We start from the raw sequence: 144,179 nt of genomic DNA, 5'->3' as shown, positions 1-144,179 counted from the left end.
TTTTAGCATTATAATCTCCTAAAGCTTTGCCCTTTACTTGTTGAATAAGCATTTTGATATTTGCTTCAACCTTAATTATAACCAGTTCCTCTGAAAGAAGCAAGACAGTGAATCGGGTTTGATATGGTGGCTGTGGCTCATTGCAGTGCCAGAACACTTAACATTAAGGTTCCCCCAAAACAGCTGCTATCTTTTCTTTTTTTAACTTTATCTTTATTGTGGACACTCTTCATCCTCTGTATTTAGGTACCAGATAAGGTTCAGTAAGCCCTGCATCGACTAGAAATAAAACTCTGTTCTTGCTTCCTATGAGAATGTCCCCCTGTTGTGTGAAGGGCAATTTTGGTCAAACAGGAGGCATCATTAGGTCAGACAAAGTTTGTTCTTTATCTTTTTAGATTTTATCTTTTAAGATAAGGTGGGGGAATTGGTTTTTCAAATCCCTTGCTCTTCCTCTATTGATAGGTATGTGGGGTTTGTTGCTGTTGTAAACTTGTTTTATTTTTTGTTTTCTAAAAGTAGTCCCAGAGATGTCTTTATTCTTAGGTTTACCTAGTGCTAAATGTGCAGAGTTATGAGGTTGATATATATATTAGGTTGGTATATATATATATATATATATATATATATATATATATATATATATATATATATGTTATATATGAGTTATCAGGTTGAGATATATATACACACACATGCATACATATGTGTGTGTGTGTGTGTAATTTTTTTGAGAGACAAGGCATCTTCAAATGTCTCAGTGAGTCTTACGGATCAGAGACAGGGAAGTCTTAAAGACAGCACCCGATCTTTGTATTCCTCACCTAATCTGCCACCTCATTGAAGACAGTCAGTGACAGAGGTGAGTAGGGAAACTGTCACTCCTTCTCCCTGATTGGAACCACGCTCTCTGCAGGTGTTAGTGAGATGGTCTCTAACATCTGGGACGTACTCATTTCATTCACTGGTTCACTGACCGGACTGGGCTTCTGACCAAGTTTCATAGGCAGGGTCTCAGGAATCACCCTTAACAGGTCTCGTTCCATTTTTATACTGGTTTTATATCCACCCTTAATCAAATTTTGATTCATATATATTGATACTGCTTTGGTAATCAATTCACCCTAGTGTTTCCAGCCAAATTTTAAACAGTCTCTAGTTCCATGTTGGACTAAATGCCCTAAGGGCAATACGAGATTTTCCAGTGGATTTATCTTTACTTGTGAGGGTTCTGGAAGTCTGTAACCAGGTAACGCCACCCGAATCTTGATGACGGCTGAACACCTTGCAGCCAGCGAGGCTGGTCTTCCTCTGCAGCTGTGTTAGGAGACACTGGAAGGGTTCTGTGCTGGGGGGGAAAGCTGGCAATGGAAAAGGAACAGGGGAAGGGGCAGAGGGAGGAGAAGGGGTAAAACAAGGGGAGGTGAGAGGAGGGAGAGGGGGTGGGCTGGGTCACAGCAAAGGAGAAGGTGAGCAGAAAGGCAGGAAAAAGTTTAATCCAGAAGTGTACTTCGGAAGGGGCAGTGTAAGTTAAAATTTCCACTTTTCCATGAAGCAAAAATTGCTACCTTTTCTCAGAGTAGCCATTTTAGATTTTTTTCTGGGTTTTACAAGCCTCTTCCTGCCAGTTACATACTAACCTCTGAATACTCTAAGTCTTAGGATTTTTTGATTTCCGAGGTAAATTATTTCATTCATATCCCAAGTTTCCCAAATAAATCACTAAAAATCCATTTAACCCTTAGTAAAATCTTGAAAAACCATCAAACATTTAGTGCTGTTGTCACCTAACATCTCAAACGTAACCAGACGGTGACTCAGAGGTGCCTGAACGAACCGATGGTGACCTGCACTCCAGTGATGAGAACAAATGGAAGTTGGTTAGGTCCCGAGAACCTCCTGGTCTGTGAGAGCCCCGACCAGTAACATGAATCAGTCCAACTGTCTGGCGAGGACAATGAGTAGTGCTAATGAGGGTCAGCGATGCTCCACGTGAGGCAGTGAGTGGGACTGACTTCGGAGCCCGGTGCCCAGGACTCGGAGTCACAGAGACATGGCGGTCGCCTGCTCGCTCTGCTCTTGTCAGAGTGGCCTGTGTTGAGGGGACACGCGTGTCTAGGCCCATTCACATGACAGCAGTTATGTTTATCAAGGTTAATTTCTTAATAGATTCTACATTCTTTTAAACATGGAATGAAATGCATGCTATTAGTTTATCAACATATGCATTCGACGCGAGCCCGTTTAACTTTGCTGCCGTGGTTTTTTTGCAAGTGATGGATGCAGAGCTTAGTGAAAGTGGATGGAACCTACGGGCAGTGTCGCTAGAGGGCGGAGCCCACGATGAGTGGGGTTCTCCCACCAACACACCCGAGGGAGGGAGAGGACCCTGTGGGGCGAGAAGGTTGAACATCACCTAAAATACATATTTTAACACTGTTTTTCTTCTTCAGAACAGTTTACAGATCACTATGTTTCATAAACGTACACATGTAAACAAAAAAGGAAATTTTATATTAATGTTTTATGATAGTAATTTCACACGATGAGTTAAAAAGTAAAGCTATTAATACACTAATGGAATGAAAATTTAAAAACTTCATAAACAAACATGATTGTTATAAATTTCAAAGAGAGAAAAATTGACGTATTTTTTCCAAAAATATCTGTCTGAAGAAATCTGATATATGATACAAAGGTAACACAAGTATTGCCCCTTAAATCCACCAACATTGGTACACAAACTTCCCAAGATTTGAAAGAAATCAACTGAATAAGTTTCTTTCTTTGTTTTTTTTTTTAATTGGGGAATAACTCTTTTTAAGCAAAAAAGTAAAAGACTGTGATATTCGTTGAGGTCGATGCTTTAATATAAAACAGGTTGCTGTAATTTGGATAGAAGTCTCTGCACTCCAGATGAAACCATTAAAGAAGACATGATAGAAAATGCGAATGGCAATAAGGTACCATCCAATATTCATCTCACCAGTAACCAGTGACTGGGAAACTCGGCATCAGCAAACCACTTTCCACACAGGAAAGGGCCCCAAGGGGATGTGCGCTGTCTCACTGCTTTTGCCAGAGAGGTGACTCTTTTTTAAGGGGAGATTTAACAACATGCCTTAGAAGCCTGAAAAACAGCTCTTGTCCCTAAAATCAGATAAGTCCACTTTTAAGAATGTATAAAAAAATAATAATCAGATACACAAAAGTGATAGAAATTGTATTCTATAATAGACAAAGCAAAAATGGTTTTGAAATGTATTCAAATACATTCGACAATAAAAAAGGTTTAAGTTAAAAATCAGGAAATAAAGCTATGTATTATACTGTCTCAAATTTGCAAAATTTCTTCATGCAGTTTTAAAATAGACTCTAAGGCAAGATACAAAACAAGTAAAAATTGGTGATTTCTGCTTTGTTTTGGATTATTGATTATTTAAATTTTTATTCATACTTTTCTGATTTCTCTAAATTTTCTGACATGCCTTGTATTACTTTTCTAATCATAAAAATGAAAAACATATACGGAACTCTCCCTACATGTGTTAATTAGGTGTTATTTAAATGAAATATTGCACAATACTTGACTCAAATTATACATTGGCAATGGTCACCCTAATCTCCATTTTGAGATCTAGAAGACAGAGCTACATATATTACAGACATAGACAGTTAAATATGTGTGTGTATATATGGAGCTATGCATGTGTATACATTAAATAAGTGTATATATTTATGTTGGAGACAAACGCCAAGATATTGTGATATCAGCACTTTAATAATTAAAATGTTTATTCTATCATTTATATTTCAGACCTGCATTCCATGATACCTAAAATTTCTTAATTCACTGACATGTCAAGTACTTGTAAATTCCTTCAAGATACAATGTAAACACATACCAAAAAAACCCAGAACAAAGCAAAATAAACTAATATATAAAAAGTCATCAAATAAAGTAGAAGTGTTATTTCAGGAACATGGCTTGTTGTTCTTACTGGGTTGGCAAAAAAGCCTGTTTGGTTTTTTCCCTAAAATAGAAGACACATTTTTCATTTTCACCAATAACTTCATTGGTTTGGATATTTTGAGTATGTTGGCTGTCTCCCGCTATTGGCTTCTAGTGGGTGGAGGCCAGGGTGCTGCTGAACATGTCCAATGCATGAAACAGCCGCACAGCAAGTTGGTACATTTGGCCAAAAATGTTAATAGTAGCAAGAAACTTTGCGAACTACTTTTGGCATGTTCGATCCATCATAGCACCTTCTCCATACACTGCACAAGTCTTTTGTTGCATTTTTACTTTTCTCAAAATAAATAAGCATAATATGCCAAAAATGTTGCATATTTCCTTCCATCTTCAATATTAAAAAGGCTGCACAAAAATCCACCAATTTTGATTTTTTAAAAAGTGCACGCTGATATGACAGCTGTCACAATACAATCTAACAAAATGGTTTCCAATGAATGAAGTTAAAGACAACTAAGCACTATTCGAGCCATCTTACAGAAAAAAAGAAAAAAGAGCAAACTTTTTGGCCACCCAACAACTTTGCGATTGCAACAACGTATGACAGCCCTCAGTACTGGTGTCCAAAAACCGGAGCAATCTGTGATGTCATCAAACACCGCGCAGGAAAGTATAAAGTTCTCTACCAACTGTCTAGTAATCTATTCAGTTTTATCTCTAACAAGGGGGAAATTTTAAGCAAGGTCTATTAGCAGTAAGTAATTCTGCCACTATCATCACAGTGGGGACACTCCTCCAGCAATGCTTACAGTTAACTATCTGTTCTTAATTTTGCAATGTTTGAATGAACTTGGCTTCGACACTCACCTTATTATTTCCCTACTACTGGTAGAAGGGAACTACCGGCCCAGGTCCTGCTGTGCCAAAGAGGTGTTAATGTGCACAACACGCTACAAGCAGCACCCGCCTCTGACGCAAGGTGTTGCTTTTTTTCAGCCTCTGTGTTAACACATGAAGTTTTGTGAGAAAGGAATGTAAAAGGGAGAAAAACACAAACTGAAAACTTCTAACAATAATAAAAATTAACTTGTCCTTCCTGAAGTACAGTCCGCTAGTTGTGCATTAAAACCAATGTCTTTTTCTCGCATTCACTGCTTATGAGAGTAGAAATTCCTGTTTGTTTTTTTCAGACGCACTGAAACGCATTGGTAACTGAACCTATGTTCATTTCTTCTTAGTATGTTTCTTGAAAGGGAGAAGAAAGGTATATGGCACCTCTTTTGATATATATACACATGTGTACTTTTTATTATTTTTTAAAGATTTTTTAATGTGTAAGGTAATTTATACTTAGAAATCATCCAAAGAAAAATGCTTAATAAGGACTAAGCTTTATAATATTTTTCACTCAAATATTATTTACTCGATGAAAGCAAAACATTGTTCACTTATTTCAACTTCAAATGTTAGTATCTAGAAAAGGCTCATTTTCAATTCCAGTGAACATTTTTAGTGTTCTTTGCTAGCTTTGGAAGTAAAAATGTTTAGAAATGATCATCCTTTCCAAATAAACATAAAATAAAACCAATTCTAACTAGTTTACATAATTCCTTTACTGGTACTAAAAATTCAGCTCGGGAAAACCTGTTTTTCTAATAAAATGCTGCAATTTTGATGACGCATGGCGTAAAAAAAATAGAAGCTGGTAAACATTTGTGAAAATGAATCAACTGCATTTTCTAATGTAGGTAAACTGTTCTAAAATAAGAATTAATTCATTACATTGGTAAACTGAAGCTGGTTGAAGCTCACCGGATTTATTCAGATCATATAAAAGACAAACATTTTTTGTAGTGCAATGTGAAAACTGTGAAGACTTTAATCGTATTCTCCTGCTTCCGGGTGCCATCCACTCATCTTCCTGGACAGTAACGATGGCATAGCACACAAATCCCTGAAGTGAGGTTAGAGGACAGGGGCTGGATGAAACTCGGCTCTCGCACGGACAGGGCAAGCTGAGGCCTAAATAAACTTGGTGCATCTTAGCTGCAGCTATGTAGCTTAGAAATGTCAGAAACCAATTCTGAGTCATGGTGTGAATTAAATATTTTAAAGTGTTCTGCCGTGGCATATATGGCACAGAGTGGGGGAGCGAGTGAGATCATGTTTGCAGGGACCTGAGCTGCAGGTGGTGGCCGTGGGCACACCCTTTGGGGCTGGGGCTGCGTCTAGAGTAAGGGTGAAGGGCCAGCCAGCAACTGAGCCCATGGGACTCAGGCACGGTTCCAGCGTAAGTGCCACCATGGGCTCCCTGTCACCTTCATTGTTGAAAAGGAGTCACCAGCTGGATCGAGATCTGTAACCACATGAGCAGCGAGTTTTCTAGTTGTCAGCGCTTGGGGCGAAAGATTGTAAGGAGCGAGCAGCTGGCTCCTCGGAGAAAAGAGATCAGCTCAGGCGAAGTCTGTAACAGTTCGGTCATGGACGGAGAGATGGACAGAGGTCGCACACAGGGAGATCTTAAAACGGAGCTTCAAGACCAAAAGGGGCAAGGAAAGTAAATTTTGAATGTAGGTAATATTGTTAGATTAGAGGAAACTAACGTATAAATGATCCTTCCCGAGTGTGTTTTAGGGAAAGCAACAGCCCACAGTTCGATCCCCGCTGGGTTCCCATGCGCGAGGGAAGCTGTCCGGCGGGTGTGGGGCTTTGCTTCCCAGGTGTTTCTCAGCCCGACCTAAAACTCTGCACCTGCAGCTTCTCTATGCCATGCCAGCAATTTTCGTAGCTCTGCGTGATGTGAAGAACAATATTACAATAATATGAATTTGTGAAGTGTACATTATAAATAATATACTGTTTTAGTGGCCCTCCGTTCTGTGCATTCAGATGGAAAGGTCATTAATTTGCATTTGAGTCAATGGACATACACCTTATAGGTGGCTAATCTCACATTAGTCACGTAATGGTTTTTTTTTTCTGTATTGCCAAATTGTGACCTCAAAGAAGAATATGAGAAGAGAATAAGGTTTAAGAGTTCCTTTGGGGCAACTCAGAAACAATGTATGAAAGATGGAGAATGGGCAGGGGGAGAAAGAAATGGAGCTTGTGTGTTCACGCATGCAAGAGACAAACTGAATAAAGGAACTGAGAGATACTGAGGAAGACCATGGCATGAAAGATGCGGGCACCAAGTGTGTTTTCCTGGGGCACCCCTTGTGCCAGTGTCACCCCCTGAAGCGTGCATTAGCAGAGAGAGGTCTTCTTAAGCCGCCCATTTTCAGCCCAGAAGAAGCTTATACACCACATGCATTAAGCAGGGGTTATTTTTCATAACAAAATGCTTCCATCAGCACTGATGAGATGCTCTGAGTACCCATGCGCTTGGCATTTAATACATGCTTAATAGTAGTAATAGCCACCAATAACATGTAGTTTAAGGAATAAAATTGGCTTCCCCATATCTGTCTCTTCCCTAAAGAATAAAATATCTTCCCCAGGCCTTTTCTGTCTAATGTGTGTGACGTGAACATTTCCCCATTAGTGTGCGGGGACCGCTGCTGCACTCAGGAAGACGAAAAGTAGGCCAGACCGTAATCGCCTGAGTTGTGTCCATGGAGAAGGACGCCACAGGTGCTCAAAACGTTTTACTCATCATGTCTAATGCGGCGCGCCTGGTTTCATTGACGTCCTCTTTAGTCCTTGGTGCTGATGGACTGTGTCACACGGAATTGTGTGGCTAGTCTGGGATGGCGAGGGACAGAGCGAGCACACCAAATTGCAGAAAGTAGGATTATTATTTCAATGAATATATATTACATTTGATAATTTAATTTAATATGACAAGAACCTGCAACAATGTAGTCTAATGGTTGTCAGATAGGTATCGGAGAAGCTGAATAGTTATACATTAAGAAACAAAGCAATAGCAGAAGAATAGAAGGAATGTAAGAGTGAGTTCACACTTTGCCAAGTGCACTTGAAAATTACATTCAAAGAAATCGGTTATATAATACATGTATCATCATGACAGGATATTTAAGAGCTTACTAAATTTTACGCACAATTATTGAATCAAAGTCTCATGAGAGAATTTAATCTTAAATTACCATTACTAACCTCACTAAACCCTAATGAGTTATTGAAGATAATCGTCAGGCATGTCTGATATTTTTTTCAAGACTCTGATCATCAGATGTATTGGACTCTGTTTGATTTTTCTCTCCGGGTTCTCTGTCACTTCCGGTTACTTGTTCGAATCTCCCAGCTGGGAATGGCGGAGGACCCCTGGCACACTGGAGCCGCCTCCAGGAAGGGCAGTGGTTATGGAAGAGGCTCGGCCCCTGTCTGCGATTCCTTAAAGATCTCTCTGTGGCAGGGCCAGCCAACTCCAGCCTGCAGGGCCAAACACAGGCCTCTATTATTCCTGCAGATAAAGTTTTATGAACACACAACCATGCTCACTCAAGTACGTGTGGTCAATGGCAGTGTTGGAGACATCATGGTCTGCAAAGCCTAAAACACTTACTGTGGGGCCCTTCCTAGACAGAGTCTGCTCACCTCTGGTTTATTACAATGAAGCAGCTAGACTGTCTCAGATTTTGCTCCATTCCACCCACTCCGCCCATCTCATTTCTCTCCTTCTTCATGTGAAAATACCTAGATTTTACCCCCTTACTACGGTTCATTGACTGACTACATGAGCTTCTGGTTTTCACTTGAAAAACATCTTTTTAAAAGCCCAAAATAATGCCTCAGTTTGAATGGCTTTCAGAGATCACCAACATTTTCAAAGACCGTGCATTTATAATAATATTTAAAAGTAATACTGGCAAACATGGATATAGTGCTTTCTAAGTGATTACCATCATGGGTCCGAATATATTGCTTATATTCACATATTTAATGCTCACCACAGCCCCTTGGAGAGAAGCGTCATCACCACCCATTTGTGGGGTAGGGGGGTGAAGAAGTTTGGGCACAGAGAATTTAAGTGATTTACCCGACGTAGCGTAGTTACAATGGAGACACAAGTGGAATTGGAACCGGTCTGGCTGGATAATTAATCACTCACCTGTACGGTCTCAGTGCCTATCTGTTGGCCTATAAATGTGCTTTGTGTTTTAACCAACATTATAACTCCCCTGATAAAAAGCACCCTGTCTGGTTCTCACATATTGTCCTAAAGTTCTAGTGTCAGCCAGGTGACACGTGAACAGTTCAGGACTTCCATCTAATATATGGAGCTATTCTATGTTTCTAACTTTCTAGAACTTAGTGATTTTCCGAAAACATCAAGAGTACTCACTGCAGAAGGAGGAGGAGAAAATCTGGAGTCTTACGTAACACTGGAATAAAATGAACAATTAGATTAAATACTCCCCAGCTATATAGACTTGCTTTATGAGACAGAGATGGGGCCTTTCTAGTTCTTTCATTGAAAATCTACCTAGCAAATGCCAGAAATAAAGTAATTCCACTATTACATGCCATTGTCATATGAGGCATACACGGATAAAGCACATTAGCCTGTGTGAGCCTGTAACACTGAATAACAGACACATTCACTTGGATGATGGCCATCAGAATCCAATTAGAAAGGACAAATCTGCCCAACTATAGGAATAAACTATTACTCAAAATAACCCACGAGAGTTAAAGGAAATACATTATTCAGACATCATAATATTGTCAGTCAGAACAATAACTGGGAAAAAAAGAAAGCAAAATTTAGAAAAATGACTGTTTTCAATCTAAGCCACATTAATTACTCCAATTATAAGTAAATTAGCTGGAGGAAAAAAACTAAGATTTGAATGTCAGTAAGATGTTTTGAGAATTTTCTAGTTTATAATTTTCTCTCTCTTTTCTCAGGAACACACCTAAACTATTCATCACAAAAAAATCTCACTTTTAAACTCATATAATTGTTTTTTTTAATTTATGAGTCCCTCTTCATAATCCGTTGTCTGAGAGATCCCCCTGCCTCAGCCTTTGAGTCATAAAACTTAAATAATACCCCTATTCTTTCTAGGAGGTTATCTAATGTACTTAATGGAAAGCAAAAAGAAGAGTTCCTTTTCTAAAACTAAGCTCTGAGAGACACCGAACCATCATTATGTGATATCTGTTGTACTCAGTTCATTTCCTCCTGTTCACAGCACAGTTACCATGAAAATGAGAAATTCTACTAATTAAAAATATTGTGCTTTTTATATGTCATAAAAAATATTAGCTACTTAGATCAATGCTGAAACAAAAGTAAGTTTTACTGGATTAGAAATTTCTTGCAACGGCTGTTTTTATAGCACTCGGTCAGAACAAACACTGGCGTCCGATGGAGGGATAAAGCCGCGGGAAGGGGTTTAAAGTGCAGCCACTCACCGCTAAGCTGGCCTTTGTCAGCCCACACTTGACATCTGACTGAGTCCATTCTCTGTGTGGCGAGGGGTCAGCACAGTAAAACGGCCGTCATTGATGCATCAAGTGGTTGGGCGGAGACGGCGCTGCCCCAGATGCTGTCCAGGTGCTTGGACACTGCTCTGCGGTCACTTTCACCCGAGTGACCTGTGAAACCTCATGGTCAAGGGGACACAAAGAAGGGTTAACAAACCCAAAGACAGTAAACAGGCCAGCAGTGCCTCCTTGACCAAAGCTTTCTGCTTCACTGGAGTCTGCTGCAGGAGTATGATTGAGATCTGTATTAGAACTATGGGGAGAATGTGAACTTGACACCTTTGCATGAATGGGAATTATCTGTCCCAAACTCCAGGCTGATTCAGCAACAGGAACTTCCTCTGGTTTGTTATTTGTATTGTTGTATACAATGTAAGATTTCCATTGAAAAAAGGATCAGCCACTTCAATGTAGATTAGAAAGCCACTGCATTAAAGAAATAAATAAGTTTCTAAGACTACTTAAACATTTAACAAGGTTAGAGACTCAATATGTCTCTTAAATTATAAGGTGGTCTGACACAAGGTGACTTTATAAACAGACGTCTTCAGAGGTCTGTTTTAAAAATCAGGAAGCATATAAAACAACATTCATGGAATTTCAGACAGATACGATAGTTTGCTTTAAAACAATACAATTATTTAGATTTAGAATTTTTGTAAAATGGCAAAAATAATTATTATTCTGGATAAGAAAAAGTATACATTATACACCCAAAAGATACTAAAGACTGTATTTAGAAAATCCTATGGAATAGATTTAATAACAGAATCTGTTTTTACCCCAAAGGTAGTTAGATTGATTAGAGGGTTCATCAAGAGTGGCTTACAATTAAGCTCCAATAAAATTCTTGAATTACTAGAGTTTATAAATGAAATGAATAATCATCTAGAAGACAGCACTGTTTTTACAGAATGGTCACCCTTTTTTCTAGCATGCCTGGATGTCGTTCTCTAAGCATGAACAGCCCCCACATAGACAACAGGCATTTAAACCTGCTTCTGGCCCCATCCTTGGCTCCAGTCCTTCCCCTGGCTTCCTGGTCAGTGTGTCTCTGCATTCCTTCCTGGTTTGGTGTTGCAGTAATGATTAGAGAAAGTCTCTGTTCACCGTGTGGGTCCATCAAAACCTTTCTTGGCTGGGCAATAAGGGGAGGTATATTTGGGTGATATTTAAAGAAGTGAAATTTTCATTTTTAAGGGGTAGTCTAAACTTGGACATCACGAGTCCGTTTTAGACAACGTTTTAGACACAGTATATCTTGGGCTTACCAGAGAGCTTGGTTTTCGGTGGTCTTCTGATTGAAATATTTGCTGGGCCTGTTCAATTATAGTAAATTAAAAGTAGAGGAAGACTATAGATTGACAAGTGTACTCTTGGTAATAATTTTTGACAAAAGTAAGACTGACCTTTGTCACAATGTGTTTTAGTGGTTTCGATTCCTGCTTGCTAACAGCCACTCACCAATTCTTAGGCCACCACAGGCATGACATGTGCCAGGCACAGAGCTGATGTTGAGTGTCAAAGTAGTGAGTGGGCTAGACACGGCCACATCCTCATGGAGTTGTGGGCTCAAAAAGCCCTCATGGCACAGAAAATGAGTCATACTCATTTAATCGTATTACAAGTACATACAATAAATGCTTGTAAAATATTTATGAATTCTGATAGACAATGTATAAGGTCTATAGATCACATTTTTAAAAAAATTTTGAGTATTATCAGAGGCATAATCAATTTGGTGAATAAGTAACTACAAGTTCCAAATATTTTACCATCTGGATATTTAAATGTGAGGTCACAATGAATAACATTAAATTTGTAGAGACATGTTTAAAGGAAACTCCGGGTCTCTATGAAAGGATAAAATGAGGTGTCACCTTAACGAAAGAGTCATGAAAATACCTTAATGATTTTATTCATTTTCACTGTGTTGGTGGAGTTTGACTCATGAAATAGTAAATAAAATTTTAGGTAGAATACTAGTGTTCATTCGAAGAAAAGAGCCATTTCGCCTACCTGAGTATAATAAAAACTAAGTTCTTGTCTGTCTTAAGATTCACATCATAAGAGAAACTCAAGGAAATGCTGAAAGAGTTAGTTTTGGTTTTGCTGGTGAACACAGGCAGAAGTGAAGAGCTACCTTGAAATACACAAAGGATTGTCAAGGGGACGATGGATTAGACGGATTTTGTATGGTTCCAAATGGAATAAAGTGGTAAAGGAAGAAACCTGGCTCCTGGAATCAGGAAAAGATGAGTTTTTTGAACCTGCCAGGTCCCATGTTGCTGAGGGCGCCTGTGAGGGAAGGGAGGGGCTCTCCAGATGTCATTATACCAGGACAACTGAGAATCCCAGTACCTCTTGGCAACAGACAGGACAAAGTCATTATCAGGAGAGAAAGCCAGAGACCAGAGTCCCGAAAAGTAGGACACTGAGGGGCTAAATGGTAATAATTGGTGGCAAATATTTGGGAGCACTCATGGAACTGGAGGATCCTGGAAACCTGGAACAGTGGGACAGAAGGCCACCCCTGAAAAAAGAAAGGGCAGCTTCGGGAGACCTCAGAGTTGGGGCTCTCAATCACAGTTCTCCGTGCCTGTCACTCCTTCTGAGCATCAGGTGTGGGTTTCTAAAGGAACCTACTTCCTGAAAGAGACTAATGCACCACTCAGTTCAATTTAAATGTATATGTTCTAATAAGTACAGTTGCTTAAAAGTACAGTGAGAATCCCTGTTTCTTATCCCTGGAAGAATTCTGTGAACGGGGGGGGGGGGGGGGGACATATATCTGAATCCTTCCAGATAAGAGAATTTTTCTTAGTGATTTTCCTAGAGAGGTTATTATTTCACACACAACATTTTAAATTGGGGTTTGTTGAGAACCACAAAGTGTGGAATGAGTTTCGTTTGTGTGTTTGAAGTTAAGATGTCAATACCAATCCACCCATGTATGTTGCATGCAAATTTCCTTGACCCCTGAACTTCTGGTTGCTTGGATCAGGAGACCAATCACTTACTCTAATAGGATGGCTGAAGTGCCTTTTATGCATTACATAAGAATATAAAATAGCAATTAGAAAAAGTCTAGGAGTTGAGAATGTCTTACATCACATAGAATGAAGTAGAGAGGCACAGTTGATGGCTTTTTTTTAAAATTAATTTTTAGCTTTTTAATCCTCAACCAAGGATATGTCCTCTGATGAAAGAGAGAGACAAAGAGAGAGAGAAACATCCATGTGAAAGAGAAACATCCATTGGTTGCCTCCTGTACACCCCCAGACCAGGGGTCAAACCTGCAACATGTTCGTGCACAGAATGATGCTCCCACCTACACCTGCCAGGGCCAGTTGGTAGCTTTTAAAACTTTGAGATCATGCTTCAAACCCAAGTTCAAACCCATATTAAAGAACAACACTAAAGAAAAAAAAGAACCATACTAACAACCAACATCCTTAATGGACTTGAAGATGTAAATTTGTCCTTAACCACCATCTAAATGTCCCGTCAACATATGAGCCTTGACAACCCCTTTAAAAAGCCATTTACAACCTTAACAAACCCTAAGCCATTTACAACCACAGGATAAACACCAAGACTACAGTAGTTGTCCTCAGGACATTTTCTGTACGCTGGCCTGTGTTTTTTGCTTTCTTCTGCTGTTTTTTGCTTTGTTTAGATTTTCTTCTCTCCCCGCAAGAGGAGGTTGCGTGGTGGGAGAGGTGGAAATTCTCTGGGTTACAAGACAAATCCCACTCGGCTGCCCGTGACCGCCTCATTTAGCAGCTGGCCATTCTGCCAAGCAATGCTTAGCCCTCGCTCCTACAGTCTTTCATGTAATATAATATATATTTTTAAATTGATCGTAATTTTTTAGCACTTTGGGGGCTGCTGGTGGTCCCTTTTTCAGGCTAAATAGACCAACTGCTGCTGCTAAAAGAGTTTATTCGACCACCCACACTTGGAGGCACCACCCCTCTCCCTGTGTCCCCTGAAGTAGCAGTCAGCTGGGCCCATGTGGTAATGACTGTGAGCAGCCTTCAGGCTCAGAAAAATGTCACAGCTTGATCCCCAGAGCCTCCCGTGCCCCCGTGCAATCAGCGCTCAACTGCATGACGCACCCTGAGACTTCAAGTGGAGGCCCTGGATTCATGGCCAAAAATGCAAACTCCCTGCCGGCTCCTCTTCGGGGAGCTATTGAAGTCCTGCCTTGGCTTGCCGGCGGCACTGCCCCCTCCGTCCAGGGTAGTGAGGGATGAAGGCGCGATGGCAACGTTTCCTGCACAAAGGCCTTGACTGGGATGCAGAGGGACTTACAAACAGCAGGCATATTCTTTTTAAAACAACATTTTGACAGATAAAGTCAAGTGATAAAATACAGTGAACTTATAATTACCCTTGCTGTTGAAGGCAGACAAAGGCAGGGAGACCCCAGAACAGGGGTGTGCCGAGGAGTGAAATTGCATTTTGTTTTGCTCTGAAACTGCAGAATTTGACAGTGTGGGTGTGTCCAAATTATGGCAGAGGGTGATGATTTTCAGGACAGGATAAATTCAGAATATAGGGGAAAGCAGTACCTGATTACCATTTTGGTATAAGCACTTCTGCTGAACTCCAAGCCAAAGGCACATGTGGGCATTCTCAGGAGACCGCCCTCAGATACGAGGCTCCTACTCACAGCTGCAACAGGAAGGCCCAATACGAAGCACACTGGGGGTGTGGCCACGGGAAGATAGGGTTACAAACACGAGTAAACATTTATATCAATATATAAGTGATCATTAATATTAGTGGCCTTTTTGATAAAGACTAGATGCTACCCGGATCCCTAACACCCCAGGGGACTCCCGTATCCTCAGTTTATTTGTTTTTCCAGTAAAATCTCATTTTCTAAACTTTCTACCTATGCTGTCACTCTAGTAGAAGGGTTCAGAATGGAGTAAACCATTTCCTTTCCTTGCTGCTGTATTTTTAAATTTTCAATTTTTGCCCATCATATGAAGCGACAAATTAATATAAGTGACATATAAGCAGACACAGAGTGTATATTTTTTCATGTGCACCAAGTCTTTGTTCGGAATTATTTGGGTGGATAATTAAAATGATTTAATGGAATGTTCAAAACGATGCCTGCTCTCCACCCAATAAAGTACAAAATTCAATCAGTAAGCAAGTGGCCGACCTTACTAATTTTAGAATCAGACTCGCAGCCTGCTTTTGTACATGAGACCTTACCTGGTAATTCAGACCCATAACTCCTGAGTCATCTGCACCTTTTAACAATGTCTAGGCTGGTCCCTCTGGGAAAGTGTGCTATAGTCCTGCACAGGGGAGGTTAGATTCACAGGTGCTTAGGAGTGGGAAGACCCACCTGACCCGTGAGTTCACCGTGGGCTACGACACTGGCACATCGGAAATGGCCCCGGAGAGATTCTGCAAGCTGAAGAGCCTTTATTCCAATACTTGGGTACTAATGAGCATATAAAGGAATCTTGATTAAATAAATGAACCACTTTTCTCAAAATTCTACTTAAGCAAAATGTTAAATTCTTACAAGTAAGTATGATTGATCTTACTGATATACATAAAATATAGGTTTCTATTAGTAAAAGAATCATATTTAAGATGTTTATTTTAACTCTATTAACTTTATGCAGGTGGGGGGGAGTCCTATTTCATCTTTTTCATACAACACCTGTTGGTAACCGCTCTGCCTGGTTTCTGGAGTTGTAACTGCCCCCATGGCTAAGACTCAGTGAGCCACCTCCGGAATGGGAGCCACTTAGGAGACAAAGCTTGTCTGTGGTAGTAAACGCTGCCCCAATTTCCTCCCTGACCCCAAAGCTTGGTCGACGTCCATGACGGGTAAGACTCCTCACACAGAGAGGGGCAACCGAAGCCAGACACAATCACTTGGGAGGCCATCATGGAAGGACCCAGGGAGGCTGTGACAAAGAGGGAGCGATGGACTCTTACCGCCCCCCCCCCCAGCTATGGGACTCTAGCTGAGTCCCTCTGTCCTCTGGGAGAAGCGCTTCCTTGCTCTAATCCACTTAAGCCTAAAAACCTGTGATGGAAAGGCGGTGCAGCCCTGTGCTGGAAAGGGCGGGTTCTCCAGGTGATCAGGCCTAAGGAAGAATATGTAAAATCCTGTGAAAACTGCTTTGTTTAGAATGCTCTCATTTAAATGATTAGGGTCCAAGCAAGAAGTTGGTTCCTCAAAGTTTTATGGCTGGTTAACTATCTGACCCTGACTGAGAATAAGCCCTCATAGTTCTCTGAACGCTGTCTATTGTTTGATCCTTACCTGTATTCTTGTGCAAGTGAACCCAATAAAAGCCCCTTGAGGAAGGGGCTCTTGGCCCTTCTCCTTTGAGGGATCGGCCACCTTTCCTCCCCAAGCAGATCAGGTCTTGGTAGTTTCACTTTCAACTCTGGTGGATGGGGGGACTTTGCGGGCAAAGTTGCCCCCCAAACACCAAGAAAATGGTGTATGAAGAAATCAACAGGGGAGCCGAAAAGCCAACGCCAAAATGTTTCATGAGGCTTTGTAGGGTGCGATGGTACAGAGCTTCTATTTTCACTATTTCTTCCCTTTCTGTGGATGTCATAGACCACTGTGTATTCTGAAGCAAGGAGGAGTCACAGCATGAAAAAGAATCATGTAGTCCAGGTGGTCTTCTTTTAACAAACTTTTCTGGTATATTCCTAAATTTCTCCCCATGATTCTGAAAAGTGATATATTTTGAGTACATACATAGTGAGAGGGAGAGAGTGAGGTTTATATGTCAGAACAGAGGTTGGCGAAAGTTTCCGTGAAGGGCCCCCTAGTAGAGATGCTCGGAGTTTTAGGGCCAGGAGGTCTCTGTGGCAGTTACTTGGCCCCCATCACTGCGGTGGAAAAGCAAATCCAGAAGATGGGCGAACAGGTAAGAATGGCTGTGTTCCAACAAAACTGCCTTCAGGAAAGCAGCCTGGGAAAGCAACACCCGTGAGTGGCGGAGCACAGGACACTGAACACATCCTCCATAAAAACAGTGAAAACTGGGAAAATTGTCAGCATTGACTTTTTTTTCCTGGAAATTACCCAAAGGCTTTCAGCAACCCAGGAATTCCATATTAAAAATAAGTGGCTGAATTCCAGTAAGAACAGTGAGCTTCGTAGCAATTTCACTTGGCCTGTTCTCATCCCCACATTTGCTCAGGGGCAGGGGAGTAGCCTTAGAAACCCGTAGCCTGTAACCATAGTGAAGACCAGCATCACGCCAGCCCCTGTGGGTGCTGGATGGTCACAGCGCCTTCGAACCTCATTCCCAGGGAACTTAGTTGGACCTGTCAAGTGTCTGTAGGACAAAATTTGCCCTTGTCCACAGAGAGGTCAGCCCTTTGCCCTGGACTTCTGGGAGGTAGGTAATGCCATCCTTGCGGGGGGTGGGGGTGGTCCTTGTCGTGGGCAGAGGCTGGCCACACCAGGAACCCAACCAGACAGCTGAGGGAGAAAGGTGTCCATGCCCTGACATCATCAGTGGGCCCAGAGACTGTGAGGGACCACGTGGGCCATCATTCAGTCAGGCCCGTGTATATGATGAAGCCCGGATAAAACTCCCGAGTCATGAATCCCTGGTGGACTTCTGGGGCTGTCAGTGCCTCTGTGCATTGTCACACACCAATGCCAGGAGGACACTGTGTCTGGGCGGTGACAGAAGGTCATGTGTGGGACCTTCCCAGATTCTGCTCTATGCATCTTTTCTTTTGGTTGACTTTAACTGGCATTTCCTTCTAATAAAACATTATTACGAGTGTAATAGCTTTTAGTGAGTTCCTTGGGGACTTCTATCAAATCATTAAAGCTTAGGGTGATTTTGGTGAGCCCCAAACCTGCAGGTGGAGCCAGAAGTCCTGGGAGCTCCGTGGCTCCCAGGAGAACTACGCCTTCACCCTGTGCGGCTTGTCCAACTCTGGGCAGCTGGTAGTGGGACTTTCCCTAGAATGATCCTGATTCATTATGGTCCAGAAGAATTAAGTGATATAGGGCAGGAGGTGAGGACCTACAGGCGGTCACACGGTCACCCGTGCATGGCACTGTGTCTGTGCTTTCATTAGTTCATGGAAATAAAAGTTACCGGTGGTATTTAGAGCTCCTGAGGAGTGAGACCACTGGATCCACAAGGAAATGCGAAGTGAGAAGAAAGGAACGAACTCTACAATCCCTCGGCTGTTGACATCTTTAACACCTGCAATGACTTGAGGGAGAATGTTGGACTGAATGTGGATCCTGGTTGGGCCACGTTACAGCCTTTCCCCTCAGGTTCTGTACCAATAAAGTTAAAATAAAAGTTGAAAGTGTTAAGGCAAAGCCTGACTGGGCCGGCCCAGGATCCTGACTAGACTGAGTTACGGTCTCTGGCCGCAGGGCCTGCACCGAAGGGGCAGGTGAAAACAGAAGCAAATAAAACGTGCAGGTAGACCTTAGTCCTGAGCATCACAGACACTTCCACAGGGGAAAATTATGCTGAAACAACGTTTACTGAAAAGGTTATGATGATTCAGAAGGGAATGGACAAAGAGAGAGGAGAGGAAAGGGGAGAGTCAGGGAACCAAGCAAGGTGGAAATCTCTCAACGGCTTTTCAGATGTGGGATGAGTAGAGCCCACACTGATGGAGTCAAAAGAAAGGTCTTCCTCCAGCTCCCGTGGAAGCTGTGGGGGGCCGATGGGAGCCCCGCAGTTCTGCCTACGTTGAGGCCCCCAAGCAAGTCAGACAAAGCTACTTTACTCATCCTAGTTTGCAGGAACGGAAAGGCTGTAAGGCAAAGAGGACCATGAGAGGCATGACCTATAATCACCTCGGACAAAGGTCTCACAGTGTCTTTAAGACACAAACTGATTGGAGGCCTTGAGTCCCTCGGCCCCACTCCAAGCTAGAGGCCAACAGCCATAGACACGGGAGTGAGTAACCTGGTCAGAGGCCAGGAAAACAGCGGCATACTCCTGGGGCTCCTTGGTACGGGAGTCCTATGCACTGTTTCCAAAAGGAAATAAAATGAACGTGTTCTCAAGAGATGTGGGAGACACTATGAAGTGTTCTAGCAAACGTGTAATGGGAGGCCCAAAGGATACCAGAGGGAGAATTAAAAAATATTTGATGAAATGATTACTTAAAATTTCCTAATTTGATACAAAACCATTAGTCTAACCATTTAAGACTCTCCATGAATTTCAAGTATGATATACTCAGAAAGACCATAGCTGGATGCAGCATAATCAAATGGTTAAAAGCCAGGTACACAATGTTGAAAGCTTCACTGAGAAGAAACTCATAACTCATAAGGAATTCTCAATAGAATTAACAGCTAATTTCTCATCAGAAACTACTGAGGTCAGAACACAGCGGATGATATATTCAAAGCACTGTATGCTAAACACTGTCAACCAAGAATTTTATACCAGCAAAACTATACTCCAGAAATGAAGGAGAAATATGACATTGGAATATTTAAAAAACATTCTATAGGGAGTTTGGTGCTAGCAAACCTACCCTACTAGAAATACTACAGGGAGTTCTTTAGACTAAAATGAAAGAACATTATAACTTGGACCAACATGAAGAAATAAAAGATCACTGGCCAAGATAATGACATAGGTAAATAAAAATATCGTATAAATATATTTTGTTTCTGTAACTCTTTTTCCCCTTCTGATTTAATGGACAACTGTATAAAGCAGTAATTAAAAATCTATGTTTATGGGTACACAATATAGAAGCTTTCAACGGGTAGGAAAATATAGGAAGGGAGGGAATGATGAGACTACATAGGGTCAATGGTTTTACATACGGTTGAAGTTAATCAGGTAAGAGTTGGAACTAGATTGTTATCACTTGATAACTTTAAATCACCAGGGAAACCACTGAAAATAACTAAGAATATTATAAGAAAAGAAGTAGTAGGGAAATTAAGTGGTACTTTAGGAAGTATCTATATATCACACAAAAAGACAGCAGTGAGAAACAGGGGAGAAAAAAAGACATAAGACACACGGAAAACATCAGAATAACACACGTGAATCCAAAGTTATCAGTAATTGTATTAAACGAAGGTCTGTTTAGGTTTCTACACTCATCTTCAGTTGTGCTGGGAATAACTCCTTGCATTTGGAAATGGAACTACACACTTGCACAAGTTCAGTGGGCAGTGATATTTTTGCATTTAGTGCTCGTTCGTAGACTTTTGCAAAGAAAATACTTTGGAAAGGTTTTCTATTTCTTCTTGTTAGAAATACAGTACATTTGTCTTTCTCAGGCACTTTTTTTTTCTCTTCTTAACATCCTTGTGAGCTCTTATTTTTAGTTTTGTTCTTTCTTATAAGGTTTCATTTTAACAATGTACAATTAATTGATCATATTCTGCTTTTATTTTAGTGGATTCCAGAGAGCTCCGTATCTGATGTGTTACATTTCTCTTCCTTGCAATTCCCCAGTCAGGGCAGGTAGAATTCCAAACTATTGATGAGGAAATAGAGGGCACCTTACTTTCCAATGCTAAAAATAACTTACAAATAGGCGAAAGGAAGGATTTCCTAGGTCACTTCTACTAGGTCGTGTGACCCAGTGTAGGTACACTTAGCAGGTTCTGCTCTTGTCGGGATTTGCAGGGTATCGCCCACTTTCCAAACTTTGTTTGTAGCCATGACCTGGTGTGTGGTCTTCAGGCTAGCGTGGGCTTCTGGGATCTAATTTTAGTTCTGCCTTGAACCCTTCTATGGTGGTATTCTTTTTTTTTTTACACACATTATAACGTGAATGAGATTATATATAATTACAACCCCACAAAACTATTCTAAAGATGAATGAACAATTTTCCTTCAGTATTATAGGCTGTGAGACAAGGAAAAAGTCAAAACTTTCATTAAATTTACAGATACACTGCCCTGGCTGGTGCAGCTCAGTGGATTGAGAACCGCCTTGTGAAGCAAAGGGTCTCTGGTTCGATTCCCAGTTGGGGCACTTGCCTGGGTTGCGAACCAGGTCCCCAATGGGGGATGCATGAGAGGCAACCACACATTGATGTTTCTCTCCCACTTTCTCCTTCCCTTCCCCTCTCTCTAAAAATAAATAAATAAAATATTTTTAAAGAAAATTTATAGATACAAGGTAGGTGTTCTACATACTACAAAGTCATCTCCTTTCATCCTCCATTTCTCTCTCCCTTTTTCCACTTTGACACCTTTTTCCCACTTTGTTGATAACTTTCTCAGTTTCTGAGGAAAACTTCCCTAACCCTGACTAAGTAGATGATTCTGAGCACAGACAGGAATTCTGATCTTAAAGGAACATATCGTATCCCCCAGGGCTGCACAGTATTTCTAGATGCGCCACCCTCCCCGCTCGGTGATGCAGCTTTTACAGAAGGATAACGTAACAGGGCTCATGCAGCAACTTCAAATTAAACAGCACAAGTAATCAATCGCCCATATACAGTGGCCACCGTTCTCTTAGGCATCATCTTCCATACACCAGCATCCCTCTAGGGTCTGCGCTTCCTGAGGGCAGGAGTGTTTCCTATTTGCTCCTCTATTTAAACCTGTTTTGTCCCATGATTCTCAGTGGCTGATGGAGGGCTGGCATCCCACAGGTGTTCCTTACACAAGGACTGAATGAACAATACCTCTCAGGGAGTGACCACCCTGGGCGACGATCACAACTTTCAGTTCTAGATCATTTTCTGAGGTTTTATAACTGTAGTTTGCAACTCAAATGAGGACATAATATATCATAAATACACATTTTAATATTATGCAATTAAAATAAAAAGTAATGAACGAAATATAGCATTATTATTTGCCTTATCCTTTGGGTTGGTTAATCCTGACTCTGTAGCCGGGCAACCCTTGAATGCTATTAACTCCCATCGTTTGTGTTTACAATTTCCTCCATCAGCCAGGTTTTGAAAAGTTCCTCAGCCTTTCCCAAATATGACTCTAGGCAGAGTACCTTTTTTTTGCTAAAATTGAATAAGATTTCGATTTTTTTTACCCTGTTTTTCCAAGCAGACCACATCAGGCTCATCTACCACAGCAGCTCCAGACCTGTGGCTCAGCGACGGGAGAATGCGGGGGACCCCCACAAATGGAAATTGATGTCTTTTCCCCCCGAAACAGTAGTCTCATTTCTGAGGTGTCTGTTGTCTGTGAAAATTTTTTTCCCACACCGCTCTACGTCATTCCTGTAGAAACTTTAAGATTCTTTCAAAGTATCTACAAAATTGGGTGAAGGGTAAAATTATGAATTTCCCACTTGGAAGAAAGTGGCTTAAATTCTATCCAATTATTTGCCATGACAACCAGCTAAACACAAAGGGGCTCGAATGGATGTGGAGTACTGCCTCTATAATCATCCCCGTGTGTCCTTCCAATCACAGACACGCAGCCCCGCCAGCCCGGCTGCTCCGGGGCCATAAGCCCACACAGTAATTACATGCTTTGGAACACTTCACTTAAGTGCACCAATAATATAGTGAGCAAATGTGTTCTTTAATTCTGCACCTGTAAAGGGAGAGAAACATAAAGAAAATATCCCTCTCAAAAAAATTAAAAGAAAGAAAAATAAATTAGCAAATTATTTTTTTAAGCTGCTTTGTGAGTTCTCCCTCAAAAACTCAGATTCGAAGTTTTCCATAAATGTAGTCAAATGATACAATATCTCCGCTTAGTTGACTAAAAGGCTAGAGCATAGGAAAATAAATGATGGGAAATAGAAACTTCCAGTGCAGCTTAATATTGTATCTTTTTGGAGTCCCTACTTTGACTGCATCGCACAGTCCCAGGCTACTCTTCCTCCCCATCGCAGGGTCTGCGGTCACGCCTCCCGCTCCCTGACTTTGAACACAAAGGAAGAGTTAACACACACGCATTACAAAATTGTCTGGGACCCCATGCTATTTATAACACATTCGGTGCATTTTACAGCGAGGCATCTGTGTGAGGGAGTGTGTGTGGGTGTTTTACTTTATGGACTTGAAATATGTATTCTTCTCAGAGATGGAAAGTTATGTAGTCAGTTCAACAGAGAAGATGTAAGTCAGCAGAATCAAATCAAGCATAAGTAGTTGGTATAAAACTGTAAGACATTTTTCTTGCCTACATATTTCAATAAAGTGAAATTACTAATTTCTTAGAATCAAAAATTTCTTCTGTGTGTAGTATATTTTTGAGGGATTCATTTCCTAGAATCTTGTGGAGTTTCAGGAATGATTAAAATTGTGAAACTAAAATTTATACTAAAGTTAACATTCTTTGTATTGGAAACAAACTGAGTTCTTAGGTGGGTCCATGTTAAGTTTTCCCTTTAGAAAATAAAAAAGATACAAAAAACTTATATAAATAGATACCAATGTTTTTTATGCAAATTAGCCAACATTTTTTATGAAGACACTCAATGTGAAATGTCTCTGTATATTGATTTCAAAATATGAGAGCTACTTAAATAAGAAAACCTTGTAGTAATTTCAGAAAAGAATCATCAAATTGGGAGAAATTTGTTACATAATGCCTTAAAATTAATAAAGGAAACAGAAAAAAATGTACCGCGTAATCAAAATAGAGTGTCTTGTTTCAAAAAGAGGTTATTCCAGCGAGGTTGCATTTGCTTTTCCTTCTCGTGTAGGTTTGTAAATTGATGGATGCGCATTTGTTTTACTAAATTATTATTCAACACATAAATATGACCTGTCTTCTATTAATTTCTATACATTTCCTTCTTCAAAATTACCATGTCTCCAGGTTTGCTTTTCAGATTATTTTCGCCATTATGTAATCAATATTTTCTGATCAAAAATATTTTGTGTGAAAATAGGAAACTTAATTTGCCATGTGGCAATGGTAGCTCGAATAACAAAACCATCATTTCAAAACCATATTTTCAAAGCTACACATAGAAACTTTACTGAGAACTTTGTTTTAAGCAACACACTAGAATTATGTATTAATAATAATGATATCTTTATATTAGAGTTCCAGAGATTTGTTTATGATTCAGACAGATTTTGAAATTTGTCCGCAACTGTTTTTACATAGATGCCCTGCTACTACAAGATGATTATATTTCACATGAACTACTGTTTTAAAGTTTAAAAATTACATTGATTTGGCGGTGACTGTCAACGTACTACATCTCAGATGAAATAACAGTTGCTTTTTAAGGAATATGTACAGCTAATGGTCTGAGAGCTCAGGCTTGTCAGTATTTACTATTTCTTCTTCTTCCGTTGCCATGAACATATGAGCAGGCCAACTGTTTACTACCCTGTACAGATGCATCCTGCTCCAATTCGGTTATAAAAGGCAGACTAGAGAGGAGAATGAGGGTTAAATTCAAGGCCCTGCCAGGTTTTCTGAAGGAAGCAACGGCAGAACCTCCCCCCCAGTCCCAGCAGCGACCCCTCTGGACGACGTCAGGCACCGTACACGCACAGCAAGAGACAGCGGCGGAAGTGTCCAAGGTTGGGAGTCCACACGACCCCACGTCCAGAGGGCTTTTTCTGTGTGTTTGGTTGGTTTTGCTTTGTCTTTCTGATTAGGTGGTAATTGATAACAATGAAGCAAGCAATTCTTAAAATGTAGATCTCTTAATTGGCTTGCCTCTGTGATTTCCATGAAAATCGGAGCAAGGGTGTCACCTTTGCACAGACAAGGGGAGTGTGGGACACAGACATATAGAAACTATCTCTTGGTGTCATCTAGTGGTTGCACGTCATCACTGCATAAAAGAAAAGCCTTAACTGGTGTTCTGGGTAAAGCCCGCTGCACAGCATTGGTTTCTGACTGACTCGAGTCCCAGAAAACCACCCTGTGTAGCCCCCGGGGCGGATGAATAGCCCCGAGGACCTGCTGGGCCCGGCGCCCTGGCACTCAGCTGTGCCCTCTTCCCAGGTCAAGACACGTCCATGGGGAGCTCATCCCCTGACTGGTGTGAAGGTGCAGTCTGTACCCCCCGAGACTGCACGACTGAGTTCGAGGGGGTGTCGTCAAGGAACATGGGCAGCCCCCACACAAGGCCTTTCCTCTTAGCTGTCTGAGTGGCACTTCAGGCGTGAGAGACTGGAGCTGCCTGCTAAGACTCTGATTGCAGATGACCGGGGGGGGGGGGGGGGGGGCTCCCAGTGCAAGGGGAGAGTCCCTGCCCCCACCCTCGTCATCCACTTCCTCAGTCTCAGCCCTGGACAGAGCAGTACACCACCATCGCAGGCAAAGGTGACAGTGAAAATAACTTATCCACAAAGGTGCTGAAATGTCATCTCTAATGTTACCGTTCCTTTAAGACGAGCTATAATTTCTCATAGAACTTTTCAGTTTTGAAAGTAAAGGGCAGCAAGCCAGGAATGACGGAAATAAATGATCCAGGTAATTAGGACTAACTGCTCGCTTTCCTGCGCTCCCTGGCCCACGCGCACACGATAATAGGGCTCAATTATTTCTAATTCAGGAATATTTTTTCTCCCCAAAAAGGACTTTCTGCAAAAGAGCTGTTTGAGTGGCTCAAAATTATAATCATTAAAGAAGAAAATTATTAACAAATTATAATCATGAAATTTACAAATTTTAGAGGATGCGCTTCTGTGATCACGTCTGATGTGGCAGAGATGCAGAATGACAAAAAGAAGAGATGAAGGGGTGGGTGCTTCCCTCTCAATTTTCCGTAATTACCTGGTATTTTAAGGCAAATTCTGTTTTACAAAATATCTTAATGGACTTGTCAATAGTAAGTAAGATATTCTTTCCCATAGTTACAGATACTTTATAGGATGAGGTGAACATTTCTCTGTTGTTGAATTGCCATCATTTTTATGGATGTTTTTCTGTCCATGGGTCTTACATGTTTAGATATTTTACACACAAGCACAAATTAACAATGATAATTATCAATGAATATAAATTTCCTGAAATTTCTATCTGCCTTTGCTATAAATAAATTGGCTACTGATAGTATTTGTGAAATGCAAATATGTGTACTATATGCATAGGTACATAGAACACAATAAGGTATATGTGTGTCACATATAAATACATGTGTGCTGTATATATACACACACAAATATATATGCATGCACACACACACATATACATGAACACGAAGATCTGTCCGAAAAAAGCCCAGCCATTGTTAATAATAAGTATGGTTTGCACGACATTGCTGTAACCTGACAGCCAAGGAGAGGGGACTGGGATGAATGCACACGCGTGTGAACAATGACAACTTCACTGTACTAGTCAGTGGGGGTGGTAGGTGTCTTTGAGTGAGCACATGTACTAGGTGGCTGTTGCTTACGAAATGACTGAGTGAATAGAGCAGAAAATCTGCATTAATTTTCTGTTAAGCTTGAACATTCCTCTGTAGAAGCTATTCAGATGATTCAGAGACCAAAGCTATGGCACATGGTAATGGGCACCTTCATCACAGCAACACGCCTGCTCATGCATCCCATCTTGTGCAGAGGTTCTTGGGGAAACATCCAATTGCCCAGGTTACTCAATGCCCTATCACCCTAATAGGCACCCTGTGACTTTTGACTTTTCCCCAAACTAAAATCCAGAGAAGAGATTAGACTATCGATGAAGTTCAGGAAAACAGGACAGGGCAGCTGGTGGTGATGGTGAGAACTGTGTGAGGTCCCAAGGTGCCTACTTGACAAGGTGCCCTGTCATTCCAGGGATTGAGGCATCACTGTCCTGTGCACAGTGTGTCTTGTATCTTGCATCTTCTTCACTAAATGTCTGTATTTTTCATATTAAGTGCCTGGATATCTTCTGGACAGACCTCATATGTTTTTGTAGGAGATATATGTCTCCACCAGAAATACCCTCAAATCACTCACACGTGAATCCAAAATACATAGGACAAATTAGTGTTCTGCATGCCAGCTCAAAACATACTAACTTCCCTAAGAAAACCACAAGCCTTGATAATTTAATCTTGCATCTGTGTGCGAGAGAATCAAGTTTGGTTTACAATCAATCCCATTCTGATCATTGTGCTATCCATTATTTTATCTGATAGAACAAGTAAGTGAGAATAGTGAAATTGTTATGTGGGAATGGATGCATTTGTAGCAATCATATATCTCTCCTCAGATTTTGATTCCACTTATGGGAACTATCCCACATCTGAATCATAACACCTGTCATAAGGTCCAGTCTATTCATCCCTTTTCAAGGTCTACTGTATTTCTCCAGAAGTTTACATGGCTAGTTGAGTTTATAAAACTTGCTTGTGACTGAAGAGGTACATGAAGTACCTCTTCATTTGCATTTCTCCCAAAAGGTGAAAAAAGAACTGGCCGATGGGTGTGTTCTGTTAAACTAAGAGTATGCTGTATTTGCTCTATATTAAAAGATACTCAGCATCATTAGCCATCAGAGAGATGCAAATCAAAACCCTAATGAGATACCACTTCACACTGGTGAGAATGGCCATTATAAATAAAGCAACAAACGAGTGTTAGAGAGGATGTGGAGAAAAGGGAACCCTAGTGCACTGTGGGTGGAAATGCAGGCTGGCGCAGCCACTGTGGAAAACAGTATGGAATTTTCTCAGAAAACTAGAAATGAAACTGCCTTTTGACCCAGCAATTCCACTGCTGGGTTTATACCTTAAGGATCCTGAAACGCCAACCCATAAGAACTTATGCACCCCAATATTCATAGCAGCACAATTTATAATAGCTAAGTGCTGGAAGTAACCTACATGCCCATCAGTAAATGAGTAGATCAAGACACAGTGGTGCATTTACACAATAGAATACTACTCAGTAGAAAGAAAGAAGGAGCTCCTACCCTTTGCAATAGCATGGATGGAACTAGAGAACATTATGCTAAGTGAAATAAGCCAGGTGGTGAAGGACAAATACCACATGATCTTACCTATAAGTGGAACCCAATCAATTAAAAAAAAACAAAACAAGCAAGCAAAATATAACCAGAAACATTTAAACAAAGAACAAACTGTCAGTGATCAGAAGGAAGTGGGGAGAGGGATAATGGGGAAAATAGGGGAAGAGCCATCAAGGAACATGTATAAAGGACACATGGACAGAGCCAAAGGGGGCAAGTTCAATGGTGGAAGGTGGGGGTGGGTGGGGCAGAAGGTGTGGTGTGGTGAAAATGGAGACAACTGTACTTGAACAACAATAAAAAGTAAATAAAATAGAATAAAACAAAGTATTTAATCACCATTCTGCAATCATGCTTATGACTTAGACATTAATAAATCAGCTATCTTCCAGCAGGATTGACTCTCACACCCACGTGCCCACCTGGCCAGTCATAAAGCAGAAATAATTTGTAGCAGTCAGGTATAATATAGAATGTGATGGGGAATGTAATAAACTAAATGTGAATTTCCCATCTAAAGACACACTCCACGTGGCATCAGCTGATTCATTCAAGGCCAAGTTTGTCAATTCTTTCAAGGTTCATAAGAAATACATATTCTAGGTTTCTTTGCAAAACAATTCAATTTTAAATGTTAATTTCATATTCAAAAACTTAAAAGTAGTGTAGCCAGAAAAGAACACTCAGGTGATTGTGGCCGATGCATTGGAAATAGGCAATTTCTGCTCCAGTCAATTTTAACAATGATAAACATTTTATTGTTGACTGTGAAACACATGTTAAAAGCCAAACACATAGTAAGTGCTCTTGAAATATAAGCTAATTTAATCTAATATAAGCTAATATAAGCTAATATTACATAAAAGAGTAATTTCTGCTTTTTCAAGATCCTTTTCTTTTTATGAAATAATACATGACCTAAAGGGCCTTGTCACAAGATCTGTGTACAGCCAATCTTTTTAGTTTCATAACCACATCCTCACACCTTATTTGGTAGATAAGACCTGAGCTATATTTTATACAACAAGACTAATTTGTCCCAGGTAGGTACAGGATATTTTGTAATCTGCGTATTATATAATAAGTGGGTCATAAAAGATCTAAGTTTTTTTCTATGTACTATATCTGGCCAATCATAGTGAGCCTCTGAATTCTAAGGAAAAATTTTTTTGCTCTCATATTAAAAGACAAAATATGCTGTATCCAGAGGAGAAATATACACTATATATGTTTTATAGAACTCCTTGTCTGTATTTATAGTTTATGTCATGACTAATTAATGATTTAATTTCAAACTCTACTTAGATATAATTGATCATTCAATAGATGTGATTTTTCCCACTTATGAATCCATCAGGGGTTGACAAACTTGGCTATGTTGTTATTTTGATGACGCAACTTTACACCCAGCTTGAACCCAGCAGCTGACCTGACCTGAACTTGGCTGGGGCTGGGGGCATGGCAAGTTCACCCAGTCACCTGGCTCCTACACTACAGCCCAGCTCAATTTTCCGTATTTTTTGGTTTGGGTCCCAAAGTGCACGTTCAAGTACACTGGGGCATTTCAGTAAACTCACAGGGTGCCACCAGATATTAAAACATTTTTTAAAGATTTTATTTATTTATTTATTTTAGAGAGAGGGGAAGGGAGGGTGAAAGAGAGTGAAACATAGATACGAGGGAGGAACAGAAATACTGATCAAGTTGCCTCTCCCATGCAGCCCGACTAAGGACTAAACTTGCAATCCAGGCATGTGCCCTGACCAGGAGGAATTGAACCAGTGACTTCTCAGTTTGCTGAAGGACACCCAACCCACGGAGCCACACCAGTCAGAGTGGATATTTAAACATTTTAATTTCCAAGGTTTGAAAGAAACACAGTGGTCCTGGACACCTGTTGGAAGTATGTGAATTATAAACCCAAGATAGCTCACAGTTCTTGTATTAGATGGTGCTAGTAGATATGAGGTCATCATATCCTTACGAAGCTGACTTCTCAGTAGTTTAACCAAAAAGAAGTACTATGTATAAATCAGTGAGAAACAGGACCTGAGCATGGTGATGTGGTATCTGAGTCCGAGGCTGAGCAACCAATGCAGCGCCCAACAGCTGAACGCATCTCACTATTGAGATGAGTGGGTAAGATCGTGGTGATTCAAGAACAAAGGAATGTATTACATCTTCTTTAAATTTGTATGTGTTATTTATATGTACTAAGTTGTTAAAACAAACACTTATTAAGTTGTTCGGATCTCACTACTTACTAACTGGAATGTTAGTTATTTCATTCTATCTGGGAGCACTGTGAAAAAACTAATTTGGGAAATAAGACGTCTGCAAACAGAAAATTCGCAAACCTCCACTAATCTATAAGCTCCGCGTGGTTGGGGACCGACTCAGCCTTGTCTGCTGTTCCATTCTCAGCACTTCCTGCGGTACCCACGTATCATTACCACTCAAATATAGGTGTTGAATTCCTTTAATCAGTAGTCAAGTGATGTCAATGCTCCTGATAAGTGAGCCAGTTACAGCAGGCATGGAAAGTAGGAGAAACTAAGCGTTCCAAGAAAGACTTGTTTCTTAGTAAGAACTGAAGGTGGGGACACATTTTGAGTGGACAATCCATTTCGACAGAGGCCTGCATCTGTTACGAGTATCTGTTTGATTTTTGAAATCATTTTTGCGAGTGTTTCTGCCCGTAATAAAATGCTCTCATCAAATGAGAAATACAACCATTTCAAAGTCAAAAAGGTGGGTAAATTCTTGATTATACATGTGCAAAAAATTTTTTTACTCATAAAATTGTGATTCAAGTGAAATTCAGCCCTCTGTACTTAACTTTTTCATGATGTAACAGGTGGCAAATGCTCCAATAAAGATGACATTCAATTTTTCAGTGAATATCTATTCTAGTTATTGGTGCCCCATGATAAACTACTTCCAAACTTAGTGACTTAAAATAACAATTTACTTGTATCCCTCAAAATTCTGTGGGTTCACTCTCTTCCGGAGACTGCAGTCAAGTGTTGGCTTGAGTGGGTGCCCAGATGAGTGGGATGTTTCCTTCACTGGCAACCGGCACTTGCGCTCAGATGGCTGGGAGAGGGGGGGTTGGTGGGACGGGCCTTACACAAGGCGTTTCCACTTGGTCACCTTGTGTTTTCTCAACACCTGGTGGTATCATGACAGTGCGACATCTTACATCGTCACTGGCTTCTGGAGCAAGAATCCCAAGGCATTGAGGCCAAAACTGAAGGCTTTTTACAATGCCTTCTTGGTTGTTATACAGAATTATTCTTATTTGTATTGTAGTACCTACCAGCTTGGGACAGCATCAGCCAGATTTGAAGAGAAGGGACTACTCGGATGCCCAAATACCAGGAGTCATGGTTAATTGTGAGGGCATTTTTGAAGACTAACTACCAAATCAATCATGTTTTACAAATTTAAGGAGCTCCTAGAGTAGGGGGGTTAAAGGTGGTAATGTATGTCTCGTGCATATGCAACTGGTCCGCTTCGAAGAGAACCTTGATGCATACCCATTAAAGAGAACTGACTTTTGACAGCTAGGTTACCAAGGGGAGAGAACATCTTCTAATATTAGACAATGTGGAAGCCTTTATCATTGAATGAGCCTGGTCTCCAATGTGTACGCACAAAAGAGAAAAAATAACCTTTTTTATAGTGGCCGTATATGGGAATAATTGTTATTTTAAATTTGTTCGCCACTTGCTTCAATCTGCTAAATTTGATGAAACTGACCTCTGACTGACTGGGATTATTATTAAGTTCTGATAAATATTTCTGCTTTCCCAGTGGGGAAGAAAATCTCACAGTTTATCTGTAAATGATAAGATACAAACTAAATACGTAGATATCTCCCAAATACAATTGGATACTTGGATGAATTCTCATGATAAAGACAGAGAGCAATGTGGCAGTGCACGTGGGAATCAATCTGGAATCGAAAAGCAGGGAACATCACTTCCAGGTGACGCAGGTCTGTTTGCCACGTTTGCTTCAGTGTTTCCTCATCTGCACTGATGTGCTTTTAGGACCTTAATTAATGTCTCTTTCCTTGTGTCTCCTAGATAGGAACCATTCCTTGCCTGGCTTAGCATAAGGACACTACCCTTTTCCTGGGTCAGATTAATACTTCCTAAACCTGCTTTGTCCGGCCCCTTCTCTTATCATGGAGATTATTAAAGAAACTGATGGACTGAGAGACACTCTCAGATCTTCATGTTAGAGCAGCTCCCACCTCTTCTCTGTCGGAGCCAAGGTCATAGCCAGTCGCCTGGATCAGTCACATTTATTGTCCCTAAATCAAGTCTTGGAGAAATGTTTATTTTTTTGAAGTTATCGGTCACTTCCAGTTAAAATACAAAACCTAGAATACAATAAATATTTAATAAATATAGGTTAAATGAATGATTTTAAAATTATTCCATATTTTCAACAAAGACAGGTGTTCTGCGTGTGTTGGGCGGTATTGCATTTCGCTTGGGGAACCCGATGCCTAGAAGGTTCTTCCTTCTGCTTCTCAGCCAGAGCTCCGCCTCTTCCCTCAGTCCGTCACTGACTCATTTTAGGTCTCTGTCCCCTCTTGGTTGGCTGTTGCAATAGTAACTCAGCCAGGATTTTTCAGTCTACCAGTCCATTGTCTAATCCACCGTTCGCACAATGCACCAGGTGCTCTGTGACTTTGTCTCCTTCTCTTCCTTATCCTCATCATTTGTATGAGTTAGTTACCTATTATGGCACATTAAATCACCACCGACCTGCTTCTCAAAACAGCATGGTTTGTTATCTCACAGTTTCTGTGAGTCTGGAGTCTGGTGTGGTAGCTTAGCTGTTTCTGCTACTCAGGATGTCACGGGGCTGCAGTTAAGATGTTGGCCAGGGATCGGTTCTCACCTGGAGGCAACACTACAGAAGCGCCCTGTTTCCAAGGTCATTCAGGTCGTTGGCAGAATTCATTTCCTGATGGTTGTAGGACTGAGGCATTTGGCTCCTTGCTGGCTGTTGGCTGGAGGCTGCCAGGTGCTGATAACATGGATTTCCTCAAAATGTCTACTTACTCCATCATGTCAGCAAGAAGAATGTCCATGTCTGCTCCCAAAATAGATATATTATGTAATATCGTAAAATCACTCGTGTCTTTCTCTATTGGTTAAGAGCAAGTCACAGGTCCTGCATGCACTTGCAAGGAGAGAATGACAGCCCAGTGTGAAGCCCAGCCGGTGAGGGTCACATGGTGGGGTACCTTGTCGCACCAAGCTTCTGTACTGTCTCCTGTGCTGTGTTTGTGTGCACCCTTCTCTAGTTGGATTAGCATCCCTATACCTACCGTGAGGCAAAACCTCCTTTACACTGCAAACTAAGGTGCTGTTACTTTTTCCCAACTAGATTTTGCTGAACCTTCCTCTAAAAAAAATGCATCGCAGTCCTTTGTTTCTCTTTTGTTCTTAAGAATCACGGGGAATGGGAGGGAGGTGGGGAGATGGGGCAGGGGGGGCTGGGATGGGAGAAATAGACAAAAAACTGGACTTGAAAAATAACTAAATAAAATTTTTTAAAAAATTAAAATTAAAATAAAAAAAGAATCACTTCTCATAATATATTACAAAAATGTGTTTAGTTGTCTGCCTCTCCTACCCTTCTGAGATGCTACAGAGATAGGGATCATATCCTGCTTTTATTTGCGTTGTCAGTATTTTGCATGGAACTCGACTCCTGGCAAGCTGGTTGAACGAGAAATTTAATGATTTCTCAAAAACACAGCCTATGTGTTTGTTGGCTGTGTGTCTGTCAAAGGGGTAAAAACAGCCGAACTCCCTTCCACCAAGTCAATTTACTCTCCAGTGGCAAAACAATAGACCTTGTTTCTACAGGGCATTCCTTGCCTCTACTTTTTTCTAGAATCACAGGATCACATTTCTTCCGTGAGCCAAATAGACTTCTTCAGTCCTCTGGCACCACACTAACAGCTTTTCTCTTACCCTTAAAATTACAGTGGAATAAAAGCCAAACAAAACAAATGTTTTTTTTAAAAAAACACCTTTTATACAACCTATTTCCAAAGTGAAGATTCAGACTAAGCTCCCTGATACGGCCACTTGAGACAACGTCACTGTCAGCTTATTTGTGAATGTTCACAAGGGGAAACAGGCCACATCTCTCTGTGGCCGTGTAGGTCCTGTTACCACCACTGGTCTGATGTGAACACTTCACCGAGGTCATAGAGATAGGGGTCACTTTCACTCCACCGGGAGTGCCTTTTGTGATTTTGTAGAAACATTGCCAGAGCATCTGTTGTGTTAAATTCTGGTTTTCTCCTCACTGAATACTGTGATAATAGGACCACAGGAAAAAAAGATTCATGTAGAAAAGCATGAGGCACATGTTTAAAGAATTTAACTATTATCAAAATATTTTAATGCTGAATAATAATAACCATAAAAAATCTATGGTTTCCTTCTCTTGCATCCTTGTTAATATTTCTGAATCTTTGAAATTACACTTTCCCAATCAGTTAGAATAAGCTTTTTTTAGTGAATATCATAACTGAAATATTAAGTATTAAAATCACAAAGTATTTTATGTTATTGAAAGACAAAGGAAAATTGGTGCTAGTTAAGTGTTGTATTTTTCCATGTTCCAAAACCTGCAGCTTCAGTCCACTGAGGCCACTGCAAATTCAGAGTGAATGTCACAGCCTCTTCATCTAAGGCAGACATAGAATATTTGTATTGCCCACAAAACCATGGAAATTGGAATTAATCACCAAGTTTAACCTTTTATTAATGATGTTATGTTTTAAATTAAGTCTTCCATTTTATAAATGTTTATCAACATTATGAAACTAGCGGAAGCCTTGTTGAATGATACTTTCTGAAACCTCATATTATTTCATATTCATGATGACATTTTGGTCTCCAAAGCAAACAGTCTTTTTATTAATAAACAAAATTTATGATATAAAACATTAACATCCACAATGAATTTGAACTTTTTTTTGAGATTACCTTTTTATTGGACAATCAAGACAAGCAATAACAAAATTTCATGCTACTTAGAAGACATAAAGTACTTGTTTTAATCTTTTCCTTATTATTTTATATTATAATAGTTACAACTACATAATATCATTATTATGTTATTATGTAGGATATTGAGTTTTCCTTTTGGAGTTTGTGACATGTTTTGTTTTATAAGATCAAGAAGAAATGGATATAATATTAACCCAGCTGATCACTGAAGAGATTTTCAGCTGATACTCATGGTTGACAGGGATGAGGATTGTAGGTGAATTTTATTTTATTCAGTTTTAATATAGTTTGACACATATTATTTCTGTAATAAAATACCATAGTTTTCTTTTTAAGAGTAGCTATCATTGGGAGATGGGTTACTTTCTATGCTATATATTTCTGTGATATTGAATTTACCTGACTTCATAATTTCTTTTTATTTAGAAAAAGAATATTAAAAGGCAGTAAAACATGATTATTTTTAAAAGTAAGATAATTACAAATCATAAGATAAAATTCATGTGATTCAAAATATAATTTAAATACTAGAACTGCTAACTTTAAACAATAAAGGTCAGAGAAAGTCAGGAGAAAATAACAAGCTAGTTTTTATTAATAAAATATATTTTATACTGCCTTCTCTTTTCAGTTAATAGTAAATCTTAAACATTTTCTATGTTAACAAATGTAAAATGTCAGTTTTAATGGATCTGTGGAAAAAATGACTATGTAACTGATTACTTTCTTAATATTCCAATTTTTCATTTGTAAAAATACTGTTCTGATGAATCTGTTTGCTCCCAAACCCCTATCATCTGGTAGGACAGATCCCTAAATAGACAACCCTGGAACTAAAGGATCGCATTTTTTGCTTTAAGCATTTGACACGTTTTGCTTTTTTGCCTTCTGGAATAGTTGCCCCCAAATCTACTGCCAAATCCGTATGTAGGAGGGCTCCCCTGTCCACGTGCGGGTGCCGCTCCCTACGTGCGAAGAAGGGAACGCCCGCCTCGTATAAAGGTGCCCCAGTTTGAAAATCTGAATTTGACTATCACAGGAGTTTAATACTTTTTGTCTGTGTACTTGTTGTTTATTGTTCCCTGTTAGTTATACCATCGTAGCATCACTCACTTTTCCTCGGAGCGCTGCTGCTTCTATTTTAACAATAAAAGGTCTTTATTCACTACTGGGAAAACCCTTTTTCTGTCAGTCTGGTCATAAATGATTTTCACAGTTTGTGTTTGCCTTGTAAAATCTATTCATGGTGTGTGTGGAAATGCAGCTTTTTCAAACTAATATAATCAAAACTATCTGCATTTTATGGGTTTTATGAAGAGATAGCTTTGCTACATAATTATTTACAAATCCACTTTTTATTTTAGACCTTTAGTGATTATTGCCTCAGCCTTTTTTGTTCATCTTTTTGCCTTTTTATTTTGGAATAATTAAATTAGCATAGAAAGCTGCAAACACAGTATAGAAGCCCCATGAAGCTTTCACAAAGTTCTTCCAATGGTGAGATCTTATGTAACAATAATACAATATAATATAATATAGTTAATATAGAATCCTCAGTTGATGATTGGATAGAGAAGATGTGGTACATGTATGCAATGGGGCACTACTGAGCCGTGACAAAAGATGAAACACTGCCATTTATGACAACATGGATGGACCTGGAAAATATCATGCTAAGCAAACTATGTCAGACAGAAAAAGCTAAGAATCATATGATTTTGCTCACATGTGGTATGTAAAAGTGAAAGCCACAAATGAGTAAAAAGATGAGTGAATGAACAAAAACTCAGATACACACAACTGGACGGTGGTTACCGGAGAGAAGAGGGGCGGGGGTGGAGGATAAAGGGGTCAACGTGGTGACAGAAGAGTTGGCTCTGGGTGGTGGGCACACAGCAATGAATATACAGAGGATGCGTCATAGACTTGTACCCTCGAGTCCTATATAATCTTATGAACCAATGCCAGCCCAATAAATTAAATTAAATTAAATTAAATTAAAAGAAACAGAAATTTGACATTTACATAATTTTTTAAATTTTATTTATTTATTTTTAGAGAGGGGGGAGGCGTAGGAGAAGGAGCAGGAGAGGAACATCAGTGGGTGGTTGCCTCTTGCATGCCCCCACCAGGGACCTGGCCTGCAACCCAGGCATGTGCTCTGACTGGGAATTGAACTAGCGACCCTTTGGTTCACAGGCTCGTGCTCAATCCACTGAGCAACATTTACATAATATTTTTAACTAGACTATAGACTATATATAGATTCTATGTTCACATTTCAGCAGTTTTTATATGCACTCCTGTGTATGTGTGTGAGGTTCTATAAATGGTTGCATGGACAAATGTATGTAATCACCACAATCGAGACTTGGAACTAGCCCATCCCCCTGGAGGGACTCTCCTGAGCTGTGCCAATCCCACCTCCCCCATCCAGCCCCTACTAACCACTGATCTGTTACTTATCTGTAATGTCATTAAGAGAATGTTATCTAAAGGGAATCAAACATAGATAACATTTACTCATTGGCTTTTGTCATTCAGCATAATGTCTGGGTTGTGAAATGGATACATCTTACTGTTGTATTTTAATATCACCACTTTTCTTATATTGTTGCTTAGTTGTATTTATCTAAATTATTTGCATTAATTTATGCTGCTAACGATTGTGACTGAGTGGTGTGGGGTGCATTATAAGCCTCCGCCTCCCTCCCCTATCTGGCTGAGGTATTATAGGGACTATTTCGTGCTTTCTTACAGCTGTGTGCTGGTCTGTGGCTCCCCCAATGAAGCTTCCAGCCCGTCTGACTCTGTGTTTCAAATAAACCTTTCAGTTAGGACACGCAAGAGACACACAGCTCAGCTCGCCCTCAGGCTAGTGTCCCTGTACAGTAGTACCAGAAACTCGTGATCCTCATATGAGACTGCTAAATCCATGGCCTCTGAGGTTGGAAATAATGGTATAATCCTAGCTGCAATTTATTGAGTACTTGGTATACATTCAATGCCCAATTTAGGCCTGTAACCATGGTATTAAGTAGGTAGAATATGTCACTTTTACCACTGAAGAAGCTAAAACAAGTGAGTATCAAAGTCCTTAACCAGTAGGTCCAGAGTGGGAAGTCTAAGAACAGTCTGTTGAGCACTACAGCCTGTATAATAAACCATTCCATTATTAACATCACCAAATTTGGGTCAAATAGTACCAATAAAATTCAAATGGTGAGAAGAAAGTATCTAGGTGGTTATGCTTATGGGAAAGGTCTCTATTTTCTACCCTCAACTGTGGTGATGAATTAAGGGAAGTGAAACCTTCTGAGGAACTTGCATAACCCTGATGTTTTCCCAGAAGATCAGTGACTCACACTGTCACTCTTGTAGCAACCTGCTTTTCATTTACTAATTTCCAAGTTGGTTTCACTTTTTACATACAAAGAAAAAAATCTTCTAAATGAGCAGGTTTATTGCAATACCAGATGGGAATTAGTTGGTTAGAGTAAAATCTGTTTGAACAATGCTTTTTTGAAAAGAGGTGTTAACTCATCCTGACATTGTCCTGATAACTCTCAATATTTCACATTCTGTACTTGATGATCTAGGCTCTTGTACTTAATCTGCAGTAAGGAGAAAGGAAAAGCCACCCCAACTCTAGAACATGACCTTGGTCCTATATGGAAAGTCTTCAGCTAATATCATTCAACCTTCCTCCTTTCCCTGCCTCCCAACCTCCCCACAAAAAAGGAGGAGGAGGAGGAGGAAGAGAAGGAAAGAGAAAAAAAGAAGGAAGAAGAAGAAAGGAAGGAGAAGAACAATAAAGGAGAATAAAGAAGGGAGAGGGAGAAAGAAGGAAGAAAAAGGAAGAAGAAGAAGATGACAATGACAACTATCCACAATGTCCTGACTGAAATTTGGGGGAGAATTTTACCTAACACAGAGCTAATCCTTGAGAAAACTATACCAGTAAGCTCTTTTCTATTGTAAATGGCCTGGCTTAGAAAACCCATTGGTTTTTCTATTTCTAGAAAATAGTTAAATCTCAGGCATTTTTCACAGTAATATTTTTTCTAATATATCTCCTCAGAAAGGAAAATAAAAGAAAAAAATTGAACAAATGGGACTTCATCAAAGAAGCTTCTTCACAGCAAAGGACACCATCTACAAAATGAAGAGACCACTCACAGAATGGGAGAAACAATGATGCATCTGATACGGGGTTGATCTCCAAAATTTATGAAGAGCGTATCAAACCAACACCAAAAAAACACAAGTATTCCGATTTAAAAATGGGCAAAGGACCTAAATAGACACTTCTCTAAAGAGGACATACAGATAGCCAAAGACATATGAAAAGATACTCAACATCTCCAATCATCAGAGAAATGCAAATTAAAACCACAAGGAGAGATCATCTCACACCTGTCAGAATGGCCATCATCAACAAATCAACAAATAACAAGTGTGAGCAAGGAAAAAGGAACACTCATGCACTGTTGATGGGAATGCAGACTGGCACAGGCATTGTGGGAAACAGCATGGAGTTTCCTCAAAATTTAAAAGTGGAACTGCCTAGTGACCCAGTGATTCCAGTTCTGGGAATATACCCAAAGAGATCTGAAACACTATTTCAAAAGAATATATGCACGTCTATGTTCATTGCAGCATTATTTACAATAGCCAAGATTTGGAAGCAACCCAACTACCCATTAGTAGGTGAGTGGATATAAAATCTGTGGTACATTTACACAATGGAATAACACTTGTGTGTAAAAAAAGAAGGAACACTTACCTTTGGTGACAGCATGGATGGACCTGGAGAAAATCATGCTAAGTGAAATAAGCCAGTCAGAGAGAAACAAGTACCACATGATTTCACTTACATGTGAAATCTAGTGAACAAAATAAATTAACAAACAAAATAGAAACAGACCCACAGTTACGAAATATATTGACAGATTTCAGAAGGGAGGATTTGGGGGGAGCTGGTGAAAAAGGGTGAAGAGATGAAGCAAAACAGAACAAAACAAAGCAGACACAGACAACAGTGTGGTGACTGCCAGAGGGAAAGGAGGGTGGTGGGAGGGGAGGGAGAAAAGGGCAAAGGGGGGTGAACGGTGGTGGAAAGAGACCTGACTTTGAGTGGGAGGCATGTGATGAAGGATGCAGATGGTACATTAAAGACCTGTACACTTGACACCTGTATGGCTTTGTTAACCAATGTCACCCCAGTGAACTCAATAAAAATACAAAATAATTAAAAAAGGAACTAGTTAGACACACTCTATCTTGGGACTGTTGAGTTTAGTTTATAAGGCTGTAGGGACAGTGTCTCAACATAAACCATACATAAAGCTATAGGTTGAAGTTTTCTCTTTTTTCCTTTTTTCTAATACACTGAGAGATTCTTTCAATGTACCTTTCAATCACTGAGATTAATTTCTCAGACCATGCACCACTGAGCTCCTGAATAGCCCTGATATGGTTCCCCTTTTTCTGCTCTGTTGAATATTCCATAGCAAAGATTTAAAGTTCAGAATTATTTAACATATGCATAGGCTGTCAACGAAAAAGAAAAGATATTTACACCAATTGCTATGAACGTCAGGCACACTTAAATATTTGTTTTCTTGTATATGATTTTTTTACCCATTTCACTCTTCCCCCTACTTGAAAAATAGCTGTTTATCACTTATCATGTTGGGGATCTGGAAGCTGGACGTGGCTGCAAAGCTGTCCTCTTAGGGAGGTGAGGCGTGCGAGAATTATTCTTTATCAGCTATTTTTCTAATCACAGTTAATACTAATTTAAATGCTGAATTCTTCTACAACTATATGAAAAGAATGGGGGTGTTAGAGATGGTAAAGTGTACAATTTTGAAGAGGGCCCACCAAATTGCCCTTTTCTCCATGCTAAAAAGTCTGCAGATTGGACTGTCAGAGTGATTTCTTGATCACTGATAAAAGTTTGTGACTTAGAACAAACACCAAATGTACTTACTATGCCCTTTTCTCCGGGCTCTTGACATTGAAAACTCTGCCCTTAAAGCAGATGCTCACCTAGGAAAGGATGAAGGGGTCGGAGATTAAACTCCTCACATCAGAATTTTCGATGGTTAGATCTACTCAGTTGACATGGTTGAATCAATGGCTCTCATGACCAGGCAGGAAATATGGATGTTAAGCGGGGGAAAAACCCCTTTCTTTTGGGAAAGAAGCGGCAGGAATGGAGAGGATTCCCCCTTCTCACACTGGAGGGGAAAACCGTGGGGACAACTTGACCCACAGGTCTTACCACATTGACTGTGGTCCTCTCTCAGGTGATTGTGTCACTTTGCTCTGCCACTTGCCAGCTGTGAGATTTGGTAAAACTACTTAACCTCTTAGCATCAATTTTTAAATATGAAAAATGGTCATTATAATAGGACCTACTTTGTAAGATTTTTGTAAGGATTAAGTGATGCACTTTCGTGCCCAGTTCTGGTCATGGCACCTGACCCATGACAAACATTCAATATTTAGTTGGGCAAATCAACGTTGGCACCTGTGCAGGGTGATCTCACATGGACCAGAAACTGGGCACCGTTTGGTCACTCCCAAGCTGAGTGCAGTTCTTGGCCTAACTGTCTAAAATCACGGATAGGCACGATTGCCCGGGAGGGTACTGGATTGAGAAGAACTAGGTTGACTATACTGTTGAGTCTTGATATTTATGGCTTTTAGTTTCTAGGGGGGAAAAAAGTCTGACTCTTGGCCAAAAGGAAAATTACTGCAAGAATCTGGAGTCACTTAGAACATCAAAGGCCGGCCGAAGAAAGGGCCGCTGCAGAGGGTTCAGAGTCAAGGACGGATCTGAGGCTGAAAGGAGGGCACATGCGTCAGCCATGTTATTCTCATCTTCGGATTCCTCAGCGCTTCAGGGAGAAAAGCCCAGTTGCGTAAGTTTAAATAATCTTCTCGACTCTTGGTTGTATAGGCGGTGAGAGAAAGGCTCTAAAAAAAGTTTTTAAACCAGACCTTCCTAGACAGCAAGCCCAGCAACTGCGTTCTGCAGCTTCCCGGGGAGGTGCACAGCAGAGAGAAGTGATGCTTAGGTGGCAACCTAGGGGTGCGAGCAGGGCTCATGGGCTCAGGAGGCCCCAGAGCAACACACAGCTGCTGTGGGGACCTTCTGCTGGGCAAAGGCCATTGAAATCCCAGATCCAGTGATCTACGGGACTCTTCTAAACTTCAACCACCACGTTGCTGTCGGTTTAGGTAACATTTTCAATTAAAGAATTCAGTTCATTTTTTCCAAGATAAAATCTTCCACTGAAAAACACATTGAATCCATTAACGGGGTGGTGGTGTGAAAACATCTCTTCTATCCTGACAGTGCAGCCTTCGCCAGCCTCTGAGGACTCCGACGGAAAGAATTAATGTGCATTTCTGGAACAATGTGGCCAAGTTAATCTTCATACCTATTTCTACACTCTTACCTAGCCCATCGTAGATTGCTTAATTTATTTAGCTATTTAGTTGGTGAAGTGGTTAGCTGTTTAAGTAGCTGGTTAGTTAGCTATTAGCATTCTTGTATCCATTAGAGTAACAAGGGCTTCTTCGGTGATTCTGTACAACGGAGAACTACAGTAGTGCGCTGTTAATGACAGGAATGCATTCTTTAAAAAAATATCTTATTTATTTGTTTTTAGAGAGAGGGGATGGGAGGGAGAGAGGGAGAGAAACATCAATGTGTGGTTGCCTCTCATTTGCTCCCTACTGGGGACCTGGCCTGCAACCCAGGCATGTGCCGTGACTGGGAATCGAACGGACAACCCTTTGGTTCACAGGCCAGCACTCAATCCCCACCGAGCCACACCAGCCAGGGCAGAATACGTCCTGAGAAATGCGGCATTCGGTGACTTGCTCCTGGGAACACCGCGGAGCACACTTACACAAACGTAGGTGGCCTAGCCCGCCCCGCACGTAGGCTGTGTGGTGTGGCCTCTTGTTCCCAGGCTACAAGCTTGTACGGAAGGTTACTGAGCAAAACAGCACGGGGCTCAACGAAGCACAGAGGAAATGGCACGATCAAGAGATCTGGGGAGCACGAGGCTTGCGGCTGCCGCTGGTACAGCACAGCATGCTGCTTCACGGCAAACGTGTAAGTAGGAAGAGGGCGCCCTGAAACAACGGGAAGAGGTGTACTACCGGCAGTGCGCAGACCAGTGGCACAGCCGCGTGATATGAACATTATGTCCCGCACACACCTGTATGCGCCGCGCGTTCGCACGGCGGGCGGTGCAGGAGGTCCGCTTGCACCAGCACCAGCACCAGCACGATTACGCGGGCAGTGCGCTGAGCCGGGACTTTGGGTTAGCTCTGATGTCACCAGGCGATTGGAGTTTTTCTGCCCCTTTATCAACTTATGGGACCACCATCATAGAGGTGGTCCAGTTATTGGCTGTGCTTTTGTTGTGCGGGGGTGCACATACTTTATTATTCTAAATGAAAACTCTATCTGGCTATGCTATTCCTTGGAATATATTTTACCTCAAGGTAATGCCTCATTTTACTTTATTGGTTGTTTTTGTAAATTAATAAGGTGCCCAAAACAATAGTGCACTTTACACTTTCCCAGAGTGATCTTCGTTTCTTGGCCAATACAACCAGAGTAACACCGAGGAAAGAAGATACACATTTCCCAACATCCAGTAGGTAAGTAACGTTCTCCTTGCACCACAATGGCTTTCTACAAGCAGCGCAAATCAGGGCAATCGCCATATTTTCCAAAATGCTACGTAAAGAAGATGTTCTTTTTTTAAAGATTTTTATTTATTTATTTTTAGAGAGGGGGGAAGGGAGGAAGAGAGGGAGAGAAACATCAGTGTGTGGTTGCTTCTCACGTGGCCCCCGATGGGGACCTGGCCAGCAACCCGGGCATGTGCCCTGACTGGGAATCGAACTGGTGACCCTTTGATTCGCAGCCCATGCTCAATCTACTAAACTACGCAGCCAGGGCAGGAAGACATTCTTATACTATAAGAAAAATAAATGATACATATATAAGAATATTGTTTATATTTTAGTTAGATTGCTACAGATATTTTGTGTGCTAGAATCCATTCCAGCTTTACAATTACACTTTCAAAAATTACTATTTCTATTCAAACTAAATATTTAGGGCACTTTAAAATCTCTTGGTCAGACTCAAACTAGGTCCTGGATTTCAGAATCCTTATCAAATGCTAAGTAGTACACAGGGAAAGAAATTTCTGAGTACCTATCTACAAGCCGGTCAAGAATTAAATTGCTCCTAAGTGTGTATTAATATATGAAACAAAATACATTTGTTATGACTTTATTTTTTTTACTATTTCAGTTATTATACATTGGTTTACCTTTCCATTCACTGTGGATGTTCTTGTTTAAATCACTAGTGAAATAAAAACATTTATTGAATTAAATGTTTACTTTTAAAATGTTTTGTCTTTACATTAACTCAGGTTGGGACAAAAATTGCTATATTCCAAACGTCCACTAAAACACTTAAAAAATGCAGTGGATTAAAATGTAAATATTTTCTTTGGTACTTGTGATGCAAAAACCTAAAAGTCTTTGAATTGCCCCACTGTTCAGGGCAAAGCAGTGTCTGCGCCAGGTCCAAGGCGGTCTCACGTGTTCTAGAAGCTGAAGAGCTTAAAAGCCCTTCTATTCTTTCCCTTTCAGTAGCTGCCTTCACCCTTCGGGGCCACCCGTTCATGCGCCAGACCCCGCAGGGCTGTGTTAACATTAGCACAGTCCCCTGGACGGAGAATCAGATCAATTAGAAGCCAGTGCTTTACTGGGGTGAACAGCTTTAAGGTCTGACTGGAGACGTACTTTGCAAAGTAAATGCATCCCTGTTACCCTCGCCTTGTGTATCTCTCGTGCCTGTTTTTATTTCTCCTTTTTGGTAATGGAAAGAAACCCCAGTCTTCATATAATTTCGAATGCAACATAAGAGGCTTTCTTTCATGTCACAAAATTAAGTCGACCTAAGGTCAGTGTCAAACAAGAGGGAAGGGAGTGCGTGTGGGGTGCGGGTGTCCCCTGCCTTCTCCCGCACTTCAGGGTCCTGTCACTGTGGGACGAGCCTTTGGTGACAGCACTGTGCCACCACACTCACTGGTGTCATTTCCTCAGAGAGTCCACAAATGCGAGGCGCTGTGTGTGACATGTGCACCCCAGACATTACCTGCTTCACCTCTTAAGTCCTCCCTGACCAGCTCCGGAGAGGCCACTGGGCCCATTTCGGAGGAGGGTGCAGGGCTGTCCAGGAGCGAGTTCCAGTGCCCGCAGCTCCCTGCAGCAAGAGCCAGGGTTGCAGCTCAGGCCTGGGCCACGGCCACGCCCGGACCTCCTGGGTGCCTGCCTCATTGGCTGGGTGTGCCCACCAGGAGCGGGGGTGCCTCTTCTGGTGACAATCTGCAGAAATGTGTCGGGAGCTGGTGAGAAGCGGGGCACCTCTCCCCGGCCTGAACAGCTTCCGATTTTAAAGTAAAACCTAATTAGTCTCATTAGAGGAAAGAGAACCCATGTACACGAACTTTCGTACAACTGAAAAATAATAAAAACACCGCACCCTGCGTTTTATACAACTTCCCAGCTGGCAAGACACTTTTATATCCAATGACCTCACTTTGTTCTCAAACAACATCGGGTGTTAATTATTACGTGAGTTTCCAAGTACAGTGAAGACCAGTTAAGACTAGGAAGCTTAAGGAGGTGGTGTAGGGCTAAGGACTGAGGAGTGAAAATGCACCCTGCGGTCCAAAGCATATGCGAGAAGCAGCATCATAATAAACAGACACACAAGCAAGCAAGGAGCTGAACTGCAGATGCACGACCGCGTTGCTATTTTTCAGCTACACAAGAGCACAGTTCAAGAACCCCCCAGTCCTGGCCCCGCAAGAACCCAGTTCTTTCATTTCTAAATTAAGGGATTAAATTAAAGATTGTGCCTGAGAATCCTAATAGCATTGAAACTCTATTTTAACACAGGTACCTCTTAATCTAGATAATGTTGCCTGAAGCCTAAACCTGTCCCCCAAATCACCCCAATGTCATCCCTTCCCTGAGCTCGTGTTCCCCCGGGCGCCCGCTGCCCCCTGCTCGTCTTGCGTATCACTGCGCCAAGTGGCATTACGTCTACGCGGGGCTGCAACTCTGCCCCTTCCTGGCCACTGGGAGCAAACAGAACGCGCACAATGAGCGCGTGTACGTGCAGCAGGTTCTGCTGATGCCGGAAGGGTCACTAGGAGGGGTCCCGCGGCGCGGGCACATAGAACCTCTCCATCCCGGGTCGCACGCGTTGCTGTTCCCAACAGGCGCGCAGGGCACCCTGCCACCTACAGCTTCCCAGCCTCCCCCCCCCCCCCCGCGGCGTTCCCTCTGTCTGTCAGTCGGCTCAGGCTGCCACCCACGGAGACCACTGCCTGGGCAGTGTAAACGACCGAAATTTTTCTCACAGTTGTGGAGACTAAAAGCCCAAGGTCAAGGTGCCAGCAGGGTTGGTTTCTGACGCAGTCGCACGCCACCTTCTTGCTGTGTCTTTACCCAGCCCTCCCTCTGTGCGCAGAGAGCGAGGAGGGCGCAGGGGGGTCCAGCCATCTGGGGTTCCTTCCTCCTCTTGGGAGGACACTGGTCCTGTTGAATTAGGGCCCCGCTCTCACTACCCCCCTTAACCTGGATCACCCCCTTAAAGGCCTGTCACATTAGGGCCTAAAGCACAGAATGGGGACCAGAGTTTGCATTGGATTATATACTTGGAGGTTGTTAAGGGGGTGGTGCATTTTTGAAGTTCTCACCACAGAAGAGATGGTAACCATGTGACCTGATGGAGGTGCTAGGCAGTGGGAATCAGGTGCATATAAACAGTGTATCAAATTAACACGGCGTCCACCTTATTCTCAAACAATTGTTTGGGGTCGATTGTATCTCCAAGTTGCCCTGGCTGGGTAGCTCAGTTGGTTAGAGCATTGTTCCAAGTTCAATCTCTGGTCAGGGTGTACGTAAGAATCGACCGATGAATTCATAAATAAGTTGAACAACAAACCGATGTCTCTCTCTCTCTCCCCCTCACTCTCCCTTCCTCTCTCTCTTTAAAATCAATTTTAAAAATTTAGAATAAATAACTCCCAAATTATTTAGTTTTTTTTATAACTATATCTCCAACTGGGAAAAAAAGGAGCTGTATCTACGATCTTCAAAGTCATACAAATCTTTTGGGTTCATCCCTAGGATGAAGAAACAAAGTCACTTCTCTGATGTGCCGGAGTCCCTTAGGGACGGGATGTGGCACAAGTGCCTGGTGGCACAAACCCATCACAAGGTGAAGGCTGGAAAGTGGGGGCAGAGGGGGGTGCAGCCCAGCCACAGAGCTGATGGAGCCATGCCACTCACTGGGCGATGCACCTTGTCCCCTGCCCTCCGGACCACACTGCGCAGTCCCAGCCCCAGTCTCCCTTGTGGCTCGCCGACTCAGACCCCTCATCGGGGGCAGGGGTCTGGCAGGTCCCACCCAGGAGAGTGCCAAGGTCAGTTCCGGCCAAGGACCCTGAAGTGTAAAGTAACCAAGAAAAGCACAGTGAAGGTGAAGAGAGTCTTGGCCGACAGCACCAGCGTATCTTGTCAGGAAGCAGTGAGAGTCCGACGCTTCTTCTCTCTTCCCCCACCCACGTGTGTGAAGTGGCAAACACGCCTGCAACACGGAGAGCCCACACACTGGGACTGTCATAGAGAACCCACAGCCTCACCATATAGACTGTTAAACACTCCACTCTGGTCTCCTTGCATTTCTGTGGTAAAGAATTGGTAGCATTTATTGTTGGGTAAAGATATAAATGCCAGTCAATCCACTGGAATGTCATTTTCAAGCATGTGTGAATCTTTCCTTTTTAAACCCAAATTTTGTGATTTCCTGATGGATAGTCTTCAATGAAATAAAACTTCTAAGACTAGAGAGTTTAATCTTTCTCTTTATCTACCCAACCTTGATATATACACACATATATCAATATCTATAGTTCTATCTATAAAGTATTAATATAAGATATATTCTAATGTTTATTATTATTAAAGGAAATTCACATATATATAGGAGTGCCTGGTAGAAATTGGCAACACACTGAATTGTATGAGACACAACATTAAGGCTTGTGTAATAATTTGCTCAAATCCTCACTCAAAGAAATGGAACTGCACCGGACTAAAATTTTCAGATTCATCCCCCTTCTGCCAAATGTTGTTAGCAGCAAGTTAAAAGTGGGCCTGCTGTCACTGTGACCCCAGCTGACCTCTTAATTTCTTGAGTTCAAGTCCAATTAACCTCTAGGAAGAGGCACAACTGTTCTCACCAGACAAGTCAATAGAATCCCATCGTAATCATTTCATCCGCTGCCTGGTCAGAGGGTGACCCTCCCACCTAACCCATCGCACGCAGAGCCGGTCATTCATCACCGTCGGGACAACTGTACAGAGCGGTGCCCTGGCCCTGACTGAAGTCCATTCGTCAGCTGCGGGGACAGCGGCGGGGGAGGGGGGTGCAGAAGGTGCTCCTGAAACCCTGGCTGGTCTGTAGGACCTGTTGGTGCGCTTCGCCTAACGCCACCCAGTCTGGGCCGGCCTGGACGTGGTGAATGCGCGATGCGCTTCCTGCAAAGAAAGCCATCCCCTTCCTGGTGAGTCACACGTCATCATGACTAGTTTTAAAGGACACCCTTTGAATATAAGCAGTGAAACAAACTTTGAAAAGGCATAGATTTGTGCAACCACACCTGGTTCCTGTCTAGGCTGCCCCAGGTGAAGCGAGGGGAAGGATATTACCTGTGAGGTTCCATACAATGGAGTTTACTTCTATCCGATTTGGGGGACAATTATTCACAAGTAATCTAAAATGTTCATTGTGATATATGGTTTCGAAAAGTAGTTTTCTGAAAGAAGATTTTTTTCTGAGAATGATGTATTTTAGCCCAATATTAATATGCTCATGAAATGGCTTATTAGAAATTAAACTCCAGAAAGTAAATAAAAGCAAATTATGTTTAAATACTTCCAGGCACTTTCAACGAAATAAGAAATCACTAAGAAAAGCTGAGGTTATTTTATTTCTATTTCTATGGCAGAGATATAGAGATTTTATAAATATATATATACGCACACTCATACATATATATAATTTTCCCATGCTTTACTATTTATCATTTAAATTAATGTGAAAAATTATAAATAAGAAACTGTTCTGGCAACCAATTAAAACTAACAAAAATTTTCTCAATATAGTTTTTACTTACATATTGAATCTTTTGGGGGCTCTGTGCATGTATCTTTTCTTAAAAACAAAAGGACTTCGGCGCTAAGTGCCACCGAAGTGCCAGCCCCTTGGTATGGACACGAGGACACACTGGGTACTCAGGCGCTGCCGCTCATTTAGGTCCCTCTCTTTGGCTCGCATTCCATCTCCACTCTCCTCCCCAGAGAGCACTGACTGTGAGGTGCAGACGAGACTATGATGCTGCAGAATCAGCAGTTCTGATCTCAACCTGAGCCACCCCTGGTACTGAGGGGGGCTGCTAAACCATGTAGAGGACCCGGAGGTCTAAGGCATCCGTTCCCTGCTCTCTGGAATGCTGCCCAGTGAAGCTTCCTATGAGAGGGGTGTATGCTCAAGCTATGCTGTCTAGCCCAGTAACTGGTACGGCCACAAGTGGCCGCCCAGCACCTGCCAAAAGGACTAGTGGGCCCAAGAGGCTGACAGCGTAGCACCTAGAATTTTCTGTCTTTACTGGCTGGGACTTAGCACGTAATCTCTGTTCTCAAAAGGTAGCAAACAACCTCAGCCTCTCAACTGTGCACCACCTTCCTCTCTGTTGCTTCCTTTACACTTCCATCAAGTTTGTGGCTTTAAGTTGTGTGTAAAATAACACATGAGGTGGGGGGTACGCTGACCTTAACTCACGTACACATACCTGAGTCTCAGTGTAGAGAGTAATCCACCCACGTGGGAACGAGAGGTATTTTCAATAGGAGTTAAACACAAGCTGGTGTCATCTCACAGACTCCCAGGAGAATAGTCTCGAGGGGATGTGAATTGGGGACATGTGGGTTAATCAGCAAAGGTGAGGGACAGAGATTCTTCTTCACAGAAGAAACTATTGATCCTTAAGAGAGTGTCTCATGCAGATAGGTTGACATGGGATGTAAATATTTTATGATCTATGAAAAAATCGACATAAATACAATTTTCAGCAGTCTTGATTATTATTAAAGAGATATGAAATATTGTTTCTGTGAATCAGTGAACTCTCCCCCAGTGACTGTTCACATATACGAGACAAAAACCAGCAGCAAAGGAAATCTCTCTAATGTAGTTGTTCGGTTTCCTACTGTCTTGTACGAAAAGCCGCCTAATAGAATTTATAGTTGGAGAACCCTGTTAGGCCACACCCTTTGTTTTTTTATTAAGTCCAAACCCAGAGAATCTACTTAATGTCAATTTTGTACCATGGTTGTACTGCACAGCATATTTTATTGCAAATCTGCAGGGCACGATGATAAAGTGATAATCAACCCCAAGGCTACTCTAAATAAAGAGGGCCTGTTTATCATTAGTCCAGCATTACCTAGTCATGGGGGAAAGAAGCCTGATGCTAACTGAGCCCTGAGAAGTAGCAATAAAAAACTCATAGATTTGAAAACACACACTTACAGTAAGTAAATTTGTGGTTGCGAACATTAAAAGAAAATGCAATTATAGGAACGTATGCTTAAAAACATGCCCAAAACAGTTTGTGTTGTATGCTGATAAATAGAACATTGCTAATTGTGTTTACTTAAACACGTCTAGCTAAGACATAAAATAATTAATGCCAGGTAATACAATTCCTTTTAGAATTTTTGCTTAGGGGTACCCAAGTATAATTGTCTCACCTTGACATTCCCACCCTAGGAGAGAACAGTTCCCTTCAAAGCTCATTCAGGTGGAGGGGTCACTGTAAACATGCCCCCCAGAATCACCTACACGTACACCCCCTTCTCTACACCAGCTGGCTGAACTCTGCTTCTGCTTTGTTATTAAATGAGCAGAAAGTGTTAGTGTTCTCTTGCTGCAAACCAACGTGCCATGGAAAGCGCAATGTCCACAAACACACAGTCACTCATCTTGAGAAGCCAAATGCAGGGAGAGCAAGCCCCTCCAGAAGGCAACATTCTACAAATGTAATAGCAGGTGTTACCCAGCTGCTCCGCCCTACAGGAAGATATAGGGCAAATTTGAGAAGCCAAAAAGACTATCAAGAAACACACAGCATTTATCAGTGGTCTTGAAGGATGAGCAGAATATTAAATGATAAAATGTAGAAGAGGTTTTGTGTTTCAAAGAAAACCCCAATCTGCTGAATGGGAGAAAATATTTATAAATCACATATTGAATAAGGGAGGACTAGTATCACCTATTGGGGTAGCTAAAAAAACAAAGACAGATCATGAACAAGTGTTGGAGAAATTACTGGTGGGCTCTAAAATGAGATAGGCACTTCGGAAACAGCTTGAAAGGTCACTGAAAGTTAAACATAGAGTTAAATATGACCCAGTATTTCACTTCTAGGTATATATGCAAGAGAACTGAAAAATATATATGTGTGTGTATGTATATATGTGTGTGTGTGTCTACACAAAAACTTGTCTATGAATGTATATACCAGCATTGTTCACAATATCCAAAAAGCAGAAATACCACAAATGTCAACTAAGTGATGAATAGATAAGTATTCATCTACATATAATGGAATATTATTCAACCATAAACAGGAATAAAGTACTTTCAAAAGCTACAACACATGTAAGCTTTGAGAACATTCTAAGCAAAAGAGGACCAGACACAAGGCCGTGTACTGCGTGACTCCAGGTACGTGCGATTTCCAGAATGGCAAGTCCGTGGAGACAGAACTGTGGTTTCCAGGGATCAGAGGGAGAAGAAAGCAGGAGTTAATGCCACTGGGTCCAGGGTTTCTTTCTGAGGTGGTACAAATATCCTGGAATTGGCTAGTACTGATGACTACACAGCTTTGTGAATATACAAAGCACCACTGAATCGCACATTTGAAAGGCTGACTTTTACATCATATGAATAATCTCTCAATTTTAAAAAGACACAGGAAGCACTCTGAGTGGATGGCATCAACAAAGGGGGGGGAAGGTGAGAAGGAACGAGGTATGTTTGAAAAAGGGAGGTGATGTTGTTGACTGTAGTCTAAGACACAGATAAACATCCGCTTAAAGTTCTGGGAAGTGGGAGGGAGGAGGCAAAGATGAGATGGATACAGGAAATGTCAGGAAGGCCTTCACAGGGTAGGCTGAGACTTCGGCATTCATTTGTTAATACTAAGAGGTCAAATTAGTTTGGAAGTAGTGTTATTTATCTAAATCAGAGGGAGCAAAGCTGGAAAGGGAAAATCAGCTACCGGCACTGCCCAACGGTTTCTCTGAAAGACACCTGGTGGCTGAGGTGAGGCGGTGGGGGCCACGGGGGTGGGCTGAGGGCTCAGGCAGGGATGGGAACAGCAGTTTCCTTGAATCAAGAACCTCCCTCTGACGGAAAGAAAAGGTCCCCTGCTATCTCTCCTATGCGCCAGATAAAATGAAATGCATGTGCTTAGACGTGCAAGAACAGAAATTTTATTTTTTAATTTACAATAGTATTAAACATCAGGTGTGATCTGGAGATGTTGCTAATAATATTAACAAAGCCTCTTATTCTTTACAGAAATACAAAGTGACTCATCAACAGTGAGAAGGTTGGTGTCAGCGAGAGGTGGGCCGTTAGCCACACACGTGGACCAGAGGCTACGGCAGGTCTCCAAGTAAGTGGGACAGTCTGTGGACAGGAGCACTCCTGGCCAGGTGTCAGGCGGCAAATGTCCCCTCCCTACACAAGGGAGTGCATTCATTTTCTCTGTGGAAGCTTTGAGAGAGGAAATATACGGGAGACAGTGAAGGCTGTGCCAGAAGAAAAAAAACACCCAGTTTTCCATTTACATTCCAGAAAGCTTGTTTTTGTGGTGGGGTTTGTGGGTGGAGGAGTGGGGAGGCTGATGAGGATTTTGCTCCTGTACTGATGAGAGGCGATGGGGACCCCAAGTAGGGGACGTGGAGGGAGAGGACAGACCTGGGCGCTACTGAGGAGGCTGTCCCCCGTGTGAAATAATTGATGTGAGCGAGGGAGAAAGGGAGAGGGACTGGAAGCTATCAGGGAGGACTGCGAGACCTCTGGTCTGTGTGTCATAAACGGATGTGTCGTCTGCCGAGATACGGGAGACTGGAGGAGAAGCAGGTCTCGAGAGCAGGAAGGGTGGACAATAAATTCACGGCGGTGCATCTTGAAATAGACTGTTTGGGAAAAACCAGGGATGTGGCCTCCCTTCCTCTTCTCTCTTGATGGGGAGAAGGCACTTGGCTCGTGCACCTGTGGAAGGGTAGGATTCATTCTGTCCTCACCAGTTACCAGCACGATTTAATGGCCGCAGAGCCCTTTACTTTCCGGTCTGGACAAGGACTCTGAATCCCCAAGACCAGCCTTGCACAGGTTTGCACTGTGGACCATGCTGTTTGGGCCACGGGTGGACCTGAGCCGATTATTTACTGTTCACTGTGAAAACAGCCCACGAGCAAGAGAGATGAGTGGAACGTCTGGAACTCAGTATCTGGTTAATGATGTCAGCCCCACGAGCTAACTGTTTCCAGAGCACAAACTCCACAGAATGAGACTCGAATGGCAGCCCCAGGTAGTCAGGACAGAGGGCTCCCCTTGGGATCCAGTAGCCAGACTTTAAACATCTGGTTTCCTGACATGTTCCCCAATATTTTGTGACTTTTCTTGGTAAGCGTGTCAAGTACTCACTGTCCACGTGGGGAAGTTTCAGCCAGGGTTCCTTGCTCCTCCCTCCTGAAGCCGTGGTGCGTAACTGCTTTCAAGGAAAGCTTGGAGCTCTCTGAACTGACCCAGGGAACATAGTCTCTCACTTTCTGCCTGCAGGACATTCACTTATATTTACATTATGATGCGTTTGATTGGGAAGGTAGAGGGAGAGTTTTTGGGCGAAGGGACATGGAGGCAGGGAAAGGTAGCTGGGGTAAGAGTAAAAGTGCGACCTCCCGGATATGAGTTTCTTTCTCACTAAGCTTTTTACCTCACTAAAGGCCAGCACCTCTCAGCCCAGGTCCCCAGGCCCCGTACGCGTCTTTGTGTACCAAGGGTTCACAGTAAAGCAGCTGCAAAGTTAGGGAGAAAAAGTCAAGACTGAGAGCCTGAAAAATCCTCTTTTTGAAACTAACTACAGAAATGGCTTCAGCTTGATTTTGCTCTTTGATGATTATCTAACTGGAGAGAAGAGTGAATGCATTGAACCCAAGGAGACTACTGTGGGTGACAAACATGGGGATGGTGATGGGTATCATTTGGTGTCTATGAAACGCAAGTCTGCAGACATATTTTATAGCATATATGTGTATCTTTTGAGAAATCCATGTGCATTGAGAATAGGATGGCTGCTCTCTTAGTATTAAATTTAAAAATAGATCATAAATTGAATTTTAAAAATAATCTGCACAATAGACCCTGATTCCTTGCCAACAATCTTTGAATGAAAAAGAAAGAAAGAAAGAAAGAAAGAAAGAAAGGGAGGAAGAAAAGCAAAAAGGAATGTAAAAAGGAAAGAAAATGAAGAAAAAAGATACTATTTATAGAGGAAAATGTTATTCTTTTGAGATCAAAGAGCTTGCAAGCAACTCATAAACTAGGTGAGAGTACACGGTAATTGAATTAAAATTATTGATTTGTATTAAGTAGCTCTTTAGTGGGGCTCTCTCCCATATTCATTTCTATCTTGTCTCTACTAAGCTGTTGTCACTGAAATAAGTGTGAAATAAGCAAACACACGCACATTTACTGCAGCGAACAGGCCGCCCGGAATCTAATTAGACAACACTCTGCCCATCTGCTCTGCATTATCATGGGGCCTGCTCAGATGGATGCTGCTTCATTACTCAAAGGCAGAGGGATGCAAATCGAATTGAACTGGACTTCCTCTCAGACAGAGACCAGGGCAGGAAGTCAAACCCTTGCTGTGAACAAACAAAGCACCACAGGGAAAAAATGGGATGAGAGGGGATTTCTTTTTCCAAGGCCACATGTCTAGTACTTAGTAGAGGCCATAAGGGAGTGTTCATCCCATTGTTCGGTACGAGGCAACATGAGTCACCACAATATAAACCTTGTTCGCTATGCAAATTGTTGATTTTGGTGCTCAGTCCCGTGACAGATGCCCTTTTATTAGCTGTGTGTCACGGCATGTTGGACTGCATTTAACATGAGCGAGGCGAACACTGGCGGCCCCGTGTGACAGTTCATTTCAAAAAGTTAGTGATTTGCATTTAGTACTCAGAGATATTTGAAGATTAATGAAAATACTGCAATAAAACTGTTGCTCAGTGTCGTGCCAGGGGCAACAATTTGCAGAGCCTGCTTACATGATATTCCCACCTGAGAGGTTTTCAAGGGGTGTGGACAATTCTCTGGTAATTGGGATAATTAATTATCTTTTTTTTTTCCCAAAAAGATGGAGGAAGACAAAACTCCTTGGCTTTAGAAAGTTACAGATTTAGAGTGGGTAAAAAGCAAATATGTTGTATTAAAAGTTCTACACTTTTATCTTGAAAAAAAAAGGGCTTTGAAATGACATTTTTCTCCCTATGATGAATTTGTGCCATTTTCTTTGGTAAAAGCTATTTTCCTGCACAAATGGATGCATTTATCCTGGATTCCATTCATGCTTATTTTTTAAAATGTTTATCTCTTTGTAGAAATTCACTCTAATAAGGATCCAGTCTTCCAAGTTTCAATAGGAGCAAAAGAATTAGGTTTTATGTTAAATTTAAAGGTTTTTTCCCTAAGTATTTTTTTTTATAAAAAAACGTTACACTACATCAAAAGAGAGTTACATACAACCAGTAAAATCCTACAAACTGGAGGCCATGGTGACAGATTCGGTGCTTTTCCTTGCACTTCGAGTGACAGGTGCAAGTCTGAGGTGGGGGAGACTTTCCTTGGAGGGACCTTCCCTATCTGGGTTCCATTGTCCATTCCCAGGGTCGTCCCCAGGTGGTCTCTGGTGCTCAGAGCTGCTCAGCGGTCAAACCCATGCCTTGGCTCCCAGCAAAGAACCATGTAAGCAGTTTCACCATTTAAGACTTACTAACGAGATTTAAAGTGTTTTTGTTACACTTCTAACAAACTGAAAAATCCCCTTCTATAGACTAGAACCAGTTTTTTTATTTTTATTTTTTAGTTTCTTTTAAGAAATCAGCTGATAGTCTTTTAAATTTTTTATTGTATTTTTTCATTACCATTTAACCCTCCATACCTCCCTCTCCCACAATCGCCACACTCTTGTCTATGTCCCTGAGTCCTTTTCCTGTTTGCTGAATCCCTCTATCTCCTCTCCTCTCCTCCCTGACAGTGGTCATCCTGCGCTCCATCTATGAGTCTGTCTCTATTTTGCTTTTTAGTTCAGTTCATTAGATTCCACATATGAGTGAATTCATATAGTGTTTATCTTTCTCTGACTGGCTTATTTCACTAAGCATAATGTTCTCCGTGTTCATCCATGCTCTTGCAAAGGGTAAAATTTTTTTCTTTTTTACAGTTGAGTAGTGTTCCATTGTGTAAATGTCCCCTCGCTGTTTTATCCACTATCTGCTTCCACATCTTGGTGATTGTAAATAACACTGCAATGAACGTAGGGGTGCTCATGTTCTTTCAAATTAGTGTTTTGGGTTTCTTCGAATATATTCCAAGAAGCGGGACTGCTGGGTCAAAAGGCAGATCCATTTTTAATTTTACGGGGTCTCTCCGTACTGCTTCCCACAGTGGCCGCCCCCAGTCTGCATTCCTGCCAACAGTGCACAAGGGTCCCCTTTCTCCACGTCCTCGCCGGACTTGTTGTTTGTTGATTTATTGATGACGGCTACTCTGACAGGTTTGAGGTGATATCTCATTGTGATTTTAATTTGCATCTCTCTGATGAAGAGTGATGTTGAGCATCTTTTCATATGTCTATTGGCCCTCTGTATGTCCTTCATGGAGAATTGTCTGTTCAAGTCCTTTGCCCACTTTTTAGTTGGATTGTTTTTGTGTGTGTGTGTGTTCAGTTTTGTAAGCTCTTTGTAAGTTTTGGATATTAACCCCATATCTGATGCACTGGTGAATATGTTGATGATCTCCTGGCTGTGCACAAGCTTTCTAGTTTGATGAAGTCCCATTCGTTTATTTTCCTTTTGTTTCCCTGGCCTGGGGAGCTCTATCCAATAAAACGTTGCTATGAGCTCCATCCAGCACTTCACTGCCTGCGCTTTCCTCTAGGATTTTCATGGTTTCGGGTCTAACATTTAAGTCTTTAACCCATTTTAATTTATTCTCATGTGTGGTGTAAGAAGGTGGTCTAGTTTCATTTTTCTGCATGCATCTGTCCACGGAGTCATTTTGTTAAATGGGAAGGAGACATCTGACAATTTTCAGTGTTGGGACAGCAGGCATGTGTCTCATGACACCATCCAAAGTTCACGGTGCACATTGGGGACTGATGATAACAGCTCTGTCATTCTCGCGTACAATGTCTCCATAGCTATGACTCCCTTCTCCAGAGATGAGGCTTTGCCATCCCTGCTCTGGACTCCGAAGACCAACCACAGACCTCAGACGGAGGTGGCTGTTTGAGTTCCGGAAAAGCAAATCCACTGGCTGGGCCTGAAAGTCCAGGAGGGGAACCTCTGTGGGTGTCCCAGTTGTTTTCCTCTTTGGTCCAAATGGAGAAGACACACACCAAACAGTGGTCTGGTCCAACAGTCCCTCTTCTTTTCCAGGTTTCTTAGATCCACCAACACTGTTTGGAAATCTCCGTGTCATCTGTGACCTGAACGCAAGGGTCAGCAATGCCTTTGGACATCCCAGGTGGCTGTTCCTGCCACTCGCGCAAGGAAGGTCAGTCTGGAGTCTCTGCCTTGAACCGTCCCTGCAGCCACTCTATCCCCTTCCCCTTCTTTGTCATCACAGGCACACACCACTCCGCGTGCTTGTTCTCACGTCCTGGTTGTTGTTGCTTTTTTGGTCATAGTCTGCTGTTGCTTGCATGTTTTTCTTCATTTTAGAGCATATCAACTTTCATCCAGCGACCCGGCTTGTGTGTAGCTCTGCCTACGCATCTGACCAGGTTTGTCTGTTTATAAACTTCCGTATTTCCCTGTTCCAGAGGCTGTGCTGATAATTCTGTCCAGAACACAGTCTGCTTTCTGAGTCTTTGTTGCTGACTCTGTCTATGGTTGATCAATAGTTATTCTAACAGCCTACCACATGTTTAACTTTTGGCATGAGGAAAAGTTGTGCTTCAGGCAAATCCTAGAAATAAAGTCTTTTATTATTATTATTATTATTATTATTATTATTATTTTAATGTTCACCCAAGGATATTTGTGTTCATTGCTTTTAGGGAGAGAGGAAGGGGGAGAGAGAAGGATCAATGTGAGAGAGAAGCACTGGCTGGTTGCCTGCCCAGTGCTCCTGGGTCAGGGAGGGACGGATGCCTGGACTGGGGTTACACGTTCCCAAACCGGGGATTGAACTACAACTTAGGTAGGTGCCCTGACCGGAATCAAACCCATAACCTTTTCATTCTGGGAAGACACTCCAACCAACTGAGCCACACCAGTCGGGCTAGAAATGAAGTTTTATTTGGAGAATTTAGGTTGCTGTGGATAGCATCTCAGAGGACACAGCACCTACCCATTGTCCTTGGCATTGTCACATGTAAGTTGCAGCCTGCGCTCCTGGCACAAGCCCTCGGCACAGTAAGGAGAGAGAGCAGTGGCTGATTTCCAGAAGGTGCCAAAAAACAATTTCACCTGATCTGGAGACTCTGCCTAACTCATTCTGTACCTTCATACCCCCAAAATATAGGGTTGATTAGGAAAGCACTTTTGATTCATGGGACATTTTCATTACCTAAGTGTTAATTATATTTCTAGCACATGTTCAATTAATGTCTAGATAATACCGTATTTTACCATGTATAATGTGCTCTAGTGTATAACGTTGCAGCCATGCTTCTGGCCAAAACTTTCAGGGAAAAAAATCTTTCATTTTAATCCAATTTTGTATTTATTTATTTATATTTAGAAACAAAACCAATTATTATATTCCACCAGTGTATTATTTTGCATACAGATATCCTTATTGCTTTTAGAGTTATACTTCTAATGCACAAGCATAAATAAAAGAACTAAAAACATTTACATAGATACAGAATTAGTACTACCCATGTATAATGTGCATCCTTATTTTTCCCTCAAAAATTTGGGCAAAGCCCTGGCTGGTGTGACCCAGCAGACTGAGCACCAGCCTCTGAACCAAATAGTCCCCAGTTCAATTCCCAGTCAGGACACATGCCTGGGTTGTGGGCCAGGTCCCCACTTAGGGGTGCGTGGGAGGCAACCACACATTGATGTTTCTCTCCCTCACTTTCTCCCTCCTTTCTCCTCTCTCTAAAAATGAATAAATAAAGTTTTTAAAATTTGGGGCGAAAAAGTATACATTGTACACGGCAAAATACAGTACCTTTAATTCATTTTAATTATAAAGTAAGATGTGATTGGACTTTGGACCGCATCCTTAAAAGCTATAATGCTTCAGACGTGGGGGCATTGGAACCAGAATGGGGACAGAAGAGAAGGGAAAGCTACTGGAGGGAGCTGATGGAGAGGGAGACGAAAATGCAGAGGCAGGCATCGCCCCCCAACCCCCTGGGCCCTGTGCTTGTGGAAGACTCCCTGTCACACTGGCACCTCAGGCCCAAGCATTTCGGGACACGAGGCCTGTGACACGAATGAGTGCAATCATTTTGGTTGTTGGCCAGCACTGGGGCTCCAAGTATTGGTGGCTGCCTTCTAGTATTGCAAAAGAAGCCAGAAAGTCAGATCATTATGTCACATTTGTCAGTTTTCAAATGTCCGTTCAAATGTTTTAAAGCCCCATGACCCCCAAATCTGCGATGTTCCTTGAGGCCTGAGGGCTGCAAGTTGCTCCCTCAGAGAGATGCTTATGAATCTCTTTTCTCTTCTACCCAAACTCCGATTCCTGGGGAGAAAACCGCCCTCCGGTAAGAGACTTGTTTATGTTAGTTTAGGTCTCACGGAGATTGGTACGTAATAATGACTCAGACTACATCTGTTGAACAAGTGCTGAGAATTGCCTATTGAAGTAAAATCACACCTTCCTCATCACACTCTTACAGTTCATCAGGCGAACATGGAGATAGCACAATGGGATTCCAATCCACCGGTTCCACAGGCCACGCTGGAACTGGCGGAGGCCTGATCCTTAACTAGAGCAGACATTAGATGGGCAGTTGCTGTGTGTTGATGGGTGAGAACTCTCAACGTCATGGCACCGATGAACGATACTTTCATCAAACTGTAATGAGGAAATATTCGAAGATCAGTGGTTCTGACAGTTTGTCTCCTTCTTTTTACACAAAGAAGCCAGTCTGTGGGGTAGTTTGACACCAGGGCTGGTTCTGTTGTGTGGCAGAGGGGAGAGATGCGGGGACAGCACTCAAGGCGACTTGGGGCGGAGCCGCGTCACAGGGTCTGCTGCAGGGTCCGGCCACTCAAGGTCCGTGTTCAGGGGCCTCCCTGAGCTGATTTTAAATGATTTTGAAGGAAGGATTCCCATTTTGCATTATTAAATGCAATGAGTCACTGAAGTATTGAGGCGGAATGAGTATAATTCGTTATAAAATGTTTTTTCGGTGCTGTTTATTTTTTATGGTGCAGAGAGAGCTTGTGCAATAATTATCACTGAAATTTGCTATGAAAGTGCACATCGAAGGGAATGGCTTAAATGTCAGGCGTCTGGTTTGTACTCGGAAGGTGTGATCTTCCTGTCTGTCTGGATTGATCGCTTCTCCTTTCAGATGCCTGCACACGGAATGGACTGATGTCATTCTCCAGTGATTAATCAGGCACCTCCAACACCCAGATGTCACTACCAGTTAATGGCAAAATCTCAACTAGATCTTTGAGCGGGGCTCTAAGTGCCTGTTCCCGAGGTGGAACACCTACCTCACCGCATCTTCTTAGAAATGGGCAGATGCTAAATCTGGGCTTTGGGAGCTCAGTGGTTGTTTGGGGTTCACTGCCAGAGAGAACACTGGAGAAATGTCTCCATCTTTCCAGCACAGCGCATGGCCGTGTGGCCTGCGCCACCAGGAGCCTGCTACGGCTACTCGCCTGGGGGGCTCTTCACCCCACCGCTATGAAGCCAGGCCTGCTGCTGAGTCCATAGAGATCCTGACACCCCGCCCCCACCCTAACTCTCCTTCTTCCTTTGACTGTGCTCATCCAGCCAGAGTGCTGGACGCTTGTGCAAAGGAGGAGATTTCGATGGGCATGTGAAAGCTGCCCCAGAACTTTAGTGATGAATCAACCAAAGACAAGAAGAAATAAACACCGGTGAAGAGGGAAGGCCAGGCTGAGAGTCAGGGGCAGAGCTTGTGCTGCATTGGGAGGGTGTGTTCTGTTCATGGATTGATGTGGTTTTAGTGCCATGAGCTCAACCTAGGGACAGCGAATGTGAAAGGCAGAAAACGGCCCACAAAACAACAGAAAGAGGGCGTGGAAAACGGCAGAAACGGGGACAGTGGGAGGAGCCACCACACCGTCCCATTTTAGAGGCTGAAAGCCGCCATTGGCCTCCCCTGAGCCGAGCTGAGAAGGCCCCTGCGTCTGGGAGAGCTGCGGCAGAAGCGGAGAGAGAGAGAGGACCATTGGGCCGGCAGCGATGGGGGCGCTGCACGTTGCACCAAATTAAATCAGGAAGAGCAGCTTCTTCGGCTTTAAAGGCCGTGATTGCAAAACATATGAGCCAGGAAAAAAAAATGGGATGGAATCAAAATAGGGGGCAGTTGTTTCAGGGCAACCCAATCCTGTAAGGAACATGTCTAGGAGAGGGACCTCTGTTCCAGCCCCGTGGAGTTTAGGGTGAGGCTCAGTTAGGGCCAGAAGTACTTCCTCAGACCCATGTCTAAAGGGAACAAAGAAAAATAACTCTAAGATACACACACACACACACACACACACACACACACACATACTCTGAGTGAGGAAAAGGTAGGGTTACATTTGTGAGTATGCAAAACAGTTTATTCGTGTATTATTTATTATTGTATTATTTTCCACTTTTGCCCCAACCCATATATACTGACTACTGCTAGAAATATATATTTTATTTTTAAAGAAAGTAGATAGTGGTAACTTTTTTGCATTGAAATAGTTCAGTATCCTAGTTACAGCAAGGTTTAGGAGACATGCAAAACTTCTAAAACCAAATTGTAACGGTGTATCATAAGTAACAGCAACAGGTTGCTTGAAATTTCTAAAATGTACTTGCTGAAAACGGCAAGGCTCACAGTTTAAGAGAAACAGTTGTTCAAGCGTCCTTTACAGGTGACCGTGAAGTGGGAAGGACATGCTCCCCTGACTGGTCACAAACTGGAAATGTGATAATATACGCAGAATATGACTGAAGTGTCTAGAAAACCTACATGATCAATAAATGTTTATCTCCCTCCCTTACCCCCACTATGGCCCCTTTTCTTCACCATATTGTTCCAATGTGTCTCTGATTTGGACAATTTGGGTCAATATTTGCAGGACATATTACTTGGTGGATTTCAAAGACCCTTAGTTATTTTCTATCTGTAATTGACTGAAGGGTTTCTGCTTACGAAAGGTTGTAATATTGTGTTTATCAAGAAATATGCTTATGTAATTACACCCTACATCCCAGCTCTCCCTGGGCCATGGCAACTTCAGGGGATCCCACAGTCCCCAGTATTGCACAGACTTTGTGTGTCTGATCATGCTTCAAAATGCTGTTAATTTATTGTCTTGCTATCCAAAGCGTTCCAACATACCTGTTGTGGACATTTACAGAAATCGGGAGTGACGCAGTGCTCCGGCAGGGCAGGTTCCAGCCTCAGACTGACGTCCTGGGAGGGGAGGGCAGAGTGTCGGTGATTGGCACACAGGACGGTGTGCCGGGCCCAGGGTTCTAAACCCCGCTCTGCCCTCCCCCCATCAGGGAACATACCAGAATGAGTGTGAGTTATAATACTTGGCGACTGCCATGAATTTATTTGAAAAGATCATTTACCAATTTCTGTGTGATATATTCAGAAGCATCTTCTACAATGAAATGATTGTGAAGCAAATTTTCTTTGTAATGACTAAACATATGACTGTTTTTTTTTTTTAAAGGAAGCATTTTGTTTAAACAAAGGTCGGGGTGAGGCAATGTTTCATAGAACTTTTCAGGCCGTGGCATGGCCCGTGGTGCTGTGCCCACTTTTGGAAGTCCACCGTGAGGGCCAGTACCCGGGGAGTCTTGTGTTAGGGGAGAGGCTTTCAAAGCAGCCAACGAGCACACTCGTATTGGCTGTGTACTGATCGTAATCATCTCCTGCCTAATGCAGTGCCGAATTTTAATTTATCCACCCTCTCAGTCAACCCCCCAGTTTGCTAGTGTTGACCTAGACACTTCCCAGACCTACAGAGAAAATACGGCTGTTGCTGCGTTGGAGAGGGATCCCACTTTCACGGGGTGGGGTGGGGTGAGGAAGAGCAGCCACATCCTCCAGGCCAGGAAGGGGTTTCGGCAGCTTGAGAAGGTTTGAGTGCCCAGGCGCACACGTCCCAGAACCTGCTGTCTCTGTGCAATCTCTTCCTGCCCCGGGACAGGAGAGTTCAACGGAACACATGGTTAGCTGAAACCTCATCTCCTCCGCACCAGTGAAGTTAAGTCCTTTCTGTGGCATAAGTCGGACTGGTTCAGTTACGCCAAGTATCAGAGAGACCCAGAATTTCAGTGACCTCTGACAATGAAGGTCCGCCTCCTCCTCACCTGTGCTACGCATCTGTTGTGGTCAACTAGAGATTTCCCTGTGCTCTGATGTCACTGGATGACAGGCTGGTGGAGAAGCCACAGTCTGGAGATGCTCACGTTGCCAATCCCTGTTCCTGCTCGGAAGGGACAGGAGGCACGGCCACACGTGTCCCTGTGCCAGCAGGAGTGGCACCTGTGCCTCACATCAATCGGACACCGAGGAGCAAGAAGACACACCACCACTCTACACAGACAAGGAGAGCTAAACAGTACTGAACGGGAGCGAGGCTACCCCCTCAGGCAGCATTGATGCGACAAACTGCCAAATTTAAGTAATCACTGCAAGTAACAGATGTGTTTGCAAACAAACCAAAGGTGAGACGGAGGCTGGAGGCTGCGGATGGCCCCCAGGTGACGGTGGGAAGCAGGGCATCAAAATCCCGGATGACAGCAGTAGTCATTGCTGTACTGTTATTTTGCATCCCCAGAACATTTTATAGCAAAAATGTACTGTGACAGCAGAGGAAACTCTTCCTGTGAACTTTCTGTCCAAGACGAGGCGTTCTGATGGCTTTCGTCTTCCCTCCATTCCTCAAACATCCCTCTGTGAAACACCTTTGTAATCAGGCACAAGCCACACCCTGAATCTCCTTAACGGGCGGGGTGGCTGTGCCAGGGAGTCAGGTGTGGTCCACAAAACCATCCAAATGCCCTGCCTTAGAGGCGTGCAAGGGAATGACATTCTACAGTCTGGCACGTACAACACGGAATGTGTCACACACGGATCTTTGGCAAAGAGAAGCCCCTGCTCTAGAGAGTGTGAGAAATGTGAGGACTATGGAGATGTTATGCTGGTGTAGCTCTAGTCACAGTACGAACGAACGAACGAACGACAAGGACAGAGTAACATCAGGGCCACAGGATGCCTGGTTTAGTTTAGTGAAGCGAGGCAGAGTCACTAGAGTCCACCCAGAGGGTAGGAAGCCTGCTAATAGTTCAGGAGAAGTTTGCTCTGTTGGCGATTTGAACTTTAGGGACAGACTCCCTGGTTTTGATTCGGGCACCACCTGTCCCCACCCTGAGCTGGGACCAGGTGGGACGCATCCTGGGGGAACACTGCCACCTACTGGACCACCAACACCACGCGCTCAGGTGCCCCCACATCTGTGTGCATGGTCCCTTTAAAATTATACACACGAAAAATAAAACCTCGGGTGTCGATGCCACCTCCCCCCACTGACTGAACAACAAGCGACAAGCTCATGGGTGTGAAATGATTCCAGCCACGCTCAGGAGAGAGCTCAGCAGGCTGTCCTGCTTCTGGGTCCCTCTCTCAACCTGCTTGGAGTGCAAAAGGGGAGATTCTGGTTTTCTAAAGTGTCAAGTCCGCAGCTGGGCATCCTCCCTCGATCAAACCCAACTCTCCTGTTGTATGTATAATAAATAACTACACTTAACTGCGTTTTAAAATATCCGTCCGACTCTGGAAGCAGCTCTTTATTATGTAGACGACACGGTCCAAGAACGTGGGGAAGCAGAATGAAAATGCGACAATAAAGAGTATTTATCCAGGCAGCGGAAGGGTTGGCACGTGGCCGAAATGAGGCTTCCCCACTCAGTCTTCCCAGGGGGCCTTCCGGGCCAGGCCAGAGGTCAGCTCCGTGGTCGGAGTGGAGGTGAGGGAAGGGTGCACGACCGACAAATTCTAATTCCAAAGGTAAAGCATTTCAAATCTTTTGTTGTTTGGTGGATCAGGATAAGAAAAGACGAAGAGCAGATCTGAAGCCGCCCAGCAGGTGCAGGAGAAGGGCCATCGGCTGGCGGACAAGGTCTAGACTAAGGGAGTTCCAGGGAGAAGAGCAATGAAATCAAAGGCAAGGATTAGCAGTGATTATTACAAATAAGGATCGAAACCAGTAGGGAGGTGCTTCTTCAGGAGACAGTGTGATGCAGAAATAGCAAAAGAGCCAAATGAAGACTGTGGGGTCGCCCAGACCCGGGGTCATGGGCAGCGCGGTGTGAGGCAGACTCTCTAACTCTGCTGAGGGCCAGTTTCAACCCCTGTGAATTGGGAATAACAATTTCTCTGTAACTTGTTAAGTGCAAATTAAATGCTTCAAGTCCTGAAACAATACATATTTTCTCATTCCACGGTCTCTTTGCAGAGGTTAAACGAAACATAGAAAAATAAAGAAGACCTTTGGCTATGGCAGAGGCAGTAAACAGTCACCTGGGAAAGGAAAGCTGAAATGAAAAGGGTTGACATGGCGACTCCAGAGGCCAATGAGATCCTGACAAGAAAGACCCCGAGGAGAAAATTGCTGCTGTAATAAATGGCGCAGGCTTGATACAACGTCCCTGCTCTCCAAACAGGCAAGTGAACACCTGTGTTGGCCAAACTGCACCAGATCGCCTCTTCAGCTGTCTCCAGGACTTCTCACTTCTGTACATGTCATTTCTAATTGTCATCTGTAAAATTTCACCTCACCTCTCTTTGAGCTACGTTTTTGCTTTTTAACAACCGCCTGGCCATTTCTGTTCGAGCACATCACCTGCTTATCTAAATCGAAACCTCCACAGTGGAAGCTGACTACCCTTCATAGCAAACTTGATCCCTGCCCCACTGGCGGATCACTGCCCTGACTGATGGTGTCCCCGTTCTCCCAGGACAGATGCCACTTAGCTCGGCACTTCCGCTTTCCCTCTCTCTCTGCTTCTCTGTCACCACCCTCTCCAGTGCTGCGTGTCTTCGGAAGAGACGGTGGTGATAATGATGGAAACCGGAACGCGTGCAGTTTTTCAGAATTTACGTAGTTCTTTCCTGTACATGACATCATTTCATATTTACCTAGACATTCTTGCACTGACTCTGTCTCCTTATTTCAGTCGTTGCCACTATTATCTTAGCAAACGCCTCTCCCATCTCCTGTCTGGATTATGAATTTGGGGTCTAATGTGGCTTCAGGGCTTTCGATCAATATTCAAAAGGAGATTATGAGTTGTTTCTAAAAAGGAAGAGTACACTCTTCATAGAAAGTGTTAAGACATTCTGTGATTTTGCACAGATTGGTTTTTAGCCTAGTTTTCTTTTATATATTCTCCAGCGCCCCTTCCCTGACTGCTTCTCTTCCCAGGATGACTGTCCACCTCTTTCTGCCCAGCAACGGTCCGCTTGTACTTCAAGACCTGGACCCGATGAGCGTTTCTCAATGATCCTTGACCCAGTGAGAGGCTGGTCATCCTGAGGGTGGCAAGCGCCAGTCTCTGAGGGGACAGGACATCACCAGGGTGAAGTGGAGCTGTTTGTGATGACAAGGACAGGGACATGGGTCTTCATCTGCACACAGAGACTCAAATTCAGCATTTGGAGGTTATTCAGTTACTACCTGGAGATTAAAGAAAGCACAGGGTAGCTCTGCTTATATGTATTAGTGACCTATTTTATCATCAGAATGTCAAACTTTCCCAAGAAGATGCCTGATTCATGGTAAGAATTTAAAAATGAGAAAGGCAGAGGTGAGCAGGGACCCAGGCGATGGGCCAACGCTTTTCTTCCTTCCTCTTCTCCCTTTTCTCCCGAATGGCGGCTCTTCGCTGGTCGGTGGAAGAAATGGGGATGTGGCGAGTGCATTTCTCTGTGCAGCATTTATGAAGAGAAAACAGACTTCTGCCCACCCCCCACTACACGAATACCACACAGAGACCCCACGTGTGCCGTCCTGCTCGGGCCTCCCAGTGCTGACACCCCTCCCAATTTACGTTCCTTGTACTTGGAGTCTCGCTTCATGGGCACGAAGACAGACTTTTCTCCCAGCCTCTTCAGACAGACTTTTTGGCCGAGACGAATCTGAGCCAGAGCAGAACCACAAACAGTGGGAGGAGCTGGAACTCAGGGACCGTTCTGCCCGTGTAGTTCAGCCTGGTAAACACTGGTGCTGTGCTCGGTTTTACAAGGAGGTACAGTGGGACTGAGTCACAAGGACTTAGAAAGAACAACTGACTTGAACATTAGGTGATTACATTACAACTAATGGCAGAAAGACACTCAGGATTTCACACGCACACACACACACATACTACACACCAGACGTAAAGGTAGAAACAATTCGTTTTTCCAAGGACGACTGTGCTCACAAACACAAGTGTTAAAACGCAAACACACCCTCAAAGCAGCTGGGTGAGTTTTCTAGTTTTTGTTCCCCGTGAATTTCAGATTTATAAAAACCATGTCTCAGCTGCTACCTTTCAACAATTTTACTCTGAGGTGATAAATAATTCAATGTGCTGATCTGACAGATGACTCCCCACGAGCCCCCTACCATTACTGGCATCATTAGGCCATAATACGTGTGACGAGGACGAGCCATTCAGCAAATGTCCTTTACTTGTTTACCCCTGAAGAGCCGTACTCCGCACAATTAACTAATGAAGCATTATGGGTCTCTTTCCCCCCTTCTCTCCAATTTCAATGTATCAATGCAGCGGGTCTGAGACAAAGTCTAATCTGTTTCTTTTTACTGAGTAAGTATCTGTGAGATGGTGGAGGCTGCAGTGCAGCTCCCCCAGTGAATAAGGGAAAAATAATGTGGTCAAAGCGGATCAGCATCGTCATCTGTATTACTTCCTTTCTCGCTCATAATTTGTGAGGAACATGTAAAAGCAATCTGGGGCTGACATGCCAAAAACAAGTCAGTGTGCAAATCATCTGCTTAATATTTTCTGGTCACCATGAACCTGCACGCTGTCTCCGTCAAGTTCAGAAATTCTCTCCTCACCTGGAAACTTGAACGCATGAATCTCGTGACTCTTCTTTGAGTTTTAAACTTAATTCCAATTTGAAAATCACTAACCCAGTGCTGTGAATGTTCTGATAATTTTTGCGGGGCACTGTGTGTGTGACTCTACCCGAATTGCCCAAATCAACAAAGCTCATGCTCTGGATGTTCAAATCGGGTCACCCAGTCCGTGTCTAAAGGGCCCCATCCCACAGATTGAATTAAACAAAGAAGCATCCGCTGGCTTGCCTACTGCTTCACTAAATGTTTGACTGTGGAAACACTGTGTTGTTGGGGAAAGACGGCCTAAGATGGACATGACTTTCAGGATCTTCCTCCCACATTTGCGGAGGGGACATGAGCAATTCTCGTGCCCTTTACCTTTCCTTGTGTTGTTCTGTGGTTCCGGGAACAGAACCTCGACTTTGCCCAAAGCATGTCCACCCACTGGGGGCGAAAGCAGTCATGGTGTCCGCTTTCCAACCTTCATCCAGACCCACAGGGATGGAGATGCTATTTCCCAACCATGTTTTCTGGAGGAAGAACCATTTTTCCCAGCTGACAATACATGTCCAAAGATAATTTATTATAATGCATCTCTTTGCACAAATAAAATCATCATCATCATTGTGATGTCAATAATAGAGAGAGCTGTGATTTATTAAGAGTCGGTTCAGTAAGCCCTGAATGTTTTTTGCTTGTCTGAGGAGACCATGAAACACGGTGGGAAGGGCTCTTGGCGCCTCATGACCCTTGACATGGCAGGAGACATTTGCATCGAAAGAGAAAGACAACTGTTGTATTTCAAGAGTTCTGCAGAAAGTTCTGGTAGGTCATCAATATCTTAGTGCCTTTGCAGGACTTCCAAATTGCTTCTACAAGGCACGCCCTTCTGCACATTCTCCCGCTCAAACAATCTGTTCGTTTCTTCCAATCAGTGGTATAATTTTCACGCCAGCTAACTCAATAATGAGTAAATCTAGTGGGAAAAGAATGCAAACACTTTTTTCGATGTTACTGTTCCCAGAGACCTTATTACAGCTTTATGGTTAATTACAGAGGCAGTGCAACTCTAACCATATTTCTGACATTTTGTATTTCATAAGCTGGATAGAAAAAAAAACTTTTTTTTATCTATCCACATGTAAATATGGAATACAATTCAAGGGAGCATGCGAGACTCACTTTTTAAACCGTAGTTATAAATGGAAAAGACTACTTGGATGCCAACGAAAGCAATAGTTTCTTTGCTTTTTATATTGGGAGAAGGCTGTGTATCATCTTTAGAAAACATATTCCATCCGTGAAAATCTTGGGAACATTTGTCAGAAGTAGAAGAATTTCCATCCAATGACAATGGAGGAATTTCACAACACTAATATATTTGGTGCAAAATTTCTTTAGAAAACATAAAAATGGCATTTTTATACACATGCCCTTCTTCTATGTATATAATACCTTCTATATAAGGCTTCCTTAAATCTGTTAAATGTGATGAAAATTGTTTCATTTTTTGAACTAGGTACTGAATATGGTCTGTTTTATGCAAAGTCTATATTTCAACCTATATATTCTATTAAATGGGAAATAGACCACATTATGCAATACCTTATAGAATAATTAAATGCTTTATAATATGGCATAAGAAAACTTTATTTTTAAATGGTTGCTCATGTACCCACAAGAACTATCTAGCAAACATAGTTTGGGTAATACTATTACATCTTATAAGTAATAAAAGTACTACTCTTGTAATTCCAAAATGACAAGATTTTGGAATCTGAAATGTCCTGATGTCACTGAGAGCATCGAAAGTCACCAGCAGACACCGCATACTGATGCGCATTTTAAAATACAGTGTCTGTACATGAAAAGCTAAAAATTAATAGTCAATTCATCACTGAGATTAAAAAACTGCAAGTACTTAAATACATATTGTTTCCATATAAATTTATCTCTAATCAATACTATTTAACCAAAATAATGCCTAATCACATTGAAGACTTGTAATAAAGTAAGTGTTCCTGTTTAATTGCAAGGAAAACTATTAAAAGCTATGTGTGGTATTTTTCTAGATTTTTGTTCATCCCTATGTAGTAATTTCTTTTCTTAGTGTAATGATACTAAAAATTTGCTGACGTACCATTAAAAAATTATAACTATACTAAATGCATCCCAGAGAGACACAATCCCATACATATGCCTCTTAACTGCGGGCTCACAGTTCATCGAAGACGTTTCTGTTTATTTTGATATCTTTTGTTAAAGAAATCCACAGTAACAATGATGACCAGACAAAGAGAGTGAAAAAAGCTGTTCATCCATTCACGAGTAATTGAGTTCCCTCATATTTCATAAACAGACTGCCTATTGGTAGGGTTGCGTTTTATTTGAATAACTTTCTTTAAAGTGCTTTTCCTATAGAAGATGGGGAATTACAATAACGTTTAAGAACTCAAGGTCAAAATATTTTTAAGTTACTTTATTTGATGGCTCTGTCGCCATCGGAGGAGGCCCCTCCCTGTCCTGCCTGCGCTCTTCCACAAATTGCCTTCAGCCTGGATGTTTATTGCCCCACGTCCAGAACAAAACAGGGTGGCAATGAAGCCTAGAATCGCCTGCTGGTGCTCTCACAGTCCAGCCACCGGCCGGACCATCCTCCTCTTGGATCCACAAAGAGGGATCCTCAGTTCTGCAACAAAGCTGAGCAGCCAGCATTGCCGTTAATTGCCTGACACACAAAGAGGACTTGGTGTCGGTGGCAAAACACCAAACGCAGGCCGGCAGCTGATGCCGCACAGACAGTGGCCTCACTTGGTCCCGCTGAGTGTCATGCTGCGAGGGGGCCCGCCTCCACGCACGCTGCTGTGCGGGGGCCTGACAAGGCTGACCTGTCCCTGACACGGGGGCCTCTGCTCGCCGCTGACTGAAAGGGGAGAAAGAAAGACGTGACTTCAGATAGTAGTTCATTAACGGGTAAGCCAAGGGTCAAAGTGCAGAAAGACAGGTGAGAAACACGGGTGCACTGAAGGCTAAAGCTCCCTTCATAAACGACTAGGAATTAAATGAAGCGCAAGATCTGTTTCGAAAAGTAATCATCAGCCTTCTGGCGCTACCTTGAGATACAACAGCACACAGTATTCGAACAAGAATACATGTGTATACTATGTATATGGGAATATTGTATCTGTTTTTGATGTTTTGCTTTCCTGTTTTTCGTTCCTGTTGTTATTGATTAGATAAGAAAGTCAACCAAAAAATAGGCAGAAGGAGTCGGGTGGCAGACATTAAGTTGAGCTCAGACCAGACTGTACCAAAGAAGACCTATGTCCCTATAACCACAGAACACGGCCTTGACTGAGTGTATTTCAACGTAACAAAGAAAGGGGTGAAGAATTGAAGGCGTCATCAGATAGTTAGATTGATAGTTAGACGAAGCAGGTGAGCCTCAGATTCGGTTAGATTTCTCAAATTCGGTTTTCTCGTGTGTAAAATAAAGTTACTAGCTCAATGTCTCTCTCGGCACCGTTGTGAGGATAACACACATAGTGTGTACACATGCTGATAACGCCCGATGCATACTGGTCCTTAGAGCTGACTTGGAATCAATTCTTTTTGAGGCAACTGGTTAATGAGGACGTTAAGAGACATAGAGTGGGCTGAATCATCGCAAATTCGGTAACTAGACCCAGGAAAACCTTACGTTTTCCATGAGCAGAAACTCAATCAGCTGACGTAAGAGTGTGGAAAAGCTCGGGGTCTCAGAACCCACACGACGTCAGCCACGCCTCATGGTTCCCGGGGTAAGGGGACGGCTAAAGGGGTTGAGTTTGAAGTCCAGATGCCTAGGTTCGAACTTGAGCTTCGAGTTTGCTGGGTTCTGTGTGCCTGCAAAGTGTAGTGACTTAGCTTCTCATCCGTGTTCTCTCCTAAAGAAATGAGATGTGTAGGTGACAAGCAGCACATGGACCACCCAAGTCGGAGTCGCAACCCCACAGTTTAACCAAAGTTACTTATTGTGCCTTGGATTCTATATTCTCGCCTATAAAATAGAGGCATAATTATGACTACTTCCTAGGATTCTTCCTCGGATTAAACAAGTCATTTTCTATGTAGCCTTTAGCATAGTGCCTGTGTGTTATCATTTGCTCTTATGATCTGCTACTTAGGGACTTCTGAGACACTTTTTATACCTATGATATTAAATATTACTTTAAATGATCACTACTTGTGCGTGGACACCACCACCAGGCCCCAAGTGCTCCCTGTGGTTTCTGGAGAGACTTTGAAGTATATGTTCACATTTGCATGTGGGCCAATCACATCAGTGTGACCACTACAATTTCCAATGATATGCTCCGCCCATTTCCCTTCCCTCTTTACCCCGCTCTGTTTCATAAAAAGTATTTCCGAGCTGTCTAAAAGAGACTCCCTTTTGCCACTGCTGTTGCGAGATCCCAAGTGTCTGCCACTCAAACTTCCCTTTCTCGTAGCAGGTTCACTGCCGACGTGGAGAGAAAGGACCCCTCTCCCACTGTCCTCCACATCCTGTCACCTGGTCCAGAACTGTCCTCATGCTCCCAGGGACATAATGGCTCTCACGAAGTTAATGCCTAACTCCTACTCCCCTCGGCCTCCAACCCCAGCCCGTGGCCTGAAGGCAGTCAAACTCAAGGGCATGCTAGTCCCTGCCACGGTCTCTCTTCGCACGCCGTCCTGAACTGCAATGACATCAAGCTTAAAGAACTGGCTGAAAATAAAAAGTTGATCAGCGCAAATGATGTGTCCCCTCACACAGACTCACAGAATCTATTTCTTTAATTTTACAGAAATTAATCAAACTGAATTTGCGTACATGAAGCTGGAGATGGATCATTTCCGAGTGACCGTCGCCCGCTGATTGAGAACTCCTGCTCCTTCAACTAGAAAGACAAAGTTTCTGTTTGTCTTTTTTGATAAAAAGATCAGCCTGACACCACACTCTATTTACTGCTATACTCTGGTACAGCATATTTTTCTGAACTTTTTAAAACCATCAATAATTGACATGAATAACTAGAGCCTTTAAATGCGCACACAGCAGTTCTAAGACAGTGAAAGCTAGTGTAATGTTTAGCTTAGTAAGTAAGCATCCCGAATGAAAGCCACCAAATAATAATAAAATAATAACTAGTGTGCTTTATACTTTTGTGCACCTTAGGTCATTTAATCCGAACTTCAAGACTGATAATACTTCAACCCAAATTCTAAGTTACATTTATTTTGAAGTCATCTCAATTGTTCTTTGAAGAACTATCATAAGCTCTAAATGAGGTGCTTACAAGGTCTAAATTTCTTAGCAGAAACTCCTGTCCTCTATTTAAAGGAAGGCCCTCTCTGTGGAAATTGATCACGCATTTATTTTTGTTGCGTTGATTAAAACCTTCACCAGAGAAAGTTTTCGCTGTGGTACATGTATGCATTTCAATAAAACATTCACCAAACAGGAAAAAACACAAATGCAGAGGAAAAAAAGTCATTCTATTAGCAGTTGTATACATTTGTATGCCATGCAAATGACCTAAATAAGTTGGCTTCATACGGCAAAGTAAAGCTGTTGTTCAGGTCATGCTAAGCGAATCTGCAAGTGTTTACAGAAACACTGAGCTGTTATTACGGTGACAAGATGTTTAAGATGTGCACTTGGGATGGAAGAACGGAATCTCGTAGAACACAAGTGGCAAACACAAGTCCTGTGGGCTGCATCCGGCCTCCACCTAGTTTCGTCTGGCCCGGGACTTGTTTCTACCCAGCGATAGCACTGAGCTCCTCGCTTCTAGTTAAGGAGAAGTTGCATGTATGCAGTCCTAAAATTAGATTCGGCCCTTGAAGGCGACTGCGAGGCTGATGTGACCCCCAGTGGAGAGGGGTTTGACACCCCTATGGTAGAACTTGCAGGGTCAGGCTGTGGTCACATGTTTTCGAGTGGTAACTGCCGGCGCGCCTACCTCTGTCCACTGGAGCCCACTCAGCAAGACAAAGGTGACGCGTGCGTATTCCTCAGCTCTGACGTTGCTGCCGCTATGTTTTTTCCCATCAGTGAAACGGCAAAGTTGTTGCCACTTTCTTTTCTGTTTCTCTTGCTCAGCTGTCAACTATCATTCTCTAAAATTCACTCTCTCCTTATAGAAAATATTACAGTATTTATTAAAATGAAGCACTCTGAACTTGTGAAAAAGAAGCTGTATATTTTATAAACATTGGTATCAGTCCTTATCCAGAACCAAAGCTATAACTTAAAATTAATCATTTGTAGGGATTATCATTCAAAATACATTCGTCCTACATGTCAACAATTTTAACGTTTGTATTATTAGCCTAATGAATGTACTCAAGAGAGCAGACTTTTTTGTGTTAGCCAAGTTATTTATGTTGCGTCACCAAATATTTACTGCTGTTTTTGTCCAGTGCCTCATTCTATTTGTGTTAAATGACCTTTGGTCTCCAGTCTAAAGCAATAAAGTGAATGCTTCCTGTTCTATCGATTAGGAAAGGCCTATATTCACACTAATAAAATGAGAAGCCCAGTTTAATAAAATACTTTTTTCTCCTAGTGACTGTAGGTGAACCGGAAACTTGCAAATGTTGGCAGAGGTCAGCTGAGAGGGCAGAGGGCAGATCTGCCATAAATCAACTTCCAGGAACAAATCACTGGACACTATAAAAATCAAAAGTGGTTCTTTAAGAGACCAGCTTGACCCTCCTTAACCGGAAAATCACATCTGACCTGGCAGTGAAATTTATCACAACATTTCAATTAAAACTTGGCAGGCACCCTGGCAACACAGTGTTCTTCCACAGTTGACCTTGTTATAGGAAAGCACAGAAAGAAGGAGGAAACAGACATAAGAATGTCTGTTTAGGAAAACCCCATGTTACTAACAAATGCAATCGGCACAGTGACATTTCCTCAGTCACATGGAGTTTTCTGGACACTGGGTTAACACGCCACGGGCGGACATCATACAAGTTCTCATCAATTATTTTCAGTTCCGTTCTTTCAGAGCTCTGCTTGTTTATGGTGTTAACGTCTCAAACAATGACCTGATTTCTTTGCTCATTTATGTATTTATATTCTAGATTTCCAGCAATTCGATTTGATGATATGGTTTTCTTTCCACTTCTACCAAAGAGAAGTGTGCCAAAAATTAAGAGAAAAAAACGTGTACACAGGCCAGTCTGTTTGGATGCCTGGCAGAACATACAATGTTGAAAGACACGTTTTTAAACTGAGGGGTGAGCGTTGCCGTGGCAGTTCCCACAACGGAAGCGCTAGGAACGTGCACAGAGCTTTCTCAGAAGGCATCACGTGTTTGACCACAAGAGGTCTTTGTAAAGATAAAAAGTCTCAAATTTGTTAACCTGTTAATTCCCTCAAATTCTTTCATTGTGCGTGCGGTCCTGAGTGTGATGGATGAGCCACAGCAGATGAGTTGCCTTCTCCTTCTCAGTAGCTAACGGTGAGGCCCATCAATGGTCAGTCATCGTAAATGGCAGAAACAGACCATTGTGAGGATCTTGTTCACTGTAGTTATAGTCTTTAAATATTTCAAATCTAAAATAATAATGTAACCTGCTATGTGGCAGAGCCATCAGAAAGCTCGGGGTTCTCTGACGTCTTGGCTACAGGAATGTTGGAGTGTAGAGACCTTGGCCCCTCTTCAGAAAGGAGGCGCCGGGCCCAAGTGGCCTTATCGAATGTGGGTGCAGGTCCCAAAAGCACCTGGTGAGAGCTACCCTTTCAGCTGAGTGGCGTGGTCATGGTCTCTCTGTAAGTACATGGATAGATAGATGCTGTCGTTTATACATTTCTAATTATTTTAGATATGCAACATTAGCAAAAATATGCAGATATGTAAAAATACTCTGGATTATTCCGTTAATAACCATATAATAGCTGTCAGTGTTTGTGTTAACACGTTCATTTTTAATCAGGTTAGGATTTATAGTCTTAATTTAACGATCACAGGATCTTAAGTAGAGACCTGAGATGGATTGCGGGCATGGACAAAGGCCAGGCAACAACTCCACACACTGTTTAAGTGCAAGTTTTGCAAGAAACCAAATACATTAAAGGGATGGGGACATTCAAGCGGCCTGTGACCCACTGAAAACATCTACCAAAGCGCAAGGAGGCTGCAGAGACATGGCAAGTTGCAGCCAGTTTCCAACAAAACATCATCTATTACCACATCTGGTTGTTGTACTGGAGTTTTATTAGAATCCTGACCTCATTTTAAATCTGTAACTTCATTTTGGGAAACAAACGTTGGTTCTAAGCAGGACTGATGCAAAATTAGGGGCTCAGGCCAGGGATGGAAATGCTGTGGAAGGACATTGTCAAGGTAGATGGGTTGTTTGATGACGGCTCAAGGCAGGCTAGAACTCAGAACAGTCCTTAAAGAAGGCGAAGTTGCTGATCGGCGGTAAGAAAGCAGTCCCTGAAGTGAGGTGACATTAGAGATATCAGCAACATGGAAACGTCCTTTGCCGTGCTTGTTGTATACCTTAATTTTGGTTTTCAATTACTCCAATACTTAAAATAGAATTTTGAATGCACCTTTTTCTAGTTTTACTAGACCTATGGCATTGTTTAGTTTTAGGTGCTCCACCCTGCTTCAGCGTTCATATATGAAATGGTTGCCTCACAGGGCTGCATATTATTTTCCTTGTGATGAGAACTTTTAAGGTCTGTTCTGTCAGAGACACTCAAAATGACCTGCCTTCTGATGAACCGGAGTGGACATGCTGCACTTCACCTCCCCAGAACCTACTTATGTTAGAACTGGAAGTTTGCCCCTTTTGACTGCCTCCACCAACTCTGCCCACCCCCCACCTATCTACCACCACTTACAACATGCACGGTAATAAGTACTGGTTTGCATTCTTAATGGAGAAGTTGCTACAGGAAGCAGAGCTGGCTGACAGCCTTTTGGATGATCATGGTGGTCAACCAAGGCCGCACTTGCCTGTGCTTCCCTTACCCAGTGACCGAACACGGTGGCAAGTACTAGAACTGGGCCATTCCTACTCTACAGGGACTCCTTCTATGAACAAGTGTTGAGAATTGAGCTAAGCTTCCCCATGGTATTGTGGCCTCGGCATCCTCTTTTTTTGGTCAAGCAAGTCTGCAATGACTAAGTTAATAGCAGCCCCCTCACACAAGCATATGCCGGAAACAGCTGCCCACAGAGTTGCAAGCAAACATGAGAGCCTGCTATGACTTCCCTAATCTGGATGTGCAACATCACCAATCATCAGAAAGATGATAGTTAAAACCACAAGGAGATGATACTTCACATCTGTCAGAATGGCTCCCGTCGACAAATCAACAAACAGCAAGTGCTGGCGAGGATGTGGAGAGAGGCAACCTCTCACACACATTTGCTGGGAGTGCAGACTGGTGCAGCTACTATGGAAGACATTATGGCCATTCCTCAAAAGATTAAAAATATACCTGCCATATACCCAGCAATTCCCATTCTGGATATCTAACGGAAGAAGGCAAAAATGCTAATGTGGAAAAATATATGTATCCATGTTCACTGCAGCATTACTGTGACAGCCAAGCTGTGCAAGCAGCCTTGACACCCATTGACAGATGAAGGGGTCAAGAAGACGTGGTCTACACATACAATGGAAAAGTATTTTGCAACAAAGAGTACAATTTTAGCATTGAGACCGCGTGGATGAACCTACAGACTGTTATGCTACGAGAAATAAATCAGAGAAAGCTGAGTAATGTATGATTTTACTTATGTATAGAATCTAAAAAATGAAACAAATAAATAAACAAAACAAAGTGTAAACAGATGCACCCGTAGATGTAGAGAAAAAGCTGATGGTTGTCAAAGGGGAGGCAAGAGGGGGCTGGAATTAAACAAGGAATCACCTCATGATGGGTTTGTCTGCATTTCTCCTAATAAGAGTGTCTGCAAACACAAGCTAGTTTGCCTCCTCACATACTCTAAAAAAGACAGTAAAATGAAAACCTTTTTAGATCAACAAATGCTGGTTGAGAGGGGAGAAGGAAGGGAAGTTAAGGGGAAAAAGGGGGAGGGATTTGGAGGAACAAATAGGAAGGAGGGGGGGGGGGGTGGGGAGGGGGTGGGTGGGAAAAATAGACAAAAAACTGTACTTGAAAATAACTAATAAAATTTTATGGTTGGTTGGCTTTTGCCCTACATATTAAATGTGGAAAGTGTACATTGTAACAGTATGGAGTTTTTCCAATCCATAAACATAAGATGCCCCTCGCTTTATCTAGATCTTCTTTATTTCCATCAGCAATATTTTCTATTTTGCAGTGTTGATATTTGCACATGTATATTTATATTAATTCCTACTTATTTTTATGATCTTGAAACTACTATTAATTTTAAATTTTGCTTTCTAATGTTCTTTGCTAGATACAAAAATAAAACATTGTTGTATATTTGATTGATATCCTGTGATTTTGCTAAGTACTCATTAATTTTAGTTGCTTTTAAATGGTGGGGATATAAATGGTTCAGCTGTTATCAAAAACATTATGGAAGTTCTTGAAAAAAAAATGAAAAGGAGAATTACCATATGATTCAGGTATACATTCAGGAAACTAAAATCAGGATCTGAAAAGACAGTCACTCTCATGTTCATTGCCATACTAATGAATAATAATGCAATAGCCAAGATGTGCAAACAGCCTAAATGTTCATTGATGGATGAACAGGTAAAGAGCATGTGGTATAACGTATACAGTGGATTACTATTCAGGCTTAAAGAAAGAAGAAACTCCTGCTGTGTATGACAACCTGGATGAACCTGGAAGGCATTGCGCTCAGTGAAATAAACCAGGCACAGAAGAACAAATGCTACGTGATTCCCTTAGATATTTAAAATAGACCCACAAATGCAGGGATTACAAGAGTGGTGGTCAAGGCTCAGGAGAGAGGGAAATGGGGGGCTGCTATTCAAAGGGTATAAAGTTTCAATCATGATGAGTGTGGGGATCCCCCTGTACGGCACTGTGCCTGTAGCTGACAATGCGTACTTGTGTGCTTAGAATTTTGTCGGGAGGGTAGAGCTCATGTTGTGTTCTTACTGCAATTAAAAAAAAAACTTCAGAAAATATCATAGCAAGGGAGAGAAGATATCTATTGTACTAGATTATTATTAGATAAAAATAATTGTTATAGTAAATTGGCAGAATATACTAATATAATTAAAGAGAATATATCTTAGAAAGTTAATAGAGTATAGAATGAAAGCAAATTTTAATTGCTTGGTAAACTTTGCATTGTATGAAGGAAGATATGATAGAAAATCATTTGGAATTTCTGAAGACACTAATTCAGTGTTTTTCTTGGCTTATTGAAGAAATCTATTAACAAAATTTGAAAAAGATGTTTACTACAAAATTGGACAGGTTTAAAAAATGTAAGTTTCTAGATATAAATAGTAGTTCTTAACTGATTAACTCTAGGATATTTAAGATGAGAACAATTTAAAATAATTTTGGATTTGGAAGTATGAATACTAGAAAAGTAATATAATGAAAATTTTAAAAAGCCATCTTAACTAAAAATAGGGGGGGGCTTGTGACCACTGGCTACCAGACAGAGCATTATATTAACATACATAATTATATTAACACATGCTAATAAATATTTTTAAGTAATACATGCTGAAATAGAGCTTTAAAAAGCTCTCTTATCACAGGGTCTAAAACAGGTACGAAGAGACACACTGACTTGCTGATGGACGTTTAACAGTGAGCTTCGGTTAATGATGATGGTGTTATTTTCTCTAATCACCTCGTATAAACAAGGCTCCCGAGGGCAGAGACTTTGCCTTATGCTCCCGGTCCTGGAAGGAGACCTGGAACTTAGGCATGCTAGAAATATTTACTAAATTAATGAGCCCATCAAGTAGACTGAACTCCCCCACATACCTCACCAAATACCATGGATTAAATAATATAACTATATTAAAACGATAAATCATATTGAATATAACAGAAAATATCAGCTGTATTGTAAAGGGGTTGTAAAGGCCAATTAATTGCCTTTAAGAAAGATGAGTGTGTAGGGAAGTCCATGGTACCATAGTGTCATATGACACTCTGGTCTCCCGCACTGTCCCCATGTTCCCTGATCTTTCCCACTTCCTCCCAGTCCCTAAAGGACCAGGACAAAGTGACCTAGAAGGCAGGCAAGGGTGGATGGCAGTCGCTGTCCCGGCTGGAAGCAGAGTTAGCGTTTTTTCTATTTCTATAGAACATTCACTTTTATTCCGTATTTTAAAAGAAATTCTCTCTATATGCCAGACTAGCATTTTAGTGTACATAGAAGTAAATTTCAAAACTATGGAATGATTCTTTATAGAATGTGGGAGGGTTTTAAAATCTTCAATTACTCTATTACATTTCTCAATGTCACTTTTCCAGGAGGCGTTTGCTCAATTTTCTACACACACTCTGCATCAACACAGTGTCAAAGTGTCTTTGTCACAGCCTGTTTCCCAACGGGGCTGTTAATTTCTTTTGAAATCCTGTTCCCTTTGTAACATAAGCAGAACATAAATAAGTGTGTTGGGAGAAGTAACATTCACGATTTGAATATGCTACCTGCATTCACGATAAGGGCCGAGACGGAGCACATTCTCATTTGATAAACCACCCAGAGAGATGATCTACAGTTCTTTCAGATGCGAAAATCTAAGCAGTATTTAAAAATCATGAACACCCACTTCAGGACTGAGACTGCGTAAAGTTAGTCTAATTCGACTGTGAAGTCCAAGTGTTCCAACGATTATGGCTCATTATGTTGTCAAATACAGACCCGTATTCGGTAACTATTTCTGATGCAAGGCCTAGGGTGTTGTTGCCAACAGGCTTTTCAGTAGCCTATGACAATCCAGCCTGCAGACCTGGGGACCCAGCCACTGCCCAGGACAATCCAGCCCGCAGACCTGGGGACTCAGCCACTGGCTGCTCTTCATCCTATCTCAGTTGCTAACCCCTCGGGCTATTTTGCAGAGATCACAGAGAAATAATCCCTTGTTCTTCATTCATTCTTAAAGAGTTCTTCCTCTGGGTTCTCAGTATAATAAACATGGTTTTCCAAGGACTCCGTCCTTCACATTCCACGTGGCTTTTGCCTGCCACGGTGTATGAGGGGCAGGGGAGGAAGCAATGGGAACGAATGCACTGCTTTCCCTGAGCTTCTGTGGAGGGAGCGAGACGTGCTCCGGTGAAAATACTTCATCATTTCCTTGGTGGTGGACCTTGGCCTTGTCCGGCCATCTCCCGTGACCTTGTTCATACAGGATGACTTTGGGGCCCGCTCCTCTCCTACACGGAGGTCAGGCAGACACCACTGAATATCTGCATGACCATCACCAGTTCCTGTGCTTCTGATAAAAGTATAGTATGTGCCCTGTTTTGGACAGATGAGTGAAATGTTGCTCGCTCTTTCCGATTTGCCACCAAGAATTCAAGATTGTAAAGTAAACAGGCAGGTAAAATGCCTTTGTTAATCACTGCATTCCTTTCCTCTGATTTCAAAAATAAATGCCATCAAAGCTTAACAGCAATGAGCCATTTTTTTGTATGTAGACAAGTTTTTTAAAAAAGGACTGAGAAAGTGCTCAGAGCATTTGGGTTAAAATTCAGTCCGCTTGCTCCTAGCCTCCCGAAGGGCCCTTGGAGAGGACTGGGAAGGAGGGGACAGGGAAGAAGCGGTCCCCTTCACTGAGCCCTGCCCCGGATGCAAATATTTTCTGTTTGGGGATCTAAAGAGGTCTCTTGAGTTGCGTTAATTTAGGTGTGAGAAAGTGTATAAAAAGATAACTACAGCCCTTCAGACGAAAGAAGCCACAAAATCACCGTCCTTATCACCAGAACTATAATCACACTGTATTTGCAGCGATAGTTATGACAGCGGCGATGTTAATGAGAGGGGAGGAGGAGACAGAGCAGCGGCTGGAATGCGAATATGGTTTTTTAACTTGAAAATGCCAGTTTTTTTAAACGGGCTCTGCAGGGGAAATGTAGGAAGAATGAAGTTTGCACTGAAATTTATCGTGCTTGGCCAGGCGGTTCACTTGGCTAGAACGTCATCTCCTACACTAGACGGTCGTGGGTTTGATTCCTGGGCAGGGAGCGTGCGGGAAGCACTGATTAATGTTTCCCTCACACATGACGTTCCTTGCTCTCTTTCTCCTTTTCCCTTCCTCTCTCTCTAAAATCAGTAAACATATCCTTGCGTGAAGAATAAAAACAAACAAATGAACAAATAAATAGTAAAAAGAAATCTGTCTTTCCTGAATAGTCAGAGCAACTACGTTATGAACAGATGTGTGTGCAGGTGCACGCATTTGCTTGGCCGTGTGTATCAAACACACATACACACATATTCATATACATACATGTATATTTAATCCATTTAGACTTAGGCTTGGCAACAGTAGTGCTTTTGTTTTTAAAAAAGGGGGCTGAGAGCAGTTCGTGGATAGAGAAGAGAGGGAACAGCTCAGTTCGTTGAATACTGTGCACAAAAGAAGGCGCAGAGGGAGCGGACGAGGGAGTGGCCCAAGGCTTCCCCTGGCCGACACCTACTTTGACCGCCCAGGACTTGCTCGCTCTTGCCTCAGGAATTCACACCGTTGATTACCCATAACAATGAGGAGGGACACTGGGGTAAATAGGTTAATTTTAACAAAGCACTTGGCACAGTGTCTGTGCTACCTCTATCAATAAAAACTGTTCTTGGTGAACTATAACTCAAACATCCTACATATTTTAGTTGCCTCTATGCTTGGGCACTTATCATGCTTGACAGTGACTTTCTGAATACAAACACTGTGTTCCTACTTTAAACATGCTACGAGAACCTAATCCTTTGCGTGAAATGAGTCTGAAAAAAGGCCAAGCCCTAGGTCTGTAATCTAAAGTTTCAATACTAATGATTCACTCTCTTGGCCTTACGCCTTATCACAGAAAGGTGCTGCCTTAAGGAGAGGTGATACTTTAACTGTACCAGCTCTTGTACTGAGCACGAGTCAGTCTATCGAGGTCCGTGGGGAGGACCTGTAAGTAGGGGAGGTGATCAGGGGCGTTCACAGTGCCCAGTATCCGAGAACTGGTGAAGACCACCACAGCAGAGGGGAGGAGGACAGGATATTTACTTTGCTTATTTCACTGTTAATCAGTCTGTGTTGCAGATCAAGAAAGGAATGCTGTTTTACTCCTTATACTAACCAGACAAACCGGCACTGGGTTCTGAGACATGTGGGCATTACTGACAATGTCTAGTTGACATTTTAGTGCCTTTCTCTGACATCCGTCTCTGTTAGGCTTGAGAAAGGTATCATTACCTTCAGTGTCCTCCTCCAGCCTCTGTCCCCACCCTGGACACAAAGCTTGGTGGACTAAAAAGGTCTTCATGTGACCTTTTTTAAACTCTGCATTCTTTAAGGATAGTACATGAGTGAAAAGTCTGGTTCTTGTAAACGACGTTAGATTTCTGGTGTGGGTTATTTATTTATTCATTTGCCAGATAATAGAGGAGGAACTGTGGGAGCTGAGGTCAAATTGACGTAGACAGAAGACATGTGATTTTAGAGCCACAGACAGTTGCACAGACACGGGTTGACTGTCACTGACTGTGGAACTGTCATCCCATCATGCTTAGGCACAGTAAATGGCACAGCACGGTAGCAGGGCATGTCAATTCAGTGAAGGGTGACAAAGACGGAGCTTCACGCATGCTAATCTGGAAAGTGTTAGGAAACCGCTTTGCAGCTTGTGATTCTAGTCTGAGAAATGACAATGACCAGTTTGTTATCGTAACAAGGAGAAAGCATTGTTTTCATGTCTGCAAGCCTTTGATGGAGATTTCTGACTCTTTTATCTTAGGAATTAAAAGAAGGGAGATTTAAGAACACAGCCGTGCTGGTCTCATCCAGAGTTGGACTAAAAATGGACAATGAGACCATATCGAAAAGAGATATCCAGTCTAGAATTCAAGAGATCAAGAAAGAGGATAAGAATCCAAAATTCAGCTCTATAAGAATGACTAGTAAACAAAAGAAGTCAGCAATAGCAAAGCAAATATGAATAAAACAGATGTAAGGAAAATCTTATTCTTCTTGCCCTTTAGAAATAAAAACTATGTCTTTCTTTCAGGAGAGAAATTAAAATTTTAAAAGCTGTAATTGTTATTCACATCTTTCACATTGTGATCTTTTTTAAATAAAGAAAATACTTGTTTCTGAAAACTTTATAACACAATTGTAGTGTGAAATGATTTATAACACAGCTTTCCTTTTTTATACAGGAGAGTGTTCAAAATACATTCAGAGGCAGAAGTCTAACAGTCTTCGGAAATGAGATCAGAAGGAAGGGAAGTTAAGGGGAAAAAGGGGGAGGGATTTGGGGATAGGAGGGGGAATAGAATTCTTAATCTTATTGCACAGGTTCAGTCGCGACGAGAGCAATGGACAAACGTTCGCGCTTCTCCCATTGGAGGGATGTGGCTCTGAGGATGATCTAAATGTAAAGAACTAGGCAAATCAGTCATATTTTTTCCACTTAAAGTTATACGTTTTATTATCATTAATTCTCAGGAGGTGAGCACAGCTGACTGCGTATTGTGTACAATGATTTTTGATAGGTCACATTTCCCCCAGCACATTCATGATTTCTACTTAATGATTTCAATTTATCTCATTTTGTAAGGAAGTAGTCTATTGGAAACTGTTATTTTTTAATTACATACTTTGATTCTTGCACTCTGAGCCAGGTCTTGGGCCACAAATCAAGGGACTTTGATCAAAGTCTTTGGAAATGCAGTGTTTTAAGGACACATTTAATTGGATCACAGTTTGAAGTGATGGCAAAGTGAGTTTGCCCTTTGTCATAACCGTACCTAGGAATCCTGATCTATATTCCTGATTGCTATTGATTTTTCCAGATTTCATTATAAAATCAATAACTGTTGCGCAGGGTAAAATAGTTTACCAGGGTTGCAACGTACTGTGGACTCCTGAAAACACACTGGGCTCAGCGAAGCCACCCCAGCAGCCAATTAGGAGAAAACATCTATTAGGTAAAAACAGGGCAGTCCCATTGACTGCTATTGATTTTCTTAGCCCCGTGAAAAGACAATCAATTAGATAAAGAAGGCTAATGTTACAGCTGCAATTTAATAACCCCTAAAAAAAGAAGGAGGGCTATTGATTCCTGACATGGAATGTTGAGGCTTATTGAAATATACTGAACTTCACCTGTCTTTCAACCAGGCCTGCAGAGAGCCAGGCCTGCCTCTGCAGCCCAGACACAGAGAATCCCAATTAGGGAAGCAAGCGAGTGGGTGGTGCCAGACCTAAGAGATGCAAATGAAGCAGAGCTGGAGGAGAAACACAAGCCCACATTGAATACGAAATCACCGAAGCTATTGACAGAAACCGTCTTGGTGGACGTTGTTGCCTTTCCACACAGAGCTCACCAGAGTACCACCTGTCATTTTCAAAAGCAAAGTCAGTTTTGCCAACCAGCCGTGAATGACAAATAAAGCTTTATATGAAACACAAGGGCATATTATGTGCTATTGTGAGTTCTGCTAAGTGCTTGTTCCCTTCAGCAAACACAGGCACCAGACACGTGAAATAATCCACCTAATTATGGAGCTATTTAGGAGAAAAACAAAGCAAGGTGTTCTTGTGTGTTGCAGAAGGTACATGATACAAGAAAGGTTTTCACAAAACCTAGCATCGCTAATGAAAATAAATAAAATGCTGTACGCTGTCACAATTTTAGAACAAATAAACTTTTGCTAGTTGGGGATTTAGGGAGCCCCAGCTGCTTTTCATAAATAGATGAGTACTTTTATTCATTTTTTATAGTCCCTAATTGGAAATGGCTAATAGGCCTCGTCCCTTTCAAGTATAAAATCTGGGCTAAAATACCGCATATAGATATGTTCTTTATGCTTTTCTTTTCTGTTGCATGTATTTGATCCTTTCTCCCGCATTATATGCATGCCTTTCTACCAGCAGACAGCTGCTATTCACAATAATTACCAGCGCTGGCAATTATACTTTAAATAGACCTACTTGAGGACAAATGATGGTCTGCACTGTACTGACGGCACACCAACGATGAAGGCTACGCCATTCCCAGCATCTGAAATATTCTAAATATCCCTGAGTGGTGATACCGTTTGGACATCTTACTCTAGCATATTTCCAGGATCCCAGTGTCCAGTTCTGTGAGCCACGACTCGGCTGCTTCCATGTATACCGAGGAGCAGCAGACTGCCTTGTGCTAGCTCCCGTGTCATCAGGCAGCAGGAGCGGGCCTGGCCGGGGCTCCGCGCTGTTCACAGTATCCCCTCTTCGTTTAGAGCCGGTGAACTCACGGTGTGCAGTGTGCCTCTGTTTGTTAAGGTGGCTATTTAAAATGGGGTGCCCTTGAAAGGGGGCGCTTCTCCTCAAGGAATTACATGTTTGTAAAAGTAGTTTCACTGATTTGGGCCAAGAAATTGATTTTGGAATATAACATCACAAAGTGGTTAAATGTGTGTCTTCTTACAGTCATGCTTTGCACACGGAGTGTTAATACTATAAACGCCTGAGGAGGTGTCACAGGGAAAACACAGGACTTCCGTTGGTGACGACCTCAGTGTGGCAGTCAATACATGATTGATGGCCAACAGCATCGCACCCCATGCAAACCTGAAATGCCACCTTTGTACGTACATCACAGTTCCATGTTTAGAATCAAAATTTCAGGACGTACAAATGTTTATCTAGTTTACTTATGAAAAGTATAAGCAGTCAGTTTCTTGGAATATCACACCAAATGCCAATTATTTTCTCACTTTGCTTTTCAGTCACAAAATATTACGTAAAGGTCATGTATCTTTAAATGTGTGTTTTGCTCTTTAGTTCATAACAATCCATTTTTACTCTCATCTACTTTCCTATGTGTCTGGGGTAAAATGTGACATGTTAGGTATTTTGGATGCATCTTCTGAACTGTATTTTGACCTTAAAGGTTTAAAATAGCACTTCCACTATTAGAGTAGCACAAAGGAAAATAATATCCACAACATAAGTAAAATCTAGGTTATAAAGAATAAGGATCTATCAAAAAGGAGACTAATGAAAGTATATATTTAAACATCAAAAATGAGCTTTCCACCCCTTAACACCCCTACTGGCGACAAGAAGGAGCATTTAGCCGTTGCTATGCACCAAAAGAGCCCTCCATGCGGGTGTGGTCCTCGATGTCCTAAAGCTGCAAAAATACAAACTTCACTTGCAGCATATGGCTGCCGTGGCCCCGAGGCCAAGGTACATTTTCAGACCTTTAGATAGTAGTTGATAAGTGAGTGAGGTCCAGTGACTTAACTGGAAAGGTTTCTAGGTCACTGACGGGTAACTCTGGCAGTGACGCCCCCACCATCAGCTGGGTTTGAATCTGCTGCCCACGCAGAGCTGGGCCCCTCCAGGTACATCACTGACTCCCTGCCCACCCACTTTCTCCGAGTTTTCTCATCTGTGAAATGGGCACACTGTACATTTGTTCTTAGGATTGCTGTGCAAATTCAATAAATAATAAGCCAAGAACTTAGAGAAATACGATTAAACTGTTATTATTGTTATTATGATGATATTTATATCAATGTATTAGTAGTATACTAAAAGTTTTTTAAAGATTTTATTTATTTATTTTTAGAGAGTACAAGGGAGAGAGAAAGAGAGGGACAGAAACATCGGTGTGTGGCTGCCTCTTGGGCACTTCCTACTGGGGACCTTGGCCGGCAACCCAGGCATGTGCCCTGACTGGGAATCCAACCCTAAAGTCAAAAATCTAAATAAATGGAGAGGTATTCAATGTTTGTAACTAGAAAGACTCAAAGTGATTAAGATGTCATTTCTTTTGAAGTTGACCTATGCATGAAAATACAATCTTAACCAAAATTCCAACAACTGAGTCTGTGGATGTCAATAACCTAATTCTAGAATTTGTATGAGTAGCCAACACAAAATTCAAGGAGAGGAACCAAGTTGGAGTACCAGCTCTACCCAGCTTCAAAAATCTCTGTAAATCTATAAATAAATGAATTCACTTTGGTAAATGAATGGATAGATAAGATCAATGAACAGCACAGGGAGCCCATAAATAAACTCAAATAAACATAGTCAATTGAACTTTGAAGATTTTATGAAAGCAATTCAATGAGAAAAAATATTTTCAACAAATAATGCCATAACAACTAGACAGTTATACGCAAAAAGTTAATCAAGACACAAGTCTTAAATCTTTCAAGAAAATTAACTCAAAATATATCACCGAACTAAGTGTGAAATGTAAAACCATAAAACTCCTACACAAGATAACACAGGAGAAAACAGGCAAACCCAACTTTGGTGGTGAGTGTTCAGATACCTTAAAAGTATGAGCTACACACACAAAAATAAGTTGTTCTTTTGATTAGTTGGACCTTATTAAAGTTATAGACTTCCGCTCTACGAAAGACTCTGTTAGGTGAATAAAAAGAGAAGCCACAGAAGAAAATGTGATAAACTTAATAAAAAATTGATAATATAGAGGGTGGGGCAACAGTAGGTTCACAGTTGTGACTACACAAATTTTATTCTTGTATTATTATTTAATCACTATATTATTTTTCATATGAACAACTGTAAACCTACTTTTGCCCCACCCTGTTTGACTGAACAATGAGAAAATAAACAACCTAATTGGAAATTGGGTAAAAGATCTGAACAAGCATCTCACCAAAGAAAATGTACAGGTGGCCCAAAGGCATATAAAAAAAATGTCCAACATCACAGGTCACTACCAAATAGCAAATAACACCAGATCCACTCACACCTAACATGATGGCTAAAATCCTGAATACTGAGAACACCAAATGCTGGTGAGGATGTGAGACAACAGGATCTCCTGGTACATTGCTGATTTAATGCAGCAAACATCAGCCACTTCAAAGACAATTTGGAAATTGTCTTATAAAACTAAACATAGCTGGATTATATGACCCAACAACCATACTCCTGGGCATCACCCAAGGGAAATGAAAACTGTGCCCCATGAAAACTGGCACACGCATGCTTACAGCACTTTTATTCCTATTTGCCACAACTTGGAAGCCACTAAGATGTCCTTCAGTAAGTACAAACTAGATAATAAGTAGTGGTAAATCCAGAAAACGGAGTATTCAGTGATAAAAGAAGTCATCAATCCATGAAAAGACATGGAAGAGCGTTAAACTCATATCGCTGAGTCTGAAAAGGCGATGCCCGATGTGCTTCAATGATAAGACTTTCTGGACAAGGAAGTACTACGGGGAAAACACAGAGCTGTGTTTGCCTGGGCTCAGGGGAAGGGAGGGAAAGAGGACACGGGGTTTTTAGGGCAATAAAACAATTCTGTATGATAGCACATCAATGGTATATGCCACAAATCTGTAAAAGTACATAGAATGTACAACACAGAGAGTAAACTCTAATGCGAGCTATAGAGGAGGGGAGGGAGGGAGGAGGGGAGGGGAGCGTACGGCATCTCTCACTACTTTCCACTCAATTATTCTGCAATTCTAAAACTACCCTAGCAAATCAAGCCCACTAATCTAAAACAAACTTGAAGAAATAGTAATATGGGAATCCTTTACTTCTGCTCACAGGATGAGGGCAGGAGGATTTTTCCTAGAAGCCCCACAACTGAGTAAGAGTTGGGTCAAATACCAAATTCTGTACCTGGCAGAGAGAATGGAAATGCCATGATGGATTTAAACCAGGTGGAATTCTCTTGGGTGTGGAGGGCCCAGGGGCATGTCAGCTCTGTATGTAACCAGCTGCATCCATCCCACATTGGGGTATCTCGATATATGGCTAAACCACTGTAGGCTTTCCAGGCCCTGGCCAATTAGAATAATAAAAATACAGAGGTGACAAGAGTAAATATAGATAACATTTTTCTGTACTCTTCAGGTAATTGTGTACAAACATTAGAAAAGAATCCAAAAGACCACCTTTTAAAAATACCCTGTAAAGCCCTCTAATTCTGATCACAGAGAAATTAAGAACATGGGCTTTCAGTCTAATACTTAAATTTTTAATCCAATTTGAATTTATTTTTGTGTGCAGTGTAAGAAGTTGGTCTAGTTTCATTTTCCTGCATGTATTTGTCCAATTTTCCCAATAAAATTTACTGAGTAAACTGTCTTTAGCCCATTGTATGTACTTTCTTCTTCTGTTGAATACTAATTGACCATAAAGGTGAGGGTTTATTTCTGGACTCTCTATTCTGTTCCATTGATCTGTCTATTTTTACCCCAGTACCATGCTATTTTGATTACTGTGGCCTTATATTATAGTTTGATATTAGGTAGCATGATTCATCCAATTTTGTTTTTCTTTCTCAGGATCATAGTTGCTATATGGGATCTTTTGTGGTTTCACATAAATTGAAGACCAAGTAAACACAAGATGAACAAACTCAGGATATTGTTAGAAAACAGAACTGTAAAAAGGATTCCTTGAAAAGAAAAGAAACATAAAAAGAAAAAATAAATAAACAAGAGCAAGAAGTTGGATTTAAGAAGCAGTGAAAAGGGGGGAAAGAGTAAAACTTATCGTTCCTTGCTACTTCTCAATAACCCGATTGTCTAAAGTTAATGATCTGGAACTAAAAGCCTGGATAAAATGGACATGCTCACTATTTCTAATCTGGTTAGAAAAGTAGTTTCAAGGATTGATGATAGCAATGGTTAATCAGAGAAAGTATAGAACCAGAAAATGTAACTGGAAAATCATTCTGAACTGTGCTGTCTGTAGGAGACACGCTCAAAACCAAAGTGGAAGACAGACTACGGGAAATGGCACAGGTGTGCTTGGCAAACGCCAACAATACAGAAGCAGGCGGTGTTTATGTGAGCGGTAGAACTCCGGGTACAAAGCTTTGAAAGGCACAGAGAGAAAAATCTATAGTAATGTGGCAATCATTGATTGAGTGCCCAGTGAGTCCTGGTCCTCTTCTAAATATTCAGAGTTTTATTGTTCATGACCAAGCTGTGAGATCAAGACTATTGTTCCCCTCCCTTAGTGTCAAGATGGGGAAACTGAGGCACAGAGTGCTTCTCCGGTTTGCCCTGTCACACAGTTATTATGTGGTAAAGACTCAATTCAGCACCAGGTGACCTGATTCCAGAGCTAGTACGATTACATGTAATGGTTAATAATAGGGAAAACTATACATACACAACAATACACATCCACCTTTGTGTTTCTAGCCGCACAGTTACAATATAAAAAAAGCAGACCAATTCAAATTGCAGGAAGAAGTAGGCAAAGTCCCAGAGAACATATTTTTAAACAACTTTCTTCAAAATTGACAAATCAAAATATAACAACGAGAAATTGATCGTCTCAGGGAATACTATGTGGTCTGAGACAGCAGACACTTAGCCGTGGATAAGTTGGCAGATAACAATGCATCGTCCACGGGACTTCTAGTCAGGACCTTAGTTCTTGGTCATGTACTTTAATGGACAGAAGAAATCCTGGCACAACACGCAAAAACTGAAATACGGTGTGTTTTCAGAATTCTGAGAATCAAAAGCAGTTGATTTACATGGAGAAACTATATGTGAAACACTAACTGGGGAACCAACATGTGAATCTAAAAACTGCAACAGGAAGCCCAGGTGTGCATGGGAGGCTTGTACCTATGAGTTCAGAGAAAGGACATACTGCGTTATTGTCCATTCAGTCCTATTTGTTATCCACAAAACCATCATAAGCAAAGATGGTAATTATTTTTATGAAAGAAGAAAAGTATTGGCAATGGTAAGTATAATTCAGACAGACTACAGAAAATAATTACTATTACTAATGCTGAATTTCTTAATGCATACTGTTTAGATTTTTAAAAATAAAAAGTAGCTTGAAGGTAACATGGGTGGGCTTTATTTATTTTATTAATGTAGTAGTACTAATGTAAACAGCTTTCTTTAAAATTGACAGATCAAAATATAACGAGAAATTGACCGTCTCAGGGAATCCTATGTGGTCTGAGACAGCAGACACTTAGCCGTGGGTAAGTCGGTAGATAACACAAAGTTACATTCATAGAGTCCTATTCAAGTTCACACATTTGTCCTTGTTTTCTACTTTGACTTCTCTACTATTCTGTATTTATTTCTGTCTAGATGGGCATTGTCGTGGTAGCTGGTATTTCCTTTTATTTACACCCTTTTGAATTGAGAGCGGGGAGCTCTGTGAAGCCCCTTCTTTGAGATGCAGGGTCACTGGGACGCTGGTTTGTCGTGCCCACTGACAGTGGATGAGGGGAGGAAACTCGGGAGGTGGTCAGAGTTCTGGGTCCACGCGAGTCCTTGCTCCCCTCAGGTTTCTCCTGATGCTCCCTCTATGGGACGCTCATGTCCAACATCCTGCTGGTCACTGTGAAATTTCTGAAGGAACAATGAAAAATTCCCTCATAGCTGAATTCCAGGACCACTGAAACTGTCTCCTTGGGATCCGCCATGCGACATCTAGTGTTGCCTGGTCTATAATGTCGTGACAGCGTAAGGAGGCCACATTTTCTGTTTCCAAACCCAAACCGGACTCTTTACCACTTGCAGTACCAGGAAGAAGGCTGCTCACCCTGAGTCCCAGATCAGTGACGACTTCCTGAAGGGTCGGGCTGACCTGCCCAGTGCGCCTCTTGACCTGGCCGAGCGGATGAGCTGCAGAACTTCCAGGTGCTTCTGATGCAGATGGGTCCCCTGCGGACAGGACCTCTTAAGGTCTGCCATTAATTTGGATTAGTTTCCGAGTGGTTTTACTGAAAAGCAGCTCAGTTCCTGATGGGCCGGGAACATAGGAGAAAACAAAAAAAGACTGGAAAACACACGTGTCTGATCATGGGTGATCTGTGCACAGAGCTGCCTCCGACCCTGGGGAGGGGCTTCTCAGTTCCTGTGCACTTTGATGCACGATGAAGAAGACATTCTCTGGGAGAACCAAGAACATGAGGAAGCTACCGAGAGGTTGTTCATTTGCCTGATAAAAATACAGAATTTGATTACATCAGGGAACTTCAGGGTTAGGGGGCTTGCCTTTCAATACAGTCTAATTACGGCCCAGAGCAGTGGAGCTTGCTTGTGGCCAGGTCTGCAGCAACGATGTGGAAGGTCCAACTTACATCCTGATGTTAGTCCTTTATGAACACAGGAGGTAACTTTCAGCATGTTAGATCTTTATGAACACAGGAGGTAACAAACATAAGATTTCCTCAAATATAGATGGAGATTAATATTCTTTAAAGAAGAAAGCAAGCAATTAAAGCTTGCTTGTGAAAAAATTCAAGTCCAACTGAGACTTGGAATGTTCACCAAGATGGGGGAAATTTTCTATTATAATAAATATCATTTTGGCTTCAGCTTGGAAACTTAGAGTTCTCATTGTTAGTGATTTTTTTTCTGTAATCTGTTTATTTTTGGCTGTGATCCAAAAGTTACTTGATGTATTTAAATTACTAAGCAATTGAAATTCAGAAAAATTAATTTTCTGAACCATTTTTCTTGAAGGTAGAAAATATGGCCTATGTAATTAATTATTTTACAATTTATTAATAGATATGGCAGTTATTTTAAAATAAACATGTGTATTTTATGGATGCTAGGAAAATAATGTATTATTTCCCTGCCTGGATCAAATATACAAATATGCAAAGAGGCAGGGTAAAATTTGAATATTTAAAGCAATGTGCTTTCTTCTCTTTCCAGTTTGTTTACATTAACCCTGTACACATAGATTGGGCGGCAGCAAGGGGTTACCATAGTTTGCTGTGTATAATGCACATCTTTTTGCCCAAAATCTTGAGGGAAAAATAAGGATACACATTACACATGGGTAGTACTAATTCTGTATCTATGTAAATGTTTTTAATTCTTTTATTTATGCTTATGCATTAAAAGTGTAACTCGAGAAAGCAATAACAATATCCAGATGTTCAAAAACAAATGCTAAAATTTCTTTGTAAGACAAAAAGCAAGTATCTAAATACATAAATAAAAAAATGGAATTTAAAAATTAAAACAAAAGATGTTTTCCTGAAAGTATGGTCCAAAAACGTGGGTGTACGTTATACGTGGCAAAATACAGTAAATACTTACTCTCTCTCGGCAGAAATATACAGAAAAGCAGGAGAGAAAGGAGCTAAGTGCCACCTTTGTTTTTTGGTGCATCTGACATTAGTCTGCAGAGTCAGATGAGATCAGTGGTCCCAGGAAAGTGTAGCGGGTAGGATGGAGCAATGGCCAGACAGCAAGGTGCATAATTTAGGTAAGCAATGAAGTCAGTGGCTGAAAGCCACAGATATGCCTCAAGACTTCCAACACTTGTTACAGCTACCTGGGTTTTCGGATTCCTGCCACTGAATCCACTCCAGCAAACTGAAACCGAGGGAGGATGGTTAAGATTCGGGAACCCCTTGCATCATACTTGAGACTCTTTCTGCTAGTTCGGGCGACACTCCCACAGGTCGCAAGCCATGATGAACCTGATGGGGCCTGGAACTAACTCTGCCTCCAGCCCCCAGGTGCTTCTTCCTTGTCCAGCATCTAGAAGCCTCTGCCACTGTGTGAACCCGTGGAAAAGTGAGGTGCTTGCTGTCAGCAGTGTCCACAATATGACACCCATGCCCCACTCAGTTGCACAATGATCTTATTTCCGTCGAAGTCTTTCTCTGATTCATCTGGCAGGTGAAACCTGTATCAAGTGACAAGGGAGCCTGTAGCCATCAGGATTCTTTCAACTCCGTGTAAATAATGAAGGGCTTGCAACACAGAGACATGTTTCCTCATGGTGAAGGGGTGTTCCAAAATTCTGTAGTTGATACAAAGGGCAGGAACCCACTAAGGTCTATTTCTTGATGGTCAACATCAACAGAACCCTATTTCTATTGTTTAATATTGACATACACAATTGCATCATATGTGAATTCAAACAACTTTCTTTCAAATTTGTATGCCTTTCATTCCATTTTCTTGTTTTATTAAACTAGCTAAGACCTTTATTAAGTATTAGAACAGAGGTGGGGAGAGTAAAAACTTTTGCCGTGTTCATAAAGAATGGAAAACCATTCTTTATTTTGTCATGAAATATAATGCTATTGTAAATTTTCATAGATTTCTCTGTTGGGTTCAGAGAGTTCTATTTCTAGTCATTTGGGAATTTTATCATGAATGCGTGTTGAATCTTTTCAAATGCTTTGTAGTATCTATAAATATAAACAAGTTTCCCCCCCTATTCTGTTAATTTATTGATTCACATTGATTGCTTTTTGAATGCCAATCTATTCCTGAGGTACATCCCGCTTGGTCATGAACAGCATCTTCTTATATATATATTTATATTTGCTACCATTGGCTACTATTGTCTTACTGTTTGTATTTATGCATGGATACGAATCTGTTATTTCTTATTATACCTTTATCTGGTTTTGGTGCTGGGATGATTCTGGCTCATATAATATTTGAGAATGTTGCCACCACTTCCTCTTTTCCCTTTAAGCATTTGTGTTTGATTGGTATTAAATGTTTGATAGATACCAGTGAGGCTGTCTGGGTCTTTACTTTTGTTTGCTAAAAGCTTTTCATCACAAATTTATTTTACTTAGTGGGTGTAGGGCTGTTTGTTTCTTCAACTTTCTCTTGAGTCAGTTTTGATAACTTCTGTTTTTAAAAACGTCTGTCCTATTCATCTAAATTTTTGAATGGGTTGGCATACAGTGGATTGTAATATTTTCTTGATTTCTTTTAATACCTGTAGGACCTCTAGCCATGCCCTCCCCTATTTAACAATTGAGAGTGATAGTGTCTGCCATACTTTGCTCTTGTTCTCCCTTGATCACTAACGCTATAGATTCCTAATTTTATTAACCTTAACAAACACTGGAAATCTCCTTGTAAACACCCCTGCATCTGTCTCCAACAAATTCATGTATGTTTTGTTTTTAGCATCACTTCCCTCAAATGCTGGCGCACTTGCCAACATCACTGTGGCCACCACTTTAGTCAGTGTATTGGCTCTTAGTTTTCCCTGGCCACTGTACTACAGACTCTTGATGCAAAGGCCTAGACATAATTTCAATAAGGTTGAGCCGGTGAGAAAATACCAAAAATATGCTTGTAATCTGTAGATCACTTAGATAATGATCTATTGTCTCTGCACCCAACTTCAGGTCTGTTTTCATAGTAAATTATTACCCAGAAATATACCCAGTCAATCAAAAAATGGAGCTTTAGTGAATATAACCCAATACCCTTCAGATGACCTACATATGTCTGAATTCTAGACCCAGGCTAAGACTTTTACTGCTTAATATGCCTGTGGTAACACCTTCAGCTGGGTCGGGATACTGGCACTTTTATGAATTTACATAGTCTACAATTTTGTCGGGATATTATTTTATAATGAATTAAGTCATTTTATCAAATATTATTTTTGAAAGTGACTGTATTCTCTCTTTTCTAAAGAATATGAATATTACAAAGGTTAACTTAAACATTTTTGGTTGGCCATCTATTTGTTCTTGTACCCACGACATTTTTGGTAAGTGTTCGGGAAGGCCTGTAGAATTTCACAGAACATTGTTGATTCAACGCGTCACTGAGAGTGTTACATGGACTCTCCCTCTCCAAGCCCATTGCTGAAATTCATACGTGGAGAAGAGTAGCCAGCTTCACATCAGACATATTTTCAAGTTTTCAATAGTTTTGATTAAAACCCTAAAAAGCAGCACCAAAGTTTAGGGATACAAAAATTAGATGACAATTTCTCATAACCTTAATGTGCAGATATCAAGAGGACTAATTCATCATGAGAGAACATGTGTGAAAGGACATTGGAAAACATTTATCGATTTATTTTTTAAAGATTTTATTTTTATTTATATTTAGAGGGAGAGGAAGGGGAGGAGAAACATCAATGTGTGGTTGCCTCTTGTGCGCCCCCAAGTGGGGACTTGGCCTGCAACCCAGGCATGTGCCCTGATTGGGAATCGAACCAGCGACACCTTGGTTTGCAGCCTGTGCTCAATCCACTGATCTATACCAGCCAGGGCTGGAAGACATTTAATATATCAACTCTTTATCCTTAATCCATACTCTATCTGAAAAAGTCTACCGAGTCCGTACCTTACTGTTTATACATAAGGAATGTTTTTGGAGAATTCAGAGGTGTTTGAACGTCGGAGGCGATGCAGCGCGGGGCCCAGACGGCGTGTGTGGGCGGACAGGGCTGGAGTCATCTTCCCATTCCCACCGTTCCGCCGACCCAAGGGACACCTCCGTCGGTGCCATGAAACCAAACACCCTCAGTCATGCCAGGTATAAAAGGGAAACAGATTCTTTGGCTACATTCTTTGGGTGCTCCCTTTACCTTTTTACATCCAGTCTCCCCCATCCCATAAATAAATATAAATACATATGTACATATACATACACATATACATAAAAATATAAATACAAATACGAATATACGAAACAAATTCTGACTATTTTCAACAAGTGGAAAACTGGTGTGTGGGGGCTGGTAGAGGGCTCAGAAAAGAGGCTGCGTGAGAGCATTTTAAACTCAAATGCTGAAACACAGAGTTTCAGGAGGTGATTCCTGGAGGCAGGGAGAGCATACATAATCTGTGTGGATGCTGTTTGCTTGGTTAGAGACTAAAAACATGAAGACACAAGGATACTAACCCTGAGTCTAGCAAAGAATAGTGAGATCAGCTTACCTAAAATACAAAGTTCAAGTCTCTAGTTCACGGGAAGCACCTAAGGAACTTTCCCTGACGGTTTCCAGGTGGAGGGACAGATGAGACCCCAGCTGCTCGTGACCTGGCTTCCTGCTCACAAACACTGTGAGATCCAAGTTCACCGGATGGACAAGAGTCACAGCCAACGACAACTGCCCCTTATAATCTAACCACGCGCCAGGAGTCCCTCCGAAGGTAATGAAACCCGATATGAATCCTCGCTCTCATAACTGCGATTATTACACGCAGAGAAAAAAGGAGAGAAGCTCAGGGTTCTTGAGTCACTGCTTCGCTTAGGAACAAAAATTTTCCTTCTGCCAAAGTGATACATCTACAGCTGACTTTTGAGAAGCTCATAGGACTATCAAATAATATATAACATGCATATCAGAGACGTCCTCATTTTCAAGTTAATTATATCCTTACAAAGCTGACATCATTTTTTCATTTCCAATATGTGTTTGAACCTAATTTGGTAACATTTTAAGAGATATTAAAAAATAGCATTCATGCAGCCAACAGCATAGGATCCTTTCATTATTTGACGGCTCTGACAGATATTATTGATTTGGGCAGAAACGGCAGCTAACCAGAAGGGGACAACATGACAGTTTTATGTAACAAAAGGCCCAATGTCATGTCAGCTGAACTAAATGTTGCACAAAATGACGGCAGGACAAAAAATCCTTTCAGACTTAATTTTCTGCTTCTTTTTTCTTTTTTTGCTGCCATCCATACTGAAGGCAGGGCAGTAGGTGACATGAATTAGCAGGGCGGGGCACAAGGTCTTCCCCTGCCTGCCTCTGTGGCCGTACTTGACTTCTCCCACCACAGAGAAGTGATTATCTTTAAGGTGAATGAATGAGAAGAGCAGCTTATGGAAATCAAACTGCCCCTATAGGGGAAACTATATCCTTTATCAAGATGCTTTATATATTTCACCTAGGTGGCTTTTCGGGGAAGATGAAAGGAAACAGTCCCCATCTGCCAGGTCATGCCTGCAAGACACACTCTGTCCAGCCAGAAAAGCCACTGCAGCTCGGCCGGCGGGGTTCCTATAATTGCTCTGTGGAGCAGCCTGGCGCCCGCTGCCCCGCATTGTTCTGCTAACGCAGGACCGAGTGGCGACTGTGGCTCCAGGCTGTGAGTGGATAAAGTGCAACTTTCCAATTTGGCTCCTCGGAGGCTCCTGCATTGTGTGGACTCGTGAGTGACATCTCTGGCCCTCCTCGGGGCTCCGCAGATTGAATCGGTCATGCTGAGTTAAGCAATGAAGGAGGACATAACCTTAGAAGTGCCTGTCATTTTTTCCTCCTCATTCATCTACGTTTAGTCAATGAAAGTAATTTCTCGTTTGTTTAAGTCTTCTGTCCAATGGATCTTGAGGATTTCCAAGTAGTACTCCTTCACCTTGACCAATCCTGCCTTTTGGACTTCAACGACTATGTCCAAATCAGGATCTACACAAATAGTAGGCTGCCTTAGTACCCTGCTGGCTCCTCCTTTTATGGTTTCCCTGGCTTATACTTTTAATGCGGCTTTGGGAATAATGTTATCTAACTCATAACCTGGAGAAAATGCTTTAAAAAGAGGGAAAACAATTCGGACAACAGCAACAATAATATGTGAATTTCTAGAATATTGAAAAATGTATTCAAAATTGAAATAATGCCTATAAGTGGAAAAAACTCTTTATCAAGTTATCTGCTGTTCACTTGGTGCTAATGGTTTGAGGGTTCACTTTTAGGCGATCACCAATATTGGGAAAAGTCAGTATAACTCATGTGAGATCAAGGTCTCTATTGATCGGTTTAGCTAGTCTTAATCCAAATCTGTCTTCCTTTCCACTCACAGTGATTAAATAAACCTGACAGAGCTTGACACTGAATCTCTGACTTTTCTGTTTTTAAAAAAGTGCTGATCTAAACATTTTATTACCTGTCAGTTGTCAGGCTAAAAAGCAGACTATAAGATTGAATCTTAAGAAAATGGATTTACTTGAACATACACAATTAATTAAATGCCACAATAAAAAAGAGCAGTGACCATGGTATTAAATATAATGAAAAAGGTTTTGGTATTTTTTAAGACTTTTGTTGCTGAAATGTCAAATAAAAAAGAGACCAACATGAAAATGTAAGAAAAACTCGACTAGATAGGTACTGTTATGGTAGACTCAAGGAGTGGTTTGAACTAATATGAAAAGATTTAGCATTTAAAATTTCTTAAAAGGAGAAAAAGCTATAAGAAGAAAAAAACCCTATGATAAAAACGTGAGTTTGATACACTTAAAAAAATAAAAATATACCTAGTTTTTATGTTAAAATTAGTCTTGGAAAAATATGTAATATTGAAAATTTGTATTTAAACTTTAGAAGAATTTCAACATGCAATTTCCCAATGCAGCTCCATGACTTGAAGGGGAAATAATAATAAAAAATTTGGCAAGAGCTAGATTATTTAAAAGTTCCCTAAAAATTTGCTATATAATACATGTATATATTATCTAGATAGCTTGGAGAATGAATTTATTTGAGAAGTGAGATAGGAGAGATATTTGAGAAGTGAGATAGGAGTGAGATATTTGAGAAGGAGTTGGGTGTGGAGGTTTGGCTTTTCTTTATTCTTTGATTCTCTCATTGGGCATTCATTGACCTCCCACAGTACATGGAGCATTGTGATGAAACATAAGACAAGGTACCTGATTTCAAGGGGCTCACACTCTACTTGAACTCTGGGGAATGTGCTTTAGCCCAGCAAAGGAATTCATCAACAAGATAAAAAGACTATAAGATAAAAAGAATGGGAGCATATATTCACTGATACATCCAAAAATATCCAAAATTTATAAAGTACTTACAAAACTCAATACCAAAAAATACAAACAACCCAATAAAAAATTGAGCAAAGGACCTGAATAGACACTTCTCCAAAGAAGACATACAGATGGCCAATAAACATGTGAAAAGATACTCAACATCACTAATCCTCAGAGAAATGCAAATTAAAACCATAGTGAGATACCATCTCACACCTGTCAAAATGGCCATCATCAATAAAGCAACAAACAGTGCTGGTAAAGATGTGGAGAAAGGGGAGCCCTTTTGCATTGCTGGTGGGAATGAAGACTGATGCAGCCACTGTGGAAAGTAGTATGGAGTTACTTCAAAGAATTAAAAATGGATCTGCCTTTTGGCCCAGCAATCCTCCTTCTGGGAATGAAGCTGAAGGAACCCAAAACACTAATTTGAAAAAACATTAGCCCCATTATGTTCATTGCAGCATTATTTACAATCACCAAGATGTAGAAGCAGTCCAAGTGTCTACCAGCAGATGAGTGGACAAAACACGTATGGGACATTTACACAATGGAATGCTACTCAGCTGTGAAAAAGAAGAAATCTTTACCCTTTGCAACAGTATGGATGGACTTGGAGAACATTATGCTCAGTGAAATAAGCCTGTCAGAGAAAGACAAACACCATATGATTTCACTCATGTGGAATCTAATGAGCAAATTGAACTGATGAGGAAAATGGGGACAGACTTGTAAATGGAGAACAGGATGACAACTATGGGTGGGGGAGGTGAAGGGATGGAGGGACTGAGCAAAAAGGGAAAAAGGACTCATGGACCTGGACAGCAGTGTGGTGATTGTGGGGGTGGGGATGTATAAGGGGACTAAATAGTAATGGGAAAAATACAATATAACAAAAAAAAGACAAAATAAAGGAACACAATTTCACCATTATAAAGTGCATCAAAATTTCAGTCTGAGGAGAGTCTTCCCAGCACCCGGCTCCCAGAAGGAGCTGGGTATGAACACCCTGCCCCTCATTTGCTACATCCCAGGACCTCTCCACTTGAGAGAGGTCTCTAAGGCTAAACTGAAGGAAGTGAGAAGAGAGACAAGACATAATTCAAAACCCAAAAAACAGAAGTGCAGGGCCTTGTATGAAGCCCAAAGGAAAAGGAAGTAGGAGGACCCACTAAGGCAAGATAGCCATCCCCATCATGGAGAGGGGTTCTCAGAAACTGGGGGAGAGGAGACTGGGAGGCAGGTGGGAAGTGACCAGGAAGGGGCCGAGGGAGGCCGTGAGGCCATGCAGTAGTTGTCATGTGCTTTATGTGCCTGCCAGAACGAAAGAAATGTCAAAATCCACCTGCCTGCCTTATGATTCAACACCCACTTCTGTGACGATTCCTTTCTATCCCCCTCTGTCCTTCTCAGGTACGGTCTTTGCTTCTCCAAGAAAGCATCTTTATTCTTGGTTTTACACTCTGTTACAAACTGAGCTGAGCCCAAGTTTAGGAAATAAATACTTCACCCATTTTTCAGAACTAACAATGAACCAAGGTTTGGGTTTTGCTTTAGCTCAGCCCTCTCATGTCACACTGGACTCTCATACATCTGTTGTTACTTTCCAGTCAATTAAATACCCGTAGATGGTTCTCTGTCTGTGTGTGTGTGCAGGGGGGTCTGCATGTGTGTCCTCTTTGTATAATACTAAAGGTGACTACATTAGAAATGAATGATCTGACTTCTGGCCAAGATGGAGGCATAGATAGATACACTTTGCTTCCTCGAACGACCAAAAGAAGGACATCAACAAATTTAAAAAGAAAAAACGACCAGAACAGCCAGAATATCAAACTGTATGGAAGTCCAACCACTAAGGAATTAAAGAAGAAACATTCATCTGGATGGTAGGAGGATGGGAGATGGGCAGCTGGGCAGAGAGGATTCACGGCAAGGTGGCGGCTGGAGAACTGGGTGGTCTGACGCCTGAGTGTGGATAAACTGGGAGGAACAACTGGGGAGCAAGGCAGACCCACAACCCAGGGCTTCAGTGCAGGGAAATAAAGCCTTGAACCTCTGAAAACACCTGTGGGGTTTGTGGCAGTGGGAGGAATTCCCAGCCTCACAGGAGAGTTGGGTGTGGAGGAGAATAAAGGGGAGAAAATGGGACAACTGTAAGAGCATAATCAATAAAATACGCTTAAAAATAAATGAATGACCTATGAGCAATGGAACAGACTAAACCTCACACTGATATTTAATCAAAATCAGGGGAGGTGAAACACGGGGGGGGGGGGGGGGGGGGGGGGGGAAGGGGGGGGGGGGAAAAAAACAAAGTTTGAAAAAAAAATAAAAAAAAAAAAAACCTCAAAAAAAAAAAAAATTGGACTTAATTGTCTCAAGTGTAAAAGTATATCACTTTGAAAAAGTATATTCCTTTCGGGCTCAAAACCATTATTTTTAGAAATGACTCTTGTATCATTCAGAAGTTCAGATTAATGGGAAAAAACCCCATCTGTGTGACTGAATCTGACTACATCCCATTCCTGGCTATTTATTTAAGCTACCTGGGAAGAACAGTTGATCTGAAACATTGAGTCCTTCGGGAGGCAGAGAAGCGGAATGCCAAAGCCCAGATTCTCAATCAGTTCCCTCTGACGGATCAGAGCCAGCTGGGGCTTTGTCTTGGCAGGATGCGGTACTCAGTCCTCTGGACGGAGCTAATTGTGACGTGACCCCCTGCCATGACCTCGGTCACTTGAACCAATCAGCATTGCCTTGCTCACCTGTCTAAGCACTTCTGTGTGGCAATAAGAATGACTTCATAAAATAGAGGGGGTTATTGACCCCAGGTGGGTGGTTCTTCTCTCAGTTTCAGACAGATCGTTGTCTGGCCCCAGTTGCTTTCCTATTTCAAGCAGCAATGGGGAGCTTCTAGACTAATCAGAAAGAACTCCAAGTGTGGCAGTCAAAATCTGGGGACCAGGTTCACTGGTAAAGAAAAAATAGATTAAAAACCTGTTAGATAAAATTCAATTAATTTTTACCATTATATCAGGTTGAGTTTCTAGCAAATGCATTTTCCTTCAAGATACTAAGGTAGGGAAGGGGTGAGAAACACATATTTGGACTTGAACCATCTTCTTGCTATTTATTCATTCATTTACTCATCCAGCACATGGCTCACAACCACTAACAATCACCTTGCCAAACACTTCCCTTGCCGACAAGAAATGCAGCAGTAAATAGGGGTGATTCCTGCCCTCAACAAAACCAAACAAAACATCATTGAAAGACATTTTAAAAGGTCTAGAGAAATCCAGGAATAACCAGCTGTGTTTAAGGAAAGTTGGTCTGGAAACAAGTGGCAGAACGAGTCATGGAGGAAACGACAGTCATCAGTGTGAGGACAGTGGGAAACCTGCACATGAGGAGTGAAGTGAGGCCCTTCCCTCCCACCAAAGTGAAGTTCACACGAGTCTTAGATGTAAATGTAAGGGCTGGGCCTGGGGAGTCTCGGGAGAAAGCATACGCTTACCTCTCTGTGACTTTGGCTTAGGCAATAGCTTATTACATGTAGCAGTAACATACAAGTACCAAAGAAAAGAGATGAAGTTTACTTCCTCAGAGTTAACGACTTCTGTGCTGCCAATGGAACCATGAAGAAAGTAAAGACAGCTCGCAGAAGGAAGAAAACATGTACAAAGTTATATATATGATACAAATAAAAATATGCAAAATATTTACAAATAAAATATGTATATTATATGATTTATCCTCAACCAAGGACATTTTTTTCATTGCCTTTTTTAGGGACAGAGGAATGGAGAGAGAGAAACATGGATGCAAGAGAGAAGCAGCAATTTTGTTGCCTTCTGTACGCACCCAGACCAGGGGCTGAACCCACGACCCAGGCATGTGCCCTGACTGGGGATCGAACCCAGACCCTTTTGGTTAAGGGATCATGCTCTAACCAACTGAGCCATACCAGGTGGGGCCACAAATTTTATATTTGGTAAGGGATTTGTATTTATAATTTATAAAGAGTTCTTATAATTTGTTATGAAAATACCACCCAATGTGAATATGAATAGATATATTACCAAAGAAGATATAAATGGTCAATAAGTGCAGGAAATTTGCTCAAAATGTTTCTGTCACCAGAGAAACCCAAATCAAAGGCATGACATCACACCCACCAACCAGTGTCACTGAAAAATGGGGAGATGACACCGAGCGTTGGAGGGGATGTAGAGAAAATGAGCCCAGTAGACATGCATTGCCGGTGGGAATTCAAAACGATGCAGCCACAGTGTAAAACAGGTTGGCATTTTCTCAAAAGGTTAAACATGCGGAGTTACCCCAGGGCCCGGCAATCCACTCCCAGTATCTGCCGAAGAGTATTAAAAATATATCTCTGGGAAAAAAACTTGTACACAAATGTCCACAGCAGCACAGTGGACAATAGCCAAACTGTGGAAAAACTCACGTGTCTGTTAGCTGATACACAGATAGCCAAGATGTAGCATCTACAGGACACAGAACATCACTCAGCCAGAGAAAGGAATTACCGATGCATGCTACAATGTGGATGAATTTAAAAACGTTATAAATCTCACAAGAGACCATGTATTGTATGGTTCGATTTACATGAAATGTCCAGAATGGCATATCCATGGGGGCAGAAAGCGGGACAGTGAGTGGTCAGCAGTGCCGGTGGGCCTGGACTGAGTGGGAGTGATGGCCGATGGGTGCAGGGCTTATTTCCCAAATTAGGTAGCGGTTCTGGCTTTGTAATTATGGAATCTCTACCAGACCCCTGTTCTATTTGATAATCCCACTCTTACATGGCCATAACTTTTCAAATAAATATATTTTAAGCTTTCTTGACAGTAAAATTATATGATATACTAAACCCTATCAGATTATGATTTCTAACTGGTTAAATTTTATGATATATGAATTATACCTCATTTTTTTTTAATTACAGAGAAAACAATGTTCAAACAGTAGAAAAGTTAAATTACATATAGAGGACCAATAATAAGATTGACAGCTGATTTTTTTAATCAGAAAAAAATGGTCAACTAAAGACAAAATCTGTAAATACTAAAAAGATGTCAACCGGGAAAATTCAAAGCATGGTCTTTTAAAGTAATTGTATATAACTTTTAAACTGCTTGTACCATGTCGCCCAGGATATCTTGATAAATATTAAAAACTCCAAAAGAATAAGGGTATTTGACAAATAATACAATTATAATTTTTAAATTGTTGTTCAAGTACAGTTTTCTGTCTTTTACTCCCATCCCAGCCCACCCCCCCAGTGCTCCCCACCTCCCTCCCATTTCCACCCCTTTTAGTTTTTGTCCATGTGTCCTTTATACTTGTTCCTGTAAACCCTTACACTTTTTTCCTGAAATTCCCTTCCCTCTCCCCTCTGGTCACTGTCCCCTTGTTCTCTATTTCAGTGTCTTTGTTTTTATTTTGCTTGCTTGTTTGTTTTGTTGTTTAGGTTCCTGTTAAAGGTGAGATCATGTGGTATTTGTCATTTACCACCTGGCTTATTTCGCTTAGCATAATGCTCTCCAGTTCCATCCATGCTGTTGCAAAGGGTAGGAGCTCCTTCTTTCTTTCTGCTGCATAGAACTCCACAATTACAATTCTTACAAAAGTATGCAAATATTTGATCAATTACAACTAAAATAATTGTATGAAATTCCCCGTCAAAACAAATCCATGACCTCTGCAAACACACTCACTCCCTGTTACAGTCAATCCTCTCACTCTCCTTTTACTGTGACCGCACAAAAAAATCTATTCACAACTTCCCTGACAGTGAATTAGGAACATAACTCACCAGGTAGTCTGAATTTTAACCAGAAGAATTTGTTTCTTTCTTTGGGGAAAGTAGTGAAAATATGAAGAAGTATGAAATAGCTCAAGTTATTCTTTTTCTGTAATTATATACAAACACAGTAGATTCAGAAGGCGCATGAGTAGAGATTGTATAGACAATGTTGCACTGTGAAACTCCATGGACTTTTCTAGAATGTAATACTCCTGTAGTGTTAAAATTGTACCATAATCCCTAGATTGCACGGCCATGCAAGCAGAGGACTGTGTTTGCATGACTTTGGGATGCCCATTTTCAGTTTTTCATGTGTGTGTGGGTGGCATGTAACCCTGCCAGGGGAGGGGAGGGTAAGTGGCTGGGTCTGAATTATCTACAAGACCCCAGAGCAGGCAGGTCCATTCCTCCAGGTGTCACGCATGTGGCAGCCAGAAAAGGACATGCAGCACACACATGTCGCAGACCCCTCCTTCCAGAGGGGGAGGGACGATGGTCGGCAGGTGAATTAGCGAGAAGGGTGCTGCGGGACCTGACTCCAGGCAGGTGGGGGCTGTAGCGCTCCCCACTCTTTTGACTAATATTTGGAAAACCCCCAACTTAGGGAATAAAACTTTAGGAATGAGGATGCTAATAAGAGAAGCATCAAAACATCATTTTCAGCCCTAGCTGGTGTGGCTCAGTAGTTTGAGCTCTGGCCTGCAAACCAAAGGGTTGCTGGTTTGATTCCCAGCCAGCGCACACGCCTGAGTTGTGGGCCAGGTCAGGTCCCCTGTAGGGGGCGCGCAAGAGGCAACCACACATTGATGTTTCTCTCCTCTCTTTTTCCCTCGGTCCCCCTCTGTCTGAAGTAAATAAACAAAATCTTTTTCACTTTTAACAGATTGGAAATATCTCAACCAGTGGAAACCTTTAAATGTCAAAAACTAAAATACAAGGGAGAGTGACGCTTTATGCTGGTCTGTGGGATGTCCTTTGCACAAAACTTCCTGTTCTAAAATGGACTAAAGAGGGACCCGAGTTCCAGAGGTTGAGATTCAAAGTAGAGATTTAATTTTATAAAATTGTGAACAATTCTTAGTCCTCAAAGCTGTGTTGTTCAAAGAAGCAAAATCCCCTGTGAAATTCTGTTTGCTGCTGAAACAAAAAATGATTTGCTATGAGAAACTTACTTCTGATATTTTCAACTCAGCTCAATATCTGTAATGAGTAGCAATCAGGAAGCCTTTGTTTTATTTTATTTTATTTTTTAAGTGACTTAAAGGGTGTTTTTGTTTCAGTTTTGTTTTTCAAATCATGTGCCCATTGCTCCCCTCAAATCCAATATTTAGTGCTCCTCAGGCAGAGCGTGAAACCTCTCTCATAACTGCACATCATGTTGTGTATCAGTGGAACGAAGCTTTGGCTTCATTCATACGGTTCATGTTTGTCATTTCTTTGTGTCTGCTTCGAACACTCTGCTCGGCTTGGCTCTGCAAACACTAAGCATGAACCTGTCATGAGGGGCTTCCTTGGGAAAGATAGTTAGATTTTATCCTAAGATATGTTCAAATGATCTGTACAAATGCTGTAGAAAAATTATATTTAATTTAATGGTTTCTTCCATCTCTGCCTTTGTCCACCTCAACCACTTTTCATGCTGAAGCTGTACTGCCTTTGCTAACGGCCAACCTCCTGTCTCGGTGCTGCCCGCAGGCTGGCGCACCTCCCTGCTGGGCCACGGGCTCCTTGTTCAGGTGCCCAAGGCCCTTCGAGACCTCCTTCATCTCCCTTTCTCCTCCCCTCCAGAGCTGAGCTCCAACCGTGATGAACTGCTTACACTTTCTTGAAACTAAGTTTGACTTACTCAGCTGTAGGATTTTCTACAAAGGATAAATACTTTCTAGAATGACTTTCATCCTCCTCTTGACCTAACTCTGTTCAAAAAGCACCCTATTCAAAAAAACCTCCCCTTTCCCCACGTTTGGCTTAGCAGCTCTCAAATAGCATTCATTCTGTTGGTCAATTATTTATTGAGCGCCTGCTGTGTGCAGTGTACTGTCCAAAGCATCAGGCTGCAAGAGTGAAGAAAACACTGTGCCCTTCTTATTGTTACATTTGGATCAAAGCAAGGAGTATGTACCCCTGACATTACAGGCATCCCCATCATGTTTTAAGTGCCTATTCTTTTGCCTCCCAGTAGATAGTCAGCTTCTCAAATATATAGACTGTCTCACTTGTCATTTTGTCTTACGGCGTTTACCGCAGTAAATAGTACTTCAGAAAACTCATTAAATGTTTGTCATGAATGAATAAGTGAGTAACTCAATGCTTTCCCAACAACCGCACAAAGAAATAACAGCTTTATGTAAAATGTGTGATATGTGTTTGCAGTGACAAGAAGCATAAGACACTCGGAAGTACCCTTATCAATAGCTACTCTTATCAATGTAGAAATTGTCAAAGTCTATTTGCCGGGAAGTTCTGAAATTAAAGCTACTGCACCTCAAGCTACTTTGGTAAATGTTAGTAGGGGTAGTCGTAACAATGAATAATGTGACTAAAAATCATTAGGCATTGACTATGGGCGAGTTGTTTGACATCGGTGATTCACCTGATACTTGAAAGCTTCCTGTGAGGTCGGCTGATGGTGGTCTGTCTTTATATAGACGGAGAGACTGATGCTGATAGGAGTGACTTGCCTGAATTATAGGTTCAGGAAGTGCAAAAGCTGGCCGAGAAGCCTGATGGGCATTATAGCCCTGATGATTAATTTATTTAATCAGGTGTTAGAGGCAGAGCATGCAGTTAGTGATAAAATACTCCACTCCTTGCTAGCCCAGGGGGAACACGTGAACTTCCAGCCTTAGTTTCCTCATCGGCATGGCATGAAGCTACGCGTGGACATGATTTGGGAAACCAATTATACCCTCTACTGACAACATTTGGCCCAGTTCTTTTCCCCAAATGATAAAATGCTCTGTGTGTCGCAACATCGCTGTGCAATATCAACCACGTGGGTAACAGTTTCTACCGTGAAGTACTTGGTGTTTTCCGCCTGGCGTGAGTCATTTCAACGTGACTGCTTAAAACTACAAAAGCTCTTCACAGTGAACTTTTAGGTAAAAAATACTTTTTGGTTTATTGTTACAGTTTCTATGTCTTCTTCTACCAGCCTCTTACAGTGGCTTGTACAAAGTAGCTATAATTAAATGCTTCTTAAAATGGAAAAGTAAAATGATAGACACTTATTCAAACTAAGAATTCATCTAAGTTTACTATCGGCTACCTGAAATGTTTAGCTGAATCTCAGGAAGAAGGGAAGTGGTAAACTTACAGGGAACAACTATATAGCCAAACAGTAATTACTTGAGCATGTGAGTTAGTGCCAGTAAATCGACATTTGGGTCTTAAACACAGCAAATCGGGCCAAGAAATGCACCAAGCAGAGCAGGTCTGAAAGGCCCACCCTCTGCCTGCTGCCCGCCTCCTGGGGGAGTGAGCCAGTGGACAGCATTATCCACGGCACTGCTGGGGATGCTGGAGTTTCTGCCCGATGGCTTATCTCTTTGTATCTTTATCAAAAGCACTGGCCGATTATTTTCCCAATAAACTTCCTGATTCCACACATTGTCCAGTAACAGAACACACCTAGGTTGAGAGCTCAAGTAGACTGAGCCAAGCGATTTCTGAGTTAACAGCAAAATTGGGCAGCCATTATGCAGACATTAGTGTCGACGAAGGATGTCTTCGGTAAGAATGGCTCTATGTAAAGAACATTTGTAATTTTTTAATTTTCTAAATTTAAGTGTGGTTGGTAGGTATCATATTAGTTTCAAGTGTGCAACAGTGATTTGGCATTGTAGTGCGTTACAATGTGATCAACACACGAAGTCTGGTTTTCCTCTGTCACTGTCCCGACTTGCCACAATATTGCTGACCCTGTTCCCCTTCACTGTTTTCACCTCTATCCCACCGCCTTCTGGGAACCATGAGTTTGGTCTCTGTCTCTAGGGGTCTGTTTTCCTTTTGCTTATTATTGGTTCTAGTTTTCAATTCCACAAAAAAGTGAAACCGAATGGCACTTAGTTTTCTGTCTGAAATTTTTAGTGAGTGAATAGATACTTAGTACGAAGTTTCTAATTTTAGGAAGCTACTGTCCAAGTGCGAAGTGGCAGGGGACAAGATCATCTCTGTAGAAAGAGACCAAAGATCCTCTTCAGAGTCAGTCCACTCCTGTTTCCTACTTTCACTAGCTAAGGACTCTTATCTGCTCACAATTTCTGTGAAATGGATTTTCAAAATCAATACCTCTATTTATGTTTACATTTCCCTTTGTAGGTCATGATTCATAACCAAACTGTTTACCTAGCTGCACTAAACCTGTCTAAAATTTTTATAGACACAAGTGTGGGCCAGACTACCCCCCCCATAACTGACAATCTTCTTAGGTAGAGACAAGAGAGTTAGCACAGCTTGGAGGAAAGATACAGGGAGCACTAAGGAGGTCACAGAGGAGAGGCAGGCAGTGAAGAACAGGAAAGGCAAACAGAGTAAGTGCCACCGATGCGGCACCTCCCAGGTTGTTCCTCCTCGGGCTGGAACAGCCGTTTCCAAGACCATCCCATAGCTCGTGCATTGTCACCCTTCAGTTCTCAGAGCTCGGCCACCTCCTCGCGGGTAAGTCCTCCCTACAGTCACTTTCTTTGATTCCTCTGCTACAGCAGCTCCCGTGCCTAGTGGGACGAGCATGTGACCTGAGCGTGGAATGGCTTGCAGAGAGAATGCAGAGAGGTAAGAAAACTCTTCCTTATACGGGAAAAAATACTGTGTGTTCGTGAGTTTGTGTGTGGCAAAAAGACTTAATATCCACAGTACACACTACATCCGTATAGATCTCCTAAAATCACAAATGCTCAAACATTCCAGAGCGACGTTTAGCAAATGGCTGGATTATGAAATTTACAGAACATTCACCGACATTACAATATAAAAAGACACCTAATATTTTAAAGAAGAAACAAATTTCAAGTGCAAGACTGCTGGCTCCACATGAACAGGAATTTGCCCGTTTTGCTTCATCCCTATATTTCTGGTTCCGAGTGAGGAATCCGACATCTCACACTGTGTGTGTGTGTATAACTAGCTATTGTTGCTCCAGATGGAAGAATATCAATACAGATATTCAGTGTTGTGAATTTGTGGAGAAACACACCCTACTATAAACTATTTCTAGGGCTGGCCATGGGGAATATCAACACTGGAACTGCATGTGCCTTTGACCCCGCTTTTTCAGCTCTTAGGATTTATCTTACAGCGTGCCAGATGCACATGGAGGAGTGGTTACTGCAGCACTTTGTGTAATAGCAAATAATTAGAAAAAGTAGGTTTGCATCAACTGAGCAACTGTTAAACATGTAACACAGAATAGCTATGAAAAGGTGCATTATGTGATATGTCAGGATACGCGATTAATTAAAATCTCACAATAAAGCAAATGCACACACACACACACACACACACACACACATACACATACCTGGGTGGAATGAATAGAATGAAACTCACCAGTGTTCTGTTTGCTTATCAATAGACTTGGAAGTCCAGGCCCACCTAGTCTAGTATTTATTTATGTAAATATGCATGCATGTATTTATATGTGGATTTGTCAGTTTTTCTATAATGAACTTGTCTGCATGTTTTAGGTCTGAGGAAAATTCCTGCTACTTCTTACAACACTTGCCATCACAGTGACATATGGGATTTTCAAATGGTCTTTCAGAGTAGGAAATCCCATTCCTGCCAATCTTTGATTTAAAATGCCTACAGGTATTTCTTTACACAGTAAAGTTTTGTCTACACATTCATAAAATTTATTTGCAGTTTTCTTACAGATGTTCTTGGGTGCTATGGGGGAGAGAAATTGGCCCCAGATTGTGCTATGAATGTACAAATAGCTTTAAGTCCACAAAAATAATAAACAATACATGATGACTTATTTCCTGGAAATAAAAATGCTGTAAACCAACTGTATTAGTTTTCTGTGGTGCTATAACAAACTGCCACAATACTAGTGACTTAAAACAACTTACATTTATTAATTTTATTATTAACTCTAATTTATTAACTGTAACTATTAATGACTTACAGTTCCGTAGGCGGAAGCCTGACAGGGTTCTCACCAGGCTAAGGGCAAGGTGTGGGCTGGGGCGAACTCCTTTCTGGCTACTCTTTCCCTGCCTTTTCTGGCTCCCATGGGCTGCCTGCCCTCCTGAGCTGGTGCCCTCGTCCTCCATTTTCAAAACCAGCACCAGCAGATTGAGTGCTACCAGCACATCGGTCTGAACCACCACGACTCTGCTTCGCCCTCCCACTCCAAAGGACCCTTGTGGATATGCGAGTCCCACTCGGATAACGTCCCCTAGATTTAGGCCAGCTTATTAGCAACTCTGATTTCACCCAAGGCTTAATTACTGCCTTTTCCATGTAAGGTAACATATTCACAGCTTTCAGGGATTAGGATGTGGACGTGTTCGGGGGCCATTATTCTGCCTGGTACACCAACGAAGGCTTATTCAGGTCATAAGGAAAACATTTGCATCCTCTCAATATTCATGTGTATTTGATCACTGGTATAACTGTGCATTAGAGGTGAATCATCGCAGGTGTTAGCATGTAGTTCAGAAGGATGAATCTCAGCTCAGTCTTGCACATTCATTGATATTCTTGCAAAATCCTCTAAGACATAAAGTTAGAATTATGGTTTCAGCACTCTCATGATTACCTGTGCTGATGATTATACTTTGCCAAATGCCACAGACATTGTCTGTCCTCTGGACTTTACCAACTAGACTAATTTTTGTAAAACTTGGTCTTTTCCATCATTATTGCACTTAGGGAATTATAAAATCATTGCGATTTCATCAATAATCAGTCCTATTCTTACTGACTATTGAGCTGTCTTTAACATAGTTTTACTATGTCTTTAATAGAATAGCAACACAATATATATTACCTATTTCTGAATAGTTCCAAAGCCCAAATTGCCTATCGCTATTTTATTCACTGATATACATGAGTTACTAGTAGCTCATAATTAGATTTTATGACAATGATCTTGTAAGGTGGTGTCAGATATTCTGGGATCTCCTTCTGCAGGAAATATTTCACCATTGTGTTGCTATGTACATAAAGCAGCTAAAAACGTACTAACAAAGTCCTTTGAAGCAGGCCACCACCTCCACTTCATAATTATGTGTTATGTGAAATAATTTCTTGTTGTTTTTTCAATGATTTAAGGTTTGTTCTTTACTTTACACAGCCCAGACAGGGAAGCAAACCACAGTTGACAGAGGACTGGATAGAGAAGACATGGTGCGTGTGTACAGTAGAGCACTGCCCGGCCACAACAAAAGATGAAACACTGCCATTTTCGACAACACGGATGGACCTGGAGAATATCATGCTGAGTGAAATAATTCAGATGGAGAAAGTCGAGAACCATATAATATCACTCATACTTGGGACATGGAACTGAGACCAACAAGTGAAGGAGGCAGACAGAAGCTCCCAGACACAGACAATGGTATGGTGGTTTCTAGACTGAGAGAAGGCGGGGGTAGTAAAGGGTCAAGGGAGCCAAACGTACGGTGACAGAAGATTCAACTCTGGGTGATGGACACGCTCTGCAATATGCAGATGATGCTTCATTAAATTGCACACTTAAGACCTGTACAATCTCATTACCTAGTGCCGCCCCGATGAATTTAATAAAAAATTTAAACAGCACTTTATAAAAATTTTATTGGTGAATTTTTAGCCACTCTCTTTCTTTCTTACCCTCCAAAAGTAACTGGGAAGATTTATAAAACTTTACCACCACTACTTTATAAGGCAATTATATTCACAAAAGGAAATAATTATAGTCTGATTCCACATTACCAGGAAAGCTCGGTGTTCTGTGTTATTCTGTAAGATGAAACTGTGTGCACCCCTCAATCCCAAGAGAACAGAGTTTCTTTTTCATTTCACCTGCACTGACCTGATGCCAGCTGACCATGTTTGGGGAATCCCACTGCGACTTTTGCATTTGGTCCAAGGAAGAAGTTGTCATAGTTCTTCCTGTTTTAGCATCTCTGGGGTTAAAATATCTTCAATCTTCTTTCTTTGCTAATCATTTGATCAATAAATTTTCTACATAGTTTTTAGTTAGCTGCCCCCTAGAATTTTTTTTTATTGTATTTGATTGATTTTGGTACTTAAAGGCCCAGTAAGACCCATGGTCATTTATTCATAGTCAACAAATATTTATGAAATGTCCACTGTATGTAAAGTACTAGCCCCAGCCATGATTCATTTCTTCTCAACGCTCTATAATACATACATTCACTTATACATTTCCTATTTCATGTACTCACAGTAAAAGATAAATCTGAATATTTTTATGAGGAGAGTGAAATGTTTATAGTTTAGTGAAACTTGTACTGTGAAAAGAGCAGGGAGAAATGCACTCACTTTCAGTGCACCAGGCATGCCATCGGCAGCAAGAAGAAAACCCTGGAATTGGCAGCTCTCTGGTGGCCTCTCTCACAAGACGTCACCAAATTACATGGGTCTTTAGGGCATCTAACTTTGCCTTCCACACCGCTTCTCATTATTTGTTTACGGCAGTCACTCTCAACCAGGTGACTTTGCCTCCCGAGGGACAGTTGGCAAAGCTGGGCATATTTTAGATGATCAGGCCTGGCTTCTCATGAGTAGAGGCCAGAGACTCTGCTGAATATCCCGTAATGCAAACAGTAACCAAAAAAAATACTGAGCTCAGAATATCATTAGTGCTAAGGCTGGGAAAACTTGGCTTTCATGAACTAAATATTAATGTTCTATGGCTTTTCAAATAACCTAAAGGAAAAAAATCAATATGTTGGGTTGAATTTTTTCATACAGAATTAGACTGAACAAGTAGAATCATTTTTTGGTACATTTAATATATAGAATATAATATTTTTTTCATATTCTTCTTAGATGTACCATAGTTTTATTAAATTACAATTGCAGTTAAAATCATTAAGCGCAAACCTAACTGGCCTCTCAAGTATCTAAGGAGACACAGCTGGAATGAAAAACAGATGGAAGGTGTAAATGAGAAGATTCAATTAACATCTTTCCTTCCAGTGCATATTTCACAAAGAAAGTCTCCTGAGATTGAAAATGAGACTGTATTTGAAGAAAGGTGGTGCATTTTTACTATGTTAAGAATAAAATCTTTTAACCTTTTTTAAAAAATTATTTGGTCCAAATCTAAGTCCTTAAGGTCAAGTCGCAAATATGGTAACAAAGAAATTCTAAGATAAGAGCAACAAAATTACTATACATCAGAACACTAACCAATTTAGAAGCAGCCTGAATCTTTCAAGAATCTCTCACTACTACTAATAGCGTTATAATCATTATTATAAGATTAGCTTTGACACTGTGATTCCTAAGAGTGAGCATAACAAAAACACACCATCTATTATAGTGCAAGCAATCATCCTGCTGTGACTTCACCAGCATCTGCAGGGATCAATGAAATGTAGCTAACCAGATCCATTTGAAATGTCCTTACTTTGAAAGTTTAACTCCACTTTCAGGGCTAATTTAAAATACACTACAATTGAGTGTGGCCATTCATAATGCTGAGATTGTTTTTCGACTGTCTCTTAAAGGTCAACAAAGAGCTGTAAAAAGGTTAGCTGGTGGACAGAGAGAGGTAAGGTTAGGTAGTCACTTCTTCAGCGACTTTAACTGCTCAAAATGCAGATGGTTTCAGAGTAAAATATTGCAGTTCCATGTCAAGTAGTTAGTAGGAGTCTCGTAGATTTCAAGGATGGAAGCACGAGAACATGTAGGGACATGAGGATGTAGAAGCCCGGAAACACGAGATGTGCCACACGGCCGACCTAACGTGGTCACCGCTCCCAAGAGCCAGCCTTTCTTTGCCTGCCGCTCTACTTCCTCTGCAACTCAGTCCTGCCATTGTTGCTACCACTTCTTCCCAAGGGCTTCTGCTCATGACTGTGTCTGCATCTCAGACTTTCTGCCCTACTTTAGTGTGGGCTAATTCTCTCGGTGAGCCATAGTCAGACTCCCTAATGAGAAAGTTCAGTCTAAGCTGGTGATTGACCAACCAGAAGAGGGAATTCTTGGTAGTCAGAGCTCCTGAGTCAGACCTCTTCACAGGCAACTGGCTCCTTTCACATCTATTCCCGTGATGGCTGCTGTTGGCTGTCAATTTCTAACTAGCCAGTTTGGCTGAGCAGGAAAGTGAGTGGAGGAAGACCATGGAACTGGCATGGAATATGGGGGACATGGGAGACCTTTTTTCTCCCCTAGACATGAGCTGTGGTTGGAACAGGCACTCAAAGCTTCATGGGCTTCTCTTGAATGTATCTAATTATCAATAATTGAGATAATTCACATTATTTATATCATAGTCAAGTACTTTATCTTGAGAAAACCAAATTTCACACCAAATAAAACATAAGTGGGATAAAGAAATGCCAAGAGTATGGATACGTTTACCAACTATCATCATAAAAGGGTTATCTTTGATGGTATACTTTATAGATTTGGCCAATAAAAAAAGTAAAGTAAAATAACTTTTTTCAACCATAAAATGGTGTGAAATGAAAATACAAATGCCTACCAAAAACATGAATAAACATATAGAAAACAGTTATATACCAGGTCATTAATACACTTACAGTTTTTCTAGGATATAAATAAATTTTCAAGGTTGTAGAATAGATCATTTTCAACCCAATAATAATTTGTTTTGGCTAAATTCAAATAGAATACTGTATTAATTTAAAAGATTTAACATTATTTTACATGGCATTCTCACATTTAAATAAATACACTACATATTTTTTGCAGAATATTTTTTATATTTGGAATAGAGCTAGTATTTTATGGAACACTTTTTGGAAAATTCTATACTGTATACAGGTAGATTCTATGCACTGCAATATTATACTAGTCTTTACTCTGCATCAATATTAATTATGTGAAAGTAATTAAATTAATGATCTAACATCTATTTGAAGATTTACTATACCATTAAATAACAAATTTTTTTTCAAATTCAGTCTATTCACTTGTTTTAGTAACTTTATTAAAATATTGCCTATTTACAAAATTTACACAAAAGTAAATTTTAAAATATTATTTAAGAAATTTAAATGAACGCTATGCCAAGTAAAACAAAAGAAAATGTACAGGGAACAAGCAAGGAAGGGAAGGAAACTGGGACTCAAATCAATGTTGTGGACCAGAAGGAAGGAAGAAGCATTCACCCAGAATAGAATGAAGAAACAAGAAGTCAAAAAAAAAAAAAATGAGGAGAGACTTTGGAACCTCCAGGACATCTTTAAATGTTCCAACATCTAAATCATAGGGGTACCAGAAGGAGAAGAGAAAGAACAAGAAATGGGAAACTTATTTGAACAAATAATAAAGGAGAACTTCCCCAATCTGGCAAAGGAAATAGACTTCCAGGAAGTCCAGGGAGCTCAGAGAGTCCCAAAGAATCTGGACCCAAGGAGGAACACACCAAGGCACATCATAATTACATTACCCAAGATTAAAGATAAGGAGAGAATGTTAAAAGCAGCAAGAGAAAAGGTGACAGTTACCTACAAATGAGTTCTCATAAAACTGTCAGCTGATTTCTTAAAAGACACCTTACAGGCAAGAAGGGGCTGGAAAGAAATATTCTGAGTCATGAAAGGTAAGGACCTGCATCCAAGATTACTCTATCCAGCAAAGCTTTCATTTAGAATGGAAGGGCAGATAAAGTGCTTCCCAGATAAGGTCAAGTTAAAGGAGTTCATCATCACCAAGCTCTTAATACATGAAATGTTAAAGGGATTTACCTAAGAAAAAGAAGATAAAAACTATGAACAGTAAACTGACAGCACACTCGTAGTTATTAACTGAACCGAAACAAAAACAAAAACAAACCAAGCAAACAACTACAACAAGAACAGAATCACAGAAATGGAGATCACATGGAGGGTTAGCAGCAGGGAAGGCGGATGGGAGTAGGGGAATGGGGGGGGAGGTACAGGGAATAAGAAGCATAATTTGTAGGTGCAAAATAGTCAGGGGGAGGTTAAGAATAGTATAGGAAATGTAGAAGCAAAAGAACTTATATGTATGACCCATGGACACGAACTAAACAGGTGAATGTGGGTGGGAGGAGGTGTGCAGGGTAGAGGGGAATAAAGGGGGGGAATGGGACAACTGTAATAGCATAATCAATAAAATATATTGAAAAATAACAAAAAATAAAGGAAAAAAGAAATATAATTTCTACTGTAACTATAGTGCATGTGTAAATCTCAATTATAAATTGGAGTTAAAATAAAAATAATTGCTGAGAAACACAAAATATGTCAACATTTTAGGTAGCTGATAGGAAAAAATCATATTAATAGCTGATATTTTATTAAACTTTCTACATTCAGCTTAGAGAATGGTCATTTAGCACTTAAAAATAATTAATGAATGATTTAACCAGTAATTACAAAAACTCAAGTTACTTTGAGTTTTTAATCCCTATTTGTCAAAACTTTCTTATTAGTCAGGAATAACTCCCTACATTTTGAGAATAATTTGCTATATGTTAAAAAATGTTATCATATATGCATGTTTTGAATTGTTTCCATGAAATTGATGTATACGGACATAATAACATTTATTAGTAATGGGAAGACATGTAAATACTCTCCATTTCTAACAACATGGCATTAAATGAATCAACACTCAGAAAGCCATATGCAGACACTATTAACCTTTTTATCAGACTTACCCAATCAGATTGCACAGGTGGGCCCACCCACCTGTGGGTCTTATTCTTCTAATAAGAAGAATCTTCTCTTATTAAAGGCTCCTCAAGCAATTCTGATGTTCACCAGGAGAAACCATCCTTGTTAGATGAGACATGTAGGGACTTGAAGACAGAGTCACATCCTAGTACTGACCAAACCTACAAGTTACAATAAAGCGTGTCTAGAGAACGGGCCAGTGTTCACATAAAAGGCTGCACACACACACACTCGCACACTTAGACACATACAATTGGAAAAATCCCCGCACCAAATATCTCTTGGTGGTTCTCTCCTGGCGACATGATTATGGGTGATTTTTTTCTTCCTTTTGCTTATATACAGACTTTAACATTTCTACACTAAATATGTATTTTTAATAGATGTCATTTTTTAAAATAGCAGATGACCTTCCAAACACAGGGCTCGGTAACCGGATAGAGGGGGAAGTAGGGGCCCGGGGGGAAAGAGCAGGAGCCCAGAGCGGACACTCTGGTTACAGCCGCAGCAGCTGGCAAGACTCGGGAGCAAATGTGAGGAAATATGTCCAATAAGACTGATGTGCTCAGGCTGCTTGTGAAATGGCTCCAGCGCTTACTATTTAAAAACCAATAACAAATTGTGCTGTTGGCAAAAGTTAAAACTATATTTACTTTTCAAAAAAGAATTAATCTGTGGGAACGTTCTGCTCAGCAGGCGGCTGCAATCTTTTTGTAACATTAAATTAATGGAGGTGACACTGGATCATAAGGTGGCACAGGTGTGAAGTGCATGGTTCTATGACATGCCATCTGTACGTTGTGTTTGTGCCCACCACCCAAAATCACACCTTCTTCTGCCACCGTGTATTTGACCCCTTTACCCTTGTCTGCTCCCCATCCCCTCTGGTCACCGCTGTACTGCTTGCTGTCTGTGTCTATGAGTTTTTGTTCACTTGTCGCCTTCAGTTTTAGATCCCACATATGAATGAAATCATATAGTTCTTGATTTTTTCTGACTTTTGCACTCAGCAGGATATTCTCAAGGTCCACCCAGGTTGCCATAAATGGCCGAGCAGTACGCCACTGTATAGCCGCACCTCTTCTTTGTCCACCCCTCTAGCAAAGGACACTTTGGTTGTCTCCACGTCATGGCCACTGTGAATAATGCTGTGATGAACATAGGGGTGCATATATTTTTGCAAATACATGTTTTCAAGTTTTTCAGGTAGCAGCACGATTTAAGCCGGCCTCAAAGACCCAGGAGGAAGGTGTGAGGTGGATCACGGAAACCAGGTGATGCCCCAACTGGGTCCCTGCAGGGCAGTGGGGTGAAGAGAGAGGACCTTGAAGACTGGGGGTGCCAAAGGTGGGGTGACAATTCTTCCATGTCCAGCCCTTGAGTCAGGACCAGCTGCTTTCCTGCGGGCACTTAGAGTCAGAATCTGTGTGGGAGGGAAGGGAGGAAGGGGGCACGCAGATGCACGGCGAGGCCATCTGGCTTCCATTGGCCCCACTGTCCTAAAAGTCACCAGGCGTCCCCTGGTGTGAGCGCCGTGAATCAGAACCCGAGGCTCAGCCTGCCGTTTCTCACCACGGGCAGAAAGAGTGAGGGAAGCATCCTACGCCACAGCCAGGGAACCCACCTCTCAGCCGATTCATGCGCCTGCGGGCAGCTTCCTGAGCTGCTGCTGCGTGTCACCCACCAATGTCCCAACTTCCTGCTTGTAATTGTAACTTTATCTTTATTGAAAGGCGCAACCGGCACAGAACATTGTAGGATATTTGAAGTATCCATCTCGATTATTACATCTTCACACATATACACTGTGAAGGACTCCCCTCGTCTAGTTGACTGGCACACTCATCTCCTCGAATACTTTCTTTAGTGAGACCATTTGAGTGCTACTCTTAGTAAATTTCAGTTACTCAATAGTGTCATCAGCTGTAGTCGCCAGAGCCTCAGACCCTATTCATATTACAGTCGGGGGTCTGCGCCTATTTCCCCGCACTCCCTCCCCCAGCCTCCGGCAACCACTGTTACAGTCTGTGTTCGGCTTTTTACAAAGTTTTTCTGAGTCCACATACAGGGGATACTGTGTAGTATGTGCCTTGCTCTGTGCAGCTTATTTCACTTAACATACTGTCCTCAAGGTCCAGCCATGTCTTTGCAAATGGCAGGATGTCCTTGTTTTCTCATGGCTAAGAATATTCCACTGTCCACAATAAAATATTAATATTATCTGTTCCATTTTAATGGAATAAATTGCACATTGCATCTTCTTTATCCATCTGTCCATCTGCACACCCGGAAGTGGGACCCTGGATCACACAGAATGAAGAAACATTCTTCATTCTACGGATTGGTTGATTGATTGAACGAATTGTTCATTTGTTTCCTATAGCTGCTGTTAACAAATGCCATACACTTAGTGGCTTAAAACATTGAAAACTCATGGTCTAGAGGTTAGAAGGGCAAATGGCGTCACTGGGCAGAGAGCAAGGTGCCTGCACGCGGCACATCCTCCAGGAGCCCTGGGGAGGGCGCATCTCCGTGCCTCCTCCACTTCTGTCAGCTGCGTTCCTGACATCCTTCAGGTCATGGTCCCCTTCTCCATCTTCAAAGACAACAGCCTAACATCTTCAAAGTCTCTCTGTCACCATCCTGACACAGTCACCTTCATCTTCTGCCCGTGTGGAATCTCTCACCACCTGTCTATTCTAAGGATGCATGTGACTGCATGCAGGGCCCACCCATGTCACCCAGGATAACGTCCCACACATCATATCTGCAGTGATGTTCACAGGACCATCCTCAGGATGAGTCTCGCATAAGTAAGTAGCATGGCCTGCACTCTTTCCTGAGAGTCTGAGGTCCTGGACCACGGGTCCCCACTTCTGACCTGCTTGAGGGACTAACACCAGTTTGGCCACATGTTCTCTGGAGCTCAACTCTGCAGGATCTTCTCTCCAGGCTCCTACATTCCAAAAAGCCCCCTCCTCCCTTCCCCCCAAAACCCACAGGTGGTAGTTGCTCATTATAGTCTTCACCCCACCTCTGAGATGCCAAAAGTTCTATTTCTGCCTGTTCGATGCTCTAACATCTGCTTAAGCCAAGTCCTACTGCACACACCTTTGAGAAAAAAGAAAGCAAGGCACGTGTTGAGATAGGAGTGCCTTTTTAAATTCTGAGTTTCCGCTTCCTCACCTGTAAAATGTAATCATAATGCAAAGTACTAACATAGTCGCAGGCTACACACACACAGGAACAGATGCTGGATGGTAATTACAAGCAAGAGTTTCGGCATCACGGCGGATTTTGACTAGATGTTACAGTTGGAGAAAGTTGTTAAACATTTCCTTGTGTCCATTTCCTAAGCTGCAAGTTGCAGCAGATGAATGTAGTGAGCGCTAGAGCTAAATAGCAACCCTTGGGCAATGCATCGTTCATGCTGGTGAAAGGAGATGTACATATGTACGTGCATCTAAAATTTACTACAGTAACAATATGGAGGACAAGTACACATGATTAACTTAAAGGACTTTTTAATCAATAAAATAAAGCATATGTTTATGATAAAATAGCTCCTCAAACTAGGGTTAAAAGAAACATCCTTAATCTGATAAAAGGTGTCTACAATGCATTTTGAAATTATCTATCCCATGTTGAATGAAGAATTGACATTATTTCCTTAAGGATGTTAAGAAAACACAATAAAGTTCTAGACCTTGAAAGAAGATGATGCAAAAAACCTAAGTAATGAACTGAAAGTAAAGTTGTCATTATTTGCAGAAGATGTGATTGTACAATGTAACAACAGCAAGAAAACCCTGAGAGAATCTACAATCTATTTTTAATTAAAAATGGATTCTAGCCAGATTGTTGGGGACTTTTGCATATTGTATTTCTATGTGTTACCAATGAGTAGAAAACACATTTAAAATCTATGTGTTTAAGAGACTGTAAAAGTAAACACCTTATATGAGTTCTGAAGAAGTATGTGCAACAGCCCACTGGAGACCAAGCCACGTAGTGTGTCTTGTGGAAGAAGGCCTGATCGTTGGGAGCTGTGTGTTGAAAGGGTCAGGATTTTTAACCTATCAACCCCTCAATCATCACTGACCTGTGCATTAAATCCAATACCAATCAAATGCACATGTGTGTGTGTGTGTGTGAAGCCGGCTGTGCTCGCCTGCTTCATAAACCCCCATTTTAAATATTGGCAGTTTTTGGCTGCCGCGAGGCATGTGTGGGCAGTGAAAAGCTCTTTTGGAAACATATGAAAACACAAGGCAAGTTTGAAGAACGAATCAGAAGAGTTAAATATCAGTCACCGAGTCTGCCATAACGCTACTTTAATTCAGAGAGGGTGGCACTAGTAGAAGAAGAGAAAAATGAGTACGTGATCCATGAGAGCCCAGTAGGAGAGTCATACACATCCGGTCACCAGAACTATGGCAAAGACCAGACAATGGGAGGAAGTGTGCTCTGCCCAGTCAGCGGTGGAAATCATTTGGATAAAGATGATATCAAAGTGAACCTTGTAAAATGGCCTTTGACCTCTTCTCACTGTGAATAATATTGAAGAAAGATGACACGTTTAAATGTGAAAGGTCAAATGACAAAACACCTGAAAGAGAACATAGGACTCTTCTAAGAGCTTTAGGCGTGCTATCTTCATTGTGTTGTAAGTAAAGGTACTGAGTAGACTGCCTGAAACAAAATAAGCCCCTAATAAATGAAGGGATCAGAGAAACATTATGGGACAGGAAGAATTACTATGCTTTTGAGAGAAAGAAGATGTCTTATCATAAAGGAGATGAACACCATGCAGTTGGGAAAAAAATGTCACCGTAGCTGCTGGGCTTGACAATCTCAAAAGTTTTGTACTCTTACAAATAAAACTACTACCCTAAATCCTTTAAAAAAAGGGGGGGAATTATTTCTATGACTTCTGAGTTAAATATTTCTTACAGGGGAGAGAAGAACTAATCATTAAAAAATAAAAAAAACCTTTGACTTTGTCAATCTAGAGGACAGAGTTCTTCATTTTTAACACATCATTTTTTAAAGACATTAAAGGCAAGCCATTAAATGAGAGGATATATTATATGTGTGTACACATATTTATAAATATACACATATATAGACACATCTAAATATATACATATGTATATACACACATACATTACATACACTCATATATCCTTTAGATGCCACCATGCTTGTTCTAGAACGGCTGGAGTTACGGATGACAGCAGGACCAAGTTCTGATGATGCTGTGGTGCGGTGCAGAAACTCTCATACATTGATTGCCTCTGGAAGTCGGATTGGTCCAACTTAGGTAAACCTACAGTTCCTGACAAACTAACACAGGTATTCTACGATCCAGTGAGTTCGATGGAATTTGGTATATGTTGGGTGAAATCTAATGCCCACTGCCCCAAATAACATGTAAGAGTATATTTGTAGCAACTTTATCCATAAGAGAAATGACATAAAGGTCCACCAACATTAGAATAGCTAAAAATATGGTGATTCCTGCTGAGAAAGGCTAGGAGACGATGAGATGAATGACTACTCTCCTTGCAATGGAAAGGATGAGTCTCATAGAAAAAAAATATTTGACTGAAAAGTACCAAGCCTCAAAAAGAGAATAATGCCATTAAGATTTGATTTCCCTCAAGCTCAAGAACAGGCCAGACTAAGCTACGGTCATAACAGAGCCGGAGAGTGGGGTTTCCTTCTGGGGGTGGGTGTGTGCGGGTGGGGGCTGAGCACGCAGCTCCGTGGTGTGCGAGGCATATTTAAAACGCTGATCTCAGTATTTCGATGGGCCTATGGATCAGTAACAGCTCATCCAGCTGTACATTGAAGTGTGTGCACTGTGCTGTGTAACTAACTATACTGCAACAAACAGTAAAAACTCCAAAATACAAATAGCAACACAGCTCACTCCCCTGTGCCAGGCGTTCTTCTGGGCAGGGGACACTTACTAACTCATTCGATGCTCATAACGATTCTCTGTCCCAATGGGCTCCCCTCTGTTTTTTGCCTCTTTGAGGCCCAGGGAGAAGACATATCTCGCCTAAGGCCACGCAGTTACGTGGTGAACCTGGAACTCTAACCCAGGTGAGACTGTGCGAGTCGGCCACATGAGCACCAAACTGGAGCCTATTTTACAGAGAGTCACTGGGAGTTACAGAAGGGAGTTACAGAATTGTAATTCTAAAGCACTTTTATGTCTCCCAGTCTCCCATTAATTTTATTCGTTGGGACCCCCTTACTTCTCTACTCAGTCTTGAATAACAAAACTAAAAAATGTTTATTTACTTTCAGTTTCATAAGACAGTCTCAACTCAGTAATTAAAATTCCCCATCTTGGGTAGGACTCAGAACCTCAACTGTGACTTCAGGTGCGGCTTCTTCCCTCCACCCTGGCGGCCCTCTGCCGCCGCCTCGCTGTCTGCTGGGAGAGAGGGACAGGACCCGCTGTTCTCATCCTCCCTGCTCTGTGCTCTCAGTTTGGTGAATTGACTTCAAGGTGTGTGCGCGGACAGCTGTGACTTGATAAACGACATCAGGGCCCTCTGGAAAGCACGCTCTCTGAGGCTGGCCAATGCTGAGGGCCGGCTCTCTCTGGTCTGCCTTATAGGGTGGCCCCACTCCTGCCACCCTGTAAGGTGAGTGGGGGTGAACTGCAGCCTGGGAAGCTGGGGGTGACTCTGGAGCCCAAGTAAGAGTACAAATGGTGCCATATAGCAAGTTTCTAAATATTTAGTTATATCGAACACAAATTATTCAATAAGATGCCCTCCATCATCTTAATTTGTCAAACTTAAAAAGCAGTGTATAAAAGGATCTATTTATATGATCCAGAAAGCTTTTAAAGAGGTTTTGATTGAATTACTGGTGTGCACATCTGGGCAGGCTCTTGATGGTCTGGCTGTGTTCAGAACATAAATTAAATAAAGATATAATTACTATATTTTTCATAAAGTCTATTATATTTATTTAATTTCAATGCAAACGTTTTGTTGTTTTATTCAATTGTTCACATATTTTGCATTCTGTTGAGGTAGTGACCTAAAGCAGAGTGAGCAAACTTTTTCACTAAAGGGGCAGGCAGCGTCTCCTTCAGACTCCCAAGGTTATGAAGTCTGACACAGCCCCTGCCCTTGGCTGTTACCACACAAAGGCAGCCGCCAACAGTAAGTCAGCCGAGGGTGAAGCCATGTTCCATTATATTTTACCAAAACAGGCAGAGGCCATACCTATTTTTCCAATCCTTGACCTACCAGGCAAAAATAGGAAAATTTAATTATTCAAAATTCTCAAATTCTTATGCATTAAGAATGTAATTTATAAATGTAGACATATTTTGCATTTATCATGTGCTCTCTAGTGAGTTCCAGTTGTCAATATCAGGCTAGTAGCCAATGTAAATGGCCAGAATTACATTTCATGCTCGACCTAAGCACATACAAATTTCAGAATAACATGAATTGTTTTACATTGTAAAACTCTTCAGACATCATATGTAATTTCTGCAAAAGCCATACTAATTTGTAGGTACCTCTTGAACAATGAATCAGAACACAAAAAGATGCGGGAAAATGGAAATGATATTTCATTATGCAAGCTGCTATTGAATTTATGCTCCCTGAAAGGAATGATTTGGCAGGTTAATTAACTTGTCTTTTCTCCTTCCCAGGCTTTTCTGCCGCTCAAGTCCTCCCGGCACGCTGTAGCATTATCCATCCCTGCAGCTGGCAGTGGCGAACGCACAGACCCTCGTGGGCAGTATCTGGGTGCAGTTCCCTTTTGTTTTGAGTTGCACTGGGCCGGAGATGTGAAGACGCAGTGTCCTGGAGTCTGAGTGGTGTGTCGGGGAGGGGGCGATTCTGCGTAAGGTCACCCTGTGCCCGGGCGGATGCTCGACCCTGAGTCACAGGAAGGAACCATAGCTACGCAGAGTCATAGATGGTGAACTGGTCACTGGCTCCAAACAGTCATTGTTTTCCCTTAAAACAGTGTGTCCCAAATCTCAAAACTACCTTTGCATAAAAAATTGTCCGAGGAGCTTCATGTTTATGACATCTAACATACATATTTCTATGCACACAAATTGCACTATCATCAACTACTGCTATATAATAGATCAAGTGATGGCTGGATGTGTGGACGAGAGTGTTTTATTATAAAAATTTCTCCAGACAATGCTTCTGCGAAGCAGAGTTTGGGGACTCCTGGCCTAGACCATGCAAGACAGAGTATCAGAAAATGGTGGTATTGCTATGTCTTCCACAAGACGATTTCTTTAAGGAAAAGGTTTGTTTCCTTAACCGTGGTCCTACGTGAGTTACTCAAGGACGTTTCAGCCCAATTCCAGCATCCTGCCCTCCCACGTTAGTGCTGAGAGGGATTCTGAGACTGGTCCCCGGCGCCCTTTTTTCTTTTAAAATGTATTGGGGTGACATTGGGTCAGAAGAGTACACAGGTTTTAGGTGCACAATTCTGTAACACATCATCTGTTTACTGCATTGTGTTCGCCACCCAAAGTCCAGTCTCCTTTCATCACCATGAATTCCTTTTTTCCTCTTCCATATCCCCCCGCCCACCATTCCCTCCGTTGCCTGTGTCTATGAGGGTTTTTTTCTTAACCCCTTTACCTTTTTCACCCAGACTTCTAAACCCCCTTCTCCTCGGACAGCTGTCAGTCTGTTCTCTGTATCTATGACTCTGTTTCTATTTTGTTTATTTAAGTCATCAGGTTCCACGCAAAGTGAAATCATATGGTATTTGTCTTTCAATGATTGGCTTGTTTCACTCAGCATAATAATCTCCAGGTCCATCTATACTTTTGCAAAGGGTAAGAGTTCCTTCTTTTTTTATGGACGAGTAGTATTCCATTGTGTGAACACACCAAAGCTTTTTTACCCACTCGTCTACTGATGGGAACTTGGGCTAAGTCCAGAATTTGGCTATTGCAAGTAACACTGCAATGGAACATAGGGGTGCCAATATTTTTTCAAATCAGTGTTTCAGGTTTCTTTGACTATAGTCCCAGAAGAGCAATTGCTAGGTCATGAGGTGGTTCCATGTTTATTTTTTGAGAAAACTCCATATTGCCTTCCACAGTGGCTGGACCAGTCTGCATTCCCACCAACAATGCACCGAGTTTCCCCTTTCTCCACATCCTCGCCAGCACTTGTTTGCTGGTTTATTGATGATGACCATTCTGACAGTTGTGAGGTGATACCTCTTTGTGGTTTTAATTTGTATTTCTCTGATGATTAGTGAAAGGATCATCTGTATGTCCTCTTTGGAGAAGTGTCTCTTCAAGTCCTTGCCCATTTTTTAAATTGTATTGTTTGGTTTTGTAGTGTTCAGTTGCAAGTTCTTTCAGATGTATCATTGGTAAATATGTCCATTCAGTGGGTTGTCTTTTCATTTTGTTGATGGTTTCCTTTGCTGTGCAGTACACTTTTAAATTGGTGTAGTTCCATTTGTTTATTTTTTCTTATGTTTCTGTGGCTCAAGGAGACATATTAGAAAAAAAATATTGCTGTGAGCAATGTCCAAGATTTTATTGCCTATGCTTTCCTCTATAATTTTTATGATTTTAAGTCTTAAATTTAAGTCTTTAATTTATTTTGCGTTTATTCTTGTATATGGTGTCAGAAGGTGGTCTTAGATTTTTTGCATATCTGTCCAATTTTCCCAACACCATTTATTGAATAGACCCTATTCACCCCACTATATGTCCTTGCCTCCTTTGTTGAATATTAATTGACCGTAAAGGTGTGAATTTATTTCTGGGCTCTCCATTCTGTTCCATTGATCTGTATGTCTGTTTCTATGCCTGCGGCATGCTGTTTCAATTACTATGACCTTATAGTCTAGTTTAATATCAGGTAACATGATTCCTCCAACTTTGTTCTTCTTTCTCAAGATTGCTGTGGCCATTTGAGGTCTTTTTTTTTGGTTCCATATAAATTTTTGGAATAATTCTTCTAGTTATGAGAGTGGTTTAATAGGATACACTGACCGGTTTCTAAAGCCTGAATATTTGCAAAATCCGATGACTTAGCTTCTCCTGGGCGTGCTTGGAGATCTGTTCCATGTCCCCCCAGGGGAACCTCATGAAGATGCTCTTGGCCTGGTGTGGCTACTCACAGCACTGGGATGCGATTACCATGAAGGACCATCCTCCCCATCTCAACGGCTACCTGGGTGCTGGCTTTATGTGTTACCCAGTATTTCTCTGATCATCTTTTAAATTTGATTTTGTAGCTACCCTCTGCAATCTATGACCCTCATTTGTCTACATACCTCTGGAGAGTGGATACTTTGCCTAATTAGTCCTGTATCCTTAATATGCAGCGCAATGCCTGACAGGTGCTCCATGGAAATTTAAACCATCTTAATAAATACATAAGCTCACAACAAGAACAAACTTTGTCCAGCGCTGCTGACAAAGCTCCTCACCGGAAAGGAACAACGAGATGTCTGCTCTCCACTACGGGTAGCTACCACTAGAACGGGGGCTGCTCTTTGGAGCATCCAGCTGGTTTTTATATGGGGGAGTGCTCTGCTGTTCTCTGGGGTACCACCACCAACTTCTGAACACAAGGGAGACATTTCTCTAGTGGAAAACTTCTGAACACAAGGGAAGTTTTTCTAGTGGAGGACTTCCTCTTACATCTTCCACCCAGGAGGAAAGTGGTGAGGATGGCATGGGCGATTCAGTCCCACTCAAGAAAACGTGCATTCATAATTCAGTTTTCTGCTTCCTACTAATACATGTATGTCTAAGGACAATAAAATTAAACCACTTTTAAAAGTGGACTAGGCCATTTTCAACTGTAGATGGAAAGCCAAGTGTTCCTTTGTCCGCTGCTCCTAGGTTTGGGTGGTGGCAGACGGGTGCTCGGGCAGAAAGGAAAAGGTTCCCCTGACTGGGGATGCCAACGGGCCCTCAGCTGATCCAGGTCCACATCAAAATTCTGGTTCTGACTAAGGTTAGATTGTTGTGAGAAAGCGTTTTCAGAACATCCGCTTCTCTGCCCTTGCTTTATTTTATCAGTAAGTTCATGTTTAAAAGCCCCCCGAGGCCCCTTCCCTGGGCAGCGCGCCCTCTGCACCCCCATCCGTGCCTCTCTTTCCCCCTCCCCCCATGTTTCCCCTGCCATCTGGAACCACTTCCCAGCCTCTCCGGACTTAATTGACCCTTTTCAATGTGCATCTCTGGCCCCCAGCTCTCCTGTCTGCCTCAGTCCCCCCCGCCCTACAGAAACAATCGGCCTCTTCTTCGGGAGCCTGGCCGTTCCCCCTGCTCGAGTTCTCCTTGTCCTGGCCAGTCTTTGCCCCCGCTCCGCTCAAGTGGCTCTCGGTACCCTCTGCGGGGCTGCTTGTTCCTTTCTGAAAGCCATTTAAAGAAGCAACCACAAATGTAGTTGCATTGTTCCAGATACACGTGTACACATGTGCCCGACCGCACAGACGCTCTAATTGTGCTGCATCTTATATAATCAGTACGAGGCAGTGAAGGAAAGCCCATTAAGGAAAAATTACTCCCCACGGAGTTAGAATATTGTGCCGGGGTGGCTTCCTCTCGGTCAGGAAGCAGAGACGCACTTCCTGGGTTCATAATTGGCTTAAAAGGCAGCGCGCTCTCAGGTAGAGACATAGTTGTAATACGTACTCAGCCTCACAGAAATACTCAGAATCGGCATCCGGTCCCCCACCAAAAACCTCAAAGATCTTTCTTTTCTGGAACCTCAATTTCAAATACTAAGTGGAGTTATTAAAAATATAAAAATAAAGGTTATTTATGAGCTAAAATAATTCTTCAAATCTATTGTGTATTTTTAAAATATCTACTGAGCAAAATAATTCAATATTAGCATGAAAAGAATACCATCTCTTTATAAATTTCCAATATGAGAGAAAACACGTTGTTCTGTATAGAAATCAAGATATGGCAATGCTCCCCTAGTTTAATATCCTTAGTTAACCTGTTTCAAAGATTCACACGTTAACAGAGTTGGAAAGTTTCCTATGAGGTTTAACGTGTTTTTAGCAGTCCAGAGAAAAGAGTTTTCACTGTAGGTTCTGAGGTCAGAGTGCAAGCCAGCTGACTCAGGACCTGCCGATGTTCCCTGGGATTTCAAACGCTTCTTGAAAACTCATGGAACCCACTTGGGCAAGGTCAAGTTTGACCAGAACACTTCTCATATTGCTGGAGGCTAGAGAGATGACGAGGGCATCCGGACTCAAAATAGCACGCTCATGGCCTCCCCGCAAAAACTCCAATTTGTTGTAACAACACTACAGACAGAACCATATTTGAATGACAATAAATCTGTAATATATTCCCCTTTATCTTTCCAGTAAAATAAAATAAAACACAGTTTTGTCAAGTTCACATTTTAGATGGTTTGTCGTGACTTTCTGATGAACAAAATGAAGTCAGTGGGAACTATGGGCACTTGCTGGTAAGATGAGATTGGATTCTTGAACCAACGCTCCACTCAGAGACTGGAGATTGCACACACACACACACACACACACACACACACACCCGCCCAGACTCAAACGCCAGCGTCCTCCCAGAAAGGGAAGTCAGGGTCATTTATCTGGGTCACAGGAAAGAAAGCCCAGCAGGTGATGACTTGAAGAACAGCAACGTCGAAGTTCCAGTGTCTAAGAGGTCTGTGCCTCTATTGCTAGGTTCATTCAGCATCTGGTTTGCAGCAGCTCATCGCTGACCCCGCCCGAGCCTCGCTGAGACTCGCAGTCTGGGAAGTGACCAGGGAGAGCTGTGCAGGGTGTGCCAGGCTTGTGCTATTTCTTTTTGTGCTCTTAGCCGAGATGACACTTTCTGCCCTTCACCTTTGTGGGTTACACTGAAGGGAAAGTATGATTTTATTCATTTGGGCAGCTCTTCCTGATAGAAGAGCTCCACTCTCACCTACTGGCACCAGCCCTGTGTGTGAGGGGAACTTCTCCAACCTTCTTTTGGTTTGTTTTACCTGTAGGCTAGTCCCGAGATGACGACGCAGAGCGCTATCAGCGACTCTTGCCAAGGTCATGCGCATGCTCCACAGCCGTGAGGAGCCCCCACCTGCAGCGCACTGCCTGCCCCCCATGCAGGACTGCAGCGCAGGGGCCCTGCGTCTGTCTCTGGCGGTCGGACAGCGGAGCATCTATTCCTCTCTGTCTGCATTTGACAGCCCCATGAAGAGGGTGCAGTGTGTGAGTGCTAAATAAAGCAAAGCAACTACAGTCAGTAGACGTGCCTTTTTAGCTTCAGAGAAGTCAGCGTTTAAGGCAGACATTTAGTGCCTTGGTTTTCATTCAAAATTTACGACAGACTCTTAAACAGATAAATGATGGCCCAGACAAGACCCTCTGGGACACTCAGCCAGGATTTATAATCACTGCTCAAGTGTCTTTCTGAAAGGCATGGTCTACTTGGCCCTGACAAAAACTGTTTCCAAAGACTTGGACTTAATTAACGTATTAGAGAAATTCTATAGCATATTTAAATATAAATAAAAACAGGATTGGAAGCAGCTAACAGAAAATGATCATAACTTATTTTGCAACATTTTAATCAACTGAAATAAATTTAAGAAGAACAAATATTTTGAAGATCATGTTCATAACCTTTTTCATAGTGGAAAAGAAAAGCTATCTTTCTAGCTGTAAAATTGCTACCTTAAATTATTTATTTCTACTCAATTTAAACATTATATCAAAAGATATAAACTGTTAAACCTCTAAAAGAACAAATTAAAAAAATAAATTGAAGATTCAAAAATTTAATAGTTTTTTCATTTGAAACTTAGCAATGAAATATTAGAGCATTTTATTGAATTATCCTCTATGTTATAAATAATTTTTAATTGATTAAACTTTTGGTAAAGTTATAATATCTTGGGCTTGAATGGGATGAATGTATGATTTATATATAATTAACTTATTATATTATCTGTTGTCAGAAAAAATATCTAATGAATGCAACTCTGATATGGGGATAAAATTTTAATTTGTAAACACATATATAAATTAAAATAAGAACATCAGTTCATTTGTTAAAGACCTGGAATGTTTCCCAAAGAGAATATGATTTATACAAATGAAAAATAATTTATACATGATGAATTATTAATAAAACATAAACTAAATTTGACCATTATGTTCTACAGTATCTACATTTGTATAATTTTTATACATCTCAATTACCTTCTAAATTAAATATGCAATGATTTTCATTTTAAAATAGTTGGGTATTTTTCATCTTTATCAGAATAGAAACTTAAATTAATTTTTCTTTAATTTAAAATATCATAGTTGAATCTAAACTTTAAAATAAGCACAAAAATCTAAAACTATACTAAATCTAAAAGTTAAAAAAAAATAGTCACTGACTGTTGACTCTATGATAGCAATCTCCACAGCAGCTGGAGATTGCTATCATATTTAAGTAAAATTATTTGGATTAAAGTATTTAATTGATGTATGATATAAAGATAAATAATATAACTCTAACTTCAAATGTAGTACTGTGAACTGGTGCTTTCTGCAGGATATTTCATTACCATCTTATTTTTAGAATTTTAAGAGTTTTACTTTCTACCTAGAAAACTCTCTTAGAAATAAGAAATATAATTTGAGTTATTTTTTATTAATATTTTATAGTTTATCTGATTACAGTTGTGCCAATTTTTTCTCTTTGCCCCCTTCCACCCAGCCCGCCCCCACCCCCATGGTCAGCCCCCACACCGTTGTCCATGTCTGGGGGCCCCTCACACATGTGCTTTGTCTGGTCCCTTCTTTCAATCGGTCCTCTGTTCCCCTGTCCCCTCTGACAGCTGTCAGTCTGTCCCAGGATTCCACGCCTCTGGTTCTATTTTGCTCATTAGTTTATTTTGCTCATCAGATTCCTCGTATAAGTGGCTTATTTTTCTCTGTGGTAGATTTTATTATGTAATATGTTATATACACATAAAATGAAGAACTTTATGAATATTCTTCCCAGTATATAACAATGAATGTAAAGTGAGAAAAAGTTCAGAATAAAGCTGAAGAAACAACTGCTCAATACATTCATCATTGTGGAATAAAACAGCTTAATCTCCTTGTTAGTATAAAATAATTTTTTTTATTTTTTTGCCTTCCAGTTGAAAAGATAAACATAAGTGTGTACTTTGACACTCTTGTTGTATTTAAAAATAGTTGTAAGTGTGTGCATGGTTGCATGAGTCATCGCGGATCTGAAAATTCCATATTTCTTTGTACAATTAAAAATATTCTTAGAGCTGCATACGAATATAAACACAAACTATTTTTCTTACATATACCAATGAAGAAAGTCATAATGAGACATCCAATATGCTGTCGGTTGTATCATCTCAGGAAATCATGGGTTTATCTATACAATAATATCTGTGGCCACAAGATGCATTTAAAGAGTTAAACTGAAATCACTTGTTTAGATAAAATAAGGCCAGTTATATTGACTCACTGGCTCCAAGATAACATGGGGAATCCCAACAGCAGCAAGCAAGACACTAAAATGATTGAAAAAAGACCAAGAAGTATATGACTCACTGGATGAGGTCACAGTCGTTTGCAAAATGAAAACAGTAAGCTTTACATGAAGCAATGGCTGATGTTCAGCACAGTCGAGTCAAGGGGACAAAACACCAGCTTCATGTTGGAAAGGAAAATGGGAAGTTGCATCAGAAAGGACAGACCCCATCCACCACAGTCCCCATCCCAGAGTCTTCTGGTAAGCTTGCTGATGAGGGTCAGGGAAGGCAATGGGGTACTGGGTTTTTATTCAGCAGATCAGCCAAGCATGGGAAGGAAATACAACACTACAGAGAGAAGCTGCAAAGAGCTGGGCACATTACCTGCCGTTACAGAATGGCCATGAACATCATCTGACAGTAGATTAAAGGTGGGCATGTGTATAAGAATACGTGGGAAATTCTGTGTGCCACAAATTTTGGATAGAGGCCAAGGATGCTGCCAACCACCTGACAGAGCCCAGGACAGACCCAAACAATGCATCCAGTTCAAATGTGAACAGTGGGGAGGGTGTGCCTCACCAGCAGCTCCTGAGTCCGGAGCAACAGTCGGCACCGGAGCACAGCTGTGAAACGAAGGGGTTGAGCAGAGTGGTGGATAGACACGTCAGAGGAGAAAATTACTCATCTCTCGAGTAATGGATGAGTGCCTTATATTGCCAGACGTGGTTCTCGTTTCTGAGGATAAGATGTTGAACAAGACAGAAGAGATATTCGCTCTTGGGAAGGTTGCTTTCTATTGGAGGAGACAGATAACTCCTAAGGAAGCAAATAACTAACTGATATTATCAGATCATTACGGACGATAGGAATGAAAAGCAGACGGGTTGATGTGATGGAGCTTGATCACAGAGACTAGGAGGGGTTCACTTAGAAAGGGAGACGAGGAAGGCCCTGGACCCAATGATGCTGCTGTAGGTGAGACCTAAAAATCAGAAACTCTCCGTCAAGTCCAGGGTCAGTTAAAATGACAAATTTGCTTTGGCTACACAGTTTGAAATTTAGTATATAAGTCAGGGCCAGTAAGTACTTGCAGAATTAGAACTGACAAATGAAAAAAAAAACTGATGACTATTTCAGTATGTACCTGGGAGAATCCATAGCAAAGCAGTGAGAATCCAAGGCAACCCCCTCAACTTGTAAGTAATTCTATGTGCTTTAAATAACCTGATGAACAAACTTTCCCGACAGGCTTTCTCATATAACATAATTTTGTTGGGGGGAATCCAGCCTGGGAAATATCAGAGGGCTAGAAAGATACCTGATTGGCAGCTGTTATCAAAACAGACTTTCCTCTGTGGAAGCTCCTCACGGCCAGCATTTAACTGAGTACTTGAACCTGCATATACTTTCAGTGAGATACCCCTGCTATGATTATAATAGAAAGACTTCTAAAATGCTTCCAAATTAACACTTGTTACTGCAATAATACTAACGTAATTTAAAAGTCTATAGACATCTGGACAATGCAGGGATTGACTGTGGGAGCTGGGGGGACAGGGTGGGGGCAGGCAGTGGGGAAAAAGGTGGGACAACTGTAACCGAACAATAAAAACTTATTTCCCTAAAAAAATAATAAAAAGATAAAAAACAAAGAGTACATTAGAGCAAAATGTAAAAAAACAAAAACAAAAACTACAGACATATAAAAACTATCCAGACATACAATTCAGAAACTATTGCAAAGTTTTGGTTTTTGATATATTTGTAGATGCTTGTTTTAGGATAGTACATTGCCCAGGGGGTCACTGCTGACCGGGCTAGCTTTTTCTGAAAGTTCGTATCTTTACAAATATTATTCTGACAGAAACTACTAAGTGTATCTCCTCCCCATCCCATTAAATTTCTTGTTCATAACCTTCAGGATGGTTATTTTCTGCTGTCATTTTTAGAACTATTTTGACTTATGTGTTATTATATTAATAAGAATTTATTTTCAATAAGTTATGACATTCTTCATAAGATATTTAGTTCCTCTGTTTCATTCAGATCTTTTTCCTACTTGAATTACTTTCAGTGTAGTAGTTCCCCTATCAAAAAATAATGGATCAGAAAATTAAATTCTCTTTATTTAAGAGAAACAGATATTCATTCCATGTAAAGTGAGTTATATTGCAGATACTACATTGCAGGTCCTGATAATTCTCTTTCTTCATTTATCCATAAGGACACGTTGAATGGAGTGTTATTTCACTTAATCATAGTCTCAATAGTGTGATACACTGGGGTGTGTTTTTTCCAAAGCTAAAATTACAGGAAAATATAAAACTTAGTGGATACTCATCCCTGGATCCCTAGGAATAGTGTAATAATTGCTAAAATAACTTTTAAACAGGAACAACCAATGTAAATGGTAAAGGTTAATCTGCTATTTATTGATTTAGTGTGATACACTTCCATGCCTGGGCCAGTTAAGGTCACACCAAAGGAGCTACTCAACCCAGTGGCAATGAGATGTCTGACTATCATCACATTAGAATATTATTTGAGAATAAAAGGAATGAGGTACTCATACATGTTTCAACAAGGATGGACATCAAAAGCTCTGTAAGTAAAAGAAGCCAGTCACAAAACCCAGGTGGTGTGTTATTTCATTTCTATAAAATGGCTAGAATGGGCAAATCTGCAGAGACAGGCCTCACACAGATTAGTGGTTGTCAGAGATGGAGGAAAAGTGGGTAGGGAGTGACTGCTAGTGAAAATCCACACATTTTAGACCAGTCCTTAAATGTGCAAGATTAGTAAAGTCACTACAAATCCAAAGATGACGAGGACTATTGCTTAAAGTAAACCACATTTTGGAGCTCTGTGAGTTAAAAACCAGAACTCTCAAATGCCGACAGTATTTAAGAATGCTAAAAGTAATACATCGTATTTTCTCTTTATTGCATCAAATTTTTTCTCTAAAAATATCTTTAAGAATTAAGATAAAGAATAACCTTTTAAAGTATGTATTTTGAAGGAATTAAATAGTTAATTTGCTGAGAGAATGTGGGAGAGGAAATAATAAGAGAATAAAAACGAAATTCTACACTGAATTTTTGATAGCAGCAGGGTTGGTTGGGAGATATAATCCTAAGTGAGGATGTTCAAAACTTATTGTGACAAATAGCCTTTTCCCTTTTTTTCCCAGTTGGCTAGTGGTGAGAATGACTCTTTATCTATTATAAGCATAAAAATTAAAAAGTACTATAAATATTCATTCTAAAACTCCACTCTTTTTAAAAATAACCCCTTCCTGAACAACCTTCTTAGTACCCCTCCCTTTCCTCTCAGCTAACAGCACATCTCTCTTGCATGTACATGAAGTCAGAAAATGGTACGGAAATCATCTCTTTTTAGGATGTCCCAGACACGCAAGAAACAAAATGTTAATTTGGTGGTTCGTAACAAACTCTCTGACTTCCAGGTGCTTCCCAGAACACAGGCCTATGACTGCACTGAATGCCCCTAAAAACCACAAGATGGGAGAGATCTCCTGTCCACTAAAACCTTAGCAGAGGGAAACCCTCATTATTATTCTGAAATGCAATAAACCTTGTGACTCCCAGGAAGTAGAATAAAAACGAAATATGCATCAGTGACTTAGCCAAGTCTTAAAACAGCACGTAATGTACCTAATAAAATCAGCCACAAGTCCCAAGACATTCAGTGCACTTTCCCAGTTCTTTTTACTCTGTTTCAGCATCACTTTCTGGGAATCAGCTACTAATTCAACAAAAACAGACATAAAAAGTATACACTGACCACTGACCATAGAGCAAGTTCCAAGAAGTATGTGCTAAGAGCTAGGAATTCAAATGTAGCAGATGACTGCGGCTCTGCACCAGTTCGAGGTTGTAACTTTTGATCATCGCAAGGCCTACATTCCATGCATTTCAGGGCGTTGACTTTGTAATGTATCTAATTTAGCTTTCTCAATAACCCTGGCTGCTGGACAGGGCATGATGAAAGCTGGGGTCTCCCATCTCCCAGGTGGAGACGACTGATGGAGAATGTATTTCGGAATGGTGTTTGTTCCTCTGACTACCTGAAAACAGGAGTGTAATTTAAGTTATCACCCCAGGCAACATATTCCCGAAGCAGATTCAATGGTAACACTCTATCTGTCACTTTATTTTGTGAACACTACTTTAATTTTCATCTTGGACTCTCTGCACAAAGTTTAAATTTAACATAATATTTGTTTTACTAAAGCTGTTTCACTTCTAACATGTTAAAGATAGCATGTTAAAGTTAGACCTCTTAAAGTTTTTCTGAGTGTTTTTTTTTCCTTCTGGATGTATATTTACTTCAGATGCCAAGATAAAGATAATGCCTAGCTAGTTTAAACAAAATCCTTGATCTTAGAAGTGAAGGACGTTTTCTTGTAATGAGGAATTTTATGAAAGAATTACGTACCCTGTAGTTTGATTTAAAATAAGTAACAAGGACCAACTGTTGCAGAATAATTGGTGTAGGGGATAGTTTATAAACAGAGACATGATAAAAGGCTATTCCTTTGGACCCAATATCCTGGATAGTCTTTTATCCTCAATATAACAGAATACTAGAAAATTACAAAAAGATATTCATATTTAGCTTTCAACTATTGGTCCTTTGATCTTTGGAGTGAATATTAAATTTTCTAACTTAAAACATGCTAAATAACGTCTTATAGAAAATGTCAATGGCCATGTATGATGAATATTACTTCTGAAAATGGGCTGTAATTCAAAAGATGCTGTTCCATTCAAAGCAAGTACATCCACTTAAAATCCTGTATTTAATTGAATTTTCAATTTAATCAACATGAAGCTTTGAATTTAGTGCCCTGAAAGAAGAAAGAGATTAAGACTAAACGGAGGGAGGAGGTCCCACCCGGCGTTGCCGGTACATTTAAGATTTTACCTGGAGGGCCCACTCTCTAGTAGACCGAACAGTGCTTTCCACACGCTTATTAAACCCCACAGACAAGAAAATAATAGGCCAGTGGGTTTCACTTAGGACTTTCTTTAGCTCATTAAGTCTTGGGGTTTTCTTACGGAAAGTCAAACCTGCTGTATTTTCCTTACAATAGGACAGACAGTTGGAATACCAAGTTTGATAAAAGAACTACCACCTATATCAAAGTTGTAATTTTCACTTAAAACCCATTTCATAAAGAAAACACCAAAAACATTGTCTGAATGCTGAAAAGTCCCCATGAAAAAGTCCAGGCACACAAAAATAAATGGATACAGACACGAGGAATATTTAGAAGTAACATACACAGGAACAAACCTGATGGTTTCGCTGTGAAAAACATTAACCTGAAACTCAACATAGTGTTCATAGCACTATTTTTAGATCTCATACTATAAGACTATCTCCCATTATGCAAAGCCTTTGTTTGACATCTAAAATCAATCACATAAACTTTCATCACTTCTTTTAATAATCAACTTCTGTGAGCTAACACTTGGCAAGGAGTGTGATGTAGGAAATACCTTTGCTTCCCATAAGAAATAGACTCCCCATCAGAACAGGGCAAAATAACTTTTTACCGTTTTGATACGATGTCATTTAAATACCGAGCTAAATATTTTGATGCCACCACGGAAAAGGCGGTCCGTGGAGAAAATAGTTTCTAAGACACACACACCCGCACAGAGTTCATCAGTTGCAAAATCAGTGAGGCACGAATGAAACCACTTCATATATGCCGGGTAAAAAGTCCAGCTGCCAGAAAGATAAAGTGTCACCAACTATCAGTGAAGAGCAATCAATGAATTGTTAGTGGGAAAACAAACTTTCCTCTTTACCCTCAACTCTGCAAACAGCAGGCATTTCCAAACCGACAACAGTGCAATCTTGCTGATAACGAGGAAACAACAGTGCTGATTACGCACCGTGCCAGCGCAAAAAGCTTCAAAGTTTGCCGATTACCTATAATCACTTCCATTCAGGGTGAAATGTTGAGTTCCTTTGATTTGTGTTTAATCCTTATCTTGGAAAGTGTATAACTTTCAAATAGCATAATCGTGCGCACTTCAAACACTCATTACATTCTCTTTGTTACAATTGGATGAAATAACTACACTATCAACAGCTATTTCAAAGTCAGCACAACAAACTTTGGTGATTGATAAAGATTAGTCATTGTAAGAATGTGTTAGGCACCACAGATTAAATTCAGTTCATCAGTTCAGATATGTAGTGGTCAAATACAGAAAAAAAGTCAGGAACAGGGTGTATCGATGTTTTTATACATGATATTTGACCAGCTATGTGTTTTTTTTCTTTTTAATTCAGAGGGTCAATACAATCCAATAAGCAGTTCAGAAAACTAACTGTGAAGAGAGCTGAGAAGTTAAATTTTTAAAATTTGAGAGCTAGGAGGAAACTTTATTATAGATCTCTCATACTGAAGATAAAGTGACCTGAGACCTTTGAGTGACATATTTGGTTTTATGCTTGAATGGAAGAGGCAGAGTCTGGAATACATCCTTTGATTCTAATTTTTCCTTCTCCCTCATCTTTCTGGCACTTAATTATCCTGAACTTCATCATTGCTATTTACAAACAGAGCAAGGAATAAGGACTTCAACTTAATGCAGTTCATTAGTATTCTAGCGATGCCTGTAAACTGCAGACTAGCCTGATATGCTTTCAGTCACATGTTATAGCGGTGATTCAATTTGGTCACAATCATGTAAACTCTAAGTAAGTTACATTTTTTAATTTTTTTGAAATATGTTGTTATGCTTTTACACTATTGGGGTACTTTTCTATATTCCCTCTATCAAGAGCAAAAAAATCTATTAGTATATTCATATCCTAACAATGTCTTTGCACTTTGACATGATGGGCTCATGTTTTTATAATGTCTCATTTCATAAAGGGAGTTTGGTTATCTAGATTTGCATGGACTTCCTGGGGTATTGGGTAAGGAACAGAAGACATTATTTTTTGATACAATTGGAAGATTTGTAAGAGAGATAAATACTTCCACTTTTGTTTAAAAGGGGAAATTTTGTCAACTTGGTTTGGATTCTTTTACAAAGGATAAAGCAAGTATTTTTAATAAATTCATGGTAGGACAGAAGTGCCAGACTCCAGCAATTCAATTCCTAGAATTCTAAAAGAATTTGCAGATGCCATTATGAAGTCACGATCAATCATCGTTAGAATAATAATGTTTTGGAGCTGTAGTACAAGAACTGAAATGGAATTCTCTCTCTCGATATTAAAGAAGTGAAGTCTGCAAACTGCTGGTTATGCACCGCTACTCTCTGGCAGAGAGAGTGTAGTGGATCTCCTACAGAAGAGTCCACCCTCGTCAAGTCCAGCCAAGGCGTGTTCTCTTTTTATTCCTAGTAACTTTACTAATCTTGAACATCTAAGAAGTGGCCTAAAATTTTTGTGTTTTCATATCAGCCAGGTGAATGATCAAGTACAGGCAAAACTTTAAAAAGTTGCGCCCTGGCTGGTGTAGCTCAGTGGATTGAGCATGGGCCTGAGAAGCAAAGAATTGCAGTCAGGGCACATGCCTGGATTTCAGGTCAGACCCCAGCAAGGGACAGATGAGAGGTAACCATACATTGATATTTCTCTCCCTCTCTCCTTCCCTTCCCCTCTAAAGATAAATAAATAAAATCTTTAAAAAAAATTGCAAGTTTGGTCCCAGACCACTTCAATTAATAATGAGAAAGTTTGTGTGAGCAGTATTGTGAAAGATATGTAAGAAGTTAGTTGATCATTAATTTCAATATGCATGAATGGTTTATGTCTACTAAAAAGAAACCAACAACAACAAAAATAGACCTCCAATCTGGTTTATAAGTATTTCATGTGAAAGATAACTAAATGCTCAGTTAGATCCAAGTTTGATGTAAGTTAACTGTATAAAGAATCTACTAAAGTCAAAGGCAAGGGAAGTCAAAGCAAAAGTAAATGAGACTATATCAAACTAAAAAGCTTTTGTACAGCAAAAGAAAAAAACCCACCAATGAAACAAAAAGGCAACCAACCAAATGGGAGAAGATATTTGCAAACAACACTTCCAACAAAGGTTAATATCCAAAATTATAAAGAAGTCATAGAACTCTACAGCCCCAAATAAT

Source organism: Artibeus jamaicensis, unplaced genomic scaffold, assembly GCF_021234435.1.
Source record: "Artibeus jamaicensis isolate MK-2021 breed Jamaican fruit bat unplaced genomic scaffold, CSHL_Jam_final scaffold_369, whole genome shotgun sequence".
Classification (NCBI taxonomy): Eukaryota; Metazoa; Chordata; class Mammalia; order Chiroptera; family Phyllostomidae; genus Artibeus; species Artibeus jamaicensis.
This window is presented reverse-complemented; position numbering follows the sequence as displayed.